Source organism: Callionymus lyra, chromosome 16 (assembly GCF_982586985.1).
Source record: "Callionymus lyra chromosome 16, fCalLyr1.hap1.1, whole genome shotgun sequence".
In the NCBI taxonomy this organism is placed as follows: domain Eukaryota; kingdom Metazoa; phylum Chordata; class Actinopteri; order Syngnathiformes; family Callionymidae; genus Callionymus; species Callionymus lyra.
In genome coordinates, this window is record NC_141833.1 from 12,500,657 (window position 1) to 12,631,214 (window position 130,558).

Below are 130,558 nucleotides of genomic sequence, written 5' to 3' on the forward strand. Positions count from 1 at the left end.
CTTATACTGATTCTTTTGTGCTTGTTTGTTTCGGACTTTTACACAACATTTCTGCTGTTTCGTGTGACTTTCACCAACTAAAGACACACACACACACACGCACACACACACACACACACAGTTCCACTCTATGATCGTTAATAACGTGCTGATGGCTCCGCTGATGTTACTGACCCATAACCGACCCATTAATCATTCTGTACAGCCAGCAGATGATCACAATAAATATCCCTGTGACGAGAGTGCTTTGATCTTGAGGCTCAAAATTACGGGTAAAAAAAAAAGAGAGAGAAAAAGGACACTTTAAATCAAACAATCATGTCTACATACACAACAGAGTGACATTGTCATAGTTGCATTAGGCTGACATCTAGCGGCCAACTGACAGAATGAACTTGCATTGGAGATACATTAATAAAATACAATGAATTGATTCATTTTAACGTTAGTGTTGCTTTAATAAAGACTATATACAGTACAAACATTGCATGAAATACTGTTCCGTTTTTTCAATCTTTTTTAAGTGAGTATTAATGAATTAAGTACATCTTATTATAATAATACATTAAATAATAATATTTAAATATTTAAATTGATATGTAAATAGATATGTTCTATCATTTTCGAGCAAACAATTGATCTTATCCTTATACAAAAAAAATCAGTAATGTGTTATGTTATGTTATTCTTAAATTCCTATTTCACCCATGATTCCATGGAGTAGAAATCGTAGTGTAGATGAGTCGTGGGCTGTAAGATTTCCTGAGGGGCCAAACTTCATATAGCAACTGTATTCAGGGGCCATCAAGCAAAAATAAATAATAATCTCTATTACGAAAAGCATAAATACTGTATAATGGGAAACGATTTAATTTCCTTTTATTAAATAATTCTAATAAAATCAAGCTAAAAACGTAAAAATCTGATATAAATCACTTTCCACCAACAAATACATAATATATATATTTTTTTTTTTTTTTATTAAGCCCTATAGCCATATTTGTTGAACTAGTAATGAATAAAATTAATAAATAAATAACAAATAAAATACGTTAGTTTTCAAATAATTCAAATAAATCATTCATCATCAATAATGGATATTGTCCATATTTCAAATCATATATTGTAGTAATTTTCTATATTCAAAAAAACAATATACTATTTTTCTTCATCTGCACTTGTTTACTTTGGTTGTTGTGCCTTCATTCCTTATTTTGGCGTCAATAAAATGTCTTTCATCTCCAATCTTTTGTCCTTTTTTATTTCATCATAAATCAACGTATCTTTGTTTTTTATTTAAAGGTCGCTATGATTCTCGTCATTGTTCGAGCTCATATAATTCTGCTTTCACGTGTTTTTTTCTCCCAAATGTTTGGAGCGGAATGAAGTTAAAAAGTTTCTCGTGAATTTCCAACGGCTAAAAGAAAGTGTATTCAACGTCAAACCGTGGAGGTAAATAAAATAATGAGATAAAAGGAGATCATTTGGGTTAAATAACAATTTTTTTGAAACGTCTTCTTTCAGTCGGTGAGGTGTCGCCTAGCAACGTGAAAGGGGGCGGGACAAGACGGACAGTAACCAATAGGATTGCGGTGGGCGGAGCTTGTTGTACTCGAGGGCGGAACTCCTCGCTGAAGTCTCAAGTGCCGGCTGGAAGTCAACAGCGCGCGCTACTGTAAACCCTCTTCCGTGGCCTCTTTTTTTTGCGCCTGGACCCCAACATTCTACAGTATTTCGGGGGGTTTAAAAGAAGAAGAAAAAATGTCCAGCAGCGTGAACTGGAAGCCGTTCGTGTTCGGCGGCCTCGCGTCCGTGACCGCGGAGTGCGGTGAGTGATGAGGCGGCGAGGAGGAGGCCGCGCGAGCCCGGCTAACACATCTGTAACTCTAGTGTGGTTTTGTTTTTATTATTTAGGGACCTTTCCCATCGATTTAACCAAGACCCGCCTGCAGGTCCAGGGACAAGTGGGCGACAGCAAGTACCGGGAGATCCGGTACCGAGGAATGCTCCACGCGTTGGTGCGGATCGTCCGGGAGGAGGGACCCCTGGCTCTGTACTCAGGGTTAGCATGCTTCTTCCTGCACGACTAGCTAACTCCTGTCACGTCATGAAACAACAACAACATAATTCGGTTTACTTTAGTCTCGACGCATCATCGCCTTAGTTACGATGCTACGGGGTGCGGACGCGATCAATGCAAAGATAAGAACGCGGAAAAACATTGAAAACATGTGTGAAGATTGCGTCAGACTCGAGCAGGAAGACTTTTACTAGATTATTTTTAGTTTAAAAAGCAAATACATGAGAACATACGTTGGTGCCACATGCGGTCCTTTGACTGTACTTATGTGGCCCTAAGAGTAGGTGTGTCTATAGATTTATGGATGGATATAAATGTAAGAATAGGTGTGTGTGTGTCAAATGTATAGATTGATTTCTTTGAATAAGTCAGATTTTGTATAGTGTTATAATGGATATGAGTTTCCTGTGATGTTAATATTATTACTTATGGATTATAAAAACAGCTGAAAATGCACTAATTTCAAGTGAACCCAAATGTGTTTGTGGTATCCATTGTGTTGTCTCTGGGTCAAGGTGAACGACCTCCACCACTGCATATGTATTCATGGTTGCCAGGGGAAGTTGTTTACCATGACCCAGAGGCAACACAATGGATACCACAAACACGTTTGTGTTTTATGGCCTCCTGGTCAACTTGACCCTGAGATAACACAAGGGTTAATACTAAGTCAATAGGGTTCAATATTTTGAGGTGTGACCCTTTTGTTAAATCTCACTTTCGAAATGTCGTAACTTGCTTAATATTTACGTTTTAAAAAATGCTGGAAAGATTTATAAACAAAAAAATCATCATATAATAATGATGTCTATCGTTAAATCAGACGTTAAATCAGCAAATTTGCTCTCAGAATATGCATAGATAAAGCGAATGAAAAGCCCAGAGTGAACTAACTCACCACAGGTTGTTTAAATATACAGGAATGAAATAAAAAGTGCAAAGTTATGTTGTATTTTTATTGATTAAATTCATTAAATAAGCGTAATGTTAAGAGGTCCTAGTTTGACCATTTGTACTTAATCTTAGAATTAAGTATCTCTGATTAGTTTTAAAATAAAAAAAATGTAGTCCGTTTTCATTTTTCTAATGTCCAATTTACAGAAAAGTATCTGCCAAAACAAAACACTGACATGCATTAAAAATAATAATGTTTTTGGTACATTTTAACTTGGTATGGAGTTCAATTTTAGGTAAACTGGATTTGGTCCCCCAGGCATTGTGTTGACCTACTTTCTTCCAACGTTTCAATCTCTTCTCTGTACGTCGTGAAGACCATTAGCTCACAGACTTTATCTTCCAGGATCGCTCCTGCTATGCTGAGGCAGGCGTCGTACGGGACCATCAAGATCGGAACGTACCAGACGCTCAAGCGGCTGCTGGTGGAAAGGCCAGAGGGTGAGTCTGGGACACACACACACTTGTGCACGCACACTGTGTTTGAACTTTTTCAAATGTCACTTTAATGTCTCCGCCACAATGAGAAACAGGGGTGTCATATTCTGCCTCCTGCTCTCCTTTCCAGACGAGACCCTGCTGACTAACGTGTTCTGTGGCGTTCTCTCCGGAGTCGTCTCGTCCTCCATCGCCAACCCCACCGATGTGCTGAAGGTAAAGGCTAAACAAACGACTCTAATGAGTTTATCTGAGTCTTGACTGTAGAACGGGTTTAACTTCTAACAGCTGCATCGAAAACAACCGCCATTAAGCAAGCGTGTCCTGAGGGCTTCATGTTATTTTAGTGACATGAGCTCATGACTTTAAGTTGTGTATTTTTAGGATATCGTTCAAGCTCGGGCTTCCCTGAGAGATAGTGGCAGGGCCGGGTCTAGGCAGGGGCAAGAGGGGGCCTGGCCCCCTCAAATAAATGTTGTGCCCCCTCAAACTTACATGTAAGTAAGTAAGTAACAGCACAATGCCCCCTCAAGATTTGTGGCTGCCCCCTCATACATGCCTGTCTAGACCCGGCCCTGGATAGTGGTGAGATTTATAAGACCGTTCGTGTCAGACGCTGATCAAGAGCTCGATAGAGGAAACACAGGCTTTGACACGGACTAGAATAAACTTTGAAGAAAGGTTAATTTAGTGAGAAAACTTAAAAAAGTGGTTCCTTTAAAACTCTGCTATCATGTTTCCAATCACTTGCAGTAACCACACTTGTCCACAAGGTGCTTTAATTTATGTATTGGAGTGTATTATATACTGGAACTCGTGTGAACGCCTTAAATAAACGATATATATTTATATAATATTAATCCTCTATATGTTGGCTTAACGATTAAAAAATGGGGTCAAAGAACTAAAAATGTGACCATATATTATCTTGTTTATTACTTTTTTAAGAATTAATATTATATTTGTATTCCTGTTTCCCCAAAGTATTAAATTTAGTGTGAATATAATCTTTAGTACTGGTATAAATAAGAGCAAAGGAGTTAAATGCAAAGGCTAGAAAGGCAGTATATTGTAAAATGATTCTATATAATGTGTATATTATCTACTACTTTTTAAACTATTATGATTCAATTAAGACACAACACTATAAATCAGAATTTAAAGGAATAAATCCTTTAAATTAATTTGATATTGTTAAAAGTAGTACTATTGGTAAGATGTCACAAACGTTTCTACATTTTCAGTTTATCAATATCACTGCCTGCCGAAGGGCCACATTAATAAATTATTTTTACAGCACAAAGATTTAAAGTGTTATTTTCATCCACGAGTGATTAAAAGGTGTTTGACTTAATGGTTTAATAATGAGTGATTCCATTGAAGCTTGTTGGAAAGTTATTTAATCTGCGTCAACTCTGTCCAGATCCGTATGCAGGCTCAAGGCAGCGTGATCCAGGGCAGCATGATGGGGAACTTCATCAACATCTACCAGCAGGAGGGAACGCGAGGACTCTGGAAGGTACTTTTGTTTTATTACGATGTCACGAGGTTAGAAGTGACAGCTGACTAAATAAAATATGGACTGACTTACGAGTCGACTACGACCGTGCAATCTCAAGGCTCGATTACAGTCCAGTTCTTTATTTAAATCTGCACAAAGAACTCATGCGCACTCGTGCTCACATTACACACTGGCAGGAAGAGCAGTACTTCCTGTTTTGTAGAAACAATAGACAATCAATCTGAGCATGTGTTGCTCACAGCACATTTAATACTTGTTTAAAAATATGGATTTCAAAGCAAGAGTGTTCAACAACAAAAACTGGCTCGTTAAAATAAAATAAAAGTCCTATTCTTCAACAAATGAGAGAAATATACTAATCATTTGTGAAGAAATTGAGTTTTAAATGGGTGGAAATTTAATATTAAATGTAAAAATATTAAATGGATACAATTTGCCATGAGGATGGAATTCAAGAGAAATATTCTCTACAAGATTAAGTGTATAAAATTGACTCAAAAGTAAAAGATTTAATTTAATTTACTCCTTAATGAAGAAAAAAAAAAGTTTAAAAACGTCTAAAACAACTTCCAACCATTTTTAAATGTATGTGGTTGTAAATTTTCACCTCGGTTACTGCAGCCCTGCACCATTAGCATCTAGCTTAGCTAGCAAGCATAACATTTCGTTTATTAATAATAATAATAATAATCTATTTATATAGCGCCTTTCTAGACCAATATGTCCTTGACTTTAAAGAACAACTTTCTTTATGACTAGGTCACTTCACATGCATACATTTTATCCAAGAGTCCAGAGAGCAATTTTGGCAACGACAACATGCGAAACTAGATGGCGCTGTGGATGACTTTCCGCCTTAAAACAACAACAATAAATTATATTTTGCACTTAAAATGGCTACACTTAAAAGCGTAAACACGATAAATTAAGAAGGTCTTTAAATACCTGACGCATGTTCCTTGCTAAAGCTGACCAGCACAACACACTGCATCAATTGTTTCTCGACCGAAAACATAGATTTTCAAAAGCCGTTACGCAACATGTTAAGTAAGTGTAAAGTTCGACAAGTTATGCTGAGAATATTGAATAATTCCATGTTATGATCCTGTATAATTCTGTCTTAACCTTGTGTAATACTGTCTGAGAAGACTGGCTTTAAAGATTTACTCTGAAGCGTCGTGTGTAAATATTCAGAGTTTGTCTGTGATCTCAGCGTGAGCGCTGAAGTAAATAAGAACCAGTGACTTAGCTGCGATTTAAAGCAGAAATCAGGCAGAAAACAAGAATTATGACGATTTAAAGTAGAAAATAAAGTTCAATTAAAAAAGAAAGTTGATTTTTATCGTGATTAAATAATGTGTTATGATGTGATGATGGATTGATTCGACGACGTCTCCTCTTCCTCATCAGGGCGTCTCACTCACGGCTCAGCGAGCTGCCATCGTGGTCGGCGTGGAACTTCCCGTCTATGACATCACCAAGAAGCACCTGATCATGTCGGGCTACATGGGCGACACGGTTTACACCCACTTTTTGTAAGTTAAAAAAACTAGAAGATATCACCAGCAGGAAACTCCTAATCATAGTTGGATAAGATAATGAAGTTGACACATTCTGGTACTTTCTGATTATTTGATTAGTTAGATAATGATTGACTTAAGGTTAACAACACACGTGTCAAAACTCATGGTTCTGGGACCAATTCCGGTCCGGCAAGTAATTTAAATGTGGCCACATTTGTCAAAAAATCTAAGTAGATTAAAATGTTAATATGTGCAACCTATAAAAATGAGGTGTTTATTGACAATAATCTAGTCATGTGATGCGTATCACGATACAGGGTCAACGATACGATATATTGTGATACTGTAGTAACAAGGATATATTTGTAGTATTGTCGAGTACTTGACTCTGGTGTTGCAGAATTTACAGATCACATGACTCTTGCCGAAGTCGTAACTGCTTTCATTTGTTTTGAAACCAAAATATGTCGGCTTTAAAATCTGCTTGAGTCGACTGTATCCTCTCGTCCTCAGTCATAGCCAGGATCTCTATTTTATTGCTCCATTAGCTGCGCAGGACGTGATGACTGTTTCCATCTAGTGACTGGAAGTTTAATTGAAACACAAATATGAACAAATGCTGTGAAAATGTTCATTTTATTTTACACCCACTTAATTGAAATATAAACCAACTATGATTAAAAAAATTATATGTGATTTTTTTGTAGTATAGTTTAAGTGCTGTTCAATATTGATACGGTATCGTGGAAATAAATATCTGGATAATTGAGTAAATCAATATTTTCTACACCCCTGATGAAGATGCCAGACAATATCAAACTCTTGTTCAGTAAATACTTTTGGCCCCTTGTGTGATTGAGTTTGTTACCTCTAGCCTTTAAATATCTCTGCGTCTGACCACAAGGCGTATGTTCTCTGGCCTGCAGGTCCAGTTTCGTCTGTGGTCTGGCCGGAGCCCTGGCATCCAACCCGGTGGACGTGGTCCGGACCCGCATGATGAACCAGAGGGGGGGCGCTCTGTATCAGGGAACCCTCGACTGTCTCCTCCAGGTCAGTTCAAATCTTTTATTATTGGTTAGCTTGCTTGACGTTAGCAACGTGTTGTGCAAAGTTATGAGAGATTTTGTTAAGATTCAAACATTGTGTTCGAGAGAAGAAAACTAGTGTATCGACTGTATCCTCTCGTCCTCAGTCATCGCCTGAATCTCTTATATAATCCTTCCTTTAGCCGTGGAGGACGTAATGACTGCTGCCATCTAGTGGCCGGGTGTTTAATTAAGGTTTTAACCTTCATTATGACACTCGAGATTTGAGATTGACTGACCAAGATTTATTTTCTGTGCAGAGGTTTTTTAGTGCAGATTGTTTTGATTCCTTCATCAAACACAACCTCTGTGCATTCCTTTTTAAATCCCCGCACTCGGTCTATTGTTTGCTGTTTCACTTCACGAGCTTGTCAAACAAAGCTTGAATCCTCCTCAGACCTGGCGCTCCGAGGGCTTCATGGCTCTCTACAAGGGTTTCTTCCCCAACTGGCTCCGCCTGGGACCCTGGAACATCATCGTATCCTTTCAGAACCTCACGTACGCTCCGTTCTTTCATCCGCCCTGAGGAATTTGGCAGGCAACGTCTGTTTATACGGTCATGTTTTTGCGATGTTTGAGTGGAAGAAGGAGGCTTATTTTTAAATCTGGATATGTAACCAGAGAAACTACTGACTCAGTACCCCCCCCCCTCCTCCCCCTTCTCACAGTCGAGGAAATGTTCCAAATAAGGTTTAGATATTAGAGCTTGTTGCAGTGCGTCATGGGACAGGTAGTATATGCAGTGGAGGTGCTTTTGATCCAACAGACAAAACTACTTTTCCACGTATATATCACCCCATAACATACTTTATTTATACAGTATATATATATATTATTTTATATAATTTCAGAAGTTAATTAGCGACTAGCTTAGCTAGCAAGCATAGGATTCAATTAGAAATGTCCTTAACTTTCCAAAAGTCTAAAACGACTTCCAACCATTTTTAAGTATTACGTGGTTGTAAATTTATAGCTAGCATAGCATTCGATTTAATATTTCCTTGACTTTAAAAAAACAAAAAACTTTTAACTGATTGTGGTTGTAAATGTCTGCTAAGAATTGCTGAAGCTAGCACTATTGGCGTCTAGCCTAGCTAGCAAGCATAGCATTCAGTTACATTACATTTAACAATTCCATTTTTTTTTTTATTAACCACACCAACGCATTTTAAGAGTAACTGCAGTTAGCACTATTAGCAACTAGCTTAGCTAGCAAGCATAGCATTCAGTTACAATACATTTAACAATTAAACATTTTTTTATTAACCACCCCAACACATTTTAAGAGTTACTGCAGCTAGAACTATTAGCAACTAGCTTAGCTAGCAAGCATGACATTAATTTGAAAATGTCCTTATATATTTTTATAATATTTTATGAGGTGGTAATTTGTAAATTTAAACTCTAAGCAACTAGCTTATCTAGTGGGCATACAATTCAGTTTAAAATGTGCTTACGTTTTAAAAATGTTAAAAAAAATAACTGTCAATAATCAACAGTTGTTATATAAATAAACGACCCTGTAGCGCATTTTAAGATTTCCCGCAGTTAGCACTATCGGCAACTAGCTTAGCTATACAATTTAGTTTTCATGTTATGGGTCAATATATTTGTAATGTACTTGCTGCACCTGAAAATATTAGCTTGAATAGCATTAAATGGCGTTCAGTTTAGTATTTCAAAACGTTGTTTTAAACGCAGTATTGAGTTATAAAGTTTAGCCTAAAACACCGTAGCTTTCTACTAAAATAATTACACTTTTATATCAAATTGTGCAGAACTGGCTTGAAGCCTAAAGAAACGGTGTCTTCGTAACAGCCAGCAGACGCCAATGTTACGGGGTGGTACTTGACACTGCGCCCTATGATTCCTTGACCTTTGGTCCAGTTCTTCCTCACCTACGAGCAGCTGAAGAAGATCGACGTGTGAGCGGCCAGACGTTCCAGATCCCTGGAGGACTCGGATCGGATCTTTGGAAAGAGCTGTTACTGAAGGGTTGTTCTAGACCCTTAACCGAAGGTGCCATGAGCTCTGGTCGGCCCCCCTACTCTCTCTTTCTCTCTCTCTCTCTCTCTGGAGGGGTGGGTGGCGACCGGTCTCTTCCCAGCCTGTGTTGCGACTGTTGAAGCTCCAAGAGCTGCTTTCAGGATTCAGTTCAACATCCCTGTTGCGTCAGTTTTCCGGTGGAGCGTCTTCGCCACGGCTGGACAAACGACTGACAATCAAAAGCCATCATTCCATTTTTGAAGGGATGATTCTGAGTATCCACGAGTGACAGGAAGTGTTTTCTATATTTCTAAGAGTGAGTGGCGGGTGTGTGTGTGAGCAGGGGGCTGAAGGGGTTTATTTTTAATTTCAAGTCTTCGGAGGAAGTTATTCAAGCAGCTTAAAACACGTGTGGCCATGTAATATGATAGCTGGCAGCTGGGGGGCGCACCCTCGCCAACTGTCAAGACTATACCGAGCGTTAAAACAGAAATGTTGCATAAGCAGATCCAAAGTGTCTTTCGATGTTTGCTCCAGTATTTTGCACGCTTTCTGACGACTGTGCCTTTATTTAATTTTTTGTATTTCTCTACTTGTCGGAGCTGCTCTGCCAAACCATGAGCCGCCGTCCTGACGTTGCTTTATGGACGTACGTTGGTGGAATCAGAAGATTGAATGGTTGAATTTAACGTTTCCATTTTTTATTTAAATGTTTCTTTTTTTTATACATATATAATTCAATGATTTCTATATTTGAGGTAAACTTTTTTTGTATTGAATATGAAATTCAATAATTTCTATATTGAAATGTTTTTTTTCAATTGAGTTTTTTAAATAATTTAATTTAGAAAAAAAAAGAAAGCTTTTTGTTTAATTACACATCGAGTTTAATAAACTAATTTAAATAATTAAACAAAAATACATTTTCTAAATTCAATATTTATTTTTTAATTCCTAGCCTTTTAAATTCAATATTAAAATGTTGGCAAAATAGTGCTACCTTTAAAAGTACTGAATTTAAAAGGCAACGAATTTAAATATATTTTGACATTTTTATTGTTCGCTATTGGAAAAAGAAAATCAAACTGTGTTAAAAATATTCATTCATTTATAAAAAATAAATAAATAAAATTATAATAAAAAACTTTCAAATTAAAAAAAATATTGAATTCATTTGTTTAAAAAAAGAAACCTTTCAATAAAACGAATAACATTTGAAAGTTTAAATTCAAGCATTCAATATTCCGATGGCACTGATAAATACTGCTTTTCATGCCAAAATAAAAAAAAATAAAAAAATGACCCCGGGTGTGTTGTTGATGGCCGCCGCAGAGGGGCGCTGTGGGGCCGCCTGTAGATACCAGGCCACGGATCTAGCACAGTTGTGTTGTTTCTGAGGGACTTTCTGTTTTCTTTTCACACACACGTTCATCTCGGCAACAATAATGGCTCATGAATAATTCAGGATGGTCGAGTGTGTAATTTTTTTTTTCCCTCCGCCAGTGAATTCCCAGTGTTTTCCTCGCAGAGAGGTGTCGGGAGAAGCTCCGGGGAGAAGCGCCGGGAAATCCGAGCATCCATCTTTTTATTTAGGCGGCATCACCGGGAGACTTGTGGAGAGAGAGAGAGTCGTCTCTGAGCCGTCATGAGTTGCCTCTCGTCTCTCCACAAGTTTGCCGCCTTAAATAACTCGCTGCTCGCCGAGACAAAGGGTCCGACTGTAGCGTCCAGAAGAGTCGTACGTGGTTCGCTGGCAGCTCCGTCCGTCCGGCGTCACATGCCCGCCTCCGTCAGGCCGGATTGGCTCGGCCTCGGGGGATTCCAAGTCGATGTTATTACACGCAGCCATGGGCGCGGAGGTTCTGGCTCCCTTTTCTTTTTTTTTTAGTGTTCCAGGAACAAGGGAGAGGTTTTTTCGCTCTCAACACACTGGCCTAGTTCTGGTCTCGCTAGCACATGGTTCAAAGATCCATCAAGAGTTTTATCTACACGGTTAGAAAGATCAGTCGTCGAAGATGGAAGTCATGGAGCGAGGAGCGTTTCGTTCTTGGCTCCTGAACCGTTTTTACAACTTTTCCTTCTGATGTGTTGAGTTTAGGGGCCACATGTGGCCTGGGAGAACCTCTCAGAAGGGCCCGTGTAGATGTATTAACCAAAAGTTTAGGGAAAACATTTCTTTAAAAATGACAACATGGACTGAACGATGTCTCTTTATACTTTTTAGAAAAGTGTTTTTGATCCCTGTGTTATCTCAGGGTCAGGGTGACCCAAAGGCCCGAAAACCAATGTGTCGCAGTGGTAAAGGTCGTTCACCTTGACCCCGAGAACCTTTTTTCAAAAATTGAGTGCTCTAGTCAGTTACCGCAAGTTTTCAGTAGCTTAAAAACTAAGTATGGCTTGGTCTCAAAAATTAAAAAACACATTTGTTTTGCTTTTTAGTGAATAAATAGTAAAAAAAATATAAAAAAAATCCCTTGACAAAAGTCAATTCTCATTTTATTAATAAAATCTATTTGGACTTTACTTACAGATCAAGCACTTCAAAATAAAACCCCACAAAATGCCAAGAATTTAACCTAAAAGAAAAGCGCTATATAAATAAATATTACTTACTTACTTACTTACTAAAAACGTTTTTTTTATTTAATAAAACCAGCTGTTGAGTTAATATTTAAGTCAATACGAACTCAAAAGTCGAGTTTATTTAAGTGGAGGCTTCATTTCATTGTCTTTGGGGATGAACGCGTTACAAGGTGTAAAATCACATGTCTCTATGAAAAGTACATTTCTTTTGTTCGCACATTAAGTGTGAGACGGTTACGAGTTATGAGTCAATCTGAGACTTTGTTTTGATAGGAATGACACTTTTTGTCTTATTTTAGTCTCATCTGTTTTTCGAACTTTTGAAAAAAAACCACAGCTCTAGGATTGATCCTTGAGGCACTCCAAATGCTCTTTTTTTCTTGAGCATAAGCATAAGACTCCATCCGTGTAACGCTTCACCAGATAACATTAAAAATTGGACACGTTCTGGAATAAAAACAAAACAAAAATTCAGTGTTTGGCAGAGAAAAAAACATTAGCTATCAAAACATTTTTTGGCCGTGATAAACCAAAACATCCTCCAAGAACAGTGGTGAGCAAAAAAAAACAACATAACTGAGGGACCGTCAATTAAAAATAATTAAATAAAGGAAAGAAAAACACAAAATGAAAATCTGGTTATCGAAATGAGCTCATGACCTTTACCCTTAAAATGACTTCTTGTTTTATTGTTGATTTAAAAGAAACCCAAATTTTATAATGACAAAAATGACAGGTTATAGCTGTAACTCTAGTATGTTTTTTTTTGTTTTAAAAAAAATAATGTGGAACTTGAAATTTGACAAAAATACAGGAACTTATTTTTTAGTCTTCTTTAAAAAAAAGAAGATAAAAATGCAAAAATGATTGTACTTTTTTAATGATTTATCTGCATAAATTTTTACTTTTTTTGCCACATTAGTATGTCGTTTAGACGAAGGTCAAACCTTAATCAGTAGTTTAAGTCGGTCACGTTGTCGTCATGCATTAATCACACACTCAGTCCACTGACAGTGACTTAGCTGCTGGTTTTGGCCCCGGGGCCTTGACTGGATCTTCTGATGAACACGTGACTTGTTGTCTATGATGAGGGAGTCAATAGAGCTTGTTGCACAAACACAACTGTTGCCGTGGTAACGTGACTTCAGGGACTCGTAGTTAACGGTGAAACTTTTTCTCCGTTGTTCTTCTCGCGTACAAACAAGTTTTTAAACTCGTTCGCTACATCGGCTCAACTACCGCTACTTAAAAAAAGGCGACACCTGCGGACCCACGAGGGGTTCGAGGAGTCAAAGTGTGGCCCTCAGACATCATTAGTGACACCAATGAGCGTCTCGGGTTTCAACTCCTGGTTCGGAATTCGACGGCAGGCGCGGCGCGGCGCGGGCGACCTACATTCGCACCACTGGAAGGAGACTGGAGGCCCCTGGGAGCCGGGATCACAAGGATGAGCCGCTGGTAATGCTGCGCCATTGTTCCGTCAAGATGGGAGCGAGCCAGCCGAGCGACTGCTGAAGGAGATAAAGCCGGAGCAGATTCGTTCCACGCGTCGACTGCCGCGACTCAAAAGTGTCGCAGCTCGAGTCGTGCTCCGTCACAGACGGAGGTGCTTTTAGTTTAACCTCCAGCTCCTTCCCCCGGAGGAGCTTTTCAGAAGACGAGCCTCAGATCCTTTTTTTTTTGCTTCCTTGTGTGAGGAGTGAGTGCGATCGCTTTTGTCTGCTTATCTCGGCGACGAGAAGACAGGGAGAGGATGAGAAAAAGGTCGACACATGTATTCCCCTGACTCAAGTTCCATTTCAACTAATAAAAATACATCAAAATAACAGTTTTCATCTGTTTTGTAGTAACGCGATTCCCCTAAAGGGGGCGTTGTTGAGCAATTGAATTAGCCTGAGTCACTTCTATTGTGTTCACAGAAGACAACTTTAAACAAACTTCTTTTTTTTTTAAACCCAAAAACCCTTTTTACTTCGGTTTGTTGTTCGATCGCTAAACGTACAAACCGTATAAAAAAGTATTTAAACTCACTGAAAAAATGTTTTACAAGCAAAAGATTTTTGTCCGGAGTCGTCAAAAAATTCTTCAGGAATCAGCTTTTTACAAAATTTTCCCCTGCAATGTTGTCTTTTAAACAAAAAAATGTAGTTAGGTGTTGTTTGGTAGTTTATTGCTGTGCGTTCTTTCCGTTAGTAAACCACACTAAAAAACAAAGCAAATTAAAAAAAGACTGCAAAAAACATGAATGACCAAAAATTTGGTTGCGATAAGTAAAAACATCCTTCAAGATCAGTGGTGGTGTTTAAATGTCCTCAGGGGCCACACTGACTGTCAAAAAAAATCTGGAATAAAGCACAAAAGAAGTTACAAAAATATATCTGAAAATTATCGTTTTATAAAATTTCAAAAGCCGATATAAAAGCTCAAGTTATACCTAAGTTCTTAAATTATTTTTAGGGTTAATAAATACTCAAAACAAAAATAATATCGTCATATTTAGGGTTGAACAAATGAATGAATAATGAAAATAAATACTCAATTAACATGTTAGCTTCTACATGATCTTTGACCTCATGAGGGCCACATAAATGAAGTCAAAGGGCCCTCAAGAAACAGGCTTTTTTCATAAATCCCTCTTGACAGGTGGTTTAACTCGGCTGCAGCAGAGTACCAGACCGTGATGGACGACACAAGTAGAGTAAAAATTGGTCATAAACTATCCTCACTTTACATTCTATTATGTTCATTTGAGGAAAAAAGGCCCAAATGAACAGGGGAAAAACACAAAGATCTATAAAAAAGTTAACAAAATATAAATTAAATTCCTGTTGAGTTTATAAATCATTCTATATTAGATTTCAAGGCAGGGAAGCTCTATATACACAACATTGTGTTGAAAAAAACAACCCAAAACATATTTTTAATTTGCTTTTTTCAGGAAAACAAGACACTTTTCAGTATATTTTATTTAAAATTAGATTTTTTAATTATCTAAAATTTGAACAAATCGTCCTTGCAGAGAGTAAAAACCACATCTGACCTGCAGTTAAATGAAAAAAACCCTCCATAAACATAATATTTATAATAGTGCGCCAATGTTATGAAGCTTGTCCAAGGTCATTTGTGGCCCTTGAGCAGATTTGATGTGGCCCGAGAGGGTCATCACGAACTGTAATATTCAACCAAAGACAATTTAAAGAATAATAAAATGCAAATGTTTGTATCCAAGGGCTGAACACGACGAGGAGAAGATCCTCTCGACCGCAGCGCCGTCAATAAAAGCCTGTGATGAGAAATAAATATTCACAATATTTGGCGGCGTCGCTCTCCCCGGACGCCCGACTCTTAAGTTCTGCGCCCGGAGGTCCATCCAGCTCAGTGTGTCGCGTCCACACAAACACTGGCAGGCTCGTCTGATGTGAGCTGGTGGTGCCGGCAGGATTATTCACACACTGCTGCCACACACACACACACACACCATCCTCAATGTCACACACCAGCGAGAGCTTAAACGATGATCAGATGTTTCGACGAGTCAGCAGCGACGGTTCGCTCGGAGAACAGACGTCAGCGATGGAAGGCTCCGGCCTCGGCTCTAATGAGGATCCACGCCAGGCTTGAAAAGACGGAAGTTGTCGAGTGACGCCGAGGACGAGAGAAAAAACAGCCGAGTCGGCATCAGTCCCAGAGAAGATCAGTGAGATGCTCAGGCAGGTGCTCGTCATGTTCCTTCGGTCCAGACTGCTGGAAAAACGAGCTCAGAAGAAATGTTTGTGGCAAATTAAAAATCGCTGTTGTCGTCAAACTGTAGGTTTGAAACACAACATTGTTGTGCTACTTGTCGTGAACATTTTAATATTTAAAAGTATAGTTCACCCAAAATTCAAATTTCACTCATTTTCTTCTCGCCCTCATGTCAACTAAGAGCTGGGATTATTTCCAAAAAGACACTTAAAAACATCCAAATACCTCCATAGTGCTTGTCTGTAACATCTTGTATTGAAGCCTTGACATGAGGAATGTAACGAAAAAACGTGAACAAGTCTTTATTTTAAGCGGATGCTGCTAGGCTAGCTGCTTGGCTAGCTGCTAGGCTAACTATTAGGCTAGCTGCTAGGCAAACTATTAGGCTAGCTGCTAGGCCCACTATTGGGCTAGCTGCTAGGCAAACTATTAGGCAAGCTGCTAGGCTCACTATTAGAATAGCTGCTAGGCAAACTATTAGGCTAGCTGCTAGGCCCACTATTAGGCTAGCTGCTAGGCCCACTATTAGGCTAGCTGCTAGGCAAACTATTAGGCAAGCTGCTAGGCTCACTATTAGGCAAGCTGCTAGGCTCACTATTAGAATAGCTGCTAGGCAAACTATTAGGGTAGCTGCTAGGCTCTCTATTAGAATAGCTGCTAGGCAAACTATTAGGGTAGCTGCTAGGCTAACTATTAGGGTAGCTGCTAGGCTCTCTATTAGAATAGCTGCTAGGCAAACTATTAGGGTAGCTGCTAGGCTAACTATTAGGGTAGCTGCTAGGCTCTCTATTAGAATAGCTGCTAGGCAAACTATTAGGGTAGCTGCTAGGCTCTCTATTAGAATAGCTGCTAGGCAAACCATTAGGCTAGCTGCTAGGCTAACTATTAGGGTAGCTGCTAGGCTAACTATTAGGCTAGCTGCTAGGCCCACTATTAGGTTATCTGCTAGGGTAACTATTAGGCTAGCTGCTAGGCCAACTATTAGGCTAGCTGTTAGGCTAACTATTAGGCTAGCTGCTAGGCTCACTATTAGGCTACCTGCTAGGCCCACTATTAGGCTAGCTGCTAGGCTAACTATTAGGGTAGCTGCTAGGCTAACTATTAGGCTAGCTGCTAGGCCCACTATTAGGCTAGCTGCTAGGCAAACTATTAGGCAAGCTGCTAGGCTCACTATTAGGCAAGCTGCTAGGCTCACTATTAGAATAGCTGCTAGGCAAACTATTAGGGTAGCTGCTAGGCTCTCTATTAGAATAGCTGCTAGGCAAACTATTAGGGTAGCTGCTAGGCTAACTATTAGGGTAGCTGCTAGGCTCTCTATTAGAATAGCTGCTAGGCAAACTATTAGGGTAGCTGCTAGGCTAACTATTAGGGTAGCTGCTAGGCTCTCTATTAGAATAGCTGCTAGGCAAACTATTAGGGTAGCTGCTAGGCTCTCTATTAGAATAGCTGCTAGGCAAACCATTAGGCTAGCTGCTAGGCTAACTATTAGGGTAGCTGCTAGGCTAACTATTAGGCTAGCTGCTAGGCCCACTATTAGGTTATCTGCTAGGGTAACTATTAGGCTAGCTGCTAGGCCAACTATTAGGCTAGCTGTTAGGCTAACTATTAGGCTAGCTGCTAGGCTCACTATTAGGCTACCTGCTAGGCCCACTATTAGGCTAGCTGCTAGGCTAACTATTAGGCTAGCTGCTAGGCTTGCTGCTTAGCTCGATGCTGGGATATACTTATTTTCCTCCATCATTTGCAAATAAATTCTTTAAGACAATGTGATTTTCTGGATTCTTTTTTCTCATTTAGTCTCTCATAGTTGAGCTCAAACCTATGATGAAAATGACAGAACTCTCTTGTCTTTTTAAGTGGGAGAACTTGCACAATTGGTGACTGAGTTAATACCTGTTTTTTTCAATATATGTGTGTGTGTGTGTGTGTGTGTGTGCGTGTGTCACACAAATGACAGATCAAACCTGGGCTAAGTGCAGCCTGGGGGCCACACATGGCCCTGTGACTGTATTTATGTGACCCTCGAGAGGACAAAGATCGTTGAGAAACTAATACCATTTAGTATTTTTGAGCCACAGAGAGAGAGATGAATCCTCAAGCTAATCGTGGATCCAGATGGAAATCCAGGACAAAATCGGTTTCATTATTTATTAAAAATAAATGGTTTAATTAAAGTTTTTGGTATTTTAGTCATTTTACGAAAATAAATAACGGATAAAGGATCATATCTGGTCTGATTGAACCAAGACATACTTACATTAGAGACCAAATATAATAACATGAAATAAAAGTTTTTAAAATTCGCTCATGAAAAAGAACTACTGAAAAAAACACAGAAAACATATATATTTTTATAAATATATATATTAAAAAAAACATTTGATGGAATTTTGTATCATCACAAGACATTCTTGACTTTTTGTTTTTCAACTTTTTAACCCAAAAAAAAAAACAGCTCATCATTTATTTTTCTTCTGGTCCACCGAGGATTTCTCTGTCGCTCCCTCTGGCTCTCGAGAGTCTCAGCTGGTCCAAGAAACTTCTTCACGACCAACTTTGAAAGAATAATTTGAGGAAACGTTTTCCCATTTTCTTCCACCGCGGCGTTAAATTAAGTTAAGTCGGTCACTTAAGTGAAGGGTTCACGTTCTGCAGGAGCCGCACACGCACACACACACACACACACACACACACGCTCCTTCTGCGGGGCCGGAATAAAGAAGTCACATGTGAAGACATGGGACTTCTTATCTGCCGGGGGAACAATGGCGTCTCTGTGCGCGTCCACGTGTCTGCTCCACAGGTGCTGCCGCCACGACAGGAAGCTCGTAAATATTACCGACGTGGTCATGTGACCCGGTGTTTGTACACAGAGCCGGCGACAGCTTTGATTTGTCGTAAACAAAAGCTCGTCGGAGACAATAGTGTCCTCAGTGAGACGAGGAGGTTTGACGTCACAGAAACTCCTGCAAGACTCTCAGAAGATGAAACAACTGTTTCAACAGTTTATCATCAAATCGGAGCAAGAGTGAAGGTTCATCAAGATAAAAAATACTCATAAATACTACAGTAAATACATTTTAGTGCTTCTATATTTGACTTCAACAAGCCTGGAGCTGTTTCAATTATTGTTTGATGTTATCTTTTGTTTATGTCTTGTTTTCCTTTTCTTTTTTTCTTTTAATCAAGTTTGTTTTTATCAGTATATTTCTTTTGTTTCAATCATGTTTTTGTTTTTGTTTAAATCAATTTTATCTTATTTTAATAAACATTGACATCTATTGTAATCATGGTTTTTTTTTTAATGTGATAAAGTTTGTTTTTTTAATCAAGCAATTTTTGAATCATTTATGTTTTTAATTATTATTTTGTTTCAATTATGTTTTATTTTTCTTTGAATATGATTTTCTTTGTGATCATCCAGATATTCATTTGATCTTAAATCATGAGTTTTTATTTTATCAATTTTCTATTTAAAAAAGTACTTTTTTTGTAAATATTTTCCTATGTTTCAATTAACAGTGGAATTTATTTTAATTAAGTTTAATTTGTCACAATATTTCTTTATGTTATATTCAACTTTTATTTTTATTTTGTTTCGATCAAGTTTTATTTTTTTTGCTTCAATTAAATTTTGTTTTTTTTTCATCAATATGTTTCTTTTTGCTTAAATCGTGGTTCTTTTGTTTGAATTGAGATTTTCTTTATGTTTCAATACATTTAATTTAATTTTCATAAACATTGACATATATTTTAATCAAGTTTATTTTTTTTGTTTTAATTAAGCAACTTTTGTTTCATTCAAGCTTTTATTTTTTTTATTTTTCGATCATCTTTGGTGTCAATTTTTATTTTCTTTGAATCATTTTTTTTTCTTGATTTAAGTTTCTTAATGATATTTATTCCATCTTAAATAATGATTTTTTATTTTATTTTATTTAATCACATTTTTTGTTTAAGTTCATTATGGGTTTCAATCTATGTTCTTACATTTTTTGTTTGAATCAAGTTTTATTTGTTTCAATTATTTCTTATTTTGTTTAAATCAAGTTATTTTTACTTACTTTTATTTAATTTATTGTTTGTTTTACCTTGTATATCATCTTTATCATTTTGTTTTAATCTAGTTTTTTCAGGGTTTTTTTCGTTTTGTGTTTTCGATGACACGTAGATTTTTGGACCTCCCAGCCACCGTAGTCTCATTCAGGAAGTGCTCAATCAATCTTTTCCTGAAGGTCACATGAGCTTAAAATGGAAATTTATTGTCGTTTTAATAGTTTGTTTGTTTTTCTTTTAGATTAAAGAATCAGAGGAAGCTTCATCACATCTTGTCTTTTCATTTGAAAATCTTCTAAACCTAAATTTGTAGTTTGTTTTGATCGATTACAAACAGGAAGCTAATGATTTTTAATTTTATTGATCAGACAAACATGGAAAACAAGCGACAAGTGCTGTGATTGGATGATATAAAAGCTGAGAAGACTTTCTGTCAAGTGGTCGTGATCCTTCCTGAACTGTGAGTAAGAACGTGGTGGATGTAGCGTACCCAGAATGCAACAGTAAAGTTCTACAGGTTTACAGAAAGTGTCGTGTTTGTTCGGTTTTTTGCGAACACAACTTCCTGCCATCGTAGTCTAAGGCTAGGCCACGCCCCTTTCTTCCTGACTTCCTGACTCTCCTTCATAACACAGACGAGAACAAACGCTGGTGTAAGTCCGTCTGATATGTTTCCATCGGTCGTGATGCGAGTCATGCATCACCAATCTGGTTAAAAGCCACATTCCGGCGCTAACTCACTTACGGCTCTTCTCCCGGCCACGAGTCCGGCGGAGTTCATGCCGCGGCTCTTTGTGATGCTTATCGTCGTGTTGTTCCTGATGCTGCTGTGAAGGTTCTTGTTGTGTTGTGAGATGAGATGTTCTTGAGATGTTTGCAGATCAGTTCGTGAGAGATTCTTGGTCGTCAACAAAACCTGGAGAGACTTAAGCTGTGTCTCAAATCGCATACTAGCGTACTCAAAGTGAGTATTTTTAGTGCGTAAGTGCGTCTTAATTCTTAGTATGCGAAATTTAGTGCTCTATGCACACTAAATTGTCGTACTTAAACACCTACAAAACTGAGTCTGGTTCGATGGACACTAACCACCCTAAACAGCTGCCATCTTAGTGACGTTTTAAACGGAAGTTACGTCATATATAAATGCATATATATTCATATACTTACAGGTGCATTTTCCGCAGCAGTAGAAGGACGTCTTCGGTGCTGATACCAGCTTAAATATCTCGCGAATATTTCGATTCTCATATTTTTTCTTTATTTCTTTTTCCAAACTTGCAAAACGTGCTGCCAGCAGGTGTCAATAGCGTTCAAACAGCTGGTTGCAACATCGTTAAATAGAAGTAGAAGAAGAAGCTATCGCGTCATTTCCTGTTAGTGTGTAGCAGCAGTGTTTGATTTGAGACGTACTACCTGTGGGGAATTTGCGTACTAGTTAGTATGTACACTATCCTGATGCATACTAACTTCTAGTATACTATGAGAAGTATGCGATTTGAGACACAGCATTAGAGTCATGTTAGTTAGCATCATGCTAAATGCCAAGATAGCATTGATGCTACTCAGCTGAGCCAATCAGTGCCCAGGATACTACTCTGATGGATACTTTCATCCAATGGTGCGCCATGAACAATATATATCAATACCTATAAAGTATAAAAACATATATACATATATCTTTATCAGTTTTTGTGCATTTTCATATTTGATTGTATGCCGACGATGGTGTTCTTTACGTGTGTGTCTCCCAAATTATCGAATAAGTTAAAGTAGCGGCTAGGCCCACTATTAGGTTAGCTGCTAGTCTAACTATTGGGGTAACAGCCTGGGTGCCACACGCGGCCCTGTGTCTGTATTAATGTGGATCTCAAGAGGTCAAAGGTCATGGGGAAACTAACCATTTGTTTCAGATTAAAAAAAAAAGTTAAAAAATACATAATAATGAGACTAAATTGCAAACTACTTTGTTTAGAGACTTTATGCTAATGTGTGAGCTAGTTTGTGTTGTAGCATCATTTACATCAGGGGCCACAAACGTGCGGCCCACGGTTCATTTTTGAACCCGAGACATGATACATTTTTTATGAATGCAGGCAGAACCAGTCAAAGTTTCATCACATGTAATGATATCATTTATATAAGTTATGATGGAACAGATTTGTAAAAACAAAACAAAAAACACATAAACCTGAATAAAAATGGACTGAATTCAAAGTGAAACCAAAAAAAAACGTAAATCATTACACAATAAAATATCAATCAATTTTGGTTTAAATGTTTTTAGAAAAAACTACTTAAAGACCCCTCCCAGCCTGCAGCCCAGTCTCCAAATAAACCGTCCTCAGGTGGCCCCTGAACCAGTTCACTCTGAGACCTCTCGTTTATATGAAACGAGGACTCATAGAACTTTTTTGTTTTTTAGAATGGAAAATGTAAAGATGAATTCAATGAGATTTAAAAAACAAAAACACGTTTATACATATTCGACCCCATTTGCTTTTACTTTTAACTCTGGATACATTTTTGTAATCGACTCAATGACATCGTTGTCGCTTTTTAAATTTATTTGTATTTTTTTTAAATAATTTTTGCGCATATTTACAAATGGCTCTAAGATATTGCATTTATTAACTTTTAAAAAAAAAAATTAAAATATAAAAATATATATTTATAATTTTTGCTTTTGTCTAAATTCATAATAAGCTAATTTTACTTTTTGTAATGACTTTTAAATGTTTCTTAATGTACAATAATTTATTAAATTCCTTTAATTTTATATGGCAAACTTTATTTTCTCTATTTTTTAATTTAAGGATTTTTTTATGTTTATTATTTCTTTATTTTCTCTTTCTCTCTAAAATTACATTTAATTCTTTGTGATTTACATTTTTAGATGTACTCATTTCCTTTATGTTTATTTATATGTTTTCTTCCTTTTCTTCCTTTTTCTTCATCATTTTTTTTTTTCTCCAATTTTAATCGTTTCTTCAGTTTTTTAATATTTTAATATAGTATATATTTTCCCACATTTTTCCAGTTTATATACATTTATTATGATTAATTTAAATATTTATGGTCTCGTTGGAAAATAATACACATTTGAATCAATTATTTTTTGTTGATTTAATTCCTTTAATTGTATACATCAGATGTTATTGTTTTTTTCATGGCTTTTTATTTATTAATTAATTTTCTATTTTTTGTGTATTTCAAATATTTTGGTTATATTTTTCCTTCGACTTCTTAATTTTCTTACACTTATTTAAATGTGATTATGTATTTTTTAAACAATTATTTATTGCGTACGTTACAGTTTTAAATGTATTACATGTCTTTTAATTTTACACACATTTTTCTTAATTCAATATTTCTATGACAAAGTTTGACCGTTAAATGAACAAATAAATAAAAGTGTACTTTATATTAAAAAGCTGTTCGGTGAGTCATCCCGGACCAGAGCGTGAAACTTGTAAATAATTATTATAAATATTTCTTAAAGCTGTCTTAAAGTCTGTTTTTACTCACGATCAAATATTCAAAAACTCATCTGTTGTCATGGCTGAACATGAACAATAAATGTTTTTATTAAAATGTGGCCAACATGTGAAGATCCATCAACCGATCCACGTGAACGCAGTTGTTTTTCTATTTACAAGTCACGCTTCCCGCTCTGAGTGGTGGAATAATTATTTTTCCAAGTGTGTCATTCCTCCCCGAGTGTGTAGAAGATTAGTCGTCTTCTCTGGCTGCTGAAGGTGCGACGCTGGAGCTGCTCACATGTGTGTCGACTAAATAAACCCCAGATTCCTGAGGAAGAAAGATGGGAGAGCGGAGGGTGTTTCTTTGGCCGAGAGCGAGAAAAGAAATGACAAGAGCTGCCAATAATAAGAAGGAGCGAAGTTACAGGCCAACGACGCTTGTTTCCAACCTTTGGAATTCTGATCCAGGATCCTCTTTGAACTTCCTCCCGCTCACGTCGATGGAATCTGGTTTGGATTCCCAGGCAGAAATATGTGCAACAGGGTCAGAGCGGTGAGCGGCTGGATGCTGCCCACTGTGTGCATGATGAACAAAAACACATCATCTAGAAAAAATCACACGTCAATGTTTTGACTCAAAGTTTTATTCAACTTATCATGATCATCAGGTCATTATCATTCAAGTTTGAAATGGATCCTCCTGCTTGAATATTTATAATTACTGTATATATAAGTAAGTAAGTAAGTAAGTCATTTTTATTTGTATAGCGCTTTTCCAGACCAGGGTCACAAAGCGATTAAACAATCAAAACAATATTCAATAAAGTATATACTTTAAAGATCAAGATTAAACTGATAACACAACAGGAGTTCCAGAAAATCAAGGAAAAGCCTGAACAAATAGAAAAGTCTTAAGATGTTTCTTAAAGGAGTCAGTAGATCCATCAAGCGCAAAAATATATATTTATTAGCCTTCATTTGTTTCCTTTCACTACACAAACCCTTTTGTTTTATATATGTTTATATTAATAATATAAATTGTAGATAACTTTTATTTTGATGTATTTTTTAATAGTTTGGGTTAAAAATATATATTTTTAATTATATTTATTTTCTCCTTATTTCCTCTTTTTCTTCTCTACAATATTATTCATGCATTTTTATTTTATTTATTTTCTTATTTAGGTTCAAATGTACTCTTCAAATATTTCTAAAGAAGCTAATTGGATTCTAGAAAACTGCTTTTTATTTATTTATTTTCTCTCTTTGATATTTATTCTAAATGATTAATGTGTGTTTTGTTTGTTTTTAATGCTTATTCGTAATGTTTAATTTTGACCGAATTTCTCTTTTTTTCCCCCACATTATTATTTAATTAATACATTTTCTGTGTTTCTGTTTTTTATTTGCAATCTCATTGAACGTGGTCAAAATGTTCTCTTATATTGAAACATTTTTTTTATAAAGGAGTTAATTTGATTCCTTGAAAATCGTAGGACATCCTTGACATCTTTGCTAAGCTATGCTAGGCTAGGCTAAGGCTAGGCTAACATGTTCTTCTGATGTTGTGTCAAACGATCAATGTCTAGGACTTTTATTCGTATATTTTGCTAAAACATTTCACACACAATAAAAACAAAGCATCACAAAAGCGTCTTGTGACCAAATATATATTTAAACTAAGGTATCCACACCGAAAATAATTAGCAATTAGCGCTAACTGACCGCTAACTATTGATGGTGATAAACGTTGTTTTTCGGCCTAAAAGATAAAGTTTGAGGTTCAAGGACAAACACAGATTTGTCGGTTGTTGTGGAGAGAGAGGTCACGGCTCAGTCACAAGTGTTTACATCCCTCAGAACATGTGACGACCATCACCGGAGCACATTATGTTGTTCTTCCCTCGCTAGCATGTGCTCAGGACAGCGTTTGGACGTTTGGACGTTTGGACGTTTGGACGCCCACCATCGGCACGTCGGCAGATCCATCGACCAGAGAAATTCCAGGCTGGCAGACAAAAATGTGCTGGAATCAGACTTGAACGTCTGGGATTCAGCAGCGTTTCCACTTTTTTTTTGATATTTGGACAGTTTGTCCAGCGGAGGAGACGTTAGCGCTGAAGATAATCTTCAGCAGAAAGCTTGTTATAGTTCCATCAAATCATATATAAGGTGTAAAAAATTAGACTTTCTTGCTTTACTTTAGTTTTCTAGTCATATATGAAACAATGTTATGATACTTCCACATGTCCCATGATGCACTGCATCAGGCAAAGCTCCGGAAATGTGCAGTTTAAATTAAGTTTTTATATTTGAGAGGTTCATTCTAGAAAAGTCCTTAATTCTTAAAGAACTTGTTTTTTTCTAGGTGTGATATTGACAGTTAAAGAATATTCTGAATTACTAATAATAATTACTTTAATAATTAAATTACTATTTGAATAATTAAAGAGACTCTTGCCTTGTTGTACAATTTGCTAAAAAAAATGTTTCAATACATTTTGCAACTGGCGTTTTTATTCAATTATAACTTCCCCTCCTTTAAATCTAAACAGATTTTTTTTTATTCTTTAAACTGTAAAACTTCCACGTTAAGATATTAACATAAACAAGTATTTTTCTTGCAACTTAAATGACTATTTCATTTATTTGCCTGAACTATATTTGTGTACATCAGGGCCATACAAAAATGAGTTGAGGAAAACATTCATATCTCTGCAAAAAAAAAAATATTTTAATGATTTTATTAAACATATTTAACCAAGAATATAAAAACCTGTTAAGGGAGTATTGTGGTGCATTACTGGACCAGTAGCCTGAGAAACAAGCTCTTCCTGGTATCAAGAGCTATCGTGAGCAGGAAGTGGCCCCCGGGGGACATTAGGGTTTTGACACACTACAGATGAATTGAAGTTATTGTTCAACGCAACAAGAATCAGCATCGACTGAGATTTCTTTGTTGTCATAACTCGTAAGTTGATTTTGAAAAACAAAATCCAAGTGGACGGACGGAAGGAGAGAGAAGGAAAGACTTGGTAAAACGAGACGAGACGGAGGGAAAAGCAAGACGGGCGTGAAGCGTCCTGTTGCCTGCAGGAGCCTGTTATGCTGCAGAAGGACTTGTAATTACAAAGTGCCGTCTGGGCTTTCAGAGCTCAATCATCCGTCGTTTAAAGACGACGGCACGACTGTGACGGTGACACGTTCTTCGGTACGTCCAGGCAAAAATAAAGGGCTCCTACCTCCTGGGGTGTCGACTACAAGATGTATGTCATCACCAAGTATGGAGTCACAGATGGACAAAAAAAACAAAAAAACACAGTCATATAAGATCATAATAATGAAAATGTATTTATTTCAAAATAAAGATGAATAAAACACACAGATCCACATTTAAATATATTTTAATAAGCAGTCATTCATCAGTGTTGTTTATATTAAAAAGTTGCTTATTTGCTTTTTTCTTTTATGTGGTTGTCCCAGCTACTAAGGGCCGGAGGCAGGGGGCCCTACTGAACAGATCATGGCACATAGACTGACAACCTTTTATCTAAAAAATCAACATTTGTTTCATGTGCTTTGAAGTGTGTTTATATATATATATATATATATATATATATATATATATATATATATATATATATATATATATATATATATATATTGAGAGAAGCAGATAGAGCATCAGATGATTGTATCCTTTTTTGTGTTATTTTGTTTTATCTATGTTCTTGATACTAGATTTTGTTATCTTGCCGTTGTTCTTGTTATTGCATATTCCATCCATCCATCCATCCATCCATCCATCCATCCATCCATCCATCCATCCATCCATCCATCCATCCATCCATCCATCCATCCATCCATCCATCCATCCATCCATCCATCCATCCATCTATCATCCATCCATTTATCATCCATCCATCTATTATCCATCATCCATCCATCCATCCATCCATCCATCCATCCATCCATCCATCCATCCATCCATCCATCCATCCATCCATCCATCCATCCATCCATCCATCCATCCATCCATCCATCCATCCATCATTGCTGACTTTGATGTTGTCTGAGCTACTAACTGGTCTCCAGCTCATCGCACATAAACAAACAACCTTTTATCTAAACAATCACATATAGTTTGTTTGTTTCATTTGCTTTGAAGTGTGTTTATGACTGAAATAATTTACACTGAACATCAAAGGACTATTGAGGTCATGGCTGTCAAACTTGTGGTCTTAGGGGCCTCTCTGTGGCCCTCCATTTGACCTTTTTATTAGTTTCATAAAGCTTTGACTATACAGTTGACATGGAAGTGAGTTATTGAACCAAAATACATTTTTTTTTTAAAAATGGCACAAACTCAACCAAAAAATATACAACGTGCAGAAACATTTCCAAGAGACCGTCCACGCATATCTGACATGAATTAACCTCTGCTGGGTCCCGGCCAGTCGAGTTTGAGGCCAGACACGAGCTGAGAGTTGCCTCTAGACGGAATTGAACCTTCGTGTGCTGCGTTGCAATAACAGTTTAAAAAAATAAAATGTATATTCATTATTGAACCAACAACTCATAAGCTCAAGTACAAACTTGTGTTTTACAACTTTGCCGATAAAACACATCCAGCAAGTGAAGTTGTTGCTGGTTGACGAACTGACTTTCCTGCTTCCAGGTCAGCACATTGTGTTCGTCCAAATAACAACAACCGCTCCAGTGTTTCCCTTTGAAGGAATAGAAGGACGTTGAAAACCACAACTGAGCAATTACTAACTGATTATCGAAACGTCTGCTCTGGATTATGTGATTTCCTGGTTCATCACGCTTTGAAAAAAAAAAAGTTTTGTTGTTCAAAACATCACTAAAAAGATGAATTATCTTTATCTTTATATTTTATGAGTGAATTATTTGAAGTGCAAGATCTTGTTTTGGATCGTTAATCCATGTATAAAATGTTAATTGTTTATGGTGATGATAATATTATGATTATTTTATGTAATTGTTCTTATATTACAATGTTAGTCATGACACAACCATGTGTTGCTGACAAAAAAACTTTGGAATAATTTGTGAGTTACTTTGTGTACTGTATCAACGCTGATTTAATAAACACAGCCATCCTACTTCTGACACCAACTCACACCAGAGAAGAATCTCGTCTTGCGTAAGACGGCTGTTAAGAAGGGTTTTCGGCTAAGAAGGCGCACTTAAATGTGGGTGTTTCCCAGATGCGTTCTTAACTACCTTCTTAGGTAAACCTCAAGATCAAGCAGCAGAAGTTACGGCGTGTTTCTTCCAGTCTCGTATTCATATATGTGAATTTATTGAGCGTGTAAATGCAAAAAATATGATTTTAATGTTGTTGTACGGAATAATTGGGCTTACAAAGATGATTTAATGTTTACCGTTTTATTCATTTTAGTACTATGAACTAAGGGTTGGAATTATTTTAAAAGTAATCTGTTCCTTTTTACAGTTAAAGGCAAAACTGTCATTTTAATGTAGACTGGAGCTCATCTTTGTCCACAATGACATTAAAAACATCCAAATACTTCCATACTTCCGGTGTATAACGTTCATCTTGTATTGAAGCCTTGACATGAGGAGTTGTTCCAAAAAATAACTCACACAAGTCCGTATTTTAAGGTTGTTTTAGCGGACGCTGCTAGGCTAGCTGCTAGGCTAGCTGCTAGGTCAATAGCCCACCAAGACATGAAGTACTCTGGGTAAATATTTAGTGCAGACAATAGACTGGAAACGCTTGCAATTTATACCCAGAGTACATCTGGTCTGTATCCGAATAAAAACAACCTTAAAATATAGACTTGTTTACGTTTTTTTGTAACAATTCCAACCTCAATGCAGCTATCAGCTAACCTGGTGATTTCCGCTAAAATAAAGCTTAAAAAAACAAACTTTTTTTTAGTTTTTTCAAAACAATTTCTACTGTTAAGGCTTCAACACACGATTGTTGTTACAGACGAGCAGTATGGAAGTTTTTAAGTGTCTTTTTGTCTTTTTTAAGTGTCTTTTTGGACGAAGACAACTGAGCTCCTGTTGCTACATTTAAATGGATGTACTTTTTGTTTATAACTCTAAAAAGGAACAGATTACTCTGAAAATAAATGAAGTTTGTACTTTGGGTGAACTATCACTATCAACTATCAACTATCAAGGTCATTGTTGATCGGTTCCATCTATACGCCAACTCCACTCTAAAGTATATACGTAAACGGCGTCGGAGTGATTCGGACGAGCGTCATCATGTCCCGCTGATAACCAACTGAGGTCACGGACTGGTTGTGTGTTTTGCTCTCAGACGCCATTAAATCCTCACTGGGCCCGAACAGTGCCTCCCTTTGTACGCCTATCTTCTTCTCTGTTTTGAAGAAATCCGTTTACAGTTTGATGCTATCACTATCGCAGACACGGCACTCCGTCCATTTCTGATAAAGTGATCTTTGAAAGTCAAAGAAATCGAGCAACAGGGGTTGAAGAGGAGGAAGTACGAGGTTTTTTTGGGGGGAGGATGTGTGATAGAAAACACGATAAAGCTGCAGCAGAGAGCATTTTGTTTCTGACTTACTGAGTCATGGAGGCAGTTTGAGTCGTGGCGCCCGAGGGGTGTTGGGGGGGTGAGGACTCACTGGCCTCTCACAAGGCCCATCACTGCCCCTAGATCAGCCGCAACCGCTCACATGGTACGAAGCAAAGATCTGAAGCTGCAGGAGGGCCTCAGTCAATTTGACTCACAATGACGGGCAAAAAAAAGAAGTCGGTTCAGTCACAAAAACTGCTTCACAAGACCAGGGAAAGAAAGGGAGTCACGGGGTAACTCTTAGAATTTTTTGTGAATCGCGGAAATTCCGTTTATGTTTGCGGATGATTCTCCCAAACTCATCGTGGAGTAGCAGGGATGAGGATCAGAAGATTGAAAGGGATAGTTCACTCGTTTTCTACTCGCCCTAATGGTTGGGATTATTTTAAGAGTTACACGCCCGAATGTATGTCCATATGTTGATGGCGAACGGGGCTCACTTTTCACCGTCTTTCCGAAAAAAACACTTGAAAACATCCAAATACCTCCATACTGCTCGTCTGTAACGTCCATCTAGTATTGAAGCCTCGACATGAAGAATTGTTCCCAAATTCTTTTTTAAAAAGGCTATATTCTAAGCTTGTTTGTAGCAGAAGCTAAAAGGCTAACATGCTACAAAGACAGGAAATACTACAGGGTAAATTTGGCTCAAGTTTAGGGGAAAATCTCAGTTTTATATGTCGGGTTGTTTCTACAGACGAGCAGTATGGAGGTATTTTGATGGAAAGTGGGCGCCGTTCGCGACCGTCAAATGGACTTACGTTTCTGCCTCTTACACCAAAATGTAACGGAATACTCTAAAGATTCTTACGCCCCATAGTCGACCTGAGGGTCAGGAGAAAATGAATGGAATTGGAATTTTGGATAGCATTTTGGGTAGCATTGAATAGTGTTCTCCAAGATAGAGGGGGGATCTTTCAGATAGCTCATTGGATCTGCCCACAATCTTTTTTTTTTAAACAATACAACAGAAATGTATGGAAGTTAAAATTTCCCATGAGACTTTGAATGTTGATTTTTAAAACTGACTTCTTACATAATCCAAATTGAACTTTGAATATTTTTTCTTCCATGCTAAATTTCGCACTGAATGCATCGAGAAAAAAAGCACTTTTATATTTCCGCCTTCTGTTTCAATTTCAATACATGAATACATTCTAAACAATTAAATGTAAATGAATTCAATATAAAAAAGGTATATGTAAAAAATTCAGTGTAAGAAATGAAGTGTTAAAAAAATTCAGTGAGAACATTCGGGAAACCAAGGAGAAGTTTGTAAGTAAATGTGCGCCATGGAACTTTGAATTTTTTGTATTTTTTTCTCTGTCATCAATACATTTGTAGATTTAGATTTAGATGCTGTAAAAATCCAGTTTTAAAAGTTTATATCTGAAGTCTAATCGCGCACATTTACTTCCATAGAAATGTCAACGAACTTTCTAGAAAACAAACCTGACTCAGTGCCTGGTCCTGCTGGCGTCTCTGTTCTGATGTGTGACTCATAAAAAGGTCAGTTCTTGTGAATCCAACCCATAGTCCTCACATAACATTCATCAATAACAAAAGGTGCAGAACCTTCTCTTGCTTTCATGCTCGATGATACTCCAAGACCTTCCACAGGCCCGACGGTCCGAACACCATGTCCCAGACGTTACTCTCGATCCAGTCCAATGAAGCTTCAAGCCCTCAGGAAACGCTCTGAGAATCGTCAATAATCTTCATTTCATCGTTTTTATCCGAGAAACTGAGATCCCCTGTTTCAAAAACTGACTTTTGGCTCAGAAGGACAAGAATTCAATGAGAAATTCAGCTGAAGGTAAAAGTCATGGATGGAAAATAAGGTTCCAGGAGGTGAGACTGGAGTTATGAGTCGACTCAAGACGGCTAATCTGTTAGCTTTGTACCAGCATCGCAATCCCTCGAGGAAAACAATCTACTTTGCAAGAATCAACAGTTTTTCTTCGGTGGGTTCGGAAAATCAAGCAGGTTTAAAACCCTTCGCGTCGTTCGATCTTGTCTTCCCATATCCCTACAGCTGAGGAGTAGATACTCAGTACTATGATGGTACCTGCCCTGTCATAAACCATAGTACTCAGACCACTACACACATTGTGGTACTTTATATTGAAGTTTAAAGGTAACTTTTTTTCCATTTAGTCCTTTTTATTATTTGGAAAAAGGCATTTATTTGAACCAAAATCCTCTTTACTATAACCACACCCACTCTGCTGTGATTGGTCAAACATCAAAGTTTGTCACTGCACGTCATCAATCCCGGAAGTCTCCATCTCCAAGGGACTCATGTATAAACAAAGTGAGGCCTGATTAAAGCTGCCTGGAGGAGGAGCGAAGCCCATTATTACGTCATAATGGACTCCGCTCTCGTAACCTTTTGTTTATCCAGATTTCAGACGGGGAGAACTTTATAAAGTAATAACTTCAAAAATGCTGACCTCGGTTAAAACCTACGACTCCCAGACCACTGCAGGGAACATGTGGCGTGACCATCAGTCACAGCCGCAGTCAATGGAGATTGAATTCAATTGATGAAATACAATTACTCACTATTTAAATGCCAAACTCTTGAATCGTCATCCATGTTTTAATATGGCTTTCATATCTCAGTACATATTGATCACATTGAAATACATCTGAACCACCTTAGCTGCTGTGATTCTGGTTCTTTTGAGGCTTCTGCCTTGCAAATGTTTTTGTTTTTTTTCCTGCCAGTGTAGCAAGATATTTATTGCAGAATAAGTTGATATTAGATAAAAACGAGATCCCCGATCAACAATGACCTTATCAAAGTGATAGTTCACCCAAAGTATAAACTTCATTTTCAGAGTAATCTGTTCATTTTTAGAGTTATAAACAAAAAGTACATCCATTTAAATGTAGCAACAGGAGCTCAGTTGTCTTCGTCCAAAAAGACACTTAAAAACAACCCCAATGACAACTCATCAGTCAACAAATGTTTTGGTTTTTTCATGAAAATGTTAATGTACGTAACACAACAGTCACCCTTCGCAACGGCCTCACAATAAGGTGTGTAGAAGTAATATCGATACACTTCATTATTGCAACCTTTAACTTGATCAATATCCTATAGATAATCAATAGCACCGCATTGATTCAAACCATTCAGGAAATGATGCAAGCGCATCGAGATAAATCATCACCAACGTGAAAGAGGATAAAGGAGATGACAATTTTGAACCTTAGAAAAGTCAAAGCACTCGTGGATCTCTTGTCATTGATCCTCTTTAATCAATATTTGACCCGACACGGACCCGGAGATAAGACAGGAAACATTCCAGAGTTCATCTCAAAACGTTTATAACGGAAGGACGACACAAATGTTCATGGAAATATATCCATCAGGAGAGCAACAAGTCTCCACCCTTACAAAGAGGAAAGAGGGTGGGATGGGGTCGGGTGGGGGGGTGGTCAGCAGACTCTTGAGAGGGAGCAGCTCCAGTCTCAGCGTCAGTGTCGAGGGAGGAGAGAAGCAGCGAAGAGACAAAAGTCATCTGGAGATTTTTTTTTTACAGTATGGACAAAGAGGACAGCTGTTGTTGGGGATGAATGGACGGACACCTCAGGAACATCATCCCTCTGCGCCGGGAAACACTTGAGTCGCTGAGAAACTTTTGATTTTTTTTCTGGGGGAGATTTCTTGAAGTATTTCCTGAGGAACTTGTTAGGTAAGATATTATTCTCCTGAAGAAAATCTGTTCTTTAGTTCGTAGCCATCGAGGCCAGTTTGTATAGCATGGAAGTTTTATTTATATACACTTAAAATATACAAAAGAATATCAAATTAATAATATAAAAGGAAATAAAAAAATTAAAAAAAAGTTGTAGAAAGATGCAAAGGTGTTTAAATACTGCATTTTCAATTATATTCTGACAAAGTCGAATAATTTGCAATGATAAGAATTTTTTCCAGATAGAATAAAATCGTATACACAATAAACCTTGTAGTATATAAGTATATGGACTTCAGATACCCCTATAATACTACTTTATTCTACACTTGCAATATCAATTGCAATAAACAAATAATAAAAATAATATAAAGTATATTTTATTGATCTTGTAATACAGAACTGAGATGACGCTCGTTGTCTGCAGGGTCGGCCCTCCCATTAGGCACCGAAAGCAGTGGTGGACAATTACATTTTACCCAGGGGCCACATTTTATACAGTGACAGTCTTGAGGGGCCATTCAGCAAAAATAAAGAAGCGAAAACTGTATAAAGTCAAGCAATTAAGTGAAGCAAAATATTCAAACTAATATTATTTAATTGTACTTTATGTAACTTTTATTAAAAAAAAAAAAAATTGTTTCTGTTCACATTTCCACAAAAGTGCTTAAACAAAAACCCTAAAGTCATATATATATTGACTAGTAATGACTAATAAATACAAAATGAAATTGTTTCTACCTGACCTTTGACCTGATGAGGGCCACAGGAATACAGTCAAAGGGCCGCACTTTTCTCAGGTCTGTTCCATAGGGTAGTTAGGGAACTGTTTAGTCTTGGAAAAATACTTGGGAAAAAAAAAGATTGCTTTGGTATTAAGTGATAAAAGTACATTTGTAGTATTTAAAGATAAAACATCTGTTTTCCAGACATTTTTTGGATCAAATCCACACTAATCCATCTGAAGATGAAGACTCACCTCTTCTACGGGGTCGTCCTCCTGGGCCTTCACGTCCTCCTGGCCAGTGGTCAGCTGGTGTCCAAGAAGCAGGCGGTGACCCAGAGACATGGTCTGGTGGAGCGAGACGTCCAGGGTCCGGTGAGGCCCAACATAACCATGCCCCGCCGCAGGCTCCCGCCCATGTGCTCCGGTCCGACGGAGATCCGAGACACCTTCAAGTACATCAACACCGTGGTGTCCTGCCTGGTGTTCGTCGTCGGGATCATCGGGAATTCAACCTTGCTGAGGATCATCTACAAGAACAAATGCATGCGGAATGGACCCAACATCCTGATCGGCAGTTTGGCTCTGGGAGACCTGCTGCACATCATTATCGGGATTCCTATAAACGTCTACAAGGTAAAAAAAAAAGAAAAGAATCCAGTGCAAAATGTCAACAACCTTCTCACTTCTTTCAAAGTATGTTCGTACCTCAACATCAGGGAAGAACTGGGGAATCGTTCATCCGTCAAAGACTTGGAGAAGTTCTCAGGATAGTCAAGAGTAATAGTGTCGCTCAGAGGGCGAAAGCATACATCAAATAAAGAGCCATTTAGGGCTTTTTCACGCCAAATTTAAAAGACTCAGTTCCAAAAAATGTCTTAAGATGTTTCTTGAAGGAGTCAGTAGATCATCAAACACAGAGGGAGAGGAAGATCGTTCCAAAGCTTAGGAGCAACAGCCTGAAAGGATTTCTCTCCTCGGAACCATCAGTAGATTCTGATCCACAGACCTCAGAGCCCGAGCTGGGGTATAAGGCTGGATCAGATCAGTGATGGAAGGCCTGACCATAAATAGCTCTGAAAGTAAGAACCAGAATTTTAAAGTTGATCCTGAAAGAAACTGGCAGCCAGTGAAGAGTTTTAAGGATCGGAGAAATGTGAGTTCTTCTACTAGAGCGGGTCAGAATTCTTCCTGAAGAATTTTGTATTAACTGCAGGCGAGACAGATCCTTCTTGTTTAGACACGAAAATAAACTGTTACAATAGTCTAAGCGAGAAGATCGCATAGATTATATATAATCTCCAGATCATGTTGTGACAACATTTCTTTAAGTTTAGAGATTGTTCTCAGTTGAAGGAAACAGTTTCTGTTTTCTTCAGTGTTGAACATGTCTTTGTCAAATACAACACCCAGGTTTCTCAGGCTCAGTTTGACCGACTGAGCCTAAGTCACCCAAGTACTGACTCAACCCTTTTGTCCACATTTAGTCTAACTTTCATAAAATCAAATGGATATACAATTTGTTTTTGTTTTTAATTTAAGACTAAAAACATTGTATATCTAAATTTACATTGAAGAAAAAATGTAGGTTCGAGTGAGTCAAACTGTATAATTTTTCATAAAGGTTGGGGATCGACAAAATGATATGTATACATTTTAAGTTTACGTTTATTTGTTTTAATGAACATTACGTTTCCTCACAAGAAGTTATGACTCAGAAAAAGGGCGACGATGTTTGGTCATCTGGTAGATACTTGGAGTAGAACCACCTCACCTTGTCAAAAGTGTTCACAGGGGTTGATGTTTTTTTGGGGGGAAAAGGTCAGGATTCTTTTAACCCTTGTGTTACCTCAGGGTCAAGGTGACCCGAAGGCCAAAAAACAAATGTGTTTGTGGTAACCCTTATGTTGTCTCTTGACCCAGAGACAGAGACAAGGGATACTTCAAACACTTTGTTGTTTTCGGGCCTTGACCCAGCGATAACACAAGGATTAAGGCTGACCAGGAACATTCTGGTCCCCGGTAAGTTCTTGGTATCTCATCTAGGAGGCTTCGGTGAGATTTCCACCATGACCATGATGAAGTAAACAAACAGTAGCCACAGTCAAGACCATGTTTCAAGTGAAGAGGTTAAGAAGCCGAAAAAACCTCTTGTTCTATATGCATGACGTGTTCTTATCTCATTGGCTTTGAAATGCTGCTTCTAAGGCAACAATATTCCACTTGAGGAGCTTTTTATTTTCCAGAAATGCACGCTCACATGATCAAGATTCTCAAAACTCAATTATTAGTCTTGTTCTTAACAGAAGAAAAATAAACGTTTTTTTTATGTTTTAATAGTTGCATGTTTAGTTATTTTAAATATTTAATTATTTTTTTTAGTTTTTTTTTTTTTTATTTGATTGGCTTTAGCTGAAATACTTAAATTATATGGTTTCAAAAAATCAGTGGAATTATAATTATTATTATTATTTTTTAAGTTAACATTTACCAGTTAACAGGAGATCAAGAACGTAAATGACATTTTATGCACATTTTTCATCAAACCAACCTATAAAAAGTTTTTGAATCTTAAAAAGAAAAGAACATTAACATGTTGGACTGTGAGAGGAATAGTTCAAATTCTGATGCTCAAATGTAGTCAAAATTGTCGTCTTCTTTCTCCTCCCTTCCTTCATTCATCACATCCATGAACAATATTTATGTTATTCCTTTTCGCCTTTCCCTCGGTCTGTCCATCCTCAACATCCTTCATCTCTCCTCTGTCCCTCCCAAACGTCTTCCCTGATATTTCAAACATGTGGAACCATCATTGCTCTAGTTTTAAAAAAACAACAAATGATCCCTGAGAAAACAAGATCGGCGGCGATAAGTCCAAGTACTTGTTATTACACTCCCGGTGACTGAGCCCGTCCTTCATCCGTGGGTATGGACCCGGTATTTACTCTGGCATGGGAATTATGTCGGAAAGTAATCCCGCCTTATATAAGTCTTTTTCATTTTCAGGTCGGGACTGGTCGAGAGATGGTTAGATTTTAGCAGGTTCAAGGAGGTAAACAAACATCTGAGCGAAGAACGTCAAGGTCAAAGTTACGTTTAGCTTGAGGGGGGGGGGGGGAGAAGAAAACCTCTCAACACATACCAGAAGACACGGCGCCGCACACATGATTCTAATACATTCCTCATTTTCTGTTGTTTGCTTCTTGGTAGTCGCTGTGGAAGTCAAACAGCATGTTTGTTTCGAAGGGTCAAAAGTCTTAACCTCGATTGGAGATTGATCAGGGGCGGCTCGGCGAGTTCATAGATGGCGATAAGATCAAGTTCATGAGTCGAGACAGGAAACCTTCAACTGTGTGAGAGTTCATTTTTTTTACACTTAAAATTCTTCTTTCCCAGCTGCTGGCGGAGGATTGGCCCTTCGGCGTGGCTCTCTGCAAGGTGGTGCCGTTCGTCCAGAAAGCCTCAGTGGGGATCACAGTCCTCAGTCTGTGTGCGCTGAGTATTGACAGGCAAGTTATTGCTTTTGACCCCCCCCCTCCCTCGGCCCCCCATCAGTACCCCCAACCCCCGTCCCGAAAAACCTCCTGACACAGTCCATATTATCCTTCCTGATCTGGAAGACAGATGGTTCAGGGAAGCGTTTGATTCTAAAATGATTCTTATTTACTGAAAACATATGTATATAAAACAAATCCAGTCAAACAAATAAATTAAGTCATTCGCATTTATTCCGATTATTTGTTTTGTGTCAATTTCTCACTGATAGAAAAGAAAAGAAAAATGAAGTCAAGAAATGAAAATTTATGGTTTTTTAATAGTCAAAAGCTGGATTATATTGTCAGAAATAAGTCAAAAATGGCATCATTTTTTATTTCATTTATTCGTTTTTTCTTTATTTCAAATTTGATCAGACTAACAAGTAAACAAAAAAACCTAAAATGGAGAATTTGTTTTTTTTCCTGGCAACACAACAGACACACAAATTAATACTTTCAGATCAAAATTCTCAAAAATTGTTTCAATATAGACAAAAAATTACATATTGTTCTTTTTAAACCTGCCAGTTTTGGGAATGCTTCATAGGAGATTTATGCAGAAATAAAATAGAACTTGAGGGTCATCACCTCGCATCATTAATCCCTGAAGTCTCCACCTGCTAGGGACTCGTTGTATAAACAAAGCAGGGTTGTGATTACAGCTGGCTGGAGGAGGAGTGAAGCCATTATTACGTCTTAATGGACTCCGCTCTCGTAACCTCTCGTTCGCCGAGATTTCAGACGGGGGACAACTTTATAAAGTAATAAGTTCAAATCATGGTCATGATGAGGGACTTACTGCATCTTGGAGAGGAAAACTTTAACATTAGATGCTTTTGAAATGGCAGTCATGTAGCACCAGAGTCTGAACAGCGATATATCTTCTATATTAATCGTATCGTTCACCACCAACTCTGTGCCTTGTGACAAAAGAAACGCTCCAAAAACAAACTTTGAACCATTAACCCAATCATTTATTGAATTTCCCTTCCCTATCCAAATATTTGGGGGAACTTAACAAATTGATTTATTTAGTTTGTCTATTTGGCCAAACTAGTATTGGAGCCTTCCATTATATAACTGGTCTGATTTGGACCCTTGGTCTTAAGTTTGACGCCTGATTCTCCAGGTTTATTTTGCTATCAGGGTATAGTACATTATATAGTTTTCAACGCATGGATATTCGTCTTCACTGACAGTACAACTATACATCACAAATGAACATTAGAAACACAACAATCACCAGGATGTTGTCTTAAACACTGGATTCATAATGGGTCTCGAACATAGAACATTATTCTACCATTTGAGCCAACAACCCGGCGGGCCACATAAAGCCACAGATGAAAGCATTGATCTGGTCTGATCAATGTGCACGTGGTGTATTCCAGGTACCGGGCCGTGGCCTCGTGGAGCCGCATCAAAGGGATCGGCGTACCCAAGTGGATGGCGATCGAGATCGCCCTCATCTGGATCCTATCCATCGTCCTGGCCGTGCCGGAGGCGATCGCCTTCGACATGATCACCATGGACTACAAAGGCGAGCAGTTGAGGATCTGCCTGCTGCACCCCACGCAGAAGACGGATTTTATGAGGGTGAGTCGAGGCGACAGGTTGTGTTGAAACAGCTGTGTGTGCGCCGGACAAACAATCCATCATGAAGTGGACACATAAAGACTCGCACACGTGTGGACTAAACCGGTGTCTTTCTCAAGGTCAGACCAAGTTCACTCGCTCGCTAGGTTTCTCTTGAAGGTTCAACTCACTCGAGGATTCCATTAGTTTATTTCAATGACAGGTTTAAATCTAAGACACCCCTGAGTCTTTCCTCTCCCCTCCAGGTTCAAGATGTTCAGTTTGATTTCTGCCGGTAAAGTTGCTGTTTTCTTTCCCTTCTTAGTTTTATAAATCGGCGAAGGATTGGTGGCTCTTCAGCGCCTACTTCTGTCTGCCGCTGGCCGTCACCGCCGTCTTCTACACCCTGATGACCTGTGAGATGTTGAGGAAGAAGAACGGCGTTCAGATCGCTCTCAGTGACCACCTCAAACAGGTTCGTTTTTCCAAAACTCAATCAACACTCGATGTTTACAAAGATGCTGCTCAAGTTTTAAAGAGATAGTTCACGCAAAATTCAAACTTCGTGACCTTTATGAAACTTGACCCTGGTCTAGAAAAGCGCTCTATAAATATAAATTACTTACTTACTTACTACGGTTCTACTGACCCTCATGTCGACTAAGGGTTTCAAAAATGCTAAATTAGCAACTAGCGCTCAGTTGTCTTCGTCCAAAAAGACAAACTTAAAAACATCTAAATACCTCCGTACTGCTCGTCTGTAACGTCCATCTTATATTGAAGCCTCGACAAGAGGAATTGTTCCGGAAAAAAAACCTTTAATAAGTCCATATTTTAAGTTTGTTTGTAGCAAAAGTTTAATGAAGCTGCTACAGACAGGAAGTACAGGTACACAGGTACACAGGTACACATGTACACAGGTACACAGGTACACAGGTACACAGGTACACAGGTACAGTACTGGAAGCACTTGCGATATTTACCTGGAGTACTTCCTGTCTGTATCGCTTGTTATTGTTTAAACTTCCGCTACCAAAGAGCTTAAAATATAGACGACAAAGACAACTGAGCTACAGTCGCTACATTAGCATGAACATACATTTCTGACTGTAACTCTAAAAAGGAACAGATTACTCTGAAAATAATCCCAACTTTTAGTTGACATGAGGTCGAGTAGAAAATTAGTGAAATTCGAATTTTGGGTGAACCGTCGCCTTAATAACATAAATAACAAAGAAAGTATGTTTGAGCGGAGTGTACACGTGGAAGTCTCTACTCAACGTATCCATACGGAACATGAAGAAAACACATGTCGTAAACAGAAGAAATATTTCAAAGCTAATAAAGTCTTTGAACTTTTATCAAAAGCAGACAAACCTCAAATTTCCCTCTTTTTTAAAAAAAAATCGTATCACAAGAACAAGATGTAGAGTCTGTTTCACTGCAACGCTAAGGGTTGCCACCTTTCATGCAGACAAAGAAAGAGGGTCTTGTCGAGCCGGCCCCAACGCTTTGTCCACGTAAATCATAATTCATAAAAGGTCCTTTTAAAAAAAAAAAAGTCTTTTTGGATGCTTTATGTGACACATTGTCGAAATCGTAAAGCCAGAGATGGGAGCTGCTCTCGAAGACCTGATGTCAGTATTAAAATCTGTTCCACATGAGGTCAAATTTTGCCTCCATTTTGACCTTCCACTTGCTTTAAACCCGCCCCCCAGCACATTGACTTATTTTGGAAAACCAAGAGTAGCCTGAAAAGTATTGGCAGATGGGGTTTAGAGACATGGCCCTGTCTAGTGCCACAAGCGGTCCTTTCACTGTATTTATTTGGCCCTTGTAAGTATGATCATGTATAAATGGTTCTAATGCATTAACAAATGTATTTTGTATTTATTATTCATTTACATTTCAACATAACACTTTTTTACTTTTTGTGAGTAATTTTTCGAGTATACATTAATCCCTCAAAACATTTTTTATAAGTTAGTTGAAGAAATGTTTTGAAAAAAACTCATATAAACAAGAAGAAAATTGCAGCTTATTTATCTTAATAAAAGCCTAATAACGAATGTCCTTTTTTTTTTAGGGATTTTTTCCTATTTCTTTTTGTTGGCGGCCCCTAACAACATTCACATCATTTAATGTGGCCCTTGAAGAATTTTAATAGCCCACCCGTGGTCTAGACTTATCGCAAAAAAACGGAAGAAATTGCAAAATCTTGATTTTTTTTTAAGCAAACTGTAATCACGCCCCGCTTTGTTTATACAACGAGTCTCTTGGAAGGGGAGGCCTCCTGGGTAACAAACTACAATGTTGACCAATCCCGGCAGAGTCGGCGTGGTTATGAGATTTTACGTCGAGAAAACTGAATTTTCAGTGGGCGGCGCTTAAGCACATTTTCTAATGTAAATATTTAAACGAAAAATAAAGTTTTGTACAAACAGACACATACTGATGAGTACAATGGAGTCCAAGATCAATTTAAGAGACACTTAACTCAACACATTAGTTGAACTTTAATGAAGTTGGATCAGCTCTCAGTCATGGTAGAAGTAGCTCGCCTGCACAATAGTGGTCGTAAAACAGATTTTACGATCAGTAGTCGTTGAGCTTCGGGGCATCTATCAATGGAAACGCATCACAAGACTTGTGGAGCGAGTCTCCTGCCTCGAAACTTCAAATCTAAAGAGTCAACATGATTTCTCTTCCGACAAGAGAGTTGTTTGTTGCCCGTCCGTGTCCAAAGCTCCGCCCGTGTAATCCAAGTACTGATGTGTTGTGTCTTCAGCGGAGGGAAGTGGCCAAGACGGTCTTCTGCCTGGTCCTGGTCTTCGCCCTGTGCTGGCTCCCACTCCACCTCAGCCGGATCCTCAAGCTCACCATCTACGACGAGAAGGATCCCAATCGATGCGAACTGCTGAGGTGAGGGCGAAAAAAAGAGAGTGAAAACGACGAGATTTCTCATCCCTGTGATTCCGTAGCTTCTTCCTGGTGCTGGACTACATCGGCATCAACATGGCGTCGGTCAACTCCTGCATTAACCCCATCGCCCTCTACATGGTCAGCAAGCGCTTCAAGAACTGCTTCCGGGTGAGTTTCGAGCCTCAGGCATGTTGTAGGCGACATGGATGCATTAGTTACACCTTCTGTCCCGCAGTCATGCCTGTGCTGCTGGTGCCTCCCGGCCGAGATGCTCATGGACGAGAAGCAGTCGTGCATGAAGCTGAAGGTCGCAGAGAGACCGTCCGACCAGAGCAACTCCCGCCTGACCAACAAATCCACCACCGCCTGAAGACCGTCGCCCTCACACCCCACATTGTAAATACGTGAACAGATAGACAAGTGGACGCTTCGAAGTGTTCACAGCGACCTTAGCTTAGACGTTAGCGTGTCCAGCTAACAGAGCAGCACATGATGGAAAGTATAAACACAGATAACGACTAATAGAGCGTTTGAAGCAGGTCAGCGGCAGTCGGCTGCTCGAGAGATAAAAAAAAAGCAGATCCAAACGGTTTGACGCCAGGAATGTTGGAGATTTAAGCATGTAAAAAGGTGAAAATTATCACATGACACACTTTAATATCCCGCCTATTATGGTCAAAAGGTCAGGTCCATGTTATGTCATCTTTAAAAAAGTTTCCATTCTCTCAGAAAAAGGCATATTTTCCACATGTTATCAAGCTCGATGCATGAAGACGGCTTTGAATTTATGTTTAAGATGCTTAATCTAAAACATGGTGGAGGGTCATGATTTGGAAATAAATGTGAGAACAAGGTTTTTCCATTTATATTGTTCCTTAATCTGTAATTCCAGTTGTTTTTATTCTAAATATGGCACTCCTGGTATTCCATACTCGATTTTCAACATCAATATTAATTGCAAATAATTTCACACAGGACATGTGTTTATTAAATAACCTTGTTAAAACGAAAATAAAATTAAAAAATTAAAAAATGAATTGGCCCAAAAGCGAAATCATACTTTTCTACTTTACTGCAACTGAAAAGATGTTCCGTCTCCTAAAGTCGTTTTTTATTCTTTTCTTAAAATGTTCCTAAACAATAAACATTTTTCATTTGAATCATTTCTAATCGACTAAATCTTTTTTTTAATTGTGAAGATATTAAAATCATTTGGTAGATTCAAATAGTTATAAAAACATTTTTTAAACTGAAATATATTTTTGTTGACCCAATCCAATGGTGAATTAAAACTAGCTGTGAACTTTTGTTAATAACAAGGTTATGTTTTTTTTTTTAATGATATGTTTCTGTCCCTAAAAATTGGCGGGAAAATAAGTTGTTTTTTTTATGAATTCCGAGTACTTTAAACGTGTAATATTTAAAGAAAATAATCATAATCTTTATTGTCTTAAAAGTGTTTACAGTTTACAAAAAAAGCAAACTATTCAACCAAAGAAAATTACAAGAATGTACAATTAAAGTATACGTACCTTTTTATTAAGTGCCTTGTAAAAAAAAAAAAAAAAAAAGTATTATCAAAGTTCAAGTATGCTGTTGAACGACTTATATGAAGCCCCAAGTATTTTAAAATGTAATTTTTGTTGGTGTATTTGTTTGCAGATGTTCTCTTACTATCTTTTTAAATGTGAAAAAAACTTTTTTTTTCGACCGGATTCATCAAACATGGCGTTAATACGAGAAGCATATTGAGCGTCTCTTCTTCCCCGTCGTGTTATTGGACTACTGATGTGACATTTTTTATGTACATGTTTAAAAAAGTGTCTTTTATCGTGTTTTGTTTCCATGAATGTATCAACGATCGGACTTGATACCTCAGAGGACACGTTGTGATATGTAACGTATGATTAAACATGTCTTTGAAAAGACCTGTTTTCGTAGCCATTCCGTGTTTCAGTGTGTGATTCAAGTGTGACGGCGGCGGAATCATGTGACGCCGAAGACACTGCTTTACTGTGATTTATCTTTTCTCTTCACACACACACACACATAAACAAACACACACACAGCTTTTGACCTGAGAATGTTTCTTCCCTCGGGCAAGACCAGTGTCACGCATGTCGTATTAGCCGTCAAAGAAGCTTCTTGTCTTGTGATCCCTCAGCAGCCCTTCGTCTCTTTATTCACTTTCTTGCCTCCATTCTGACCTTCTTTACACTCGTTTCTGTCCAGAACTTCTGATTTACCTCCATGTTGTCCTTTTCACCGAGCTTCACTCGCTATATTCCCCCTCTCTTCTTCCAATATGGATTGAAACAATCTTAGATATAATTCAAACGCAGGCAGAAGACGAAGCTGGAGGAGAAGAAAAAAAAAATAAAGCTCCGTGAACTATTCTTCTCCTCCCAGTGGAAGTTCTTTTTTTCTCCCTCGGTCATATGATGTGTTGCTGTATCTGAGACATAACAATCATCACAAATCTGGAAGCCACCGGGGTGTTTCCTGAATGAACCCTTAGCTGGAGCGATGCTTTTTTTTCTGCACATGTTTGGAATTAAACTTCTGTTTTGTGGCGGAAAAGCGTTTTTGACCAAACAAACATGCTCTGGAGATGGTTTTAGAAGAAACGTTTCAGAGAATTCAAGAATCAAAGCATATTAGTGCGTTTCTTTGGTGGAGGATTAAGAACAGAAGTACAATTGTTTTTTTGTTGTTGTTTTTTTTTACCAATTTAGGAAGTTATAAAACTGATGTTTAGTAACTTGGTCATGTGTTTAGACTTGGAAGGCAACACACACACACACACACACACACACACACACACACACACTGTGGGCTGTTTATTATCCATGCAGGTACAAAATATACTCCAAGTCTCCTGCAGATGACAGACCTTTAATAATTAAATACATTTATTGTTGTAAAATAGTCTAGTAGTATAGTTTTATAGCATAGTATAGTATAGTATTTGTTTGCCTTGGAATTAGTCCAGGATGCTCTCTCTAAATGGAATGTGATTGATCATGGTATATTTAGCTTTATCATATATATTTATATATATATAGATAGCTTTTGGTAGCTTTTGCTAGCTGTGGCATGAATCATTTTTAACCTTAAATGTTTTATTAACACTTATAATTAATGTATTCAATACAAGGTTTATTGTAAAGTACTCTGTTTTTATTATTGTTTAGTATTCAGCTCGCACCATTACAGTTTAAAACGAAATCTAAAAAAAAAATAGTTTACGACATTTATATATACAGGTATATATATACGACAAGAAATACAAAAAGCAACATTTATTTTAAGTTAAAACAGAAGTATTCAACTGTTTTCATAGCTAAGCTAGCTTATCTAAACTCATAGCATGGCTCTTAAATCTCTTTGTTATTTTAAAAACAAAGCTAAAACCCTTGTTTATATATGAACTTTAGTGCCGCCGTTAAGTAGTTGGAGCGAGAGCTACTTTCCATCAAAGCTTAGATGATTCTCGGCTAAATGAGTTTAATATAAAGAAGGATCTAAGTCGACCGAGAAGTAACAGCTGGACGGACATTTTTGTTTTCTAAGAATGCTAATGTAGCTTAGCGTGGTGTCTTGACAAAGCGTCAGTGCCGACACTTAAATCAACTCTTTAATCTCTTTAACTGATTCAAACCTTTTTCGACAGGGTTTTACTGAGAAACTATTCCACTAGTTTGATTTATTTTAGCCATTAGCTTTGACATTTTAGATTCATTCTCACACACTCTACAATCTTAATGCGATGCCAAAGGCAATTAAATAGCTTGTTTATATTCCGTTGTTTGATTTGATCGTTCAGCATTTCCACGTCATCGCCACGTGCTTCCCTCGATCCGCTCTCGCATCTGGAAACCACACACGGTTAAGAGCCCGACAGAATCTTCACAAAGTTGCAACACAAGATTGATGGAACTAAACGGTTGCTGTGAATGATGAGTCGTTGAAAAAGCTTTATAGATATATTTCAAATTGAATTATGTTTAGGGTTGGTTTGTAGATAAATCACAATAATTTACACAATATTTTTTAAGTCGCAAACTTCTGACCTTTCGATCTGTCTCCAGAAGGATCAAGTTTCATCCATCCATCCATCCATCCATCCATCCATCCATCCATCCATCCATCCATCCATCCATCCATCCATCCATCCATCCATCCATCCATCCATCCATCCATCCATCCATCCATCCATTCTTCCATCCATCCATCCATCCGTCCATCCGTCCATCCATTTATCAATCCATCCATCCATCCATCCATCCATCATCCATCCATCCATCCATTCATCCATCCATCCATCCATCCATCCATCCATCCATCCATCCATCCATCCATCCATCCATCCATCCATCCATCCATCCATCCATCCATCCATCCATCCATCCATCCATCTATCCATCTATCCATCCATCCATCCATCCATCCATCCATCCATCCATCCATCATCCATCCATCCATCCATCCATCCATCCATCCATCCATCCATCCATCCATCCATCCATCCATCCATCCATCCATCCATCCATCCATCCATCATCCATCCATCCATCCATCCATTCATCCAACTATCTATCCATCCATCCATCCATCTATCAAACTCTCCAGTAAAGCCGTTGAAAAAATATTCTCTGCAGTTTCCAAAAAACACAATTGCATTTGACCACATAAGAAAAAAACGGTACTAGATGGTTTTGCTACTTGATGAGAGCTGGATGAACGAGCTGGACTCCTCAGATCTGGCGGTTCTTCAAATCATCATCAGTGAGGTACAAAGAAAATATTCTCCAGAGTGGGAAAGTGTAGTTAAGCTGTTGAAATAGCTCCAGGGAGCGATAGAAGGTTTGAGTAAGACTCGTGCAGGCCTTGAGAACAATAACAAATGTGTTTTCAGGAGAAAGGGTTTGTTTGTGCGACTGCTGTATTCTTGACTTCATCTGACTGTGAAATTGTAGAAGCTGAAGAAGAAGGGACCCCATTAGAGAACCACTTGTTTTCAGGTCCAATTTATTTCCTCCTTTGAAACATCTTTAACAAGAACTAGAACAACTTGTTCGACCCGTCAGGCCTAATTTACGCCGCGGTAATGGATGAACCACGGACCCACATGTGGCGTGCAGTTGGTCATCTGTGAGAAAGTGTCGCTGAACATGAAGCTGTTGTTGTCGTGAGGAATCTGTGTATCAAGAAGTCATCCAGTGTTGCTATGGTAACAACTGATGACCCCGATGAAGCTTCGCGAAGCGGACTCTTTATTTTCAGAGCGCACTAGATGGCGCTCTCTTTAATCAATTGCTTTGAAATGCTGGTCAATTGCAAATAAAAAAATCATATAATGATAAATAGAAATAAGGAAAATCCACATTTGCTACATTAAAATGGACATTTTACTCTTAAAAGGAACAAATTCCTCTTAAAAATAATCACAACACTTAGTCGACATGAGGGGAATTTAAATGTGTCGATTAACACCATTAAATAATAAGCAATATATTGGTTAAGAATCAAAATATATCGATAAATATAGTTATATTTTTGATTAGATGTTATTAGATTTCTAGTTATTTCTAGAAAGAAGTAGAGCCAAGGCTACAATGCTCTCTCACTACAGTAACCAATCCTTCAAAAGATTCACAGATCCAAATGGTATTTCGGAAAAACACCACCAAAATGCATCTGTTTCTTATCCTATCATCGTCATTTAAAAGAAAACGTGTTTTTGTGTTATTTTTCGCTAACTTAACGCTGACATTCACTTTATTGTCAACTTCTTATTTAAAGAAAAGACACATTAATGTAAAAAAAATGTCCACGATGAATGCGATTTATGTACATGATTTAGCATTTGCTAAAACCAAAAAAATTCAAATTGTACCTTGTCTTAAACTCATTCTTCCTGTGTCTGTCTGTAAGATGAATTATTTTCTTAACCTTGGCTGTAAAGTTTTTTAGATGATCTCACAACTGGTCCTCCATATTACAAGTAAACAACTGTTATTGCTTTCTGTCAGTGACCCTAAAGGCCTCCCTATAGCACCACCATCAGGTCAACAGATGTGTGTGTTTGTGTGTGTGTGTGTGTGTGTGTGTGTGTGTGTGTGTGTGTGTGTTTGTGTGTGTGTGTGTGTGTGTGTGTGTGTGTGTGTGTGTGTGTGTGTGTGTGTGTGTGTGTGTGTTGACAGCTGTTTTCATGCAATTTATGAGTCTACAAAGAGAGTCGTCGCCGTGTCTGACTTTTATTATCCGTCCAGGCATTAAAAGGGTCATCAGAAGATCGAGAACAGCCACTGTTTTGTTTCTTAACTGGGTGAAAACAAAACAAATGACATTGATTTTAATCCATTTATATGCGAGTGTAAGTTAACTTGAAAGTGTGAAGAACTAGTTCTGAAGGCGTCGATTCTGGGGAGGAATGTCTGAGAGACAAACTTCTGCTCCAGCATTTCGGGAGCTAACCTGGTTCGTGAGCCAGTATGTTGGCAGCGTGGCAGAAATAACAAAAAGGCAGATGTGAGGAATTCTCTTTTATCAGTCCAACTCCACCCACCGTGTGGATCAAAAGAAAGGTAGAAAAAAGTTAATGTATTTTTTTTTTCCACTTACATCCTCGTATCTTGAAAGGACAGATGACTTTGAAAGACTGTGGCTTTAGAAGAAAGTGATTAATGTGCATATATTTTACTATATTATTTCCTTCTGCTCTGGTTGTCTTCGATTCATCTTGTTACATTTTTTGTCGAGAAACTGTGACTGCACGACCTGTTTTATGTCTTAGAATCTTTTTTTGTTATTGTAATTATCATTTTTTTTATTTTGACCCAAGTGGTATTTTTCTATTAGCCGACAAATTCATCTTCACCAACCCTTTTCAATCATTTATTTATAATAAAGAAATGTTTTTTTTCTCTCATAGCAATGTCCTTGATGTTAGAAATAAAACATTTATTAATATATTTAACAGGGCTTTATTATAATATAATACAAGTACAACCTACTGAATTAAGTGTTAGGTGGTGGTATTTTTTGGCAATGTAATATTGGCTAAGTAACTAGCATAAATAGCTAGCTAGCATATGATTCAGTTTCCTACACTTTAAAGATAGTTAAAAAAAAACAGATTTTAAAGTTTCTTTATCTGGTATGTGTTACTCGTTGCCGTTTTTAAGCTTAACACGTTATTTATCTACCAAAAAGAGCAAATAAATCATTTAAATTGCGAGGAAACTAGCCTGCTTGAGTTAACTGTTAGCAACTAGCTAAGCTAGCAAGCAAGTTAAAAATATTCTTCACTCCAAATTATAATTTGAATGATGTTTAGTTTTCACAATTTCTATATTTATTATGGGTTATCTTAACCTTAGCAAATAAATCATCAGGATTTATGTGCGCGCCCATTTACTTACCAACTCAAGAACTTGGCTCCAGCAAGGGTTTGAATAATGTCATCTGCTTTCTTTTGATGTCATGAGAAACAGTCTTTGCAATTGAATAAAAAAACATTTATTGCCAGTTTTAAAAGCATAACACAGGTTATTTTTTTATATTTTTAATGGTGATGCCAGTATAGAATAAAAATAATAAAATGAAATAAACGAATGTAACTAGATACATAAATAAATATATATTAAATATAATAATAATATAATAAATAATAATTTTCTGCATTTGTTGTGCATTAAATGTTGTGCAGTTCTTCATAGGGCGTTATGCAAAATTATGGAACGAGTATGAATCATGATTTTCATTTAAAAATGTGTACTTTTTAAAAAATGTATCAAGGGTATATATCAGACGTTTTTGTTTTAATTATTGTTATTAAAATATTTTTTTATAAATATATATATATATGGGACTTGATGGATCTACTGACTCCTTCAAGAAACATCTTAAGGTTTTTATTTGTTCAGGCTTTTCCTTGATTTTCTGGAACTCCTGTTGAGTTATCAGTTTTATCTTGATCTTAAAAGTATGTACTTTATTGGATATTGTTTTGATTGTTTAAGCGCTTTGTGACCCTGGTCTGGAAAAGCACTATACAAATAAAAATGACTTACTTACTTACATGTCGTTGGTAAAGATGACAAAAAAAACAACTTTTGTTTACAATGACAACGTGCTATTAACACAAGTTCAAGATGAATCTCAGCCGAAGAAGTTCCAGATCCTCCTCTTCTTCATCACCGTGTGGTATTCTGCTGCGAGGCCGGTTTCCCCCCTCAAAAACCGGGGCCTCCTCGTTGTCGTCTCACAAGTGAGTCTCACTCTCTCAACAAGTCAATTATTCCGAGTGGGTTGTCCTCAAATATCCCTCCGCCGTGTTGCACAGCGAATCTGGGATGGATTGCATTTGTTATTCATCAAGAAAAGGGAGGAGAACAGACGAGGGAGGAAATGAAAGGATGCATCAGACATGCTTGTTAATGGTGTTAGTGCCGCGCGTTGCCACCAGGGAGCATCAGGGACTGTGGGATAGACTTCTGCTTCCCATCATGTGTCACTGCTCGTCTCCCACTGGCCTCGGATTATCTGTTTGCCGTTCCCATTTGTACCACTTGTGAGCGACAGCGGCAGACATGTTGGACTTTATTAAATCTCACCGTGATTTATTGATGTATTGAGTGGACACACACAGAAACACACACAAAAACACACACACACACAGTCTGTGTTTACAGACTATAAAACCTCATGGCCTGTTTAAAGACCGGTTGCTTGGCTCTCTCTCTCCGCTTTACATTGCAAATACACCCGTGTTTACATTGGCTTCACTCTGACAATGGTCACTACGGGTTACCTTGACTCACAACACAGGTAACCAATGGTAGCCCCGGAGAGAGGGAGGTCGGGGAGGAGGCGGGAGGTGGAAAAGGGAGGAAGCAGAATCTGACAAGGGACTGGAGGGGAATGAAGAATTAAGCGACTCAGGGCTCATTCAAAGCCATTAAAAAGTTGGAGCCAAACAGAGACGTGTGTTATCTTTCCTGGAGGACCTAGCTTCCCCGTTCTCCCTTTCGGATCCTGCGGCCATTAAAGGTAAAGCTGACATTTTTGACAGTTTCCTGTGTCGAAAGAAAGAGAAAGTGAAAGTAGTTTCTTGACTGGACAGGTTTTTAAGATTTCTCTCTGTTAGTTAAAACAAGGCCCCGGTAACACAAAGCAACATGAGGGTCTTATCAGAAGCCTTCCCTGCCACACTGGTATCACCCTGGCCTACTTCACACACACACACACACACACACACTGGAGAAAGAATGTTATGTGGGCTTATCAGTGTCCTGAGGGGGCGGGCGGGGCGGGGGGCGGCGGGGGGGTTGAAGTCTCTTCACAGGCTTTCGTGGAGGCCACAGAGACGAACCTATATGTTGAGTTTCTGACGAACACACTGTGTGTATTGTTAAAAGCCAGTCCACAGGCGTGCCAGGCTCAAGGGCACGCTCGCGATGTACACACAATAAGTGGGCCACGATCAAAGTGTGACAACAACACGGATCAGCTCTGGGCTCCATTTTTTTTCAATCTGACAACAACATGAACAGAGTCGGTGAAGAGGCGTCATGGCCGCCGTGGTCGTTGAAGAAAACTCGAGGATTCACTCGGGATTGAACAATGATGATGTTTTTTTGTTTTTTTTACTCGCAACGTTGGCCAAGAGGACTGGAAACCTCAGAGGAAACCAGAATCATGAGAGCAGGCAGCGCTGTTGGCAGAGGTTCGGCATTGAAACTCAGGAAGTGGCGCCTCCTCGCTGAGCTGTGCTTCCTGCGTGATAACTGACCAAAACATTGTCGTTTCATTCCTTATAAACTTTCTCTTTCTGGGCAAAACAAACTAGGAAAACTTCACTACAACAATTCTACTCACAGCTACAACACACATCGTCAATTAAAAATGATTTTAAAGGACTCAACGCACCCGATATAAAGCTGTCTTGTAAGCGGAAATGCTATCTTTGACTAGATAAGAGTTCATGTTGGCACTCATGTAGAGGAAGTAGAAAAAAACGGTTTCTTTCTCAGTAAAAACACATTTTTAAAGAACTACAAATGTCAATAGCGCTTACGCTAACACACGCTCATCACACAAAAGACCAAAAAAATAGATAAATGTCATTTTATTCCATGTTTTGTTTAATACTAAAACCATGTCACATGTATAACTAACTAAAATAAACGTATGCTACTCAGCAAACTGATAGCAACAGTCCAAAAGAGTGAATAATATTTTTAAATATATGTTTAATTTCATAAATTCATGACGCAGATAGTGCAGACCTCAGTTCATCAAACCTTCATCAATCAGTAAAACAACTTATGAATTTATTTTAAATGATGTATATTTTCACATATATTTCTTTTAATATTTTAGCAAATATTCTACCTGTTCATATTTCTGTGTATTCCGTACTTTCTTTCTACTTTGCATAAATTCAACTATATATATATATATTTTTTTAACCCTTGTGTTATCTCTGGGTCATGGTGTTTATTTTCAGGTCTTCGGGTCATCTTGACCCAGAGATAACACAAGGGTTAAGGTGAAAATACACATTTAATCTTAAAATAAATGCTTATCACCATTATATTCTCAACTAGAAGCGTGTGTACTGTTTTATCAACAACTTTCCTTGTAATTTGTGCTTTGTGTATTTTTTTTAACTTCACATACTTTAGTTTTTTTTTTCTAAAGCATAAAATACATATTTCATGTTGATAAATACTTCCTTCCCTTTTTCTCAATTAGAAGTCGACAATTTTATTTAATGCTTTTTAAAAAATATATTTTCTTTTTTTTTGTCTTGTGTTTATTCTTTCTACTTCAAAAAATACTTTGTTTAATTCATTTTTTCTAAAGCATAAAACACACATTTCATAATAATAAATACTTAATTATTCTCATCTAGAAGTTAAAAAAAAAATCCAATAAAATTCCTCCTTTTCTACTTCACATTCTTTAATAATATTTCATTTTATTCAAGCATTTTATATCAAGCATAAAATACACATTTAATGATGATTAATACTTCTTTCCATTGTTCTTATGAATAAGTGTTTTTTCCCTCCTGTTTTTTTTTCAAGTTTTTTAATTAAATACATTTTGCATTCCAAAAATAAAATGCATCATAGACCTTCTTAATGTTATATATTCTTAATATTATATATTCTTTATATATATATATATATATATATATATATATATATATATATATATATATATGTGTGTATTTCAAACATTAACATTTTGCAGAAACGCTATATCTGATATGATATAATACTGTCGTCCAAAATATGTTTCTATTTTTTGAACATCGCTCGTGTGGTTGAAAATAAAGTAGAATTTCTGCAGAATCTAAAGTGCCAACCGCGTGTTTCACTTCCTGTTGGCGCCTGAATATATGTCCACAGTATTCAAGCATTTCAGTAGAAGCTACAGCATTAGAGATTATAAGGAGAGATATTTAGCAACAAAAGTGTTAGTTGGAAATGTATCCACGTGGCTCATGGGTATTTAGACGAGTAGAGAAAACACTTGCAAACACACATAGATGTGCAAGTGCTTCCTTCCTGTTAATGCTTTGGCCTCGTCGAACGATAAGCACAGCTTTCCACTTGTTTAATTTCCCCTTCTAAACATTTACTCCCGTGTATAATCTGCGACCCTTCAAGTTCTGCATTTTTAAACTGACCGAAACCTCCCTCTGCTCCGGTCCGTCACAGGTTAATCCGGACCGCAGGACAGTTTTACAGCCCGACTTCCTCATCGCGCGTCGAAACCAGAGCGAGAGCAAACAGTTTCCTGTGACGTGTGTGTGCGTCCGTGCTCAATTAGTGAATACACATCTCCCGCCCAGAACCCACTTCTGCTGCATGGAAGCACACCAGGCGTATTGTTGTCCCGGGTGATGCTCTGATAACTGAGCCACCCTGCCTCCCAACACACCTGGACTGGATCCGGAAGAAGACTTCATTTCAAAAAAGAAGAAGAAGAAGAAAAAAAGGAGTGCTGTGATGCTGTTTCAGTCCAGTTAAGACTTGTGAGTGTCGTCGATCTCCAGCCATGCTTCAGCAGTCCGAACTCATCTTTGACTTCGCCAGTGACCATGTCAACCTCTCGGGGGTGAGTACATCAGTCTGCTGTGTGTTTGAAGTGATGCTGGTGCAGCCCAGGCTGACATTTTGATGATAACAAGGGATGTAGGGATTCAGAGGCCTTGGCCAAGGACCAAACTGCTGGTTTCTCTCAAGTGCTTCTGACTCAAAAACCAACCAGGATGTTCATGAAAAAATGACCAGTTTATGTCGTTGTTGAGCAAGAAAGAAAAACAAAATCTCCACCATTTTTAAAACTTGATTTAGGACTGGCTACCAAGGACCCACTGGTGGTTCTGGTGGCTTTTATTTTCCTAAAAAAAAGAATAATAAATCAAGTTAAGGGTGAAAATAGATGTTTAAATCAGTCATCTTTAGGTGTTTAATGTCTTTGAGAATCCCAGATTAACATGAAGGTGACTCTATGCCGAGGGCGAAAATGTTCAACCACTGATGTAAGAGATAATTCCAGGTGGAAATCTGAAAGTCACTTTGAATCCAGCAAAAAAAAAATACTCTTCCAGGTGTTTAAAAGTATGAGGGACCCCCTAGATGGAATTAGAAAAAAAAGAAAGAAGGTAGATCCAGTTCTAGAGATGAGTGAGCTGGGGATGGAAATTTTCAGAAGACGAGTGCAACAGGAAGTCGGTGAAGAAATGTGATGGTGTCAGAGATGGTGGTGGTCTTTATGAATGTCACGCAACTGCAACTTCTGCTCGTCTTTTCATCCGCAGATCGCAGATAAGAGCCTAGAATAACCTATTTAACAGCTTCCCTTTGACTTCTGATGAGCGAAAGACTGACAAATTATGCCGACACAAGCAGTTTAGAACGCCGCTCTCCATCTTTCTTGATTCACATCATTTTCTTTTCATCCCTTACTCAGACTTTAGTGTCTCCCTCTTTTTCTTACAGTATTTAAACCCTATACACGGATCCTGTCCAGACTCTTTAAATCAGTTTTTCCCTCAAATGTATGTAAAATAAAGTCACAAGTTTTGTTTGTCATATTGTGGAATTCAACTGCAAACTGTAATTATATTCCTCCCCAAAACATCTTAATATATATTTATAATTTAAACGTATATATTTTTAATTAAATAAAATTTAATTTCCCTAACATTCAATGTCCAGCCTCATTTCTGACTTATAATGTAAAAATCCTCCTTTTAAAATACTTTGTCATATATTTATTATTTAAATTCAATTTTATTATATTAAATAAAATGTTGTGTTTGTTTGCCCTAAACTTTTTTAAATACTTTCTACAATCCAATTTCTACTTTCCGGTAAAAAATAAACATGTATATCAAGAAAAATATTGCTTCAATTTCCGTGTATTATGCCCTGAAACACAAACACTACTACATTTGAATGATTAACTCCGAGTTGTCAAAGTCAACATGACAAGGGGCCTGATTGTTAACCACAGACTTGGTGAGGGGCCAATAAAGATGTAGTGTACACTTGTTTCATAGTCTATCCCTTGACTAAACAGATGCGATATCAGTCTGACTTTAAACTATTTCAGTCGAATTAAATCAGAACATTAACATCTACAGACTTTTACGTTGAATTATACCTTGTTCTCTGAAGTTTCTAGACATATTCTTGACATTTTTTATACATGAAACCAGTGAAACAGTTAATAAGTGTTTATCTCTCATGATGCTAGATAACACCTGGGGCCTAATTTTGTACTAAATATAATGGCAACACTTAAAAAAAACGTTACAAAAACAAATCTAACTGATCAGGCTAAATAGACTATAATATATGATAGCTGTGTTAATCTGGTGTAAAAGTATGGAGAGAGATTTGTTTCTTTATTATTCAATTATAAAATAGTTCATTCAATCAAAATATATATTTTCAATCAAAGTAAGTTACTTTAAACGGTTTTTTTTTTATTTAAGTTTTTGTTTTGTGGGTGGAAAATTTATGTCTTAACTATTAAATCCCCAAATAATTGTTCGAAGTGAAAAAGGTTTTGAAGAATTACATTTTCTTTATTGATGCAACTTTTTCTTTTGATTGAAAATATATTTTCCGATTGAAGTACATTTTTAAAAATGGATTATAAAGAAATACATCTACCTCCATTTAAGAGATCTTAAAATGATATTTTAATATTCACTAAAAGCCTAAATAAATACTCAAAGGGGACGAAAGTCCTGAAGCAAAATCCCAATAGAAATAATACAATAAATATATATATTTAGAGTTGAACTAGTAGTGTGTAATAAAGATGAATACAAAATAATATTGTGAGTTTGTACATAGTCTTTCCTGATGATTTTCTGGAACTCCTGTGTTGTTCTCAGTGTTATCTTGTCCTTTAAAGTATATACTTTATTGAATATTGTTTCGATTGTTTAAGCGCTTTGTGACCCTGGTCTGGAAAAGCACTATATAAATAACAATTACTTACTTACTTACTTATGGGGGCCACATGAATACAGTAAAAGGGCCACACATTGCCCACGTCTAAGCCATTGGTAGCCTCAGTCTGACTCAAGTTTCAATGATGAAAGTGGCAGTAAAAAAAACAACTGAAATGTATATGTTTTTTTTATCTCAGCTCGGGAATCATCCCGGATACCCTGCGGTCATCGTGGAGCAGGTGCCTCACACTCACCTGCAGCCATTCTCTGGTCTCGCGTGTGAAGACCTGCAGCTGGTGGATCACCACCACCAGCTGTGCAAAGGTCAGTACCAGGAACACACACACACACACACACACACAAAAACACACACACACACCTCATGCGTGACATTTCCACACGTCACTCTTCCATTAATCCAAACGTCAATAATAAAGGACGTCAAAAAGGCTTGAGGCTTCGCGCATGCGTACAAGAAACCCACGCACATGGACCACCCTCCGACAACATTCAGGAAGTGAACCAAAACATTCCAGACTCCCGGGAGAGAAAAAAGAAAATACTTTTTTTTTTATTTACTAGAATGTGGGAAAGGTTGGCGAAAACTCAAGTGCACTAACTTGTCGCCGTCAATGAAATAAAAGTGAGTATTTTATCTGTGACGTGACGAGGCTGTTAGCTTGTAGTTGTTCCACCAAACAACGCCCGATAAAGTGACGTTTGTCTGCCCGTCGCCCGAATATCGAGCATCCTTTCCTTCGCCCGATTGTCAACCTCTCTTAAACTCCTGCTCGAGACGTTTTTTCTCACTGTATTTACACTTTTTTTGTCTTTAAAATTGAGTTTTTTTTTTTACGGGCTAACAGATGTTTAGCTCGCAGCTCCTTGAACGTCACACACGTCAACAAGCGACAGACAATCGCACAGCAGGAGTTCGTAGAAGATCACAGACTCGAGGACTACATGCTGATGTTGTTTAGGAAAAGGTTTTGAATTGGGGAAAAATCCGAAAAAGTGACGGTTTTCGTTCGGTTTGTGGTGATAAATGCGCTTTAAAAGTTTAAACGGACATCCCGTGAACGCACCATCGCTCTTAAACATCACTACTTTATCCCAATAAATAAAAAGCTTAAAATAAAGCTTGGGATACAACGATACATAAAAAATAAATTACAATATACAATAACATTATAGTATTTTGTATCACTTACATTGTTGACCCTTCAAAGAAATCCTCATGTCGAATAGTAATGTGTAGATAAAACCATGAGGAATGTTTTTTTAAGTTGTCTCGGAAAAAAAACAACATTTCAAATTATAATATTAATATTTTCTTTCGCTACATTTAAAATTATTCAATTTATTATTTCCTGAAACCCATTGATGTATCAACCAAAAGTTTCAATGGATTCCACTTTTAAGTTGCAGGCAAATTGAAGCTAGTACTGAAACCTTGTTTTGTTGTATTTATTATACTTTAATTCATACAGGAATTTCACTAATTTAATTTCGACACGTAAATGTCCCTTTTGTGCCTGTTCCTTTTTTTGAAATTTTAACTGTTTAGTACTTTGAAAATCTTTTGTTTCCCCAAGATATATTTACTGAATTCAACACAGATCTTGGCGCCGTTTACTTCACTCATCTTTGTGTGATTTGTCATCTTATGAACCGACTCGCCTCCTACAAATGTGCACATTTCTTTCCGTCTTGTGGACGTTCGCAACAATCCTGTCTAAATAAGCATCTGTGTTCACAGTGGACCCTTATGAGAATGAAGAGGAGCTCATGGAGACGCTCGTTTCTGCCGACTCGCTTCTCAGCACGGACTGTTCTGATCCGCTCTCGCTGGAGCAACATTACTGTGAGTTCCAAACCCTTATCTAACGTTGTAAAAGCTGGAACACTTCAAGTACCATTCATGTCCTCTATGTGTCCTCTCACCCCTGCAGCTCAGACCTTCTTTTCTTCCCTCGATGATGTCATCGCCACTCCCGTTACTCAGGTGACTGTGTCGGCCGAGGGTATTGTGGAAACGCTTGACCAGTCGCAGTGGAACTCGTTGCACACAAAGAAGCCTGTGACACAGCTGCGGCCCAAAAAAAGAGGTCAGTCGTTTTCTTTCTTTTTTTGGTAACACAAGTTTTGACTTTGTTAGTCTTTCAACCTAGTTTTTTAATCTAACTTTAAGCTTTTTAATGGTTATTATATTTCACATTTTAATAAATTAACGGGGTGATCTTTTTCGTCTGTTCCCAGGAAAGAAATGTAGAAGAGCAGAATCTCCCACACCAGACATTGTAGTTAAGAAGCATAAATATAATAAAGGTAAAGGAAAAAGTTGATGATCAGTTATTTTCTCTGGAATCTAACACACTTTCTTTTTTCCCCCTGTTAGGAGGACACACTTTGTATCTGTGGCAATTCCTGATGGAGCTGCTGCAGGACCGAAAAGTATGCCCGCGGTATATCAAGTGGACAAATCCCAACGCAGGGATCTTCAAGCTGGTCAACTCCAAGGCGGTGGCTCGTCTGTGGGGCAAACACAAGAACAAACCTGATATGAACTACGAGACGATGGGCAGAGCACTCAGGTACAGTGATGTACCTTGTCGTTTTCAAACATCCCATTCCTTAGACAATCATTATACTATTAAATGACTATGCGGCCACATGTTACCTCGAGATAAAAAATCGATAAGATGTTAACATTTCTTTTGAGAAAACTTTCTTAAAATCCATTGATTAAAACGTTTTTTTTGTAATTCTTTATTCTGGAGTTGAACATTGTTGTTGTTTTTTTTTAATTCGTTTTAGTTTTTTGGTGAAAGGTTGTCTATAAAACAAAACGGCAATGTCACCTAGCTAACCACAACTTAACTCTCAATCAATGTCATTTAAATCTCCCCCTCTAACCACTTTCGTGACATAACAGTAGTCAGACTAACGAAAGCCTACAGGATCGCTCTCCAGATCAAAATACAAAGCCATGACTTCACCACACATTCATTAAGTCCTGACCAGGACTTAAAAGACACGGATGATTCTGATTGGTTCGCACCCAAATGTTATCCAATCAGAACCATCTCCCAGGATAAATGTTGGTAGGCTTTCTTTAAGAATGCAGATTAGAACAAAATGTATTACATTTAATAAGGTTGTGCATTGGTAGGATTCTTGTGATACGATACAATATATTTCGATATATTGTGATACTGTAGTAACAAGGCTGTATTTATAATATTGTCGAGTACTTGACTCTGGTGTTGCAGTATTTACAGACCACATGACTCTTGATGACGTCGTAACTGCTTTTATTTGTTTTGAAACCAAAATATGTCCAAACATCAGCTTCAGAAACTGCTGTAGTCGACTGTATCCTCTCGTCCTCAGTCACCACCGGGATCTAGTGGGATTTTGATGTTCCTTTAGCTTTGGAGGATATAACTATTAGTGTCATCTAGAGGCTAGAAGTCTAATAAACACTGTGAACAAGCATGTTAATTGTAAATTAATTTGTAAAATCATATTATTTTACTTTATATCCCCTTTATTGAAATGTAAACCATTAAATATCTATGGTGAACATAAAAGCTAAAACAAATTGGTTGAATTTCTGCTGAATATCGATACAGTGTTGTGAAAAAAACCATTGAAATATATCAAAACTTTCTCATAACCCTAAAATGAGCTGTATAAAATCAAAAGTTAAAGGTTTATCTTGTTCTCTGAAGGCGTAGAAGGTCATCAGGGTTCTTCTTTGGCATTATTAAATCAATGCATTTCAATATCTAAAATGATGTTTGTGCTCATATGTAGGTACTACTATCAGAGAGGCATCCTGAACAAGGTGGAGGGTCAGCGGCTGGTCTACCAGTTCACCTCGCTCCCCAAAGACATGATCTACATAACGGAAGGAGGGAGCTGCAAGGAAGAAGAAGATCACGACGAAACCAGCGACAACGACGCCGAGCTGAGCGAGAACTCCGTGGACAGCACCATGTCGTCGAGCGATCCCTCCGAGGACGAAGAGGAAGCCATCGCGGCCGAGAAGGAGACGTCCTTCAGCCCGGACCAAGACCTGTTCACCCAGCAGTCCAACACGGCGGGGCGACGCGACACCGTCCTGCGGGGCGGCGGCAACAGCCTGATCCAGGAGCAGCATTTGCCCATCGTGTCCGCCGAGATGCTGCGGACGCTTCAGAATCTGAGAAAGGTCCAATCACTGCAGCCCACGGGCCAGGCTTCGGTCTTCAAAACCGCCCAGCTGCTGGGGAGTCTCTGCGAACAGCAGGATTCAGCCGACAGTCCGGGAACACCCATAGTGCCTCACCACAAATCCCACGCGGCGGAGAAGACGACACGGGATGAGACTTCACAGCTGGTGCCTCCTGCTGTCCTGTAGAACAGAATCTCAGCTGGCTCTGTTGTTCATGACATTTGTCTAATTCTTGTGCAGGAGGTTGAGTTAGGAGTGTGTATAAAAATGGTCTTTTTGTTTATTCAATATTAATTTAAAATAAGACATAGTCATACAAGGAACACATTATATATATGAAATTTCAATTGGTAACTTTTGTGTTTTTTACTCAGAACTTTCACTCCAAAAGTGGCATCTATTTAATATAATATTAACATATTTAGATAATTTAAAGGTTACATTTCAAGGATTTCAATAGCCAATAACACACACTGTTGTTTTTACTTATATTCATTTAATTAACCTTTTCTACGTTTTTTTTTTTTTGTTCTGTTTTTCATGCCAATATTGAATTAACAAATGAACGATTGTACCTCTTCTGCATGGTTTTCTATTGAGAGTTTTCCAGCTTGTGATTCTGCTCATAAGTTCTGATATGTTAATGGATTTATATTATTACACCAAAGAAACATGCACTGGAATCTACAGCCTCTTTAACCTCAGCAGATCCTCTCTGCCTGCACTTGAGCTTCTGTTTTAATGGACTGATGCGCCCTATAGACACGAATAATAGATCTTTTTTTTTTTATTACGTATGCCTTCGCCTTAAAGATATTACTTTGCACTAAAGTTTACTCCTGCTGTGTCTCCTTTAAGTGCCTCCTCATTCCTTCTCCTGCTCTCTATTCCTGTGAGATTGTTGAGGGAAATGCATTCCATTTTTTTTATTATTCATTTGTGGACTTAATGTTCAAAACAAGGGACCGCTGTCATATTTACGATGTAGTCTTCATACTGATAAAGTCAGTATATAGTGGACAATCACCTGTGATGTTGGCTTCTATTTAATGTACGTTACACCTGTATACACGAGCTTCTGTGAGCCTCGCGAATTTATGTTATATACTGTTCTTTTGTTAAAACTGCTTGACTTGTGCCTTGTTGCCAATTTCTTCCTCAGGTTTTGTACTTTGTACTCTATGCAAAGAGTAAAGTTTATTATCATTAGCAATTGCCAGGAAAAAGGTTCTGGTTCATTTAAGCATCATAGAAACGCCTTCAATTCTCAATGTGAAGTTGATTTCTGGTTAAATATGTGATAATGGTTTTCAGATGAAATGACTGTGCCTTTTTTCCCCAGTGTCACCTTATGAGAACTTAATTTCACTTTATCTCAAAGCAATCAATCTGTAAACTTTGTTGCCTTGTCAATGTTGCTGATGTCTGTAGCAGGTGAAGCACTGGAGTTTATGTTGCTTAATCTCTTGTGTTTGTTTCAATGCAATCCCAATTGTTAATTATATCAAATAAACTGGTGATTGTGGAAACCTGTCCCTATCTGTACTCCCACAATGATTTTAATGTATTATTTACAGGAAACTATTCAATTTTGTAAAAGGAAGACTAATAATTTAATTTCTTGTAGTACAGTTATTAGTGTGTAATTAAGATTTCTATCTATATATATATGTATAATTTGTTTTGTTACACTGGATATGCAAAGAATCCACATTTGAATTAAAAAAAAACACATGAAACTCTGGATTGAGTAGCTATGTTGACTTAAAGCAACAGTACGTTAGATTTAAAATGTCGTTTCTGGCTCCCCCAAATGTCAGGAAACTGTAACTGCAATATCACAGAATCTCTGTTATCAAATAAGGCAAGTGAATATCTTTACAAAATAAAAAGAAAATGGCTCTTGAATTGTCAGTTTCTCTTCTTTGCCACATCAAAAAATAAGCCAATTAAAACACAGGCCAATGGCAGAATGTTATGTAGTGCTTATTTAAATACCAATTGATCGTTGTACTTAACTATAAAACTGATAAATACTGCGAAAAATAAATATCAATATCTTTTTTGTTAGGCGGACGTTGGTGTTGCCAACATCACTTTTGTCCATGTCTACTGTTTTTTTTAATAGAAATTAAGGAAACATATATTTCATTATATTCCTGATTTCTCTTTTTTTTCAATTTCATGTTACAATATAGGAGATAAAAGTAGAAAAAGAAGATACAACTTTTTTTTTTTTTTATTCAACGATAAAACCGTGTTTTAGTCCAATATTGGAAAGAAAGTCTGTTAGGTTGGTGAAGGTGACTGACTACTGTTTTGAATGGAAAATATTTAATATTTTCTATTATATAAACAATTTCTCAATTCAATGTTGAGTATAACTACAACTTAAAAGAAGTTCCAAACAAAGAGATAATTTTATTAGAAATACATGAAAAATTAAAACTATTTAATCATTCTTCTACTCTTATTTTCATCGTGCCTTGATGCCGCCAGGTCGACAGGGGGCGCGCTAACATTCTCTGAGGTACAGCCGGATGTTGACAGGTTCGTCTCACGTTTCCATCTCTGCTCAAATCTAGAACTTTCGAGCTACTTCATCACCAACGCCTGCTTTTCTACACGAAAGTATGGCAGCTGAGCGGTGAGTTTAACCTTCAAACATGTCATTTACGTGTAAAATATCGGTTAATGTCGTTGTTATTAAGCCGGTAAATTATTGTTTCTCTTTCGGTGCAGCAGTTTCCCGGATAGATTCATCGATGAAGACCCACAGAAAGCACTGCAGGTAAACGTTAGCTTGATATATAATGTTTGACAGATACAGTTTTAGACAAAAAAAATATTATAATGGAACAGTATTCTTTCCCATTACTTTCGTTATTCATTTGATGTTATAAACTGCATCGCAGGTGGTTTTCCTAACAGTGATTAGTTGAACTTTATTCTAGAGAATAATACACAATTCTGAGAATATACTAGTGTTACAACTACACACATACTGTTAAATACATACATATTGTTGTTCTTCTTCATTTAAGTTCATTGATGTGAATGTTCTAATAGGAAAAACATCTATTATATCTTGAAAAGTGTGCAGTACTCCCAAATGAAAATAAACCCTTTTTCTTTAAGGTTTAATAACCTTTACTATTTTACCGGTATGATCACAAAGCAGACTTTTCTTATCTCTGTGTTCAGGAACTGAACGCTGCTTTGGAAGAAGACGCTGACAACGCTGAGTGGTTCTGCCAGCGTGCTTATGCCCACATTCTACTCAAAAACTACAACAGTAAGTGTTTTTTTCTTTTGGATCTCAGTCATTATTCTGAACTTGCACTTTACATAAAATGTACAATAGTTCTTCATTTTGAAAAGTTGCATACACCAAATTGTTTTTTCTTTACCTGAATCGATGGATTTGTTATACTCAGCGATATACAAGGTCATATTTAATCTATGTGTAGATCATAAGGTTAATTTTCTGTGACCTTTTGGCATTTTATTTTCCATTTTCACAGAGTTGTAAAATTCTGAAGTACCATACACTCCGAGCTTTGTCAAAAATGATTGTTCATCGCTCTCATTATTGTTCCAATTTAGATGCTGTTGATGATGCAAAGAAGGCAGAGAAACTAAAGCCAAGTCTACCTCTGGCCTTTATGCGCACGGGGTAAGTCTTTGGTCTTCTTGTACATGTCATTTGAGGTCACAAATGAACTTTGGAAAGACTAAATGTTTGTGTAGAATTACTATTCCATTTTTTCATCCTGTAAAAAAAGAACTCTTTAAAGTATATCAGCGTAATGCATTTATTGGTGTGGACACATTGCTCTTCTTTGACTGCAGGATAGCAGAGTACCACTTGAATAACTTCTCGTCTGCGCATGCAGCCTTCATTAATGGACAAAAGTTGGATGGTAAGTGGTGTCACTTTCTTTTGATCTTGTCGTTTTTATAGATAGTTATAGTTATGGGTTTTTTTTGTCTTTCTTCAATTACGAGGAAGATAAAACAGGAGACTTACCAAAGAAAAGCTTTTCTTTCATTTAGTCAACAATTAAACATTACATCTTTTTGACACTGGGAGGCACCAGATGCAATATTTTCAATCTTGCATAGTGCTGTTTTAACAAGATCTAGTGGAAGCATTTTTCCTTTAAAAAAAAATCTGCATAAACTGGTATCTATAATGGCAAATCGGCGAGATCAAAAAAACATATATATTAAAGAAATAAACAAAAAGGATATTGCAATACTGAAATGTGACTCTGGATTTGGCCAAGGAACTGCTCCAGGACAATGACTAGATTTATATTTTAAGTGCAAGAACCAGCAATCAAAATTACCTATTTCAAAATGAGAGTTTTTTAGGAGAGACAACCTTAATCAGTAACATCAGCCTGAAAAACGGTTGCATGAGCCAAACAGGAAGTGGGGGTAACTGGAAATGAGCCCACAAAGGCTCATTTCAAATAAACCCTTTAAATTTGCTTGGTAACACTTGGTGAGAAATGCAGTGAAACTTATGTCACTGGTGCCTTAGTTACATGAAACTACCGGGCAGTGAGTCAGTAAAATTCTTTAATCATGGGAGTTGTTTTATTGATTTTATTGTATGCTTTGTTTTTAAAGAATTTAGCTCTTTTCTGTATTGTGTGTTGGTGTATTGGTGTGTGACTTGTTTAAATAAGTTACCAGACAGCTACAAGAAAATTACAAGAGACGATAACATGACAAAAGTAATATGATTTCAAAGTCACAATATTGTAAGATAAGATTAGTTATTAAATAGTTCACTACATACAGTTGGTAATATAATAATAATCCTTAAATGAAGGAGTCTATTTTTAATGCAGTCTTTTTAATTGACCATGTACTGTGGACCTGGGCAAAGTGCAATCCATGCAACACACATGACGTAAAAATAATACTATAAAACTGGCCATTTAGAAATAGTTCTAAATCGCTATCCATCAATACTATTACTAGTTCAACCCTGCATATATTTTCCCTAAGAATCTTTGTTTGAATATATATTTGTCTCCTCTTTTTCGCCTTTTATTTGTCCTTTTTATCTTTTGGTTTTATACTTTGCATTTGATGTATTTTATTTAAAAAAAAATATGCAATGTTTTTTAGAATCTTAAAATAAAATTATTTCCAATCAAATTAGGAACTAAGCTTATTTTCCACTGTCCTTTTTATTCATTTATGTATCTTAAAATGTTCCCATCACATAAAATTCTTTATTTGTCCCTTTCTTCTTTTGGCTTGACGGCCCCTTATAACAGCCACGGTATATAATGTGGCCCCCGAAGAAATATAATTGCCCACCCCTGATGGAATGTGACAAATGTGCTGCACCAACTAATATCAATCATTACATTTCAAAACCAAACAAAAACAGAGAAAGCATGTTGAACTTCCAGAGATTTTTTTTTTTTACATTTTGGAAAAATTGACTTACACAGCGGTTGAGTTAAAAATGCAATATAAATGGAAGAAAAGGATAAAAATAACATTCAAGTAGAACAATATTGTTGAAAAAAGGTAATAATATTTCCTGGATGTTTATTAGGAAAACGGTTATGGCCGATCCTAGTTATCTAATTAAGTCTTTTACAAACAAGAACACAACTTTGTATTAATGAGTGTTGTAAAAAGTCAACACTTTGCTCAAAATGGAGAGTTTAGAAATGTTTACTGGTTCCGATTAATCTTTCCAAAACTGCCCAAACTGGCTATTTATAATCACGTCTGTGATTCTTCCTCCGGGAATTCACTGTGAAAAATGAGAAAAAAAGGAATTACTTTAAACACCAGCATCCTGCAGCCTCCAGTTAGCTGCTATTCATGCTCTGAACGCAACCCCCCCCTTCGCTAAAGTCTAGTCACTGATGAGATAAAACTTCAGAGCCCTCAGGTTTTACCAGCGAACTTCAGTGAGAGCGTCCTCCTGCTCTCTGATTTTTCGCTTATTGAGTCGTTTTTTTTTTTCTACCTCGGTTTACATTATTTATTTTGTTTTTTGTTCCTTCAGCTTCAGACAATTCATTTGAGATTTGGATCAAGCGTTGTGAGGAGATGTTGGGCGGTGAGTATATATTTTTCATGCATCACTGTAAAGCCCTTTTTAAGTAGAATTGCGCCACACAAAAATGCAAACTTCAACCATATACACTTGGCAAATGCACACAATGTAACACTCAAAACTGCACAACCCACTCGGGATGTGTATTTGCAGGGATCTGGCAAAACGATACATACCATAATACAGGGGCAACGACACTATATATTGCAATAAAGCCTACTCTAGGTTTATTTGTAGTATAGTTCGAGTACTTGACTCTGGTGTTGCAGAATTTACAGACCACATGACTTTTGACAAAGTAGCTGCTTTCATTTGTTTTGAAACCAAAAATATGTCCAAACATCAGCTTTAAAAGCTGCTGGAGTGTATCCTCTCGTCCTCAGTCATTGCTGGGATCTCACTGGATTTCCTTGTTACTTTAGCTGCAGAGGATGTAATGGCTGCTCCCATCTAGTGGTCAGAAGTTTGATTGCGACACAAAAATGAACAAACGTTGTGAATATTTGGTGTGCAGTGGCGTCTCTAAGAAAAGGTGTCCACCAGATGACGCCGTAGAGCAATATGCAAACTGAAGTTAAGTGAAAAAGATTTGTCTTCATTATTAGCATTAAAAGCTGCTGGAGTCGACTGTATCCTCTCGTCCTCAGTCAATGCGCTGGACTTTGTTCGCGAAGGACATCTCCAGAGGGATTAATAAAGTTCCTGTAGCTGCAAAAGGATGTAATGAATGCTGCCATCTAGTGGCCGGAAGTCTAATTGCAACACAAAAACAATGAAATGCGTCGGAAGTTTACATGTTAATTCTAAATAAAAATTATTTAATCCATACACATATACACAATATCTATGGTAAAAGTAAAATGTAATTTGACGGTCAGAAAATATAAATGTAATAAAAAAATAATACAGTTCAGAAACATTGATAAAGTGCTGTTGAATATCAATACGGTATCGTGAATAAAAATATCACAATATTGAATTGTATCAGCATTTTCTTACAGCCCTAAAACCCACCTAATGAGAAAGAAACAGGAGCCAACGATACTACCCTGACACGCCAACACGGGTCGTACCACATCAACGCAACAAACGCACACAGGCTGAGATGTATTTACAAACACATCCACCTCGGTGTGCACACCAACACATGCGCTAAAGCCTTTTGTATACACACAATGTTGCGTGTCAATACTATAATGCACACGGTGAGACAGGCGTGCAGAAGCCTCGCACACTAGGAGAGTGTAACACAAACACACACACACACACACGTGCGCACTTGCCTAGACGGCTCATGCATCCATGCCCTGACAGCAGCGCTGGAGTCCTGGTGTGTTGCCGAAGCGCCCGGGATCTCTTGGCCACTCTGTATCATCTCAAGTAAACAAGTGCACGAGTCTGACAAACGAGCTCCTCACCCGTGTGCACACATCCTCCCGGGAGCAGCGTGATTCATCAGTTCACGTTACTGATGTTTGTGAGGCCCTCGATGAGACTGAAGCGCCGTGATCCCACACATCAGGGCACAGAAACCGGAGGAGGGCGGCGGCGGGGGGGTTTAGAACACAACAAGCGTTTGTGTTTCCTCTGGGCGTCGAGCATCAGTTGTTACCTCTAGGTTTATATCAAATACATGTGAGATCCACACACACTCTCTCTTCAAACATGACCCCATTAAGACAACATTAACACGCCTCCTATCGTCTCATCTCGCCCTATGTGTGCTTCTTGTAATGTTGTTACTGAATAATGTATGACACGCCTGCTGGTGATCGGTGATCAGACTGGCATGGTCTCCCTGACGTGGGTGGACCAGTCAACAGACTGGTGGAAAAGCCTGAGGAGAGCATGTTTGCTTTTGTCTCTGTCTGGGTTTTTTTGGTTATTTCCACCGACTCATTTGCTCAATTTTCTTCTCTACTCGTGCACAGTTCTGAGTTGGGTTTGAAGCTCTGTCCTGGATAACTTCTCCACGTAGCTCCACGTCTTTCACCACAGAGCTGCTCTCAGTCTGTGTGCACAGCAGTGATGAGTCATTTTTTGCTTTCCAATCTGTGTAAATATTGCTCACTTGCGCCTCCAAACAACAATATAATGGGACATGAGTCAGAGTTCTGGACGGAGAAGACTCTCTGTGGGTCGCAACGCTGGCGAGTTAGCTCTGTATAGAGTGAGAAACGAAAGAAGTGTGTCAGTGAAGTAAAGGTGCGATGATGCATATCATGATTACAGGGGCAACGGCACAATATATTACAATATGTTTGATACTGTAGTAACAAAGATATATTTGTTGTATTGTCGAGTACTTGACTCTGGTGTTCCAGAATTTACAGACCACATGACTCTTGACAAAGTCGTTACTGATTTCATTTGTTCTGAAACCAATAAACATCCATTAATCGGCTTTAAAATCTGCTGGACTAGAATGTATCCTCTCGTCCTCAGTCATTTCGTGGGATTACATTGTTCCTTTAGCTACGGAGGATGTAATGACTGCTTCCATCTAGAGGCTTAAAGTTTAATTGTTACACAAAAATGATCGAACTTAGTGGAAGTTAGTCTGTTAACTGTAAATAAAAATGATTTAATTTTATAGACGCTCCATTTAAAAATAACCATAGAATACCTATGATAAATAAACTATTATTATTATTAGATCGCTTCAGGAATCCCTTATAAAAGAATCCTCATTGTTGATCTCCTTGGTTTGTTTAAACTTGTTCCGTTTTGACGGAGGAAAGCAAGTTAAGGTTGTTTTCAATTTAATTTAAATGAAACTTTCAACTGCGTTAAACTTTTGATTGGCTATGGGTCGGGAAATATCTGTTCCCCGAGGCGGTCTAAGTGTGAGTCGTTTTGGCGAGAGCATTTGGAGTTTAGCACCTCTGTGTTTAAACGGGCACTGAGGTGACTTTTCAGGAGCCCCATGAGGATTATGCATAAATGTTTGTAACGAAATATTCATTGTAACATAATTTACAAAATATCATTCTGAATGAAATATTATTCATATAATGAAGACAAAGAAGTTTTTATTTGTTCAGGCTTTTCCTTGATTTTCTGGAACTTGTGTTGTGGTATCAGTTTTATCTTGACCTTTAAAGTATATACTTTATGAATATTGTTTTGATTGTTTAAGCGCTTTGTGACCCTGGTCTGGAAAAGCGCTATATAAATATTACTTACTTACTTACTTACAAATTCTTTTAACTTATCTTTAGATTGCATATTAATCTACAGCGTCATCTGGTGGACACCTTAGCGATGACACTGCACACCAAATATTCACGTTTGTTAATTTTTGTGTTGCAATCAATATTCTGGGCACTAGATGGCAGCAGCCATTACATCCTCTGCAGCTAACAAAGAAATCCAGTGAGATCCCAGTGATGACTGAGGACGAGAGGATACACTCCAGCAGCTTTTAAAGCTGATGTTTGGACATATTTTGATTGAAAAACAAATAAAAGCAGTTACGACTTCATCAGGAGTTATGTGGTCTTTAAATTCTGTAACACCAGAGTCAAGTACTCGACAATACTACAAATCTATCCTTGTTACTACAGTATTGCAGCAAAATCGTATAGTTGTTGACTTTGTAAAATATTGTGTTGTGGGCTTCAAATTAATTTTTGATGCTCTTCCAGGCCACATTAAAAATGATAGGCAGGCATAGGTCCTTGAGTTTGACAGGAAAAGTTATTTGAGGTTCTTGGTATGCTAGTTTTGTACATCAAGTAATGGGTGATCGATTCACTATGTATCCATGTTTGAAACATTTGCATTAAAACTTTGCTTACATTTATTAAAAATGCATTGTGCATTAATTCATGACCTAGATATGCTTTCTGCATTACAATGGATCATTTGAGCATTTTGTTTTGGGATACATTATGATTCATTTAAGTTTCTCTTGTAATTGTTTGAAACTTTTTTTCTTCTGCTTTCATGTTTCCCTCGCAGACGAGATGCAAAACAGCGGCGACCGGGTGAGTTTCACTCCTCGACCACATGGGGGCACTGTTCCCTCGGCTTCATTAGCGCACAGCTGATTTCTTACGTTGCATTCTCCTGCTTCAGGACAATTTAAACCTTACTAAGCTTATTTTGTTCTATTTTGGTATCAATGTACTTTTCATGCCTTTTTGATTCTGCCCTCTACTTTTCGAACTCTTCTCCTCTAACTGTTTTTTTTTGTTTTTTTCCCCTCTTCGTTCTTAACTGGCCCTGCAGGCACCAGCAGCTTCCAACGTGAAGTGAGTGATGTTTTTTGTTGTTCTACCGGCCAAAACAGAATTCGCACAACCAAATGAGGGTCTTAATTGTTTTGAAATTAAATAACCGTTATTGCTCTTGTTTTGCTCTTGTAGGCATGACTGGTACCAGACAGAATCTCAAATCATCATCACAGTCATGGCCAAAAATGTACCCAAAGATGGTGTCAGCGTCCGCTTCACCGATCGAGAGGTTAGTTCTTATCAGGAGCCGTTGAGACGAGTCGTTTTCCTTTTAAAATATTCACTGGATTTGTTGTGAGAAATGCATTGTAGCAACGCCTGAGATTTGTTGTCTCATTTCGACTGAGCTCAAGGTCTGAATGTTTGAGCTGACACAAATGTGTCAAGAATTCCTACATAATGCAAAAGTCCCGAGTCTGACTGCATATTGTCACCGTGTGTAGTTGTTTATTATTAAATTCTAAATGTACCAGAACACGATGTGTTTTTTTGGACGCGACGACAGTCAAAAAGTGTTCCCTGGAGAGTTGGTTTAATGGCAGACGTTTGGGTCTGCAGGGATAAGATGATTGATCGGCATCTGTTTCTACTCTTCTTTACATAAATACTTGTGTTTATTTTGCCCAGTAGCATAAAAATACTTGCCACAGGAGACTGTTCAGTCCCTGTATTTACTCAGATTCTCTTCATGTGAACAAATGCACAACATTTTCCACTAATGCAACAATAAATTAAATCCAATTCTCTGCTGGAACAATCTGATTTTTTTTTATACTTTAAACTAGTAAATTTGAGAATATATTCTTTTCACACAAATAAGGTATTTAGAGTTGATGTTGAAGAATACACAACAACAGCTCCGCACTAATGGCCAGAAATGTCGCACACCACTGTGAGATGGCATCACATTCTCTTACTTGCATTTGCAGCAAGTGAACTTCCTGGGTCGGTCATTCTGCCTCAAATTGCACATCCTTGCCGATCCCAGTAGCATTCAATGAAGTTAAGGTCAGGACCTCTGGGAGCCCCCGCCACCTTTTTCTACTTCTAAATTCTGGATGTACTCTCTGCAAAAAACCTGCTCAGGACTCGGGACGGTAGCTCGGTGAGTCGAGTCCCAGGGTTGCTGAGTTGCCAACTTATAAGAAGTCTGCAAAGAAAAAAACTTCTATGTATAGGTTCGTTAAGGTAGAGTAGTTTCACTTGCAGCCTTTTGTTCTTCCACAATCCCTTCAAATCTTTGCGTGGCTTTTTTTTCATATGGGTCACACATTTTTAGCTGAACTGCACCGTTGCGTCACATGCAGTGTTCAACAATTCAAACGCCATTAAAAGTATGTTAAGAGATTTGATTTCGTCATAAAGGTTTTATAATAAACCTCTTTATTCCTATCAATTAATACATTTATGAAAATGAATGAAGGAAATACATAATACTGTGATGTAAAAAAAACACATTCAAATCATATTAAGCGACAGGTTTAAGGTAAGGTAGAACTTTTTTTTTTTTCCAATAGCCACAGAAAATACAGCAACTTTTTCATAAAAAATAAATCAAAAATAAAATAAGAACAAAAACAAAGAGAAATAAAGAGAAGATGATACAATCTAACGTTGTTTGAAATGATTGGATGGTGATCTGTCAAAGTCGGCTGCACCGAACCAACTCTTCTCTGTCGACGAGTCATGATAGAAAGTTTGCTTTTTCATGTGACACATCAATACGAGTGTGTTTTTAGGGAGTTTTAAAATCGAAACGCTTCTTGATCACAGCATTTTGAAGGGCATCTACCCCATCTTAATATGTGAAAGTAATCGCAAACCTTAGTTTGTGCCATTCTGAGTAACTATGATGCGAAAACTTGCTTCAGGAAATTCAGTTGCTTACTAAACCTGTTCCAAAACAATGAAGCTTTATCAATGTCTTCTTCTTATTTAGAAAATGTCTCTAAATGTTGTAAAGTTCTAAAAAGTTTAGAGCCTCAACAATGCGGTGAACTATCAACCGTTCACTTCTGAGACGCTCCGTGCCGACGGCAAAGACACCCGTAGCCTTCGCGAGCGTAACACTTGTGTGTTTTGAGTCGGATACATTACTTAACGCCGATGTTGATGTCGTCCTTTTTTGCCCTCTGCACTTCCGTTCAACCCTCCAAGACAATTTAAAAAATGCCAAATTTGGCACAAGTTCTCTCTTGAGTTCGTCTTCAACTCGCTGGCTTGAAAGTTTCAAGTCGAAAAGATTTAGATGTGAGTGGAAGACTTTGTCTTTGCAAAGTTTTTTTTTTTTTCAAAGTCATTTAAGTGTCTGTGAAGAATAATAAAGTAAGGGCGGGTAGCAGCAGTGGGTTAGCTCCTGGGTGTTTCCTCTGGGGGGCCCATTAGATGTGTCTCATGCGCACACATGCCACAGACCCAACTATGCCTCCAGTGGTGCCTTGTTAACATTGCCTCCAAAGTACAGATCTGAGAACAATTTACCCAATCCCAGATTCCCCAACCTCCTAATTGTCTGTAGATGTGAGATGTAACTGATCTAGGATCAGCTGCTGCGCCCCCCCCCTAGGGGAAAAAAAAAAAAAAGCTTTTGTCTTTTCTTTCCTGCCTTTCCACTTGGCTCTCGGCCCCTCGGAGGGGTAACTGCAGGGCCCCCCGGGGACTAGCTTTGTCTCTCCTAATAGAATAACAGTCTTGAGTTTACCCCATTTCAAAAGAAACTATTCTCACAATCACAGTCACTTCTTAAGCTCCTCGGTGTGAAGTACAGATAAGTTCATTTATTTTTTACTAGGTCAGTATATACAAAAGAAATTAAAGATGAAAGGCACTTATTTTCCCTGGTGGCTGAATATGCAACAGCTGTATACCCACAGACGGAACAGAGAAGCTTCTGCAAATGAATATCAAGGCTTTGATAGTTTTTAACAATTGCCCAAAAGCGACTGTAGTGCACTCTCTAAGCTTTTATCCCAAATGAGGTGTCTCTTTCATTCACACAGAAGGCTCGTGGCCTTCGCTCGCATCACAAGTTTATGAAGTTTCTGCCAAAATAATCCCAAGAACTGTCATTGTCTCTGTCAGAACCGTAGCGTTTACACAACGCGGCGTGTGTGTTTCTAAGGACTCGTCCTGTCCCTGTGGATCAATGGTCCACCCCGACAGTCCCCGGTGATTGACGGGTTGTCCGAGCTGTCCGCCCGTTCCACATCACCGGTCAATCCGTGGCCGTGGGGGACAACGGCAGGACCACTCCTGGACATCACACCACTCTCGCTCGACGCTTATTCTTGTCGACGGTGTCGTCCTTTACCCGCCTCGCTCCGAGGATCTCGTTTTTTGTGTGGAAGTGTGGCGACCAAGAGTGTCGATCTGTGAAGACTTAACAACATGACATTTTTCTGGTGATGAAATCTAAACTATTTTGGGTAAAATGTCATTCAATACAGGTTGTTTCTTTTATTTCACATTTAAATGTTGTGGAAAAAAAGAATGGTTATTATCATTTTAAAGCCGCACTATGAAATGTGGGTCAGAGAGTTTTCTAATGGGCGAAGTGGTCTTTTTTTTGTTGCTCCTAAGCTTTGGAAAGATCTTACTCTCTATTTACACTTAATGGATCTACTGACTCTTTCAAGAAACATCTTAAGACATTTTTATTGGTGAAGGCTTTTCCTTGATTTTCTGGAACTCCTTTGTTGTTCTCCGTGTTATCTTGACCTTTTAAAGTATATACTTTATTGAGTATTGTTTTGATTGTTTAAGCGCTTTGTGACCCTGGTCTGGAAAAGCACTTTATAAATATAAATGACTTACTTACTTACTTTTGAACATTAAGGTAGGAAACCTACTAAACGGGAGCCTTTCCGTCATTTTGTAAACGAATACCATGCGGTAACTTAAGATTCCACAATGTTGCAGTTGCACTGTTCTGACACCAGAGGGATCCAGAAACAACGTTTATGATCTGCATATCTGGGCTTTAATATATATTCTACCTTTTTTAATGAACGTGCACGTTGTCCTCCTCAGCTCTCTGCTTCAATAAGACTGGCTTCAGGAGAGACTCACAACCTCAACCTGCATCTCCAGCATCCCATCATCCCGGAACAGAGCAACTTCAAGATCCTCACTACCAAGGTAACCCTATTTTATCAGGGAGTTTCTTTGAAGTTCTATGAAAATAATGGTTTCAAAATGGTGTTTGAGTAGTGCTTTTAAACAGATGCTGAGAAGTGGATACCACAACAATGCAATGTTTCCAAAGATTCTGACTTACTTTGAATGCGACAGACTTGATCTATCTTTATTATTTTGGCATGTTGAAGTGAAGGTTTATGGGATACATTTTGCCCTGGATGTGATAAAGTTATGGCCTAAAAAATGTAACGAAAACAATCCAATTAAGAGTTTGAAACGCTTGGATTCTTGTTTCTAGATACAAGAGTTTGCTTTACAGATTGTTCAAGGCCCAGTTAAGTAGATGTTTACTCAGTTTGACAACGTACATGGTGTTTTGTCGATCAAGCATTCAGCTAATTTCCATCTTTGAAGAATAAATACTGTTGCCAATGGTTACATGTCAAGAAAACAAGAGCCGAGGCTCGGAATAGAAAGTGCTTTATGGTGCACGATGTCGCAGCCAGTGAGGTTTAATTGCGACGTGTCGGTAAGAAAGATGTCATTTGTGATTTGTTATAGCGGGTTTAGGTGATGTTTGAGATTAAACACTTTGACACTTTTTCTGCTGCTGTAATTTTAGTTTGAAACGCTTTTTCCATTCCAACGGCCTCGTCTTAAGATGCACAACTTTGCATGAGATGTCATTTAAACTTTCTAGCTCGCTACAATAATGCGCTGATTGCCCAATGTTAAGATACGCACTTATATTTCTTTATAATTATATAGTCGGCCCATAGCACTGTGGAGTTGGCGTTCATGGGTAAAAAAAAAAGGCTGTTATAATTAGGCCCCGTTCATACTTTGAATTGAGTCTTACATTTTAAACAGCTTGACAGGTTTAGCAGAGATTTTTTTTAGTGAGATGGATGACATTCCCACGAAGCAGAGAGAAAGCACATTTGTCAGAAGTTGAAGGTTTGAAAGTAGCAGTTATGCAAAATGCTCCATTATGCACCTAATGGCACATTGCAGCACTCTGACGTTGACGCTCCGAGCAATATGAATATAATTAGCAAATTATTTCAGATTAGTTGTTCCCATACCTGTTTTTGGTGGAGTTTGGATTTCCCCTTTTCTCTCTTTGATAACATTTTTTTTAGCTTGAGGGATGCAGGCTTTGTTTACCAACTACAGTATATGCAGAAAATGGACAAAAATCACTTTTTATCCGAATAATGATTGAAACACATGTTGGCTTAAAGGGGAAACAAATGTGTTGTTTTGAGTGTCTCTTAACTAGATGTTGAACCTATATTGTTCTCATCAGTATGTGTCGGTTTTTACAAAACTCTTTTAATTTAAATATTTACGTCAGAAAATTTGCTTAAGCCCCGCCCACTGAAAACTCTTGTGTTTTTCTGAAGATGAAATCTTGTTTACCATAACCACACCCTCTCGTCTATGATAGTTAATGATAAAGGTTTGTCACCACTCGTCATCAATCCCAAGGATCTCCACCTCAATTATTTCGTCATAACGGACTCCGCTCTCGTAACCTCTCGTTCGCCCAGATTTCAGACGGTGCAGAACTTTATAAAGTAATACGTTTAAAACATGGCCATGATGAGGGACTAACTGAATCTTGTAATATTTGGAACATGCGAGTGAGTCGAGAAAGTTTTGAGTTTCACATTAGTTGCCCTTTAACAAGATGCTTCGGATATTAGGGGCTAAATCGTGCTCCGTAATATCAGATACGGAATGAATTGTCTGTTATATAAATGAGCGAAATAAAAGCTAACAAGCTCAATGCAAATGTGATCATTATTTTCTGTTGCCACGCCGAGATTAACATCTTAATCCCTGAATAATTTAACGCAGCGTGAAATAGATTGTCACTACCTCTAATTTCCTAAAGCTTAAAGCCAGAATTAAAAAATAAGGGGGAAAATCCACTTTGTATTCAAGGCGCGGGGCTCCTGCAGAGACTTTTCTATATGTATTATTTGAGGTGAAGCACATATACACGCAAATCCTCTCTCCTGTATCTGCACTCTCGGGATTTGTTGAAAGTTTTTCTTCACTGGCGGAGGTGATTATGGACTTAACGAGTAGGTCGGACATCTTTTTGTGCGATACACTAATTAATAGGTGTCAGGCTGGATGCGGGCTAATGAGCTCAAGGTGCTGAGGTCGGCTCAAAACACCGCCTTGTTAAGGAAAAGTTTTTTGTTTTGTGTAATTCCGGACACCATCATTGATCACATGGAAATTGCTCGGCAACACGGATGAAGGGAGCGAACGCATCCGTCAGGTCAAGAGTTATCCCTCAGCAGATGTGAGTTTAAGGTTTTGCTTTGGTAAGCGCTGTTCAAGCCGATTCATAATCGTACCTACTTTTTCCTCAAATCCATCTCGCTGGCTTATTCCCCCCCCCCCTCCCTCCTCTTCGAATCAAACAAAGCACGGAATAATGCACTTGCTGAATTATCATTTTTATTTCCAAGTGTTATTTTTAGTCTCAACAAGAAGCCACTCCTCACACTTCAGCTGCAGGACTGCAGCAACCTGGGGATGAAAAATGTCCATCAATGTTGATTTAAAACATTCTTATCTTCTTTTAAATTCAACTGTGAAAATGATAAGAAAATTCTTAGCATGTGTAGCATTTTTATACGCGACCAAGCTGCATTGTTTTCAATTTTGTATTCTTGAAATGGCTATGATTATGTGAAGTATCCGATAAGACATCATATCTTATGGTACATACTCTACAACTGTTCTGAAGAGCAACTTAATGAGGACATCATTAGTGTAAGAAAGCTAAATAAACGTATTATTATTCTACATTGTATTTATGTTCAATTTATTAAGGAACTTTTGACAAAAAAATGTGTTAAACTAAATCACACAAGGGTCAAAAATCTTTTATCAGAGATTAAGTAAGTAAGTAATATTTATTTATATAGCGCTTTTCCAGACCAGGGTCACAAAGCGCTCAAACAATCAAAACAATATTCAATAAAGTATATATTTTAAAGATCAAGATAAAACTGATAACACAACAGGAGTTTCAGAAAATCAAGGAAAAGCCTGAACAAATAAAAACTTCTTAAGATGTTTCTTAAAGGAGTCAGTAGAACCATCAAGAGTCTGAGCCGCATTAAAGAAAAAGTTATATTATTACTATTTTAATGCCTTAATGTTGTTTCATTTAGAAAAATAAAGCAGATGTTCTCTGTAATAACATTTGCATTTGACTCTTGACTAATGAAAATTAGTTTAAAAAAGGAATCTAGAAAAAAACTTCTGTTTCATTCCATATAAATAATGTTTAAACACAAACACACATTGGCACAAAGTCTCTAAAAGCTAGGAGACACACGCATACATAAAAAACATTGTTGTTTACATGGATGCAAATACACAAACATCTTGTTATAACCAGTCAATGGCTCTTGTTGATTCAGTGTAGTGGTGTTTTTTTTTTCTTTTTTCTTCCCCTAATTGTAGTGTTTTGCAGGTCATGCTATTGTATTTTAATATTTTCCATCCCTGAATGTCGCTTGGTAAAAATAATTCTGACATTTAACAGGTCTGCGGTACAAAAAAGGTCGGGGACCACAAACTTCATATATAAATATATTTACTTAATAGGTAGTAGGAGTCGGATTTTAATATTGTATTTTCATTATTTGCGGCTCACTTTATCTTAATTATCTCAGTGTTTTTCCTCCTTCACTAAATCTTTGTCTTTACTTCATAGACAGTTTTACTGTCATTGTTTACACACATAACATCTGTTTTTATATCTTATATTCAACACAGGGATCATTACATCTACGTCGATTTTGAGCCAATCATTAGGCGCGCCATATTAAAATAATTAGTCGTCCAGATTTGGTCCCCGGGCCAACAGTTTAAAGATGTAGATGGTATACGAATTACTTCAATGACTTTGAGGTAAAGTAAATACTCAAAAAGTCTCAAAATAATGGTTAAAAAGTTGTATTGATAGTGGTAATAGGACTAAATACAATAAATTAATTCAAAATAAATTTGCTGACTTGGCCTTTCAACGTTTTCAAATTCATAGCATCACACCACTGTTTACACATTTAAATGGAAGTGTGTCGTACTAGAGTGTAGGTAGACGAAGACTAGTAACGATACATTTTTTAAGCGTTTCCGACTTCCCAATGGCCGCAAAGACGCAGTTGAAAGGGCCACATTTGGCCCCCTGACCATATAAAATGACGACAGCAAACCTCCTTTTTTCTGGCCACAGAGAAATGCATCGTCTCACAAATGATAATAATTATGACTGTCATGTCTGAGTGCTTCATCTGCTCACCCTCCTCCTTCCTCTCTTCCCTGCTGTCGTGTTTTTTCCTTTCAAGAAGTTTTTCACCAAAATGTATTCACCAACGAGATGCGTGACCTGAACCCCGGGCCCCTCGAAGAACCGCTTCTATATTTGGTTTCAGAGATTGAAATTTTCTCGCAACCTCAGAACGTATTAGCCGTATTTACACCCAGAGATTCATCTCAAAGCTGCTCCCCAGCATGTTTGCAGGCTATTCTCTCGCTCTCTCTCTTGAAAAAAAAAAAAGAAATAGTATTTTTCTGCGGCGACTCAAAAGATTTAACGCTTCACGTTACTTGACTGTTGTTGTGTTCTGAGCGTGATATCCACTCGCCACAGTGCTGAACACGGACTCCAAAAAAACCAGTTTCTCCCTCCTTTAACGAACCCTCGCTCACTTTCCCATAGCAACAGCGGACACTGCATACCAGAGGTGCACGTGGACTGCACCTCAAACAAGAACTCTTTCTTTTTCTTTTTTTTTTTCAGTCCAGAGTGAAGCTGATCAGTTACTTTTTGTGATGTTTTTTTTTTCGTCATCTCATCCGTCGCCGCTACCTTAACCACCTTCATCGCCTCCCCCCAAACTGACAGGCCACCTGTCCGTCCGTCAGCTCCTCGATCATGAGAACACACTCCCCCCCCCCCCCCCCCCCCGCCTCGCCACAAAGACGAGTCTGTCTGCAGGGTCCTCAGGGCTCCCCGGGCGCTCCTGGCCTCCACACTCCATATTACTTGACAAACACGTTTTTTTTTTTTTCTTCTTCCCTTTTCTCGTCCGTGACACAAAAACCTGGCGAAAAAAAAGGAAAAACGACACCTCGATTGTCCCGCTTCGGATACGGTTGCGTGTGTTTTTGGATTCTTCTCGAGCCAAGAAGCCACCGGGGGTTGAGAGAGAGAGAGAGAGAGAGGGGGCTAGGTTTCAAAATGAACAAACCCCTCATCAGCAAATCAGAATTCTCCAGATTGGCATGCATCTCAAATGAGTGTTTATGAAAATGCATCGCTGCAGGAGCTGTTGATTCTCACCCGATGTCAGCCCCCTGTCTGTCTGCGTAATAAGCGGCCCCTCACTCCACACCGTGTTTACGCTTCATCTCCTGCGCCGTCTTTTAAAAAAAAAAAAAAAAACAACTTAGCAGGGGAGCATAAGCATGGACGCGCGTGCACAATACCGAGCACAGCTTCCCGTTGCCACGTGCACACACACAAAAGTATGCGTTGTCGTGTGCGTGTCGTCGTCTGTAGCACATCAGCGTCAGCGCGACCTCCTCCCGTCCTCCACCGCGACAGACATTCCAACCAACGGGGGTCAACGGGACGACGGGGAGCCAATTACACACCAGTGTGTTTGATCAGAGCAGACGGATGATGTTGTGCACGCGAACACACAACACAACACACGACACAAACTCCCGATCCATATTTCGTTCGCTTCCAATCTTATTTTTGGGGGAATGTCACGCGGCAGTATTTGCACGCCTGTCAGTGTCTCGCATTGTTGATATTTATTTCACTTTTGTGCTTTCACAAGAAAGAGGAAGATGTGGCAGGCATCGGGGTGTCAAACACAAATGACTTGGCAACCCCAGTGTCACCCGCCCCCCTCCGCCCGCCCCGCCTGTGTAAATGGCATCTACGCTCCCACATATGTGCGTCTATAGACCCCACCGTACGGTCCGGGCCCCGGGGTTCTGAGGCGGTCCCCCCTTGCGCGTGGCCCCGGCTGTCACATCCGTTTACCCGACGTCGCCCGCCGCTGTCACGCTCACAGGAAGCACACGGAGAGACGCTCGCACAGCGCCGGGCCTGCCACGTCTTTAAAAGCCAGGAAACACAGATGTGGCAGCAGATTAATGTTGCATGGCCCAAGAGCACGCACACACACACACACACACACACACACACAGAGAACCTGCCACACTTGCTGTGACTAGAGGAGCCGAGACGGGAGGTGGCACCTGCAACCTTGGCAGGTCGTCTTCTCTTTTTCTTTTTTCCTTTTTTAGATGATGATGATGATGATGACTTGCAATGAGAGCGTCATTGAGTTTATAACTATTATGAGCCACAACACCAACTGTAACACAATTATCACACAACTTGAATTCCATTAATATGTGTTGGAGGTGTCGGGTTTGATTCCTGCTCAGGTGTGTGAATCATACGTCTTTCTATGCTTAAAAAAAACTGTTATTAAATGTGTAATGAACACCTTTTTATTTGTGCTAGAAATATTTGCTAAGGAATATAATGCCACGTTAACTTGGGTTTTTGGCATCGATGCAAGTGCTTGAAAAGATTCAGCAACCAATCCTTGATTATTTTATTTGTTGAACACAACTGGACCAAAAGGTCTTCAGTCTCTTTTGCCTGAAGCAACAACTGTCGGATTATTGTAGATCTCCAATCTGAAATTTCTCTTACAGTTTGCCACAAAGAATAAGAGAGACACATTTAAACCAGAATCATAAAAGCACCCACTTAAGAGCCTTTTGTCCAACAGGGCTTCATCCCGGCAAAAAAAACCTGACATCACAGGGAAAAGCAATTCATGAAAAAAACTCTGCGCTGGTTTTATCGTCTCATTAAGGTGCTTTGCTGGAGAAAAGGCATGACCCCCTTTGATTTGAGCCTCAGCTTTGGAATAACGGATTTGATCTGCCAGAGGATCAAAGGCGTGGAGCTTGTGGTCAGTTTTATAATTAGAAAGGCACCGAGCCAGTGCATACCTCCCCCAGGAGCTTATTTTTCTTAACTTTATAAAACAGTATTCTATTAGGGCTGCACGATATTGGAATATATGTGCGATATTCGATATTGATGTCTTGAATTGCGATATCATGCAATATTTTTTTTTCTTTTACCTAAAAAATGTGGCTGCGTGCACGCGAGGAAAACATTGCGACATTTCCCTTTCGTTTATTTCCGCGCTTCTGTGCCGACATGATTGTAGAAAAATATCACTAATAACGCTCAGTTTTACGGGATTTGCATCGCTTTCCCGAGATACTGAGCGACATAAGAGAGGAGCAGCCGGCGCGTCGTGAATCACCAAATCCATAATAAATCCCACTCCTTGTACACGCACACATAACCGTTTATAAACCTACTGATGCTAGCTCATTAGCATACGCCGAAGACGGACAGGTTTAAACTTGTTTGGAAGTTCCGCGATCTTATAAGAAAACAACTGAGAAGAGAGTGACTGGATCACTCATGTTTAAGTAGCTCATAAGTTAGTCTTACTTTCGTGTATATACTGAGCCGCGCTAAGTCAGCACACAGGCAAGATGTGTCGCCATAGCAACCAAACCTAACAAGCTGCGCCGCACAGCTGATAGACAGACCGAGACGTAAACAACAACAAGACATAGAATTACAAATTGACAACTCTACAGAACGTGACACTGATTGGTCAAAGAGGGCATTTAAGAAACGCTTGATTTATACAATAAAACATTATAAATGATCGCACATGTTTTCGATATGCATATCGCACGAGCCAATATCTCAATATCAATATTTTTTCAACATATCGTGCAGCACTTTATTCTATCAAATCAATCACTTCTGTGTTTCTAGAGTAATTTTTTGGCTCGAGGTACAAAGGTAGTCAAGGTCATGGCATTATGACTAGAGCAGATTTGGGGCGAGGTGTTTAAGTAAGCAAGTAATATTTGTAGAGCGCTTTTCTAGACCAGGGTCACAAAGCCCTCAAATGATCAAGACAATACCCAATGAAATATATGCTCCCTTTGCTTAAAATTAGGGCTTCGGAGTAAATCCAATAACATGTAGACATTTTTTTGACTATTATTGTACTTGTTTTTATTATTTAAAACTAATTAAACTTGTTTGTGTGCACCAGAATATACCAAAGATATTCTTTCCCATAGAGGCTCTGTTTCTTTTCATTTGTCCTTTTGGGGATTTTTCTTAGCCCCTATTTTGACATAAATGGCACCTTTGAACATCTTTACATGTTTGTGCATAGTTTCTTAATGGTTGACCTTGTTTCTTTCTGCAGTCCAGGCGGGCAGAAGTTCTATATCTTTCGTAGAGCAGTTGAATGCTTGTTCAATACAGGGTTGCAGGGGTTGGAGAATGAACGACAGGTGAGACACTCACCTACGCTCGATCACGAGTAGATATAGATAACAGGATCGGTAAGATGGAAAGGTGCAGAAAGAGTCACGCTTTCCTAGGAGAGGTGTGAGCGGTTCTTGCCACGACGACTGAGAGCCGCAACTGAGCTGAAGCTGAACCCGAAGGCACCGTGGACGATCCCACATTTGAGCTTTTTTTTTAGAGTTTTAAATACTTTTTTTTTAATAGATAGGGTTGTAGAAGGTTTTTGAGCCTTCCAGTGTTGAAATGATGCATCAACGTGACAATATTTAATTATAGTGTTTAGTGTCAGAACAGACGTGTCAAACTCAATCACAGAAGCGTCCTGAGGGATCCTGAGACTGATTGCAATATTGTCCTTTTATTCTTGGAGGCTTTAGTTTATATATATATATATATATATCTCTTGATTATCTCTGTGTTCCTTCATCGAACACTCATCAAGCAAAGGTTCTTTCTTCCATCAGTTTTACTCGTGTATATGAAGTCTCTTTATAATAATCTTAGTGACTCATCTTAATAGTTATAAACGCACAATTTCGTTTGTATTCTATTATTTTTATTTAATAATTGGCATCAACATGAACAACAACAATTTGATGGAACCCTTAAAATGACTCTGGTCCAGGTTTGAACTGCTGTTTTTCAACCTGTGTTAGGCAGCAGAAAAATGTGTTTAAAAGAAAAATGAAGGCATCAGAGGGATTGTCTTAGCCATTTTATTAAGGTATATATAAAAACCTTATTTTTGTTAGAAAACAGAATTTCCTTCATTCGTACCGAAGCGGCGAAAATGCCATGTCACATCAACAACCCTTGAAAAGCTTTTAGTGCAGAGTGTATGAGGCAGAGCTTTCACAAGAATCCATTAATTACCTCTTTCATGGAGGTTTTGTTTTCACCGGCGGGTCCGTCTGTCCGTCTGTCAGCGGGATTATGAGGAAACTACTGGACCAGGTTTCCATTTGGATTTGGAGAAAAGCACATTGTGGCTAAACTCATTAATTTCCCTCGACTTTCTTTGGATTAAGGAGGAGATTAATTTGCGCAATTTAGAAAAAATACTATTAAAACAAAAGTTGTTTTTTTGTTTTTTTGGAGCAGCAGGGTTTTGTGTGAAGCCAGAAAAAGGACATTATGACCTTTTTATAGTTGATATTGTTTGGGCCTCTCGCTGCCCCGAAGATAAACACCGGCTGCGTGAGAAATCAATGCTGCGATCTCAGAGATATTTAAGGGTCAGCGCGACTATCAGGAGTGGTTTAAGTTTCAGGGGAGAGTCTGGACGTGGGCGAGAGATTGCGGATTGTTTGAACGAGGACGTTTGAGGGCAAAGATTTTTGCTGTTTAGGTCCAGCGTCCAGCCTACAATGCACTTCTTTTTTTTTTCCGCCTCAGGAGTAGAAGCGACTCATCACTTATCGGCGGGAAAACAAATGAGGCCCCAAAAATAACTCCTCCCGGCCCGGGGTTCAGCTAATGTGTCACACCTCTGCAGCAATAGTGGGGCAGTTAATTGTTTTGTCATTTGTTATCCGTCTGCACGGCGTGTCCTTACGTTAAGTGCTTTTCAAGAAGATTCCCTTTTTTTTTTCTCCTCCGCGTCTTCATTTTGAGAGATGAATCTGCATCAGTCGGGCAGTGACCTGGACGACTCTCGGCGGCGGCGGCGGGGGGAAAGCGAATCAGTACCCAGCACAGGTGCGCCGCTGAGCACGTCCCTTTGAGGAGAAGAAACTGCTGACGCACCCGAACTGCTCTTTCTTTTCTTTTTCTTTTTTTCCTCCTCCCCACTACGTGCCCATCACCTGAGCCGAGAAAGTAACGGTGATGGCGCCGTTATTTCCCCTCGATCTGCCCCCTCACTCTCCTAACCTTGTCTATCACCGGATTGCTAAACCCCCCCCCCTTACCCCAACCCCCCCCCCCCCCCCCCCCACACACACTCTGGCGCCCTCATAAATGAGTCATTGCATCGCCCAGCCGAGCAGAAATGTTCCTTAATTGCGCCGACATAAACCAGCCCCTGCCGTTCACGTGCCCATGTCGCACAAATCAAACACGCTCATCATTAATGGCTGATGGTGTGGAAGTTGAAACGGGGAGGAGGAGGAGGTAAGATGGAGGTGGGGCGGGAGGGGTCCTGTCGATGTGGCTTAACGTAAAGGACATGTGTCCACTTCTGCCTTCATCCCCCATTATTGTGCCCCATATATCCCGCCTTCTCCCGGTGTAATGATTTGGATCAGATGCCGCTGTGTGGAATTAGGATGCCTCCCCGCCTCCTTCTCGCTCTCACACTGGCCCCTGGCTGACAGGCGTCTCGTTAGTGCAGTATGTCTGTCAGCGAGGTTTGAGATTGAGCTGTGCCCTCGCATATCCCTGATGTCTCTTTTTTTCCTCCCTCTCTCCCTCCATCTCTCCCTCCATCTCTCTTTCTCTCTCGCACACAGTTGACAGCGGTTCTGAAAAATCACTCTCTCCGGCCTCAATAATGATCTGATGTTTTGTACTTTGGAGATGCCGCTGAAGTGTTATTTTTGGTCCCAAAACTAGAGAAAAGCATTTTGTTAAACATTGTTCCCCCCCCCCCCCTTTTTTTTTCCTCCCGTCAGGTGGAGATGAAGATGAAGAAGACAGATGCCATCAGATGGGAGAAGCTGGAGGGAGAGGGACAAGATTCCAGCATCAAACACTTCAATCCCAGTCAGTCCGCAAAAAAAAGCTTCTGCATTTTTTTCTTTTTTTTCTGCTGTCTACTGCAACTCTGCTGCTCTCATCCTCCACTTTCTATCCTTCTACCCGAGAAGATCAATATAAGCTCCAGTGTTTGTCTGTTGTGGACTAAAAAAACGAGAGTGGGCAGCCGAGTCTTTCATTAGACTGACGGCCCAAGTAGGTATGACAGAAACTATGACTCACGTTTTTTTTTTTTTGAGCCCACACGTTCCAATAACTTGGAGGATTAATTACTTGCATACGTGAGTGAAAAAGGGAGGAGATGTAAAGGAAAAAAGTGGGTAGCCACTCTATCCTCATGACCTTGAGAACGCTCATACATGCGCCGACTACTGTTCCATTTTTTTTTTCTGACTGGATCGTTGACATCTGATGTTATTGGATCAAGCTGATGTGTGTCCACACTTGGCCTGAATATGTCTCCTGCACGTCTTTTCTTGCTGTATTTATGTAAATCTGCGTCTGGATTACATCCATCGCCCTCCCCCTCCATCTCTTGTTGGGGGTTCACAAGCCGGCGCGCTGCCCGCAATCCAAGGAAATATAGAAATCAAATCACAATGTTGCTCGCCGGGCTTTCGGAGAGACAGATGATTCAGTCAAAAACATGCGCGGAATCCTGTTCGTCGCGGTCCAGGAATGAATCCGCGGCTGATTAAATTGACGCCGGTTCGAGGAATTGAACTGAAATCTTTGGCCGACGATTCCGCAGCAACTCACTATTTTTTTTTTTTTTTTATGAATTCTAATAAGACTTGTTTAGGCTCCGCGCTCAAAATGAGTTTTGGCGCCGGAAAATATTGAATCGATTCGTCCTCCGGGGGCCTGATTTGCTAAATTCCTACGTATGGATCGCGAGCGCTTGGAATGTTTGGTGATTTAATGAGGAATTAATTGACAGCATGTCCGGAGGGAGGAGGACGTCAGAATTTTAATGAGGTTTCATCTCCATCCTAGACGGACAAAAGAACGCCCAGTGCAAAATGGCTTCTTTTTTTTTTTCCGCAGCGCAGGAGATGATGTCGGGGAAAGGCAAACAAACACATTGTTCGGGATGCATCAAAGCTATTTTGAATATTTAATAACATACAGGATTAATTAAAGCTTAATGTGGGAGAGTGCGGGTAACAAGTCGATGATGTTTCGCACAACTCGCAGAGGATTTAGGCGAAGAAGGAACTGCTGGAAGACAATTCGGGCCGTTGTCACTTTATAACTTGTAGTATTATAAACTTCCTTTTCTCATTATGATGCGTTTATTTTTATCATTATCGTGTGGCTCTGCTTCAACAACACATCTCAGCAGGTGCTTGTGTTTCTCAAGCATTCATTACGTTTAAATGTTTTGTTTTGAGACCGGACGAACCCACTCATTTAGAGGCTCCACTTAGAAATTAGAAATCTTGAATCGACTCAGGTTTTCCAAGGCTGCTTTATTAGGGGATTAGAATCCAGCCGGATCTTTCAAGGTGAGCCTTTTCTTTATTTTGTTAAAAGATCCAAACCCAAGTGCCTCATTTAGATTCTCTGAGTGTGATGACGTGGATGTATGAAGAGCTTTTCCCAACTACTTTCTGGTCATTTCTGCAGCCATCTCTTTAAAACACCTTTTATGAATAGGAAATGTTTTGCAGCAAAATGCTGAAAGAGAAAATGGCCACCAACATTTAGAATGATCAGAGTAAAGAATGGGGATAATTGGAGGTGAAGAAGAAAGTGCAGGCTGGGTGGAACGGGTGGAAATTATGGGCTAGAGTACAAGGTAAGCTTTTACAGGACGACAGTAAGCGATCCATAGAAGACAAAAAGACAGAACAATGAAAATTAATCGACTAGAACCAACAAAGGGTAAAGTACAGCTTGGGGGCCACATGAGGGTCCTTTGACTGTCGCCCTTGTGAGGTCAAAGCTCATGTAGAAACAAAAAAATGTATTTATTTAATTCATCACTAGTGTCTTCATATTTGTATTTGAGTATTTATTGCACTTCCAAAATAGAACAAAAGAACAAGGCTTTAAAAGAACTGAGGACTCCCTTAAAAAGATGTTTCTAATCTCAATGGGACATTTCCATGTTAAATCAAAAATATATAATTTTACCTTTGTGTTGTCTCTTGGTCAAGATGAACGACCTTCACCAACGCATACGTATTTAAAGAAGCATCTTGACCCTCAGACAACACAAGGGAAACTTTAAACACATTTGTTTTCGGGCTTTCAGGTCACATTGACCCAGAGACAACACAAGGATTAGGTGAATATAAAAAAGTTTGAGCAAAAGTTGTTCAACAGTTATATGAAATATAAGATATATGAAAAACAATAAAAAATAGTTTTTTTTCTTATATTTAGCTTGATTATAGTAATTAATTTTGTTTTTTTTATATATATCTTTATACATTTCGTTTTAAATATACTTTTCAACAGCCACTGTATAAAATGTGGCCCCTGAGGAAACTTAATAGCCGACCACTGAATACAACCAGTAGCCCTTCTAAAGGATTAATTAAGTACAATATTCTCTTTTGACTTCCCACTAACTTTAGACCCATCCCCAGCAGATTGGCCTGCTTTTTAGACACCACTTGAGAGACCAGGGAAGTTGTTCTGTCACCAAACCAACAACCACTCTTGTGCCAGGAGAGCAACAAGTGTTGACAAATTGTATTCGTTGGGATTGCAGCTTAAGTTTGAAGATATCAGTTAGATGGAAAAACTCAAGGTCAGAAATGAATATGTCCGAGAGAAAGATCTTGTGGATGACGAGAAAGATTTAGATTGTATGGTTTGGACACGAAACAAAAAGAGATAGTTGGATGTTCAGTGCAGACAAGAACAAGGTCAACGGAATCCATGCTATGACGGGACAACGTGATTTTGTTTGAGGTGAAGGACCTAAAGTGGCAAAAAAGAAGGGATGACGAGGAAGTGTTGGCGATGCAAGTTCCAGTGTTGGAAGAGAATCTGGATGAAATAGGATTGAGTTTGAGAATTCCGTCGATCAATCAGTGTGAGACGTGGACATGAAAAAAGGCTTTCGCTGTGCAGCGCATTTTTAGCTGGTGGGCTTTGCCGCCACGCTCAAGGGTATGTTGGCAGCACCCTGGTGCTGGAGAGGAACTGGCTCCGCTCCAGCAAATCAGTCCACGATCCATTGATGTGATTCCAGCAGCCATTTAGTTTCATATTTGGGTTTTTGGCAGCAGCTAATAAAATAGATCAACTTGTATATTTACTCTCATGAGGATCGTCTCGGTTCATTGATCGACTTGATCTGCAAACACGTCTTTTCATCTGCGTCGACCGTCCGATAAGAACCGGGCTCGTCTTCTGAAGCCATCTTTTTTTTTTCCCCCCTCTTCTGCAGACCAGTACCCCACGTCCTCCCACTACACCCGCAAGTGGGACAAGCTGGCGGTGGACATCGGCGAGGAGGAGAAGAAGGAGAAGCTGGAGGGCGACGCGGCGCTCAACCAGCTCTTCCAGCAGATCTACACGGACGGCTCGGACGAGGTCAAGCGCGCCATGAACAAGTCCTTCGTAAGTGTTCCTCCATCAACACTCATTATCGCTTCAAAACAAAGATGTTTCGAGTCACTCGAGAGGATGAAGGCGACGGCGGGGCTGCGATATCTTTCATTGCGGAACATCAGACGGAATATTCAGTCACAATAAAACGCGTTCAAAGGGAGACAAGTGACGCGTCGTCGTTAGTTTAAAGTAATTAATAGTTTTAAGAATCAGATAAAGTTTCTTTTTCTATCCACTCCAAGACGGGGGGAAGGAATGAAAATATGATTAAAGCCGTTTTCTCAGTGACCCAGTTTTCGGGGGTGCTTGAAACACAAGTCGCTGATTTGCTTGTGTTTGATTAATAGCTGAGACCGTCTGTGTTTTTTGATGGAAATCAATCAATGTGAATAATAACAAGTACTTTATAAATGCCAATTGAAGTAGAAACGAGCAACTTTTTTCAACACACAAAGACAAACAGACGGCTTTTATCATGCAGTTGACTCCGGTTATCTCTTGAGTCAAATACAAAGATAATTTGATTGGATTAAGTTCTGCTTATAGTCTCTTACGGATGACTGAGCTTCTCCTTTTGATCTTCATCAGTCAAGACGTTTAGATTCGGCGAATAGTTTCGAGTTCACCTCGCGGTTTCTGTAAAGTGAACTACTGGACGACATCTTTTACCGTCCGTTAGACCCCACTTAAGCCGAGGGCGTCTCATCTTTCACGCTGGAAACCGTGACATCAGACTTGATTGAGCCGATCGTCATTGAGCGAGCGCTGAAGGTCAGTGGACGACGTCTCCTCTCGCCAAACTTCATCTAGAGGAAGCCATAGCCATGGTACCAAAAAGCAAAAAAATTCATCCTGTTCTAAAGGAAGACACCGTATCTAATTGGTCACGGTCGACATGGCATCCTCGTTGGTCATCAGAAGTTCTACTCTTAAGCTCTACTGGTTGACCGGACAAAAATGATGACCCTGTAAAATATAAATATAATATATATATATTTTTTATCCAATATTTTACAACATAAAATATAACATTTGAATACATTTTTTTTAAAAAGTACTTGCACACGTTTAAACGTTGTTTAATTGATTGAAAATGAGTTCATAACATTTACTTCAGCGACTTTTTAAAAAGCCAAATCAGCTGTTTTGATTGACAGCGGCAAAGGAAGCGGCTCATTGGTTAATTTTTTTAAACTTGTGTTGTGTGACAGTGTAAGTAAGTAAGTAATTTTTATTTGTATAGCGCTTTTCCATACCAGGCTCACAAAGCGCTTAAACAATCAAAACAATATTCAATAAAGTATATACTTTAAAGATCAAGATAAAACTGATAACACAACAGGAGTTCCAGAAAATCAAGGAAAAGCCTGAAAAAATAAAAACGTCTTAAGATGTTTCTTAAAGGAGTCAGTAGATCATCAAACACAGAGTTAGAGGAAGATCGTTCCAAAGCTTAGGAGCAACAGCCTGAAAAGATTTCTCTCCTCTGGTCCTGAACCGTGTTCAGGAACCATCAGTAGATTCTGATCCACAGACCTCAGAGCCCGAGCTGGGGTGTAAGGCTGGATCAGATCACTGATGTAAGGAGGAGTCTGACCATGAATAGATCTGAAAGTAAGAACCAGAATTTTAAAGTTGATCCTGAAAGAAACTGGAAGCCAGTGTGACAGTGTACATTTGTGAATGTACAATAAAACACTCTGGTCAAATTGCAAAGTACAAAACAAGCTACATATACGAGTAAACTGATGACTCATCAGTTCTCAAGACCCAAAAATAGCTTTCGGTGCGACCTTGGCATCTTGTTAGCATGCTAGCTTAACTCTGTGGTTTTTAAGTGTCCTCCTTAGACCCCAAACGGACGCTTTTGATTGCGTTTGAAGGTAGAAAAGATAAATCCAAGTATATGACCAGCCGCTAGCAAGTAAACATTTGTTTGCCTTCCCAATACCCCCGGTGAGAACCCGCTCCTAGCCCCGGTCGTAAAAACCAGCTGCAGTCCAGATATCTCCCGGGCCTCCTCCGGGGCAGGGTCGTAAACGGCGCAGCTTTCTAGGAAACGCTCCGGCACTAAATAACGAGTCAGCGATTTATTTCACTTAAGCAATTATTCACTTCTGGAAGCCAAGAAAGACTAATTAAATGCACGGGAGAAAAAAAAAAAGCTGAAATGAGAACGTATCGAAGGAGGCCTTTTAATTGGCCGGACGAGCAACTTTTTAAGAAAAGTTTCCGAAGAAGTTGAAAGCGGCGGCGGAGGGGAGCCGGGGCACTTCAAAAACCCAGACTCGTTCGTGTCGAGTCAGCGTGACTCTCTGATGCGCCGGGGTGAGTGTTTCTCGCCCAACAAAGAGTTCTGTGAGGTCTCCGCCAGTAGAGGGGGTGAAGCCGCGAATCATATTTCTTATCACGGCTTGTGAATGATTCTTTTTTTTTTTGAAAGTCCAGCTCAACTTTCTAATTGAGTCGGTGCTAGGAGTTGACTTATCAAAGGCTTCCAGATTTTTTTTTTCGGGGGGGGGGGGGGCGCGAGGAGAAGGTGTTGCGTAACGCGATTGCTAATGAAACGCCGGCTCGTTCCACCGCAGTGATTTCTCTCCGTGCAGATGGAGTCGTCCGGCACCGTCCTCAGCACCAACTGGAAGGACGTGGGGAAGAGAAAAGTGGACGCCAGCCCAGCGGACGACGTGGACTTAAAGGAGTTCTGAACACCTCTCTCTCTCCACCTCCCTCCCTCCTTCCTTCCCGCTCGCTCTTCCCCTCTGTTTGACCCCATTTACAGCAGGGATTTCACATGCTTTCTCCTCATCCTCCCGCTCGTCGATGGCCGTTCTTCTCTCTCTTCACTTTTATCCAATCATGAATCGTACCTTCTCATCTTTCCATGAGTCAGCACATTTCGGCGCGGCGATTAAAAGAGATACATTTCCATCGTCGGCTGGTAAAGGAGAAAAAAAAGAAAGAAAAACGCCGTTAAATTCAAGCGTGTTGCTTCAAAATGAGATGATTGCGACACTTGCGAGATGTTTTTCTGTTGGATTCGGCCACACACTGATTGTTCCGTGAATAAAAGGGTCTGTTGTTTAGCTCAGCTCTCTGATCGTGTGCCTTTTTTTATTATTATTTATTTGTGTCAAACTTGCCCCGTCGCTTTTCAGAAACGGAAATTCGTTTTGACAGAAAATCCGGATCCAAAATATGGCCGATGGCTTCAGGATACACTTTTATTTGTGACTTTATCAGAAGCTGCAGGACTTGAGCCCCCCCCCCCCCCGCCCTACTGTTTTGAGGTTTGGGGGGGGGGGGGGCGTCCTGCCGTGGCATTAATATGGATCAACCTGCATCACAGAGAGTTAAAATCATCACAAATCGTTTCATCCCGAACGACGATCAAACGACACTTCATAGCTGCAGATGGAATTCTTATTCTCTCTCTCTCACTTCCTCACACTCCCCAGTATCCTTCACACACACACACACACACACACAAACAGACGCCCGCGTTCCGTACCCCCTACCCCTGCCCAAGGCTGCGGCGCTGTGACATCAAAAGGAGCTAAGCACTTTGCATCGTGGGTAAGATCTGCGAGCATGACGGCTACAGAGTCTTTAGTCTCATTAAAGAGTGGAGGAGCAGCAAGTCTCACATGAAAGACTCTGCAAACTTCTACCGCTCGACGCCTTCGGAGGCGAAACCTGATGTGACGCGTCGCGACACCGGAATACACAAGTCGCTCCGCGACCAAATACTGATCCGAACGAGACCGTCGTCTCATTAATTTAACTCGTTCTTTTAAGTTTGCTGTATCTAAGAAGTTTGTTTTAGAGTTGTTGTTTTTTCTTGTGTACATCAATAACACTGTCTTCATAGAAGTCACTAGTTGGGGTAGATGATCTTCAAAGTGTTGTGAGTAAGCTGCATTTTAAATGCAGTCAAGGCACTAAAGCCGCGTAACGTAGACGCTGACACTCGGTTCTTTCTCAGAGCAGAGGCGGGACAGATGGCAATTGAGTTTGATTGACATATAAACGGTCCAATCATGGTCAAACGGTGCTATAACATTACATTAAAATTAATTGATGGTCGTAAACATCTGAAGATGATTTTCAGCTTTTCAGTTAAAATCGTTTAAATCAAAAATCTCAATGTATCTGCAATGAGCTCCTTGGCTGAGGTATGCCTGGACTCGGTGCTTTTCCGGTTCTTCTCAATGATTGTTTATTACATTTTTATAAACAAACATGATGGTATTTAATAGTTATGAAAATGAAACGCATTTTTGAAGAAGACGTTATTGGACGTTCAAGAAAGCCCGCAAGCCGTTTTTTGGAATCCGTTTTTTTGCCGTTTGTGAAGGTTTTTTTCCTTGACACGAAACTCCGCCTCCAGCGTCCTCAGGTAAGTTGAGTTTGAGCAAAAATTCAGCTAAACTTATATATTCTTTTAAGTCCATATTTTGATGTGAAATGTGTTTCATAGTTTACCTTTAAAACTTTTTTTTTCTTTAAATCGATGATTGTCGATGTTCTTACTTGGCAGTAAAATAATTTGTAATTTATTGATATTAAATGTAATTATGACTATTGTTATGAGGTAATACCATAATACTGTGATCATTTGTTTATTACATGTGTGATGTCTATTTTTCCTTAATCAACTATAGTCTAATTTCAACTGTATATTGTCTTGAGATAACCTTGTTATGATAAGCCACTTTAAATAAAATTGAATTGATGCTAATTACATGTAGCAGGGTCGTCCAAAGTTTTGCTGAAGTGAAAATTTAGCGACAAGGTCACCCTGAGCATCTCATTCAGAACTTCAAAATAAAAGCTCCTACATCTTTAACCAGCTAAACCAAAAATTGAGATCTTATTTACGAACGGACGGAGAAAGCTTTTATTTTGAGAAAAAGTATTTGGCCTATTTCGAGTTTTAGCAGCTTCACTTCAAAAAAAAGCTTGTGTAATGTTCAAAAGGTTTATTTTTTTTTAATTTCTGTTACTATTTTATATCTTACATTTTAATTTGTATCATATTTTATCTAGTCTTTTCGAATTTTTGTAATTTGCAAAAAAAAAAGTTTCTCTTGCTGTGTCTCTTGACAACAGTAATGTAACTTTCTCTATGATGAATTAAGTATCTACAGTATTTTATTTTACAATTAATACATTGTGACTATTAATATTTAATATATTACTTTAGTTTTAGTTTTTTTGCTCAGTCTTATCTTTGCTATTTTATTTAATTTCTACATTTGCAAATATTGTTATCTGTAAGTATTTTGTCATGTTCTTATGTCTTTTTACAACCTACAAACTACACGTTTTATATACTCAAACTATGTGTTTGGGGTCATTAAAGGTAATCAATTGTTTTCTAGACTTTTCTGCATCAGTAGTTGTCGAAACAAGAAAAAAAAAAAACGAGACGGAACTCGAGTGTTTCCCTAAAAAACTTTATTCAGTGATATTGCACTCGTAGGATAAAATACTAGAAGATAAAAGTCTTGGAGGTTGTACAGTACATTGTTATAAATATTTGTCGGGGAGAGCCGAGTGTTTATTTACACTGAAGAAAAGACAACAAGAGGAACTAACACTTGATGAATCGATGACGTGCTGCGTCTCTGTTTCCCTTCACTGACGTGTTTTTTGAAGATGATTCTTCAGTGCGCTCCGGTGTCACGCCTGCCCTAGATTCATCAGCGCTTAAATCCTGCCGGAGATGAAGAGAAACACTATCTAACTTTTACCCCCCTTTTTTTTTCTTCCCTGTCCTCGTCCTACACGATGCCCAGGATCCGGGCGACCCACCAGTTGCAGGGCATGATGACCCTGCAGGCCACCCTGCAGCCCCGGTAGTGGTAGGGCCAGGGGTGGTAGCCCCCCAGCGGCTCGCAGATCCTCTGACAGTGCGTGTAGCCGCGGCGACACTCGTGGCAGCAGACGCCCGAGTGGTCCAGCATGGGGTCGATCTTCATGTCCGTCTCGCCCTCCAGACCTCTCTGAGGGAACAACACAGACAGGTCAGAGGCACTTCTTTTTCCAGCCAATTAAAAACAGGCTGACAGGCGAGAGTAGTGAGGTGGGGGGGGGGGGGGGTTGTTGTCAAATGTGTTTTTTCTTCTTCTTTTTTTTGTTGTTGTCAAATATTTTTCCCTCTCCGCAGCGATCATGCTTCTCGCTGTTTACCCTCTTCTGTGCTTGTCAGCTGTGGCTTGATGGGCGAGGCGGGGGGGTGGTGGTGGGTCGGTGGGGGGGGGGGATTAGAAACATCAGCCCGACATAAAGGACGGAGAGTGTTGAGGCTTTACACGAAGCAGATTTATCCCCCAGACCTTTAATGGAAGGTAAAAAAAAATCTTCACACCGCAAAGGTTTAGTGACAACAATACGTCTCGTGTGCAGCGAGGTGTGTTTGTTTTAATGACGCTCTGGTCGTCGAAAGGCTCTTTAATCCTCATTCCAACGTCGATGGTTTCAAGTTTTGGTTTTGATCATTTGCTGGCGACGTTTCTCATGATAATATTTGATTTGGAATTTTTCTCTCAAATATTTATTTGATTTAGATTTTATAATACATAACTTCCCAGCATACAAAAATATTTCTCAAAGTTATTAATTCCTTTTTTAAAAATGGTTTCCTTTTAAATTTTTATTCCACCTTCACCTTTTAATCTTGAGTAAAAATCTGAAATACTGTATTCAGTTTTTGACTATTATTTGTTTTGACTTTCTAACCCAATTTTCTTACTAATAATTTCAAGTCAAATAAAACTTTTAAAATCGCATTACTTCAACTGTATTGTAACACAAATAACAACCTGATGTTTTTAATATCTTGTTGCAATTTAAATGTTTCAATACGACTTTAAAAAAAAAGGTAAACATTTTGGTGTTGTCATTATTCAAATGCTGTTTTGATGCCATATTTACGACTGTCTTTTGTACGTTTGTCGATAACAAAATAAATTTGAAGGTTTTCCATTTTCAGACAAGATTGATATTTTGAAAAGCAGTTTTTAACTGGATGATTTTGTGGCATTTATTAGCTTCTTCTTTGATATTTCAATAAAGTGTGTATAGCTAAAAAAAAAAAGAATTTTATATTAACATGCAAAAAAACTGCATTTGATCATTTTTGTGTTGTAGTTAAACTTCCGACAACTAGATGGCAGCAGTCATGACATCTTACTTGCAACTAAAATAAATTGAAATCCCTGTGAAGACTGAGGACGAGAGGATACAAATCTAGCAGATTTTAAAGCTAATGTAATGTAATGACAAATCTTTCATTAGCCTGCTACTTGTAATTATCAAGCTAATGAAAGATTTGTCATTCAAATGTATGGCTTATTACTGCTGCTGCGCAAACACTCGTTCAGAAAGAGGGAAAAAAACAGCAATATTGTGGTGACTTTGGGTTTGTTTTGGCAAGAATCTAGCAATACAATACATAATCACGATACAGGAACAACTATATAAAAGATTGCGATAGATTGTGATACTGTAGTAACAAGGATATATTTGTAGTATTGTCTTGAGTACTCTGGTGTTGCAGACTCTTGACATAAGTCGTAACTGCTTCGAAAACCAAAATATGTCCAAACTTTAGCTTTAAAATCTGCTAGATTTAACTGTATCCTCTCGTCCTCAGTCTTCAAAGGCATTCCATTGTTCCTTTAGTTGCAAGGAGGATGTAATGACTGCTGCCATCTAGCGACCGGAAGTTTAGCTACAACACAAAAATGATCAAATGCTGTTTTTTAATACAATTTCTTTTAATTTATACACACTCTATTGAAATATAAACCTTCAAATAACTATGATACAAATAAAATATTGTTTTTGGTATTGTGTATTGTGCAAAAATATTGCGATATATAAGTTTATCGATTAACTTCTTTTTTTATCTTACACCCCTAGTGGTAACGATGTGTTATTACTTATCCAACTAAGTTCTGGATTGAGTTCTAACTAGGTTACATTGGTGATAATTAGCTGGTAATCAGGTGGCGAGAGCCTAGTTTGCCGGTTTGATTCCCCTGAAGTCGACCCGGATCTTGAATTATAGAACGATTTAAGTGTTTGATGCGTTTCATAAATTCATGCGAAGGAGTAAAAGGAGAACAAAAGTGAGGTTGACGACGAGGACAGGTGTGACTCGGGAGGAAATGAAAGTCAGGATTTCGAAGCGCACTTCCATCGGAAAGCTGAACCAGATGTGGAATAACTAGCAGGGAGTTAAAAAAAAGAGGGAGTCACGGCGGGTCAGGTTCTCCGTGGAGACCTGACACCTCTGGGCTGGGGCGATACAAGAGGATGGGGGGGCGGTAACTCATCTTCGCTCACTGCTGAAAGGAACATCTTTGCTCAAAGGCTTCAGACGGCGAGCTCGCTCTCTCCGAATCCGAGGTGACAACGCCGGGATCCGGCGCCCCGTGACCCCGGCATCTGCTGCGAGCGGACGCAAACACGGGATGATCACCTGATAAGGGTTCTCCGGGTTGAACTCTGCCTCCACGTCCTCCTCCTCCTCGGGTGCCTGGCGACGCTGGACGGCCCTCGTCCTCCTCTGTCCGCCTGCACACATCACAGCCTCGGTAATTGGCTTCAGAGCAGGATTTTTCGGGAGCAGACTAATGTGACATTTTTTTTTTTTGTTTCTCAGAAGCGCCAGAGTGGAATTGTGTTTTGAGAACCCGTGACACGGCGCTCGCGCTAAAATTGTACACACACTCCCTTGGAAAACTTCAAATGCTCTTTTATTTTTCACGGTGGCGGTAAAAAAATGTTAAATGGAAAAACCTTGACAGCGTTTGACCCCAAAATCTTTTCATTGGGAGACGCAGGATGGATTCTTAAAAATACTTTTCTTTTTTTCGACTATAACCGAAAAGTCTAAATAGATTTTTCTTTTAGCTTCTTCCTGTCCAACCAAAACTTTCTTGAGCCAGAGTGGACATTTTACCTCTTCATCTGCTTCTGGCTTCCAACCATACTCGCAACTATAACCTGCTCCTTAGTACTCGATCATTCATATCATTGTATTATTCTAGTTGCACCAGCTAGGAGTTGAGCTCAGCACGATTTCTAATACAGACATTCTGGATTAGCCGCTACTTTCCACTTGAGCTATCATATTATATTCTTTGGTTTACTCCAGGAGGCTCTTGATTATGAAGCCCTGCTGTTTGGCAGAGCCTAGCCGGGTAAAACTAGAGTGGTGCACGTCAAACACCAAGGCCTTGTAGTGTAACACTACGGAACCTCACGGTGTAACACATTTCAGAGCCTAGCTGGGTAACACTACGGAGCCCCGCGCAGTAACACTACGGAACCTCTTGGTGCAACACTACGGAACCTCTTGGTGTAACACTATGGAACCTCTTGGTGTAACACTACGGAACCTCTTGGTGTAACACTACGGAACCTCTTGGTGTAACACTGCGGAACCTCTTGGTGTAACACTACGGAACCTCTTGGTGTAACACTACGGAACCTCTTGGTGTAACACTATGGAACCTCTTGGTGTAACACTACGGAACCTCTTGGTGTAACACTACGGAGCCCCGCGGAGTAACACTACGGAACCTCACGGTGTAACACATTTTAGAGCCTAGCTGGGTAACACTACGGAACCTCACGGTGTAACACATTTTAGAGCCTAGCTGGGTAACACTACAGAGCCCCGCGGAGTAACACTAAGGAACCTCTTGGTGTAACACTACGGAATCTCTTGGTGTAACACTACAAAACCTCTTGGTGTAACACTACGGAACCTCTTGGTGTAACACTATGGAACCGCTTGGTGTAACACTACGGAACCTCTTGGTGTAACACTACGTAGCCTCTCGGTGTAACACTACGGAGCCTCTTGGTGTAACACTACGGAACCTCTTGGTGTAACACTACGGAACCTCTTGGTGTAACACTACGGAACCTCTCGGTGTAATACTACTGAACCTCTCGGTGTAACACTACGGAGCCTCTCGGTGTAACACTACGGAACCTCTTGGTGTAACACTACGGAACCTCTTGGTGTAACACTACGGAACCTCTTGGTGTAACACTACGGAACCTCTTGGTGTAACACTACGGAACCTCTTGGTGTAACACTACGGAACCTCTTGGTGTAACACTACGGAACCTCTTGGTGTAACACTACGGAACCTCTTGGTGTTACACTACGGAACCTCTTGGTGTAACACTACGGAACCTCTTGGTGTTACACTACGGAACCTCTTGGCGTTGCACTACAGAGCCTCGCGGATTAACACTACGGAGCCTCTTGGTGTAACACCACGAAACCTTGGTGTGTAAAACTAACATAGCGAGGTAACACAAGGGAGCCCTACGGAGTAACACTACGGCGCAGTGGTGTGTGGCTTTGTATCTTTACAAAGTCGTACTAAAACATTTTTAAAGAACTTGAGCGCCATATAAAATCGTATCAGAATTAACACTACGGAGCTTTGCGGTGTAACACATTTCAGAGCCTCACGGTGTAACACATTTCAGGGCCTCGCGGTGTAACACTACGGAGCCTCGCGGAGTAACACTGCGGAGCCTCGCTGTGTCACACTACGGAGCCTCGCGGTGTAACACTACGGAGCCTCGCGGTGTAACAATACGGAGCCTCGCGGTCTAACACTACGGAGCCCCGCGGTCTAACACTAGGGAGCATCGCAGTGTAACACATGGCAGAGCCTCGCAGTGTAACACTACGGAGCCTCGCGGTGTAACACTACGGATCCCCGCGGTCTAATACTACGGAACCTCTTGGTGTAACACTAGGGAGCCTCTTGGTGTAACACATTTCAGAGCCTAGCTTGGCAACACTATGGAGCCTCGCGGGGCAACACTACGGAGTTTCAGATTTAATAAATCAATTTTAATTGCGTCTTACAGTCCGAAAAAAGTGTGTTTTAGTGTTGTATCTCTACGATGAGTTGTCTGCTTCTTACTTGTAGAGTATGTGGGGCGGAGCCAGAAGATTGGCAGGTCTCCGCACAGGTCCCGGATCTTGTTGCTAAGGAAGGCGGAGTTTGAGATGGGCGCTCCGGCCGCCACCCAGATCAGGTTCTCCTCAAACTTGGCCGGCATCACCTCGTCCTGCTGCGGGATGTAAAAACAAACAATCGTTTAGTCGGGTCTGAATCGGGGGGGGGGGGGGGGGGGGAACATGATCAACAAACCCCCGCGAGGCTTCAGAAGGGGACGAGGAGACTGAAGGGTTTTTTTTTTTTTTTTCCGTGGAGCAGATGAGCTAATGAGTTTTCCCGAGGAGCGACTGTAAACACGCTGTATCTACAGCCGCAGGTGGAGGCGAGCGTCTGCGGGGAGGATTCTGCCTGCAGGCGTTTGTTCCTGCGGGCTGAACTCCACTCGCCCCAAATCATGTTTAGATTTCAGAAGCGCTCGAGGTTTATTTCTTCTACTGCCTCTCGTCCCAATGATTGGCTGTAGGGCACAAACGAAAGTGGGGGTCCGTCTTCAGCTCGTGAGTGATAAGAGTTTATCCGACCCGTCTGTGTTGCGAGTGTGTGTGTGTGTGCGTCCGTCTCGTACTTTGCCATCACTCTAAATTACAGCAAATGACCAGCCTGCAGCAACCATTAGAAAAACATCTCCCCGTCAGCAACACACCAAGTCGCATCATTTATGTGAGCGAAGGCAGCAACACACACACTAAAAAAAAAAAAAGCACAAATATAAAATAAATGAGCGTTTATGTGGCAGAGCGAGGCAATAAGAGCTGCCCTGCCTGATAATGAAGTGTGTGTGTTGGGACGGCGAGCCGGGGTGATGCGGATTCGTGCGGACGTGAGGCTTATGCAGACCTCAATTATTTTGATAATCTGACGGCATTAATTAAACAGGCGGCCGTGATTCTTTTTTTTTTTCAAAATAAAACGCACATGCTGGTTCGCGCCCGGGGAAGGTCGGACCGTTATTTTCGCCGCACATGTTTTAATCAGCTGTCAATCAAAGGTAGAGAAATAACGGGTTGATTAACACGCCTGCATTCTTGTTGCGTTCCATTAGTCGTGGGTTTATATAGAGTCGCTTATATACGTTGTTAGGTCAGTTTCTACCACCTATATATAGAGAAATATATTCTTTTTCTTACTGTCGTGAGGACTTGGATCAGCTGAGACTCGGAGTAGAGCATTTTGGGAATGTTTGAAGTTGTATGTCCTGTCCAGGGTGTCCCTTGCCTCTCACTCCAATGTATTAGTCATTTTAGGTGTTGAATATTAATGAAAAAAATTTAATAAATTACAAAAAAAATTAGTTTGGCTTGTTAAATATAAATAACTTAAATTTAAACTCATTTTAAAAATAATTTTATCCATTTAGAAAGAATGAATGGTAAAAATATTTTTCCTATACATTGAATGTGTTTCTTTTTAGGTTTTATATTCATGGAGCTGTGAAAGAAACATTGATTAAAGCAATATATCGCGATAATTGGACTATTGGAATATTATTTTGATATTGAATTTGTTTATTATTGTTCAAATAAAATTCTCGCTTGAGCCTTTGAGTTATCTTTAAATAAAATGTTGTATAATAATACGTTACTGTTGCTGAAAGAAGGATACATTTGTAGTATTGTTCGAGTACTTGACTCTGGTGTTGCAGAATTTACAGACCACATGACTCTTGACAAAGTCGTCACTACTTTCATTTGTTTTGAAACCGAAATATGTCCAAACATCAGCTTTTAAAAGCTGCTGGAGTCGACTGTATCCTCTCGTCCTCAGTCATCACCAGGATCCCAAAGGATTTATTGCCTTTAGTATGTAAGTAAGTAAGTAAGTAATATTTATTTATATAGCGCTTTTCGAGACCAGGGTCACAAAGCGCTTTTACAATCAAAACAATACTCAAAACAGTATATACTTCAAAGATCAAGATAATACTGAGAACAACACAGGAGTTCGAGAAATTCAAGGAAAAGCCTGAACAAATAGAAACGTCTTAAGATGTTTCTTAAAGGAGTCAGTAGATCCATCAAGCGCTTTAGCTTCAGAAACGCACGTTATTGAAATGTAAACCATAAAATTACTGATAAAAATCAATACATTACTGTTGAATACCGTATTGTATTATATATCGATATGTTCTGACATTCTGAAATATTCATCGTTTAATTGCTTGAGTATCAAAGTAGTTTGCGTCATAACTTTGTACTTAATAACTTTTTTACGATAATATTGAGTTTGTACGACACCCAAGGTCTCGTCTCTTGAAGTATAAACTTGTTTTCTATTCCTCCGTTATTGAATACATCTCATGGTTGCTGCAGTTTTACATATATTCTTCTCAACAACACTTAAGAAGTCAAAGAAAAACGTATATACTTTGATTTCTTCCTTCAAAAAGTGGGATAGTTTGATATCACGGCACCAGAATCCCCGACATTTTAAAGAAGTGTCTCCAGACCTTTCTTTTTTTTGGGCGACAAAACCTGACATGTGTTTGACAAGCCATCACTCAAAAGCGAAAACCCACCAGCTCGGTCGTCAGCGAGTCCTTGTCCAGCGCCTCCACGTCGGGTAGACGAGCCTTCACCTGGGTCTTGATGAAACACTTCTCTCCGCCTGAAAAGCGAATCCCCGTGATGCCCTGGAGAAGAAGGTATTCCGGGACGAGAAGAAGAGCACAAACATCACATCCCATTCTTCTTTCATTGAAACCAGCCAGAGATTGGCTCTAATGGCGTCTCTGTTCGGATCCTGTGGAATAAGGAAACGGTTTTCTCAAGGACACCGTGTTAAAGAACATCTTTTTTAAACAGAATGCCAAAAAAAAAAAAAAACAGGCCTGATTGGGGTGCGTTTTAAGGTCAGCGCTTTGAGTTTGATGAAAATTGGAGGCACGGACTGACCCGACGGGGACAACACGTCGACATAATTCCTCCGCCGCTCCAGCAGGCCAATATCGCCACGAGGGTCCATGAATTTTTAACAAATCTTCAATCTATCCAATTTCTCGGCGACCATGTAATTCCTCGGAGCTGCGCCTTTTGCATTTTTGATCATCGCGAGCGGCGAGGGGGGTGAGGGGGGGGGACTCACAATCTCAAAGTCGTGGACCTCGAGGGCCTCGTCCGCCCCGCTGCCGGTGCTGAATCTCTCCATGTTGTTCTCCGGGTCGATCTCCATCGCCCCCTCCTGGACCTTCCCGTTTATGCTCATGCTGTAGTGGACGTTGTAGACCTTGGACGCACAAGAAGAACAACATCGTTTTGAAACCAAAACATGTCCAAACATCAGCTTTATAAAAGCTGCTGGAGTCGACTGTATCCTCTCATCCCCAGTCATTGCTGGGATTCCAGAGGAGTTCATCCCTTTAGCTTCAGAAGTTCAAATGTTAAAATTGTTTTTGTTTTTTTATTAATATTTTAAACACACTTTACTGAAACGTAAACCATAAAATAACTATGATAAAGATTTTCCCCGAAAACAGCATTTTCGACGTTTGGGCAACATTTATTTGTGTTCACATGGTCCACCTGATATTGAACTCATGTTTGCTGCATTATTTTTCATTTTTAGAGATGTACATTTTTGGGGCCTTGTATTTTTGTAATAATGATATTTTCTGAAACAGAAAAATCGCATTTTCAACACTCGTTTTGCTGCAAGTCTTTTCCATTTGTAGAGACGTTGTATTTGGGGCATTTATTAAACTTCTTCGGTTGAAAAAGGGTTGTTTTTTTGGCGGGTTTTCTACATTTTTTGGGACTTGAGAAAATAACTCTTTTCAACATTTGGGCAAAATGTATTTGTGTAGGATATTTTTTCCTTATTTTGTGATTTTATATTTAAAATCCTCTACGCACATGTATTTAACACCTCATTATATGTATGTGTATATATATATATATATATATATATATGTATGTATACGAATCAAGATGTTCTATATTTATACAGAAAGTAGTTTTGCAACAAACTTACTTTCCAATTTTGACGTATGAAAAAACGAGTTGGATATATATGGATATTTTTTCTGAAATTCCAATGCTGTTGGTAAACAGACTTTCTGTTTGGAAGCTGCTTTAGATGTCTTTTGCTCGGATTCCTTTCATCATGTTTTCACTGAAATAGATGTTATTTTGTGATAAATGTCTATAAGCCTAGCTTTTTAAAACGTCTACTTTACTCTGAGATTCTCCTGGATGACGGAGCTTCTCATCCTTTCATTTACGAACCAGCGGGTAAATTAACAATCGATCTTTTTTTGCCCTTTGGCTCAGCTCTTTCTCATGCTCTCCCCCTCACCTTCGATCTCCTCCTACAAGACATTTTCTCAGCTTTAATAATTCAGATAAATTAGCAGGATTTATTCTCCTATAGTTGTAGTTGCTGTTCTTCCTTCCAGATATTACATTAACGAGTGCGTGGTTAATGTAAAACAAACACACAAAGACGGAAGTATTCACAAAGCTATGGTGTAGAAATGTGTTAATAAGAGGTTTAGCTGCATTGTTGGAGGCTTTCTTGCGGCGCCATGGCAACGGCTAACCGAGGGTTGAAGGTGTATTTTCTCGTCGGTGCCTCTCAACCTCTCCGACTCTACCTTTCACATTCGAAGAGCACTCGCTCGGTTGTCTCGCCGGAGCCTTTATTGTGCTGAGAAGCCAAAGGTTGAAGCTATTACTCCGAGGACCTTGTGATGGAGAAAAATCAAACTCGTAACACGTCGATTATGCAGATGTTGAGCTTTGAAGCATTTGATTAATTAAACTAACTTCAATATTAGTTTTGAAATGATTTTGGTGCTTTTCTAGATTTAGTTAGTTTTTAGGAAGACGTCCACTTGCTTGGCAGAGGTCTGCGCTCGCTTAGTGTTTTCCTATGTATTGATTCTTGATTCTATATTTTGGATCGGTGGTATGGAATTCAATTTCCTCAGGGGCCACATTTTATTCAGCAGTGAGGGGCCATAATGCAAAGATAAAGAAGCCAAAAGTATAAGTCGTTAAATCCATTTGAAATATTATTTTATTTATTTTATAAAACTTTTATTCTGTTAATATGCTGTAAAAATTAAAAGCTTTTTTTCCCCAAATATTAGTAGTAGTAAGTAAGCGTATATACTTTTCAGGAGCATTGAATACTCGCAAAAAATAGCAAAAAACTGATGCAAAAGTCTAGAAACAAAATGCTAACAGTCATTTTTAGAGACGAGTAATGAAAAATAGAAGTAAAAAAAGTTTAAATTTATAGTTTCTCCATGTTCTGTCCAGGTCTGTTTTACATGGTGTTCGTAACTTTATTAGTTACTTAATTAATTTAAATAATTTTGTATTTTCGTCTAAGTAGTTTTGAAAAGTCTCCAACAATCTGAATTTTTCATAATTTTGTTCATAATTAAAACTATAAATAAATTAAATTATATGATGTATGATTAAATCTTACTTTTTAATTTTAAAAAAAAATATATATATATATATATATGTATATATATATATATATATATAAATGGTTAATTTATTTAATGGAAACAATTATTGAAGCCGGTCCCGAATTTTCCATACCACACTGTAACGCTCGCATGTTCTGGCTTAAACAAAGACACCTGTTTCAAGTTGTTGTTAAGTGGCATCAATAAAAACCATCGCAGGAGCCAAGGTCTCCAACATTTTATTGCCTTTTTGTAAGTGAGGCTCCCATAAAGTTAACTTAACCTGTAATGCAATCAAGGGATTTTTCTTTGTTATGTTGGAGAATAAAGTTTCAAACTGAATGCTATACTGGCTAGCTAAGCTAGTAGTGCTAGCTAAAGTAGAGGTGTAATTACGCACCCCATAACATAAAGTGTGTTTGAAAGTATGAAGGAGACCCGGGACACGCTGGAGAGACTATATAGACAATGTAGCTCAGGAGTGGAAAGTCTGGGCCTCTCTGAAGAAGCTGCTGCCCCCGCGACCTGACCCTGGATAAGTGAAAGAAGATAAGATTTTGGTGGGATTCTATTCCTTAAATGTCAAATTTACAATCTTTTTTTAAATGTTAATTTTACACGTGGTGATTTCAACCACACGGTTAAGTTTTGTGTTTGTTGTGTAGTGTTGTTAACAGTGTTGCACTCGTGCTGATCACTTCTACACTCATCACAGAAGGAATCCTCAAAAAATAAAGCCGGTCTCGTTCCCGAAGACTCGTCCACCTCTCGCACCCGGAGCATCAGCTGGACCCGAGAGGCCCCTCTCCTCGCCCCGCACCCACCAGCCGTGCAGGGTCCACCACAGCGACACAAGGCCTCCATTCACAGCCCAGGACTGTTTGACTTACATGTCAATGTTTGCCTTTCGCCAGAGAAACCAATCCTGGAAAAATACCTGAGCCTAAGCTGCCAGTCTAATGTCGAAGGGAAGTCTTAATTAACGGGGATTATTTTAACTAAATTGCCGAGTTTTAGAATCTGTGTGTAAAGATTACGAATTAAAATGTTGTTATTCGCAGGCTTATGCAACATTAGTTTGAGATATGAATGTCATTTTACTTGATTTCATTCTCCATTAAATCTACTTTTATTATGACTAAACTAAAGTTAACTAAAAAATTAAATTACCTGTTACTTTTTAAAACCCAACCAAAATTTTTTTAGTCTTAAAAGTTATTATTTGTCGTGTTTTATCAACTTAAAATTGATTTAATTTCATTTAAAAAGTTAGTCAATAGTTCAAATTCCGTCAGAAAGTTTTGGAGATAAAAAACTTTGTGACGTGTAAAACATGTTTAACTCAGAATTACAGTCGAATAGTGAGAGATCCGTACGTGTTTCTCGTTGTTGTTCCAGAAGTAGAAAGCCCCGGCGGCGCCCAGCAGCAGCAGCAGAGCTCCGGCGATCAGCACCGCGACCCCGGCCTTCAGGAGGCGGCCAGTGGCGGCGGGCTTCACCGCCACGGCGGAGTACGCCTGCGGGACGGAGAAAAAGAAAATCCAAAAGCGTTAAAATACACCCCGAATAAGCCGAATCTAAGCAATAAAATAACCAAAATTCAAATTAACGTGTAGTATTGAGGCGTTAGAGAGTAATCGATGAGTGACGTGAAAAACGCTCACCGGGGGCATGAAGTGTTGCAGGTCTTCTGGACCGGCGGAGGCGATCGGTACTTTCTCTGAGTTCCCGTCCATGACTGGAGCCAAATAGCCGAGGTAAGCAAGTCCAGCAACTCTCCTGCTCTCCCCCTCTTTACCTTCATTCCTCCCTCACTGAGGGGGAGGAGGATCGAACCTCTGACTGAGTCTCTAGTTGTTTCAGGGTCACCTGTGAAAGACTTTTTCATAACTTTTTTTAAAGGGGGACATTTGAGTAAAGAGGGAAACGATGTAGATATGTTAGTGGATTTTTTTTTTTTTAATTATTGTATAAAATAATGACTTTTTTTGCCAATGATCTTGCAGCAGACTACCACATGGTTATAGAATGATACGTATGTGTCTCTTTTTGTTAATGTCTTCATCACAAAATGTGTTTATATTTTTATAGAAAAACACAGACTTTACTCTCTACTGTTAAGGAGCGTGATCATAATAAAAAAAAATGTGGGTGAGCTTTATTAATCCAAATGAAAGTCCAGAACACCCAATTAAATCATATTTTCCTGTTGCTCTGTCAAAGTAAGTTAGATATTTGATGGATTGAGAGAGAGAGATCGATAGATATTAGATGGATGGATGGATAGAAAAATGGATATTTGATAGATGGATTGATAAACATCGGATAGATGGAGAGATATTTGATGGATAGATTGATAAACATTGGATTGCTGGAGAGATGGATAGATATTTGATGGATGGAGAGATGGATAGATATTGTATAGATGGATTGAGAGAGATGGATGGATTGATAAACATTGGATGATAGAAAGATAGATGGAGAGATATTTGATGGATCGATTGATAAACATTGGATGGATGGAGAGATGGATAGACATTGGATGGATGGATGGATGGAGAGATGGATAGATATTTTATAGATAAACATTTGATGGATGGAGAGATGGATTCATGTTGGATGGATGGATAGATGTCTGATAAATGGAGAGATGGATTCATATTGGATGGATGGATAGATGTTTGATAGATGGAGAGATGGATTCATATTGGATGGATGGATTGATAGATGTTTGATGGATGGGGAGATGGATTCATATTGGATGGATTGATGGATAGATGTTTGATAGATGGAGAGATTAATTCATATTGGATGGATGGATTGATAGATGTTTGATGGATGGAGAGATGGAGTCATATTGGATGGATGGATAGATGTTTGATGGATGGAGAGATGGATTCATATTGGATGGTTGGATGGATGGATAGATGTTTGATGGATGGAGAGATGGATTCATATTGGATGGATGGATAGATGTTTGATAGATGGAGAGATGGATTCATATTGGATGGATGGATTGATAGATGTTTGATGGATGGGGAGATGGATTCATATTGGATGGATTGATGGATAGATGTTTGATAGATGGAGAGATTAATTCATATTGGATGGATGGATTGATAGATGTTTGATGGATGGAGAGATGGAGTCATATTGGATGGATGGATAGATGTTTGATGGATGGAGAGATGGATTCATATTGGATGGATGGATAGATGTTTGATGGATGGAGAGATGGATTCATATTGGATGGTTGGATGGATGGATAGATGTTTGATAGATGGAGAGATGGATTCATATTGGATGGATGTATTGATAGATGTTTGATGGATGGAGAGATGGATTCATATTGGATGGATGGATAGATGTTTGATGGATGGAGAGATGGATTCATATTAGATGGATGGATAGATGGTTGATGGATGGAGAGATGGATTCATATTGGATGGATGGAGGGATAGATGTTTGATAGATGGATAGATGGATTCATATTGGATGGATGGATAGATGTTTGATGGATGGAGAGATGGATTCATATTAGATGGATGGATAGATGTTTGATGGATGGAGAGATGGATTCATATTGGATGGATGGAGAGATGTTGATGGATGGAGACATGGATTCATATTAGAAGGGTGGATAGATGTTTGATGGATGGAGAGATGGATTCATATTAGATGGATGGATATATGTTTGATGGATGGAGAGATGGATTCATATTGGATGGATGGAGGGATAGATGTTTGATGGATGGAGAGATGGATTCATATTGGATGGATGGAGGGATAGATGTTTGATAAATGAGAGATGCATTCATATTGGATGGATGGATGGATAGATGTTTGATGGATGGAGAGATGGATTCATATTAGATGGATGGATAGATGTTTGATGGATGGAGAGATGGATTCATATTGGATGGATGGAGGGATAGATGTTTGATGGATGGAGAGATGGATTCATATTGGATGGATGGAGGGATAGATGTTTGATGGATGGAGAGATGGATTCATATTGGATGGATGGATGGGTAGATGGTTGATAGATGGATTCATATTAGAAGGATGGATAGATGTTTGATGGATGGAGAGATGGATTCATATTAGATGGATGGATAGATGTTTGATGGATGGAGAGGTGGATTTATATTGGATGGATGGAGGGATAGATGTTTGATGGATGGAGAGATGGATTCATATTGGATGGATGGATGGATGTTTGATGGATGGATGGAGAGATGGATTCATATTAGAAGGATGGATGGATGTTTGATGGATGGAGAGATGGATTCATATTAGAAGGATGGATAGATGGATTCATATTGGATGGATGGAGGGATAGATGTTTGATAGATGGAGAGATGGATTCATATTAGAAGGATGGATAGATGTTTGATGGATGGAGAGATGGATTCATATTGTATGGATGGATGGATAGATGTTTGATGGATGGAGAGATGGATTTATATTAGAAGGATGGATAGATGTTTGATGGATGGAGAGATGGATTCATATTGTATGGATGGATGGATAGATGTTTGATGGATGGAGAGATGGATTCATATTAGAAGGATGGATAGATGTTTGATGGATGGAGAGATGGATTCATATTGGATGGATGCAGGGATAGATGGAGAGATGGATTCATATTAGATGGATGGATAGATGTTTGATGGATGGAGAGATGGATTCACATTAGATGGATGGATAGACATTTGATGGATGAGAGATGGATTCATATTGGATGGATGGAGGGATAGATGTTTGATAGATGGAGAGATGGATTCATATTGGATGGATGGATGGATAGACATTTGATGGATGGAGAGATGGATTCATATTAGATGGATGGATAGACATTTGATGGATGGAGAGATGGATTCATATTAGATGGATGGATAGACATTTGATGGATGGAGAGATGGAACTAAGAGAACTAACAGATCTCTAGTGACAGTTATCAACTCCCCCTAATAAAACACAAACTCCTTGGCAGATGTAATGATTGGATGGAGTAAGTTGTGCATTTAAGAACTTTGTTGTGATAATACAGTAATTCATGTGCCTTTATGTTTGCGGGAGCAAAAACCTTAAGAGAACCAGACTCATTGAAGATGATATAAAGCTGTCAAAATCATGTTATGTGGTCGACAGGAGCTTTATTGTCAATACAAATTCAATAGTTTAGAACTGGATTTAAAATTTAAAAATTGGTCAAAAACAATCGCATATATTCTGAATTACAAGTACACACACCTCAATATAAAATAGGTTTGCCAACCCTCTGTTCATGCGTGTGATCTGTGACACACTCTGGTTTCCTCCCACAGTCCAAAAGCTTGTTGATACTGATCTGAAGCACCTTTGTTATCAGAACTTCTCCAACACAAAACCCTTCAGTGTAAGAACTGCTCTTTAACTCCAGTTCAAGGAGAGAAGAAACTTTAAAAGTGATGTTCTTTGGCTTTTTTTTATTTTCACTCTCTGGCTGAGTAATTCCATGATTTTTCTGCTGGCATTCGACCAGACAAGCCAAAAAAAAAACCTCCCTGACCTTCCAACGTGGACATCAAGGACAGCCTGAATAGCTGCTGCGAACACATCATCGCCACCTGTTGGCTCGCGGCGGTGAATGGACTTGATTCTGTGATTCATGAGAGACCTCTGCTCTCCTTTCTGGACTTGAACCCGAGACCCTCCCAGCTATTTCTCCATTAAGTCATCGACAATAGAACACATTTTTTTTAAGGATATTTCAAATTTTATTTTTCAGTTGACACGGTGATGATAGAAAACTCTGTACAATTCTCCTTTTATTGCATTTTCCGTCAACTCCTGCCGTCCGAAGTGAGCGCGTTGTGAGGATTTGTCTTAAATAGAAGCATGCTTTAGAGAGCAAGAATTACATTAGTTATTTACACATCTTTGCTTAATTATTACTTCTTTTTTTTATATATATAAAAATATAAATTCTGTCTATGTACAAAAGAACTTGCATATGGTACAATTTATGTCCAACAAAGTGATTGAAAGTCTTCGACAATAACAAAAATACACCAGAAAAACTCCTTCATTGTCCTTCAAAGATAAATTAATAGTTCATTTTTACAATTATTTTTTTCTCAAGAGTTCAAAAAGTGTGCGTTCAGTGTCGCCTTCAGACGTCGCTCGGGGGGCGGTGGGTCGGGCTGGGGGTGAAGACGGGGATGCTGACGTCGCTGATCTCCTGGACCCTCACGGGCCGGGGCGGGCTGACCATGACGTAGTCGTACTCCCGGTGCAGGACCTTCTCGTAGACGCTCTGCAGGCCCACCGTCTTCGGGAGCTGGGCCTGGTACTCCCGGCGGTCGGGGTTCCGGGGCAGGGAGCCCGTCTTGGAGTGGCCCCCGAAGGAGGAGAGCGTGGGCGCCGGCGACGGGGCGGCGTTGGCCCTCGACGCCGAGGGGCTCCAGCATCGGTCCGAGTGACCCAGGATCTTACATTCACTGGTGCAAGCCCACAGTGCTATATAGAGAGAGATATATGATTAAAATCAACATCAGGGTAAACAGGGGGGGTGTCATCTCCACCCTGTAGTAGCTTCTTCTTCTTACCGTTCTGGGCGGCCATGGGGGGGACCAGGAGGGCGCCATCTTTCTTCAGGCCGGTGTCTCCGCTCACGTCGCTGTCGCTGTCGTTGAAGTCGCTGTCCCCCTTGCCGCTGTCCTTGCCGCTGAAGGCGGGATCCCGGGCCGAGATGGTGGTGTAGGAGTTCCCCTTCCAGATGGTGATGGGCCTCACCGCCTCTTTGCCGTTGCCATAGCCAGGCAGAGTGGAGTAACCCTGGAGTAGGAGGAGGAGATTTTTAATGTAGCCATTAGATTCTGTTGACCTACATGAATGTCTTCGTGCTCGTGTTTCTTCTCACCTCATGCTTGTTCCCGCGCATCTTGTTGTTGGTGTCCGAGTCGTACACGCACGGCACCTCGCTGCCGTCCTCCGAGGCCGAGCACATGTCGCCCCCTCCCGGGTGAGACCCCGCGTTGAAGGCCCCCGGCTGGCTGCTGCTGTACGAGTGGCCCTCGAAGCCCGCCTCACCCGCGACCCCGTGCAGGGGCAGCAGCGGGTTGTCGGTCACGTGGTGCGGCCTCCCGCCGCGCTCCAGGGTGCCCTTCTCCCCGTAGGAGTCGCTGTCGTCCCCGCTCTTGTCGCGCCGGTGCCGGTTGCAGGTGGTGGCGATGAGGATGATGGCGAGCAACAGGAGGGTGCAGCTCCCCGCCAGCACCACGATGATCACCACCGACAGGTCCCACTGCGCGTGCGCGGCGCCCTCCCCGCCCACCCCGGGCTGGGAAACGGCCCGGTCGCTCGGCGGGGCGCCGGCGATCAGGAGAAAGTGGAGGCTGGCGGTGGTCGTCAGCGCGGGTCTCCCGCCGTCGCTCACCGTCACCGTCACGCTCAGGGTCTCGCCCACCTCGTGGCTCAGCACCTGGGTCAGGTAGATCTCGCCCGTGGCCCGGTTGACGGAGAACACCGAGGGCTCCCCTCCCGTGGCGAGGGCGAAGGTCAGCTCCGAGTTCACGCCCTCGTCGGCGTCGCGCGCCTCCACCCGGGTGATGACGTAGCCGCTGGGGGCGTCCCGGGGCAGGGGGACCTCCGCGGAGCCGTTGTGGAGCGCCGGGTGCGTGATGGCGGGCGTGTTGTCGTTCTGGTCCAGCACCCGGACGTAGACGCTGGCACTCCCGGAGAGAGGCGGTGACCCGCCGTCGCTGGCGGTGACCCGGAGCTCCATCTGCTTCATCACCTCATAGTTGAAGCTCCTGAGGGCGTAGAGGGACCCGCTGGCGGGGTCCAGCGACACGAAGGTGGAGATCGGGGACCCCATGAAGTAGGTGTCCGCCAGCTTGTAGGTGACCTTCCCGTTCGAACCCATGTCCATGTCCCGGGCCACCACGGTGGTGACGTAGGCGCCCGGCGCATTGTTCTCCGCCACCGCCACCTCGTACACGGGCTTGCTGAACGCGGGCGCGTTGTCGTTCTCGTCCGTGAGCCGGATCGTGTACTGCGTGGTGGTCTTGAACGGGGGGGAGCCCAGGTCCTCCGCCACCACCGTCAGGTTGTACTCGGGGATCTTCTCCCGGTCCAGCAGGCTCGTGCTCACGATCATGAAGCTGTCCTCGTACGCCTGCTGGAGCCTGAAGTGGTCGTGGCCGTACAGGGTGCAGTGGACCTGCCCGTTGGCCCCCGAGTCCCTGTCCGAGGTGCTGACCAGGGCCACGAAGCTCTCGCGCGCCGCCGCCTCCGTGATGTACGCGATCCCCGCCGTGATGGAGGTCATGGGGGTGATGGAGATCTGGGGCGCGTTGTCGTTGACGTCCTGCACCTGGACCACGATCTTGCATATGGCGGGACTCGGGTTCGGACCCAGGTCGGTGGCCTGGACGTCGAACTCGTACGTGGTTTTGGTTTCAAAGTCGATCTGGCTCTCTAAAGTCAGGCGTCCCGTTTTCCGGTCCACGCGGAACAGCTGTCGGATCTCGTTGGGCACCTGGTGGCCGAACCCGTAGATCACCTCGCCGTTCAGACCCTCGTCCGGGTCCTCCGCGTTCAGGTCCAGCAGCAGCGTCCCGACCGGCGCGTCCTCCGGCAGGTCCACGGAGAAGCTGTTCCGGTCGAACACGGGGCTGTTGTCGTTGTAGTCTTTCACCTTGACGTTGACGCGCGTGGTCCCGGACCGGGACGGGTTCCCCCCGTCCATGGCGACCAGCTCCAGCGCGTAGGACGCCTGCGTCTCCCGGTCCAGCTCCTTCATCAGCACCAGCTCCGCGTACTTGACCCCGTCCGCCCGGCTGAGCACGTCGATGGTGAAGTGACTGTTGACCGAGATCTGGTAGCTCTGGATGTAGTTCACCCCGACGTCCTCGTCCACGGCGAAGTCCAGCGGGATCCGGGTCCCCACCGCCGTGTTCTCCGAGATCTCCAGGCTGGACTCCCGGCGCGGGAACTCCGGCGCGTTGTCGTTGATGTCCCGCACCTCCACCTCCACGTGGACCAGCTTGAACTGCTCCTTGGAGAAGCTGACCACGTCGAAGGCGATCAGGCACTGCAGGGCGTGTTTGCACGCGCGCTCGCGGTCGATCCTCTCGCCGACGCTCAGCTGGCCGTCGCTCTCCCGCAGGCGCACGAACGACGAGTTGAACTGCTTCATCATCCTGAAGTTGTTCCGCGCGCCTCCAACGGACACGGACGCCATGTCCTTGGCCAAGTTGCCGATCACGGTCCCCGGCGCGTCCTCCTCGAAGGTCTGGTACTTGACGGTTTTGGCGTCAGTGACCAGGACCGCCAGCAGCGCCAGGACGCACGACACGAGTCCCGTCCACGCGCACATCCTGACCTCTTTCTCTTTCACTCTTAAATGTATATTGGAGATAAACTTTCTAAAATCAGTGGAATATCACTCGGGAGTGGATCATCCATGCGCGCGCTCTGACGCGCTCGTGTGCTTCTCAGCGCAAGAGCTGCAGTGTCTGCAGGAGCGTTTATATGAGGAGTCATGCAAATGAGACGCACTGTGACCAATCCGGGCTTTGGAGGAGGAGGAGGGTGATGAAGAAGGGGGGGGTTTCAAAAGACCTCTAAACCCTGTTTAGAGATTCCTGGACTGTGCGTTGAAACTTGGCATCCAAATATGTGGACTAAACGCTTGATTTAATGGAGCCATAGTTTTTTTTTTTGTTGTTTATGTTCTCCGGGCACTACAGCGAGTCCACGACACATGAGGGGGACAGAGATGCGCAGTGTCCCTGAAGCTATAGAGGACAAAAGCAAAGATGGAGTTATCACCCGCGGGCGCACTTTTTTTTTTTTACAAAAGAGATTTATGTTTGAACACAGTTCCAGTCGCACGTGTGACCCAGTGGAAGAAATAAAAAAGTGTGTTCCGGTGACCTCCAGCCTTCACAACTGTATGATCCCCCCCCCCAACCCCCCACCATCACCTCAGTGCGTGTGATCCGCGCACCGGATCGGGTTCCTTGGAAAGACAGTGCTGAGGCAGCAGATCCACGCGGGGATAATAGCAGATATTCAAAGTAACCTGATGTAACTGGTGGCAATAACTGCTCTATTTAGAAAGTTCTGCTTAAAGAATCCCTGCCGCAGAATATGATGGAGAAACACTGGAGATGAGCAGGTTTGTTCGCTCGATTATGTAGATGTGTTTTTTTTTTAATTGGGTTTTTGCTGTCAAAGCCTTTTTGTAAAAAAGCAAAATCTGCAGGCGTCCTTCTTAAAATGCAGATTTCGTTTATGGAATTAGAAAAAACATAAGTGGGACCCAAACACGTTTTTTTAAATTTTCATAAGAACTACTTGTGTATGACGTCATGCATGTTTTAATGTCATTTTAAAGATAAATAAAACTCTTTTCTTTCGCGTTTTCCATCAAGAAAATAAACTATGTATAAATGCACCATTAGTTGTATTTTTGTTTAAACCCAAATTATTTATTTTTGTTAAATAATGATTTATTCCTTTATGTCTCCACGGTGCACCGTTTTACTTCAGCTCTGGCATCTGCAAAGACACGGTTTCTTTAAATGCTGAAATCAGTACAGGACAAAAGTTCCCAAGCATTAAGTAACCAAAAAATTTCCTGTGATTTATTTAATTATTTTCCAAGCTAGTCTGTGAAGCTCAACCTTAGCAACCCTGTAACACATATGAAGAAAAACTTTTGTTATTTTATTATATTATATGAAGACACTTTTTTTTCAAGTGTATATGATACTTTTCGAGTGATTGAGTTGCTATAGATAGCTTGACATGTACAATTTATTTTAGAAAAAAATCTATTTTATGCCTATATGTCCTAAAGTATGCAATTATTTCACATATTTAACAAGAACATGGAAAATGTATCCATGTTTGGAAACTCTCACTTTAAGATACCCCCACAAATATTCATAAAAAATTACGATTTACACATTTGTCCCTGCACAGTTATACATACCAACCCGTATAGCACTTAAAAGACAATGTGTCTTTAAGTGACATCACTGAAATCGAGGAGCCAAATATTCGAAAATACAGGTTGTTTTTTTTTACTGTGGTTATGTACTTTTCCCAAAACTAAATAATAATAATGTTAGATTCCCATTTTATTCAAGGCATACATGGGGAGATAAAAATCATAAAAAATAGAGATGTGCTGAGTCAGCTTTTTTTTTAAATACATACTGTATATATATATATTTAATGGCAAACACTTGATCCTTATTATCACCATGGCAACAAAGAGACAATCTGTTTCTCCTTACACACACAAAAAAAAACAGCGGATTATTAAAGTAAGTCAATTTTTGCGCTCTTTACACGAGACCATCATGATACGTGTTATCACTGTATTGTATTATTCATCCCCTCGCGTGATGTAATCCACTAATTGTTTTCTTATCTGAGATCGCGGCGACGACAAGTCATTCTCGCGCTGATCCCCCGCGCGTCAGATCTTGTCACTGACGTCACGACATGCGCTCGCGCGACGGAACAGGGGCAGGTGAACACGTCACTCTTGCGCGTGACAAATGGGATTTGTCTGCAAAAACGCGAGTGGGGGGCTTATCTGGAATTCTATGGGGCGAGATTGTATCAAAGACTTATGAAGGTCTCGTTAGGAGCGGGGCTGCGGATAAAGGACCGGCAGGGTCTCTCTTTTGGCCCGTATTGTGGCCCCTGAGACGGGGGTCTGTGGGGACCCGGGCCCCCCCGCCGCACGTCTAACTGCAGCATAATGAGTCTGAGCCGCTGGAAAGCTTTTGTCCATCCTCTCGTCCTTTCACCGCAACTAGATGTGAGATGGATTGTCCTGCGCATGAGGGTCCCCGCTATTAAACTACATTTAGGGGAGCCCCTTCACGGCTCCTTAAGAGATTTTCCCTCATTCTTCTCACGTGCCCACCTACTCAGCCCCCTCAGCCCTGGGTCTGGATCAGCACTCGCCCGCGCTAGAAGCTAATATCACTTGGCATGTTGCATAAAGACCCCATCTGCCACGAGAGTCAGGGGGGACACCTGGATGGACCAGATCCAGCTCCACACGGTCAGGCCTGACGAGGACAGCTCAGCACAATCTTCTTATTAAAGTGGTAATAAAGCAGTAGTTCACGCCGCAGGTGTGGATCAGAGCCGTGTTTGGCAACATCTACTGGGAGGGAACATCTCGTGGAAACATTGTTGTCAATAAAGTTTTAACTAGAGTTTCAACATGTACTGTGTACATGCTGACTACTTCACTCTGTGAACCCACTACTACTTATTACTAAGTTAAGAGCTGCCAACTTATAAAGTTTACTTTTTACAAGAACTGCAACCCCTCGTATTTTATACTTCTTAAACTAATACTACAAAAAAAAAACTACTAATACTAAAATTACTATTGTAGTATTTCAAGCATCAACACTGCTACTACTTCTACTTCTACACCTCCTACTATCACTACTGCCAATAATATTACAGTATTACTACCACCACTACTAATATTAGTAGTAATATAAGTACCACTACAACAACATCTATACCACCACCACTACTATTAATACTACTAGTATTACTGTTAGTTTTACTAATACTAGTAGAACTATTATTAGTAGTACTGCCCCTAATACTTAAACTACTACGGATACTATTAGGACCACCACCTCTGGTAGTACTAGTAGTACTATTAGTATTGCTACTACTATAACAAATTCTTCAACATTTCACTATTGCAACTACTACTACAACTACTATCACCACCACTACGAGTAGTAGAAGTAGCAGTATTATAACTACTACTACCACTACTACAACAAGTATTAGTACTACTACTATTACTAATACCACTACCGCCACTACTACTACTTCTAACCCTACTATTACTACTACTAGTTAAACTACTATAACAGCTACAAGTACTACTATTAGTAATACTACTAACACTAGAAGTACATCCATTACTATTACTAGTACCATTTACACTCCCACCACTATTACTACCCGGTTACTACAACAACTAGTAGTGCTATTAGTAGTAATACTAATAGTAGTAGAAGTACTATTACCACAACTTTATAGCCAACATCTTGATACCTCTTCCTGTAGCGCTGCTGGTTTATGGTACAACCATGTACTACTTACTTCCACAACATCGAATACTACTACTTCTTCTGCCACAACTTGAACTGTTTATTTCTTCTTCCTCTCTTCTTCATCCGTTCTTATCTACTTTCACTTTCTCTACTCGCGCTACTTTCACTGTCACTGTTGGTTCTTCTTCTCCTCCTGGTGAAGGATGACGACACTGTTGGTTGACCTGACGTCAGATGACGATCCAATGAATGTCAAAAAATATTTTTTATTCGTTTTTATTAAAAAATGTCAGCCTGTTGACACTTTTAAAAATAGAAAAACCTATTATGGCTGATCTGGGAGAGTCGAGCACTCACCGCACACACTCATGATTCTGTCACGTGATAAGTCCGTGTCACCTCGGCCGTCTGCACGCGAGTGCAACAATGCAGGAATTAAAGGGGGGGGGGGGGGGGTGGTGGTCCCCTCAATCCCTCCATTCTTCACGGATACTATTAGCATTTTCTTTAACATATATAAATATATCTTTAGCGCCCCCTCCACCTCTCCGCCGCTTTTCTTCCCTTTCTCCGCTATTGTTCCCCCATTTGCTCTAGTGGTCCCCGGGTTTTTTTTGAGGGGGGTCTGAAGCGGGTCGCCCGATCCCCGGCTCTTGTTGGGGGGGGGGGCTTATCTCTTTCAGATGGAAATGGCCGATTTGGTTTCTTTTGTCGGGCAGATAAGCGCTGGAAGGAAAAAAGTGCAGAGAAACGAGCGGGATTGTGAGAAAGAGATGATGTACGTGTGTGTCACAGACCAGGGGGGGGGGGGGGGTTTAGATCATCGATCAATAGATGGAGTGTCCCCCCCCCCTCCTCAGGACCCTCCCCCTCCTCCCCCTCACCCACACACACACTCGCCACTAGCCTTTGCTTAACTCGCGTGCCATCACTCCTAATTGGTTCCCAGCACTAATTATCCAATTACCGTGAGGAGCCACTCCAAGGGCCACTCCGTCCTCTTCACCGTTCAGGGGCCAAACGAGGGTTGAAAAGAAGAGTTAAGTCTGGATCAGTCCGAACAGACGCGTCGGCAATTCAACCTGCGATTGTTGCGGGAGACACTTGTGAAAATGGGCTTCATGACCGAGTGGTGCTGGGATTAAATTAGAGTGGGATGAAGGGTTATAGGTGCCTTGCTCAAGGGTTAAGAGACGAGATTCTGGTTTCTAAAAAATGTTCCTTCCTTTTGGCCACTCAAGGTCCCAGAAAAAAAATCACTCTGAATGTATTTTTAATTATCAAAATTCGAGAAAAACAACTGGTGAAATATTTAAACCTAGAAAGCTTTTATATTTTATTTTCTATGTCGCAGTGATGTTACACTTAAAGATGTAACACATTTTAAATTTAAAAATTGATGGACGGAAATGTTATTTCCATGTGTTCCGCAACCTTTTTTTTTTGGCACTGGAGTAGAAGTAGAATATATTATATTTGGTAGTAGAAATAGAATTAGTAGTAGTAGAAGTAGTGTGTGGTAGTAGGAGTAGAATTAGTGGTAGTAGAAGTAGAATATGTGGTAGTAGGAGTAGAATTAGTGGTAGTAAAAGTAGAATATGTGGTAGTAGAAGTAGAATTAGTAGTAGTAGAAGTAGAATATGTGGTAGTAGAAGTAGAATTAGTGGTAGTAGAAGTAGAATATGTGGTAGTAGAAGTAGAATTAGTGGTAGTAGAAGTAGAATATGTGGTAGTAGAAGTAGAATTAGTAGTAGTAGAAGTAGAATATGTGGTAGTAGAAGTAGAATTAGTGGTAGTAGAAGTAGAATTAGTAGTAGTAGAAGTAGAATATGTGGTAGTAGAAGTAGAAATAGTAGTAGTAGAAGTAAAATATGTGGTAGTAGAAGTAGAATTATTAGTACTAGAAGTAGAATATGTGGTAGTAGAAGTAGAATTATTAGTACTAGAAGTAGAATATGTGGTAGTAGAAGTAGAATTATTAGTACTAGAAGTAGAATATGTGGTAGTAGAAGTAGAATTATTAGTACTAGAAGTAGAATATGTGGAAGTAGAAGTAGAATTTTTTTTTAGCACTGGTGTGAAAAAAGCGGGTGTTTAGTCTATAAAAATGCATCTCTCCATTATGCTGAATCAGCATTTTGTTTCTCTACTTTACTCTTTTTTTTAGTAAACTTGACCAAAATGGCGTCTTGACAAACACATGCTCATGAAAAATCCTGCTTTTTTTCAAAATAAACAGCCTTAACACAGTAAAAATCAACAAAAAACTTAATTATTGATTTTATATTTCTGTATCAAATGTCTAGATCACCGGTCCTCAGACCAGGATTTGGTTGTTTAAATAAATGTGTATCTTGTTAAACAACTTTTCTAAATGTCTTACTTTAATTTTTGGTTCTTAATGCCACAACCCCCCTCCCAAACCCCCTCCATCCCCTCATCGTTCCAACCCAGTGAGCTGTTTACTGACAGATTGTGGCCCCACAATGAAGAGCTATTCTGGGGGCCCCACACAGCTATGCTGGAAACAAATAGTGAACCGATCCAAGCCTTCTGTTCCAATTGAATCCTAATAGTCTTTCAGTTGTTAAACATTTAGAAAGTGGCTCTAATTGAAAATAATGAATCATCTCTTGCCAAAGTATTATTTTAGAAGAAAAAAAGACACAATTTGGGACAGCAATAGTGAAGTTTGTTTCTAAAAACAGAAGGTTGGTGCTAATGCTAACCATTAATGCTTTTTTTTAAGTATGTTTCTCTTATATAGCTGCAGGTCGACTGCTGTTCGTCACCGGTTATATCATGTAAATCATTTTGAAATAAAACAAAAAGATTTGACAGTACAAGGTGCAGCATACGAGGAAGGTATTTTGTATTTTTGAAGTAAAGGGGAAAGTAGAATTAGTGGTAGTAGAAGTAGAATATGCAGTAGTAGAAGTATAATTAGTGGTAGTAGAAGTAGAATAGGTGACAGTAGAAGTAAAATATGCAGTAGTAGAAGTAGTGGTAGTAGAATTAGTAGCAGTAGAAGTAGTAGTAATATAATTAGTAGAAGTATAATCAGTACTAGTAGAAGTAGTGGTAGTAGAAGTAGAATCAGTGGTAGCAGAAGTACAATTAGTGGTAGTGGAAGTAGAATTAGTAGTAGTAGAAGTAGTAGTACTAGAATTAATAGAAGTAGAATCAGTAGTAGTAGAAGTAGTGGTACTAGAAGTAGAATTAGTAGTATTAGAAGCAGAATATGTAGTAGTAAAAGTCGTATTAGAGGCAGTTGCATAAATAGTAATACTACATGTAGTATTAGTAGTAGTAGGTAGAAGAAGTATAATTTGAGAAATCTGTTACTGTAGTATTTGCCAAGCTTATGTTGCTAACAATGCTAGCTGCTAGCAACTACTCAGGTGTAGTTTATATGGATCTTTAAGTGTATTTTTGGAAGTTAAACGTGTAACTAAGATCATTCTTTGGATGGTGGACTTTCAAAGAAGACATTTTAGATCAGACTACACTTGTTCACTCATTAAAAGAAAGACGTAAAAGCTGGTTGCTAACTGCTAGCTTCAACCGCACGATACAGTTGCGCAGCTAACCGTCACTGATATGTATGTGCGTTTGCGACCCTGGACTCCATTATCGGGGTGACAGCAGCAGGCGTCGACGGGCACCAGAGCGCCGCCATACTGAAGCCTTCCATTAAGCATTCATGCTCTTGTCTTCCTCTTTGGTTAACTTGTGCTCGCATCCATCACCTCCTCGCCCATCTGTCCGCTACACTTACAATACATTCCTCGCGACAAACGGTTAACACCTCATGAATACAGCCTTTTTTTTTTAACACCTCTCTCACAGATTGTGGGGGGTATATAACAAAAAAAAAAGTTTAGGGCCAGTGGAGTGATAGTGCAAAGAAATGTGTGGCCGAGGAAACTCCCTCTTCTCTTCCACTTCATTACCGGTATTGTGCTCGGGAGCGAGCAATCTGTGCGGCCGTCTCTCCGCCCGGCCCCGCCAGCTTTCTAATGACTTTCCAATGATGATTTAAAGCACCGGGGCCCGGCCCCGTCCTTAACATGTCCCCCTCCTCCGTCATTCTTCTTCGCAACCCCCCGTTGTCTTTTGTGGGTGCATCACAGCACAGGTCACATCGAGTGTTTAAGTTCAGGTCGGTCTACCTGGTGTCGCCGCTTTGATCGTGAAAAATGTGTGGGTTTTTTTTGTTGTTGTTGTGTGTGTCCTTGTGTGTGTGTGTGTGTGTGTGTGTGCACCTGATGGTTCAGTGATGCCAGATTGTGCTCTGGATGAACAGATGGGACCGGATGAGTTAAGAGAAGCAGGGGTGGAGAGGGGCTGGAGGGTGGCAGACGTCTGGATATCACTCATGTGAAGTTATGTCTCCTTTTGCTCGTGTGTGTGTGTGTGTGTGTGTGTGTGTGTGTGTGTGTGTGTGTGTGCAACAACCAACAACCTGAGGTGAGGATTCACATCACTCAGAAAAACTTGTTTTCAGCATCTGCAGCATGAGTTTGTATCAGTTTAAAAAAATCATTATTGATGGACATATGGAATTATAAAAAAAAAACATTTATTTTGAAATTCTGAATCAATTCAATATCAATACCAGGATGAAACTTCCCACTCATAATTGGAAAACTTTGTTTGCTTTGTCCTTACCCTTGTGTTGTCTCCAGGTCATTGTGACCCAAATGTAAGTAAGTAAGTAAAGGTAAAGCGCCTTTCTAGACCAGGGTCACAAAACGCTTAAACAATAAAAAACAATACACAGTTAAAATATATACTTTAAAAGATCAAGACACGTAAGACAAACACAGGAGTTCCAGAAAATTAATTAAAAGCCTGAACAAATAAAAACGTCTTAAGATGTTTCTTGAAGGAGTCAGTAGATCATCAAACACAGAGGGAGAGGAAGATCGTTCCAAAGCTTAGGAGCAACAGTCTGGAAGGATTTCTCTCCTCTGGTCCTGAACCGTGTTCAGGAACCATCAGTAGATTCTGATCCACAGACCTCAGAACCTGAGCTGGGGTGTAAGGCTGGATCAGATCACCGATGGAAGGTCTGACCAAGACTAGATCTGAAAGTAAGAACCAAAATTGTAAAAATTGATCCTGAAAGAAACTGGCAGCCAGTGAAGAGTTTTAAGGATCGAGGAAATGTGAGTTCTTCTACTGGAGCGGGTGAGAATTCTCGCTGAGTTTTGTATTAACTGCAGGCGAGACAGATCCTTCTTGTTTAGACACCAACATTAACTGTTAAAATAGTCTAAACGAGAAGATACAAACACATGGTTTATGTGTCTGTGGTATCCCTTGTGTTGTCTCTGGGTCAAGGTGACCCGAAAACAAAAGTGTTTGTGGTATCCTTTGTGTTGTCTCTGAGTAAAGGTAAACGACCTCCAGCACTGCATATGTATTCATGGAAGCCAGGGAGGTCATTCACCACGACCCAGAGCGACACAAGGGATACCTCAAACATATTTGTTTTCAGGCCACCGGGTCAACTTAACCCAGAGACGACAACATAAGGGACAACATGCGGTTGGTCCTCGAATTGAGTCTTTTCTCAAATAACCTCGCAATGGGACGAGAAGCAGGTCATTCCATATGGGTGTTAAATTCAAACTAGATTAAGGAACATTTTTTCCCATTTTTGTTTAAACCTACGTAATTATACGGCTGTTACTACACAAGGTAGTTTACCGTTTTTGCAAAATGTACAAAAAAAAATTAAATTATAGAAGTATTTGTATTTAGTTGAACGTATACTGTGTTTTATAAAAGTTTTGTCTCAGTTGTTTGCGTGTTTGACTTGTTTTGGTCCCTAAAAGGTCATTAAAGGCGCCGACGAGGACGGCTGCCTCTTCCAGTAGCTCCGCAGCAATTTCTATAATTTTCTGTTTTTTTTTATTAATTTTTTACTATAATCTTTTTAAATGGATACTTTTGAACATGGAAAGAATCGTCTTGTTTACTCAAGAGAGGATCTACTGTCGCTGAAGTCAATGGCACGGGCTGGAGATCGCCACAAGATCCCGATCGAACTTCAGCGCCGTTACAGAGGCTGTCGGGCAGGGAAGCGGCTAAAGGCTAAGCTAACGGACAATCGGAGACGTCACAGACCAACGATCCCAACGATCACGATGGGGAACGTCAATTCACTGACGAATAAGATGGACGAGCTGTCTGCCCTCAACAACCAGCGGATCTACAGAGAGAGCAGCTTGTTGATCTTCACGGAGACGTGGCTCACTCAACTGACTCCGGACTCACACGTGGAACTGCCTGGTTTCAGCACCATCAGAGCGGACAGAGACGCGCGCGCGTGTGGGAAGCGCAGAGGAGGAGGTCTGATCATGTACGTGAATAAACGCTGGTGTAGCCCGGGACACGTTACTGTAAAGAAAGTCTCTTGTTGTCAAGATTTAGAACTGTTGGCTGTCAGCATGCGTCCATATTATCTACCGCGTGAGTTCAGTCACGTGATCGCGCTGTGTGTCTACATTCCTCCGAGCGCTGCGGCTGCATCTGCCTGTGAGAAGATCCACACAATGACAGCTCGACTTCAGAATCAAAATCCTGACGCGTTTATCATCATCTCTGGAGACTTTAATCATGCCAACCTGGACTCTACTCTGCCTACTTTCCATCAGGCCGTGGATTGTCCCACCAGGAATAACAGGACAATTGACCTTCTTTATTCCAACTTGAAGGACGCCTACAGAGCCAAACCTCTTCCTCCACTTGGAAGGTCCGATCACAACCTGGTCCACCTTCAGTCACAGTACACTCCTCTGGTGCAGAGACAGACTGTGACCACTAAGACAATCAGAAAGTGGACACCAGCTGTGGAGGACGCCATCAGAGACTGCTTTGAAACAACAGACTGGGATGTGCTGCTGAGGTCTCATGGTGAGGACATCGAGGGACAGACACACTGTCTAACAGATTATTTAAATTTCTGTTTGGACGTTGTCGCCCCTACTAAGACTGTCCGCTGTTACCCTAATAATAAACCGTGGGTAACAAAGGAGGTCAAGGATGTCCTTAACAGGAAGAAAGTGGCATTCAGGAGCAGAGACAGGGACGCCATGAGGTCAGCTCAGCAGGAGGTGAAGCGATGCTTGAAGGAGGCAAAGGACACCTACAGGAGGAGGTTGGAGGAGAAGCTGAGCCGAGAAGAAATAAGAGAGGTCTGGGATGGTGTTAAAACCATCACTGGACACAAGACCAAGGCCTCTCTGACTGCAGTGGACACGGTGGATGAGGCAAATGGACTGAACAACTTTTTCAACAGGTTTGAGCAGGTCACCTCACCCTCACTGCTGCCCGCCTCAGGACCTGCCCCACCTTCTTGTGCCCCCCCCAGCTCCACAGAACCACTTCCCAGCTTCACCTCACTCCAGGTACAGGATGTACTTCGGAGGATTCGTCCAGGGAAGGCTGCTGGTCCTGATAAGGTGTCTGCTCGACTGCTAAAGACCTGCGCTGCTGAACTAGCTGAGCCACTCCAGCATGTCTTCAACCTCAGTCTACGGCTGGGGAAAGTACCAACTCTGTGGAAGACTTCCTGTATCGTTCCAGTCCCTAAAAAGATCCGACCGAGTGTGCTGAACGATTACAGACCGGTGGCACTGACTTCGCAGCTGATGAAGACACTGGAGCGGCTGGTCCTCAAACATCTTACGCCACAAGTCCAGCACGCGCAAGACCCCCTGCAGTTTGCCTACCAGCCAGCAGTTGGTGTGGAAGATGCCATCCTTCACCTCCTGCATCGGACCTACTCCCACTTGGATAAAGGAAGCGGTTCAGTGAGAATCCTGTTCCTGGACTTTTCTAGTGCCTTCAACACTATCCAACCCACTCTGCTGCAGGACAAACTGACTAAGATGCATGTGGACCCTGGTCTGGTCTCCTGGATTACGGACTATCTTACTGATCGACCACAGTATGTCAGGCTGAAGGACATCAAGTCTGACACTATGGTGTGCAGTACAGGAGCACCTCAGGGGACAGTACTGGCCCCTCTCCTCTTCACCATCTACACTTCAGACTTCTGCTACAACTCAGAGCTGAGTCTCGTCCAGAAGTATGCTGACGACACTGCCATTGTTGGATGCATCAGGGACAATAGCGAAGACGAGTACAGGAGTCTGATACGTGACTTTGTGGACTGGAGTGAGAGGAACCACTTGCAGCTGAACACCTCAAAAACCAAGGAGCTGGTCTTGGATTTCGGGAGGTCCAGGACAAAGCCACGTCCAGTGTCCATCAGAGGCGACGAGGTGGAGATAGTGGACAACTATAAGTACCTCGGTGTGTGGATGGACAGTAAACTGGACTGGTCCTGCAACACAGACCATGTGTATAAGAAGGTTCAGAGTAGACTGTACTTTCTGAGGAGGCTTCGTTCATTTAACATCTGCAAGAAGCTCCTCTGCATGTTCTACCAGTCTGTGGTGGCCAGTGTCCTGTTCTATGCTGTGGTGTGTTGGGGTGGAAATGTGTCCAAGAGGAGTGTCAACAGGTTGGACAGGTTGATCAGGAGGGCTGGTTCTGTGGTTGGAATGAAGCTGGACTCACTGGTGACAGTTGCTGAGAGGATATCATTGAACAAACTACTGTCCATCATGGATGATGACAGTCATCCTCTGAACACTGTCATCAGTGAGCAGAGAAGCAGAATGAGTGCACGAATGCTCCTACCCAGGTGCAAAACAAATAGACTCAGGGACTCATTCATCCCTCGGGCTATTAAATTGTACAATTCTGAGTTCGGGGGCAGGAGTGGAGTGAGAGTATCTGGATGTTCTGTTCCATGTTAGTCTTTGTATCTTTGTCTTTGTTGTTTTTCTTTCCTTGACCTATGTTCTTTGTCTTTGTCTTTAGACTTAGATTGTGTCATCTTGTTCTTCCTCTTTATGTTCTTCTTATTTTATTTTTTATGTATTATTTTTTATTGTTTATGAAAAATTGCTGGCTATTGTAAAAAAACAATTTCCCAAAGGAGACCTCCTGAGGGATCAATAAAGTTTTACCTTACCTTACCTTACCTTACCTTAAAAATATGTGATTCTCAAGATTCTGGAGGAAGGAACTGGACGATCAAGCTGTAATCGCCCACCATCACACCACTTAACTAAAGCAACAGTTGTGCTAGCGTAACAAGACTCCTGAGCTAGCTGCTGTAATATTTAAAAAGGAGATTATATCTCCATCTCACCGTCCTCTCGCTGGTGGAACAGATGCTCGCAGGGTTTTATTACAGCCGTCATGAAAGGGAACAGAATGCGAGTGTCAACTCGGAGAGAGCAGCTGGAATTTTTTTTTTAGCACTTTTCTCCCTTCAATATTTCACAGCTGATGATAAAAAAAAAAAAAGCGGCGCCGCAGCTTTGTTTAACATTTAAAACGCCACGTTTCGGGTCAGTTCTCCCGATCGTTCCATTATTAAGTGACAGAAGTTTGAGCGGCGTCTCCGCCGACCAGCATCTGCTTGATGTCAAACCGTATGAGAGACAGTCACAGATGAGAGAAACTATTCAGCAGCTCATCTAAATAGAATCACATTGATGACGGAATCTGTTCAACGCTTTAAATGGCTATGATCACATAATTGCTAAATTGATTGAAAAAAAAAAAATAGCTCTGTGATCTCACCACACAGAGAAAGTCTGTATACATTTATTTATCTCCCTTTGTGAAGTCGCTTTCATGTCTTATTTTTTTTTTCTCCTGGCCTGGAGGTTGAACACAACTTTTATTCTCCTAATTACAATGTTTTTGAGCTTCAGAAACACGAACCACGTCTATATTTACAGCCTTCGTCTCCTCCTCGCTCTTGACCTCTCGTATATTTAAAGGAAATAAACAGTCTTCCTGCAGCAAAAACACTTTCCCTGTTGCATCTAAGGATGGCTTTATTAGTCGGAAGAAAGTGGATTGTTTTTGTAACTCGGGGTTACGTTCTGAACCCCCCCCCCCCACACAATAATGGAATCCGCAAAATAGTGACTGCTAATTTTTACATAACCTACTCTTTAGACTTTTTATACACTTTAAAAAACCTATATCTATTTAAAAACGTGACATTTTTAACGATAAAATATTGGGACGGTTGGGTTTACCATTGTTTAAACTCTCCTGACTCACCCACATGTTTCCATTGTTTAGTCTTCCTCTCCAAGATGCAATAAGTCCCTCATCATGACCATGTTTTTTTCAACTGGATCCCCTTCAGATTTTGTGATGTTTCTTACCACATTTTTGCTGATAACATCCAGCTCTACTGCCCTTTTGATCCAACTGAGTCCCAGAGGCTGAAAAGCTTAGTAATCAGACAATGGCTGAGTGAAAAAGCTTTGCAGCTAAATGTGGACAAAACTGAAACTCTGGTTATTGCTCCTGGTGATAAGGTTCCAGGGTCGAGTCAGTTCTTGGGTGACTTAGGTCAGTCTGTCAAACTGAGCCTGAGAAACCTGGGTGTTGAATTGGACAAAGAAAACGGACAAGAAACTGTTTCCTTCAACTGAAAAAAATCTCTAAATTTAGAAAAATGTTGTC

General features: G+C 39.8%; 6 protein-coding genes across 8 annotated transcripts; 4 read left to right on the forward strand and 2 right to left on the reverse strand.

The window, feature by feature from the left end:
• Nucleotides 1-1,362: 1,362 nt before the first annotated feature.
• LOC148063755 (kidney mitochondrial carrier protein 1) lies at nt 1,363-9,671 on the forward strand. Its single transcript, XM_087811412.1, has 10 exons — nt 1,363-1,452; nt 1,525-1,828; nt 1,915-2,062; nt 3,381-3,475; nt 3,603-3,688; nt 4,896-4,991; nt 6,405-6,529; nt 7,444-7,567; nt 8,000-8,080; nt 9,490-9,671. The coding sequence occupies exons 2-10, from the start codon at nt 1,762-1,764 to the stop codon at nt 9,529-9,531; spliced, it is 864 nt and encodes a 287-aa protein (XP_087667538.1). The 5' UTR covers nt 1,363-1,452; nt 1,525-1,761; the 3' UTR covers nt 9,532-9,671.
• Nucleotides 9,672-33,559: 23,888 nt separating this feature from the next.
• On the forward strand, nt 33,560-44,366 carry ednrba (endothelin receptor Ba). Its single transcript, XM_087811432.1, has 8 exons — nt 33,560-33,755; nt 34,688-35,118; nt 37,879-37,991; nt 39,410-39,614; nt 39,919-40,068; nt 42,382-42,515; nt 42,575-42,683; nt 42,751-44,366. Exons 2-8 carry the CDS (start codon nt 34,726-34,728, stop codon nt 42,883-42,885), a joined length of 1,239 nt encoding a protein of 412 aa, XP_087667558.1. The 5' UTR covers nt 33,560-33,755; nt 34,688-34,725; the 3' UTR covers nt 42,886-44,366.
• A 7,063-nt stretch (nt 44,367-51,429) lies between these two features.
• On the forward strand, nt 51,430-62,762 carry LOC148063757 (ETS-related transcription factor Elf-1-like). Of its 2 annotated transcripts, XM_087811353.1 has the most exons (8): nt 51,430-51,572; nt 54,254-54,653; nt 57,207-57,333; nt 58,769-58,873; nt 58,962-59,117; nt 59,269-59,337; nt 59,408-59,603; nt 60,829-62,762. In XM_087811353.1, the coding sequence occupies exons 2-8, from the start codon at nt 54,594-54,596 to the stop codon at nt 61,412-61,414; spliced, it is 1,299 nt and encodes a 432-aa protein (XP_087667479.1). In that variant the 5' UTR covers nt 51,430-51,572; nt 54,254-54,593; the 3' UTR covers nt 61,415-62,762. The 2 variants fall into 2 exon arrangements, with proteins under 2 accessions (XP_087667479.1, XP_087667480.1); XM_087811354.1 differs by lacking the exons at nt 51,430-51,572; nt 54,254-54,653; nt 57,207-57,333 and adding an exon at nt 57,493-57,652.
• A 984-nt stretch (nt 62,763-63,746) lies between these two features.
• On the forward strand, nt 63,747-93,543 carry sugt1 (SGT1 homolog, MIS12 kinetochore complex assembly cochaperone). Of its 2 annotated transcripts, none has more exons than XM_087811166.1 (13): nt 63,747-63,875; nt 63,971-64,019; nt 64,433-64,523; nt 64,835-64,904; nt 65,081-65,151; nt 67,275-67,328; nt 71,289-71,314; nt 71,559-71,581; nt 71,696-71,792; nt 75,593-75,700; nt 86,798-86,888; nt 90,289-90,461; nt 93,059-93,543. In XM_087811166.1, exons 1-13 carry the CDS (start codon nt 63,862-63,864, stop codon nt 93,158-93,160), a joined length of 969 nt encoding a protein of 322 aa, XP_087667292.1. In that variant the 5' UTR covers nt 63,747-63,861; the 3' UTR covers nt 93,161-93,543. The 2 variants fall into 2 exon arrangements, with proteins under 2 accessions (XP_087667292.1, XP_087667293.1); XM_087811167.1 differs by having other exon boundaries at nt 63,751-63,875; nt 63,974-64,019.
• A 2,366-nt stretch (nt 93,544-95,909) lies between these two features.
• Nucleotides 95,910-108,665, reverse strand: LOC148063759 (leukocyte cell-derived chemotaxin 1-like). Its single transcript, XM_087810936.1, has 7 exons — nt 108,542-108,665; nt 108,254-108,394; nt 104,543-104,683; nt 103,977-104,090; nt 101,423-101,573; nt 98,944-99,038; nt 95,910-96,460 (listed from the first exon to the last, which is right to left on the reverse strand). Exons 1-7 carry the CDS (start codon nt 108,611-108,613, stop codon nt 96,239-96,241), a joined length of 936 nt encoding a protein of 311 aa, XP_087667062.1. The 5' UTR covers nt 108,614-108,665; the 3' UTR covers nt 95,910-96,238.
• Nucleotides 108,666-112,648: 3,983 nt separating this feature from the next.
• LOC148063760 (protocadherin-8-like) lies at nt 112,649-116,332 on the reverse strand. Its single transcript, XM_087811527.1, has 3 exons — nt 113,785-116,332; nt 113,471-113,699; nt 112,649-113,381 (listed from the first exon to the last, which is right to left on the reverse strand). Exons 1-3 carry the CDS (start codon nt 116,242-116,244, stop codon nt 113,035-113,037), a joined length of 3,036 nt encoding a protein of 1,011 aa, XP_087667653.1. The 5' UTR covers nt 116,245-116,332; the 3' UTR covers nt 112,649-113,034.
• Between the last annotated feature and the right edge of the window lie 14,226 nt (nt 116,333-130,558).

What these genes read in the sequence shown, in the direction of transcription:
- LOC148063755 (XM_087811412.1), top strand. Translation starts at nt 1,762, where the DNA reads ATGTCCAGCAGCGTGAACTGGAAGCCGTTCGTGTTCGGCGGCCTCGCG. An exon ending in ACCCCACCGATGTGCTGAAG is followed by an intron (nt 3,689 to 4,895) that starts GTAAAGGCTAAA and finishes AACTCTGTCCAG; the next exon opens with ATCCGTATGCAGGCTCAAGG. An exon ending in CCCTCGACTGTCTCCTCCAG is followed by an intron (nt 7,568 to 7,999) that starts GTCAGTTCAAAT and finishes AATCCTCCTCAG; the next exon opens with ACCTGGCGCTCCGAGGGCTT.
- ednrba (XM_087811432.1), top strand. Translation starts at nt 34,726, where the DNA reads ATGAAGACTCACCTCTTCTACGGGGTCGTCCTCCTGGGCCTTCACGTC. An exon ending in TGTGCGCTGAGTATTGACAG is followed by an intron (nt 37,992 to 39,409) that starts GCAAGTTATTGC and finishes GGTGTATTCCAG; the next exon opens with GTACCGGGCCGTGGCCTCGT. An exon ending in AATCGATGCGAACTGCTGAG is followed by an intron (nt 42,516 to 42,574) that starts GTGAGGGCGAAA and finishes GTGATTCCGTAG; the next exon opens with CTTCTTCCTGGTGCTGGACT.
- LOC148063757 (XM_087811353.1), top strand. Translation starts at nt 54,594, where the DNA reads ATGCTTCAGCAGTCCGAACTCATCTTTGACTTCGCCAGTGACCATGTC. An exon ending in ACCATGTCAACCTCTCGGGG is followed by an intron (nt 54,654 to 57,206) that starts GTGAGTACATCA and finishes TTTTTATCTCAG; the next exon opens with CTCGGGAATCATCCCGGATA. An exon ending in ACGATGGGCAGAGCACTCAG is followed by an intron (nt 59,604 to 60,828) that starts GTACAGTGATGT and finishes GCTCATATGTAG; the next exon opens with GTACTACTATCAGAGAGGCA.
- sugt1 (XM_087811166.1), top strand. An exon ending in TTGTGAGGAGATGTTGGGCG is followed by an intron (nt 67,329 to 71,288) that starts GTGAGTATATAT and finishes TTTCCCTCGCAG; the next exon opens with ACGAGATGCAAAACAGCGGC. An exon ending in CATCAAACACTTCAATCCCA is followed by an intron (nt 86,889 to 90,288) that starts GTCAGTCCGCAA and finishes CCTCTTCTGCAG; the next exon opens with ACCAGTACCCCACGTCCTCC.
- LOC148063759 (XM_087810936.1), bottom strand. Translation starts at nt 108,613, where the DNA reads ATGGACGGGAACTCAGAGAAAGTACCGATCGCCTCCGCCGGTCCAGAA. An exon ending in AGGTCCACGACTTTGAGATT is followed by an intron (nt 104,091 to 104,542) that starts GTGAGTCCCCCC and finishes CTTCTTCTCCAG; the next exon opens with GGCATCACGGGGATTCGCTT. An exon ending in CCGCCCCACATACTCTACAA is followed by an intron (nt 99,039 to 101,422) that starts GTAAGAAGCAGA and finishes TGATGTGTGCAG; the next exon opens with GCGGACAGAGGAGGACGAGG.
- LOC148063760 (XM_087811527.1), bottom strand. Translation starts at nt 116,244, where the DNA reads ATGTGCGCGTGGACGGGACTCGTGTCGTGCGTCCTGGCGCTGCTGGCG. An exon ending in TGCGCGGGAACAAGCATGAG is followed by an intron (nt 113,700 to 113,784) that starts GTGAGAAGAAAC and finishes CTCCTACTCCAG; the next exon opens with GGTTACTCCACTCTGCCTGG. An exon ending in CCCCATGGCCGCCCAGAACG is followed by an intron (nt 113,382 to 113,470) that starts GTAAGAAGAAGA and finishes CTCTCTATATAG; the next exon opens with CACTGTGGGCTTGCACCAGT.